Raw genomic sequence first — 124184 nt, forward strand, 5'->3', positions numbered from 1 at the left:
TACTGAATAGTAAAATATAGCTACATGTTATAGGATGCTTGGAAATACAGCAATACATATGTATAGCTGTTATATTAAAGCTAATCAAAATGATTCCAGAAGGTTTGTGCTTCTATCTCCCAAGGACAACCAACCCTCATGATGACAAACCATGTAAAACATTCATGTATTAAGAAGAGACCTAATCGTAAAAAAGCAGATTAGGGTGTATGGTGGGGCAGATAGCCCACCCCAGCAGAGAAGGGGTTAATAGAGCCCTGGAGAGGCCAATTGGCAGGGCCAAGAGGGGAAGCAGCCAATCGGGGCCAGGCAGCCCATTTAAGAAGGGCTGCCAGCCAGACGGAGGGGGCAGTCACCCTCAGGAGCTCAGAGGGAGAAGGCTGACTGGCCTGTAGGGTAAGGCAAGCCAATACCCTGGATAGAGCCCTGGCTGGCTCCAAGGAAGGAGCAACTGTGGGCCCTGAATCAAGGGCAGGGGTGGACTGCAAGGCTGGCTCCAGGGGAGAAGCAGCTGCTGGGCCCTGGAGTAAGAGCTGGACAGAGACAGCAGAGCTCACTCCAGACAGGGAGCAGCTGGGACCTGAAGTAAGGGCCTGACTCTGGACTGCCATGGCCACTGATATAAATGGCTAAGGACTATTGAATTCCCTCCCACTCTTCCCTGGAAGGGGGAGGAGCAGAGACAGACACAGCTGGAGGGCTGTGCCGTGAAGTGGATGCTAGGACTGCGGGGAGATGCAGGTCCAGGAACGGAGAAAGGACGGGTGACGCACCAGCAGAGAGGGTGCAGTGGCCACCATTGTGATTCCCCAGGACGGCCAGCAGGAGGCACCACAGTGGTGAGCAGGGACCAGTTACAGAGTGAGTTATCAGAGCAATAAATGTAGATTCTAAAGTGGCCATACCAACCCCTTTCTTTTCAAAGGAAGTCTCTGCTTATGTCTTTAAAAGTTTAGGAAAACATAAACAGTTCAAAATGTTTTACAGAAGATATTGGTTACTTCCAACTCAAGGGTCCACTTACAGGTGAAAAACTTTGTTTCTCAGGTGCTTAAGATGGCATGAGCTTCTCTAAGGTGTATATTTGCAAATATTTTGTATTTGAATGCACGCCTTCATGTAATAACTGTCGAATAGTATTGTTATGTGAACAGTAAGATGTTTGCATACTAAGATCATCTGATGCTATAACTGGTTACTACTATTAAAAGAGCCTTTTGAGTCCAGAAGTAACTAATTTCCCAATGAATATAAAACTGGCAATGCTTAAGCAGCCCCTCAAACTTTGTATAAGACAAAGAAGCACCTTTCCAAAGCCTGGTAAAAAGAAAGGACAATACTTTCTTTGACCTTTTAATCTTTAAAGATTCTCTTTAAGAACTGAATTTAAAAAGACTATTTAAAGAGCTCTCTTTTATAGTGAGAACAGTAGTGTTTGGACTCTTTTGAAACAGAATTTCAATCCCTAATAAACCCTGATGGAACTAAAGGGATATATCAGAAAATGAACTGAATAAAAGAGTTAAAGCTCTAAAATTAAAGATGCTCTGAGAATCATCCACCATAAAGTAAATGTAACTTTCAAGAAGGAATTATAACCCTCATATATGCATTAACAAACTACATTAATATGATGAAAAGGCTCTTAAGAACTACCCATAAAGGCAAAGAAGCAGTGAAAGAGTTACAGCAACTAAGTTTGAAGCTAAGCAAGCCTGAAAGAGGTGTTTTCCTATAACTTCATGGAAATAAGAAGAGTATAAGACTCCGAAGTAAATACCCCCTCACGCACCCTCTCCTATCCTACTTAAAACAGTAAAGATGTGTCAATTTATCTTGTTCATCTGTACAAGCAAGCTGCCACAAACAACTAAGAAAACAGACTCAAGAAGAAAACAGCCAATGGAAAGCATTCTCAGGACTTCAACATGATTTGGTAAGAGAAAGTGAACAGACACTGTGAAGGGATTAAATTTAAAACTCTTGTGGTGGTTTTTGGGATATTGAAATGCTGCTGTAACTTAAAATATTAATAGTTTCTCTGGTTTAATCACCAGTTATACCATGTGTTCCTGGAGAGGAGACAAGGACTAAACACTGGTAAACAGAGAAACTGATTTTAATTGGATTTTAAGATTAATTTTCATAATTGGTCTGTCTTAAGACTGCTCCTTAAATGGCTTCTTCTAAATAACTAGTTTCAATATTTTTTATTTGATTGCTTACTTAGCCAACCAGTTTATAGTTGGGTGTGATAGGGTCTTCCACTGTTGGACGGCCTAGTGGCTAGATCTCTGGTCTTTCAGTCTGTAAAGCCAGAGGAGATGGTAGGGGGACCTGGACCTTCCCGCTGTACCTGGTCCCAGCCTAAGGCCTTGCGTAGATCAACCTCTTAAAAGGGGAGATGAAGTCTCCCTCCCAGCAGGGAGTCAAGACCATTTTCCTGAACTACTTCCTACAAGTCTCCACAGTTTGGGGTATGGCCCTGCTAGTCCAGTTGCCCTGAGTATTGGGGCTTATTTACTCCTCCCCTTGTAGGGGAGCCCTTACTTACCTCAAGTAGCTGTGCTGGCTGGTTGCTGATCCATCCCTTTGGGCAAGCAGACAGAGCTCCTCATCAGTCAGCCCCTCACTGAGCCAGGCTCCCCCCTTTTCTCCCTCCTCCAGGCCTGGCACTGGCTACAGGTATAGTGGGGCAGGGCTAGTTTAACCCAAAGGTTTTCTTTAACCCCCGGAAAGCAGTTTCTCTGCTCCCTCACATTGAGTAATTAATAACTAAATGGATTTCATTTCCACTTAAATTATTTGTCAATACACAAACAGTTTTAAGTATCTAATAAGATATTAAAACTGAATTCACAATAATTTGGGGAAATAATATACTTTGGTCTTATCTTACCAAACAAAGAATACCCCAGAGGCTGTCCACTCTCAAAACTGTAATCTCTGTTAAAACCTTTCCATAGAGAGACATACAAAAATAATCTTGCAGTTGTGTTCTGTCATCTGTGTTGTATTTTATGTTTTCTTGTCCTTTCTTCAATAATAAAATAGCCATGGTTAATAATTGACTATTTTGTGTTGTGTTGACCACAATGTCCCCTAAGGTATGTAAAAGAAGCCCTGTGACTAAATAGGAGTCTCATGAATAGCCTGTATTAATAAATCCATCACTTAATTTTGGTTTTCCCTGGGTTGGCAGTAAGAGAAACAATTAGTAAGAGCTGGCTTACCATTTCTTGTTTCTCTGGACTAAATTGTTTTAGTAATTTTTAAAATAAAATTACTTGGCATCTAACCATTAGTTCCTCCTTTTTATCCCCATACTATTCAAATTTTCTATTTTTATCTCATTGTTCAGTGTGTGGCCCCTAATTATCTTCACCGCATACTATTCAAAGCCTGCTATGAATACAGATTTATTAATTTCCTCATAGGCTTTTCTGTGGTGCTCATCAGACAGTATCTGAGTGCTTCATAAATATTAAGACATTTATTTTCACACCACCACTGAGATAAGGAGGAGTTGTTGTCTATAGTTTACCCATAGGGAACTAAGGCACAGCGATTAACATCAAAAGTGCTCATTAATTTTGGGTGCCCCATATGAGATGCCTAGGACCAGAGTTTTCATAGTATTTAGCATTGTATCTCTCAGATATTCCCTTCTATTCCTGCAATCCTCATCTCCTTGACTCCCCTTCCAACTTCTGTAACAAAGAGGTCCTGCAAATATAGTCTCCTTACTACACAGCTGCAATTTATCCTTGGAATAGGTCCATTCTGTGGACAGAATGAGGCAGTGGTCTGGTGGAAGACGTGTAATTAAAGACTACAGCATAACGCATATGCACAAGGGGACGAAACGAAGGTTGCACAAGTAAATTTCATTCTGGCTTTTCTTAACTTTGAAGTGTTTGACTTTGCCATTTTAATAATGTTATTTTAAAATAGTTGTGTGCAATTTCCTAGGTTTAAAAAAAAAAAAAAAAAAGCTACCTGAAAAAACAAATTCTATCATTTGGCATCATATTTACACTTCAATGGTTCATCTGCAGAGTTTGGAACCTTTGGCTCTACTGCAAAACCTCTGCAACTTGAGCTAGTGGCGTAACTGATAGCCGAAGACAACTTACAACTGCTACGTGGACCAGCATGACAGGAGGATGGGCTACCTTCCCAGTGAGTTTCACAGATATATGTTGACAGGAGAGAAATGGTGAAAGTTACGAATCTTGGATTCCGTTCCTGGGAGTGTGCTGCAGTGGGCACAGACTCTCCCTCCTGTTTTCCCCAAACTTTGCCCTTTCATTCACATTCCCTCCAACCTATCCTAGTCCTGAATCTTCCGCACCCCTCGCCTCACCTAACCAGTCCCAATTCCACATATCAGACTTCTGGTCCCAGTCTCCCTGCCCAGCCACTCCCAATGCCCCTCATTCCCTCTGGTTCCTTGTCCTTAGTCTCCTTATCCAGCCAGTCCAAGTTCCTCCCACTTCTGGCTTTCATCAGATATGTCTCCCCTCACCTCACCATCTCCCTCTCTCTGCCCCACTGGTTCCCATTTCGAGTCATCTTGCCCAGCCAATCCCATTCTCCTGCCACTTCCACTGGTTCCCAGTCCTTCCTATCCCCCCATTTCCCTCTCTGGTTCCTAGTCCTACTCTCCCGTGACCAAATCCCTACCTCCTTGCCCAGCCAATCCCAGATTCCTCTGACCCAGCTCTCTGTTCCTGTTTCCCTCTCCCTTCCCCCTGTCAGCCTCCTGTCCCAGTCTCCACTCCTCCACCCCTCAACTACTCCCATTGCCACTATTCCCCCCAAGGTCTGGCTCTTGCCCAGTCTGCATTCAAATCAGGCAGTTTCTTTCTCCATCGTGCTTGAGCTCAGCAGGGGGCTCACGGAGAGGACAGGATAGACTCCCTGCCTGGCCAGCAGCCACTTAGACACTGCAATTGCAGCTCCTTTTCAGCTCCAGGCTGGAGCATGCCTGGGTGGATGGAGTTACTGAGAAATCTAGCTGTGAAGCTCTTGCAAATATCTACTGAGCATCTATGAACTGCAGTTTTTCAAAGGCTTCTAATTTTGCCAAAATGTCCCAGGGACAGCAAAAAGCACATAAGTGACACAAAGACCCTTCCCTTCCCCCCGCCCCCCCCCCCCCCCGTTCCCCCCAACCTTGCCAAATTTCTAAATCCCTGATCCAAAGCGTGGGGGCACTATAGCTTCTCAAAGAAAAAGTCACCTGTATCTTTTAACATGGGCAAAACAATGTGTTTTTCCCAATCCCAATTCTTGGAAGCAGCTAAACTGTTTTGGCTGAGGTTGTCCAAAAACATTCACCCTGAGCCAGACATCCATCATGGAAAACTTCAGCCCATAAGTTATAAACAACTGGAAACAGTATCTTCTTATGGGAACCATCAGGCAACCTATTTAGTAATTGGAAGTACTATAACTAAAAAGAACGGAATGCAGTGGACACGATATATCTTGATTTTTAGCAAAACTTTTGATACGGTCTCCCACAGTATACTTGCCACCAAATTAAAGAAATATGGGTTGGTTCGATAAATGGACTATAAGGTGGATAGAAAGCTAGCTAGATCATTGAGGTCAACAGGTATTGTTCAACGGCTCGATGTCTAGTTGGTCGGTCTATGATTCTATAACAGCCCTGCCTATAATACATTTGGTATCTTATTTAACATAACTGTGGATGTTCTCATTACTATATAAATGTCTGTCTGGGGAACAAAATGGCAGATGAAATGCAGACACTGAGTTTTGTGATATCATAGATTCCTTGCAGATTAGGGTTGGAAGGAACTTGAGGAGGTCATCTAATCCAACCCTCCGCTCATAGCAGGACCAACCCAACAAAATCATCCCAGCCAGGGCTTTGTCAAGCCAGGCCTTAAAAACCTCTAAGGATGGACTTTCCACCAACTCTCTAGGTAACCCATTTCAGTGCTTCACCACCCTCCTAGTGAAAAAGCTTTTCCCAATATTTGCAACCTAGACCTTCACCTTCCCTTTTCCCCGCCTGCAGCTTGAGACCATTGCTCTTTGTTCTGTCATCTGCCACCACTGAGAACAGCCTAGCTTCAGCCTCTTTGGAACCCCCTTCGGGTAGTTGAAGGCTGCTATCAACTCCCCCTCACTCTTCTCTTTTGCAGACTAAACAAGCCTAGCTCCCTCAGCCTCTCCTCATAAGTCATGTGCCCCAGCCCCCTAGTCATTTTTGTTGCCATGCACTGGACTCAATTTGTCCATCTTTCCTGGAGTGGGTGGCCCAAAACTGGACACAGTACTCCAGCTGTGGCCTCACTGATGCCAAATAGAGGGGAATAATCACTTTCCTCAATCTGCTGGCAGTGCTCCTCCTAATGCAGCCCAATATTACATTTGCCTTCTTGGCAACAAGGGCACTCTGACTCATATCCAGCTTCTTGTCCACTGTAACCCACAGGTCCTTTTCTGCAGAATTGCTGCCTAGCCAGTCAGTCCCCCACCTGTAGCAGTGCATGAAATTCTTCCATCCTAAGTGTAGAATTCTGCATTTGTCCTTGTTGAACCTTATCAGATTTCTTTTGGCCCAATCTTCCAATTTGTCTAGGTCACTCTGTATCCTAACCCTATCCTCCAGAATATCTACCACTCCTCCCATTTTAGTGTCATCTGCGAACTTGCCGAGGATGCAATCCATCCCATCCTCCAGATCATTAATGAAGATGTTGAACAAAACCGGCCACAGGACCAGCCCCTGGGGCACTCCACTTGATACTGGCTGCCAATTAGACATCAAACCATTGATCACTGCCTGTTGAGCCCAATAATCTAGCCAGCTTTCTATCCACCTTACAGTCCATTCATCCAACCTATACTTCTTCAACTTGCTGGTAAGAATACTGTGGGGGACCGTATCAAAAGCTTTGCTAAAGTCAAGGTATATCCCATCCACCACTTTCCCCACATCAACAGAGCCAGTCATCTCATCATAGAAGGCAAGCAGGTTGGTCAGGCATGACTTGCCCTTGGTGAATTCATGCTGACTGTTCCTGATCACCTTCCCCTCCTACAAGTGCTTCAAAATGGATTCCTTGAGGACCTGTTCCAGATTTTTCCGGGGACTGAGGTGAGGCTGACTGGTCTGTAGTTCCCTGGATCCTCCTCCTTCACTTTTTTAAAGATAGGCATTATATTTGCCTTTTTCCAATTGCCTGGGACCTCTCCCAATCATCACGAGTTTTCAAAGATAATGGTCAATGGCTCTGCAGTCACATCATCTAACTCCTCAGCACCCTCGGATGAATTGCATCCAGCACCATGTACTTGTGCACATCCAGCTTTTCTAAATAGTCCTGAACCTGTTTTCACCACTGAGGGCTGCTCACTTCCTCCCCATACTGTGCTGCCCAGTGCAGTAGTCTTGGAGCTGACCTTGTCTGTGAAGACAGAGGCAAAAAAACATTGAGTACTTCAGCTTTTTCCACATCTGTCTCTAGGTTGCCTCTCCCATTCAGTAAGAGATCCACACTTTACCTGACTTTCTTCTTGTTCCTAACATACCTGTGGAAACCCTTCTTGTTATCCTTGCTAGCTGCAACTCCAGTTTTGCTTTGACCTTCCTGATTTCACCCACACATGCTCAAGCAATATTTTTATACTCCTCCCTATTCATTTGTCCAAGCTTCCACTTCTTGTAAGCTTCCTTTTTGTGTTTAAGCTCACCGAAGATTTCTCTGTTAAGCCAACCTGGTCACCTGCCATATTTGCTATTCTTTCTGCACATCAGGATGGTTTGTTCCTACACCCTCAATAAAGTTTCTTTAAAATACAGCTCCTTTTATAACTCTTAAGTCCCAAACTGACTGCAATCTTGACTAATTTTGTATCCTCTGCAAACTTTGCCACTTCACTAATTCACACCCTTTTCCAGATCATTAATGAATATGTTCAACAGCACAAGTCCCAGTACAGCTTTTTGGGGGACTGTTCAATGTTCACCTCACTCCATTATGAAAACAGATAATTTATTCCTAACTTTCAACCAGCTCTTGATGCATGAGAGTACCTACCATCTTTTCCAATGGCTACTAAGTTCCCTTAAGAGCTTTTGGTGAGGAACCTTGTCAAAGGCTTTCTGAAAATCCAAGTAGCCTGTAGTGACTGGCTCACTCTTATTGACATTCTAATAGAAGAGTGAGGTATGCCTTCCCTTTACAAAACCCATGTTGACTCTTCCCCAACATATCATGTTTATCTAGGTGTCTGAAAATTCTGTCCTTAACAAAAGTTTCTAGCAATTTGCTCAGTACTGAAGTTAGGCTCACCAGCCTGTAATTGCCAGGATCTCCTCTGGGGCCCTCTTTAAACACTGGTGTTACATTAGCTACCTTGCAATCATTTAGTGCAGAGGCTGATTGTTGTGATAGCACAGTTAATTGTTCAGCAATTTCAGATTTGAGTTCCTTCAGAACTCTTGGGTGAATACCATCTTGTCCTGGTGAGTTACTGTGAGTCTGAGGAAGCTACACAATGGCTTTCAAGGTTAGCCGGCAGAATAATGGTGCTTGGATTAGACTGCTGAGACTAGAAGGCATGTCACAGATGTTGCTCGTAAACCTTAACATCTTAAAATAATAAACTATCATCTTGCTGCTTTATTGACTGTTTCTTATAGCCTCAGATTCTTTAGCTCAGGGCGATAATTCCTCATAAAACTTCTTGTTTCAGTTTAAATTGCATTTGTTCCTGTCCTTTACATTTTATTCCTTATCAATCAAACTACTTTTTATCTATCTGGCTTGTAGGACTTAGATGTAAAGCATAACTGGTTGGCACTTAACCAAGTAAGTTGCACTGCAACTGTTTTCCTGTCACTGTTGCTTTCTCTTTGTTGGTTGCAACTTTCAATCTTTCTCCCTGATCTGACAGAATTTCCTTGCAGAAATGCTTGTCCAAGAGATGATGAATCATTAAGGGACTGACTCTCAGAGGGGCAGAGCATACACAACTCCCCATGAAGTCAACACAACTGCAGGTGCTGAGCATGTCTGAAAAGGGTCTAAGCCGTGCTTCCACAGCTGAAAATCCTGGTATAGGTCCACAGTGGCAGAACATCTACCGGGGAGGGTGGGACGGCAGTGACACATAGCAGCCACAATCTTTGTTCATGCAGAGTAAATGCCAGGAGCCAGCATAGAGCCGAATGTGAGTAGCGCTGACCTGTAAGGCTGCATGGCCGTTGAGCCATCTAACCGAGTAGCTGTCCAGCTAATCTCCTTTTGGCCCAGCACCCATGGAACCCTGGGGAGTATTAAAATGGCTTCATCCCCACCACCCATTGAAAACCGATGAAGGGCAATGGCAGAAAATCTTTAGCAGCCCTTTGCAGGAGTGACTCTCCCAGGGTTGCTTTGCTAGAAGAAAAATGTATTTTACAATTCCCTACAGCAGGTTTGCTGAATTTGGCCCCCTAATTCTTTGATGGGCCAAAGGACATTTCTTCCTTTCTCCAAGATACAGACACCCATCCTGTAAGTGTGACCTACCTCTTTAGTTCTTAGATGTATGACCTTGCATTTGGTTGTGTTAAAACACTTATTATTCAAGTGATCCCAGCTTGCCCACTGATCTGGCTCACTCTTGATTACTTACCACTCCACCAATTTTTGTGCCATTGCAAACTTTACTAGTAATTTTATGTTTTCCTCTAGATTACTGATAAATATGTTGAATAACACTGAACCAACACCTACTTTTGCATTCTCCATTTATAATTACTTCGGGAGATCTATTAGTCAGTTTCTAATCCATTTAATATAGGCTACATTGATTTTTTGCATTATGTTAATTTTTGAGAATATTTTGCAGGTCTAAGTCAAATGCTTAGAGATGCCTAAGTACATTATGTCAACATAGTTATCTTTATCAACCAAACATGTAGTCTCATCAAAATATTATACCAAATGTGTTTGACGAGATCTATTTTCCAAAAAAACATCTTGACTGGCATTAAATGGCATTTGATATGGGTGCGCACAACATCTTGTTTGAAAAATTAATTCACTTCAGCTCGGAAATGCCATATGATTCAAAACTGGCAAAAAGTCAATACAGAAAAGGTAATTACATAAAATGAAAGGGCAGGGGTAACTTTTCCAACGTCATTTAAAAGTAATGAGGGAGGGGAAGGATTTTACAACCTTTGCCCCACATTTGCTTTTCTTCATTTGCTGTTTTTAGGATATCTGTTCTGTCTGTCCAGGCCTTCAGACTGCACTCACTACTGTGGTATCTGGGCGATGGTATAGGCCCACTCATGCAAAAAAATCTGAAAGCCAGATTTTTAAAGGTATTGAGACCCCTAAAGATGCAGAGAGGTACTTCTGAAAAACTCACTGGCCCCTAATCCCCAGTGTGAGGACCAGATTGTTAAGGTATTTAGGAGCCTGATGCAGATAGGAACCACAAGGTGCCTACCTGCACTTTTAAATGCCTAAATACTTTTTAAAATGTGGCTCACTGAGCACATTTAACTCTCACTGAAGTCATTAGGAAATGGGTTTGCACATGTGAACTGTTCACACCATGTCATTGTGCAAGCATCTCTCAGGTGGCATTCATCACCTTGCAGGAGCGGGCCCTATCTAGACAAGATCATCTGATGAGGCCACTGAAGTCTTATTTGTTTTTCTATAGGGAATTTGAACACAGCATCAGAGACCAAATTACCCAGTCAGAACCTGGAAATGAACAAGATGGGGCTTATATGTGCAGATTCACATGACAATTTTACTGTGACATTCTCATTGAAATCACTGGTCCAAATTCATCCCACCCTTAAGTGGAGTTACACCAGAGATTACTTTGTCCTGATGGGAGTGTCCAAGCTAATCTCACTCTACCTCTCAGCATCTTGAGCCATGGTGTGAACATATTACAAAGACATTTTAACTTAAATCCAAGAGAATAACAATAGGAGGATGTGTGCACACACCTGCACATGTAAAATGTTCCAGCCGTATGCATGTATGTATTCAGACGATGCGTGACCCTGCCAAGTGTTTCAGTGCCAATGTATTAGCAGTGGGACTCTGATTATGAGTTGCTATGAGAGATCACCAAAACCAATCACATGGCTTATGAGCAACTCACAATACATCAACAAATGGATGAAGAATTGATATTATACATCACCAGAGGAATGGTAGTGCTGGGCTTAAGAATAACTAAAGTGCTCCTAGAAACCTGTGTTTTAAATATGCAGCGTCCTTGTGACATCATTGGACTACTGCGTGTGTCAATATTTTCTATTACAACACCCGGTTTTCAAGCATCTTTAATAGACATGCTTTATATTAAGGGTACATTCTTATATCATTTATAAAGCTGTTATAAGCAAGTGACAGACAGGTTAATTTTGCTTTAGATGGTCATAAGCAACCGAATCTCCTAGATGGTTTGAGAATCTCTGCTTAAATTTTTAAAGCAGGTACAATTCCATTGATCACAAGGGAGTTGCACTCATTTACATCAGGTCTGAATTTAGGCTTTACTTTTATTATCATTAATTACTTTCTTCCTGGAGATTTCAGGTGGGATTTCAGGCCTGGGCATGCCCAGGGTCTTTGCCTCTCGGACCCCAGAACAAGGGGGGGGAGGCAGGGAGGGTGAGCACTCAGCCTCTCTGCCTCTTCAGCCCAAGCTGGGAGAGAGGCAGAGTCAGGGCGCTCAGTCTCAGCAGCACAGCAGGAAAGCTTTTGTCAGTTTCAATGGCAAAAAGCAAAATTGATAAAAACCTTCTAGGGTGCAGCTGTCATTTTGATTTTCCTGACAAAAAACTTTTTTTTCCTCAAATGGAAATTTCCCACAAAAAACTTCTATTTTGCAGAATGGGTATTCTTGGTCAGAAAATCATTCCAATTAATTTTTTTGGCCAGTTCTATTTATGAGTATAAATCCCATTGACTTTAATGGGTCTTGTGTGCCTCAGTCACTCAGGGTCTTTTGAAAATCACATCCTGCTGCTCTTTTCATAGTCTTGTGTTTAATTGCAAAAAGCTCTTTACTTTGGTTACTGCCGTAACGGTGCTAGTGAAGGGAAGAACAAATGGGTTATCTAGTAGTTTATTTTGTGACTCCACTATCTGCATCTAAATGGAATGATACAAAGACATATTGTGCGATTATGTATTCTTTGACATTAATCTCATTGGCTGAAATGAAATGTTAGGCCATTATGAACGGTGAATGAGTTTTAAAAGCAATACAGAAAAGTTAAAAATTTGAGCAGTGGCTTTGTATCCTTGTCATTCATCTTCAGCATGCCAAATGATATACTATATAGTTGGACTTTTATGGTTTCTTTATCCATTTTATTAGTCATATGATTTGATTGATCTTGTTTAGCCTGAGAAGAAATCAATTGGAAAAAAAAACACTCTAACCAAAACAGCTCTCTACCCTGAAGAAATAGAATAGCCTAACAAACGTTAAAGTCAAGAATCCGTCCACTTAAGCTATTACCGAAGTCTATGCACATGCAAAAAAAATCAAGTTTACAACTAGCAAAATTAGACAATGAGGTAGAATGAGAAAAGAACGGAATTAAATCAGAGGTACCTGGTCATCTCTTGAATGCACACCCTGCAACCAGGGACAGGAGTGCAAGGTAAAATAATCTAAAAAATGCTAGTGACGCACACACATTGCTAGTCACTTTCTCTTTTGCTTCAGGGATGCACAACTGCTACATACACAAAACATATTGGCGGTGGAAGATGGCCATGGTCTGGCTGAAAAGGAGGAAAGGAGCAAGCCCATAGAGGAGGGACTAGACTACTCATATGCTCAGATTACTTTCATAACCATGTCAGACAGGGAATATACATAGTTAAACAGATGGGGACCTCTCCCATCCATGAGGAAGACATCAGTTGAGGGATTCCTCCTAGATACAATTTATATAGCGCAGATTCCTAAGTCCCCAGTGTCATGGTTGCAATTTGTAGCTGGCAATGACCATTCCTCAGACAGCACCTATAGCTACAGTCTGATTGGTACCTGCATTGGCTACGGTCCCCTGGAGTGATGTCAATGCCATCAAAGGTACTGCTGTTACTGCAGCATTTTTCTATGCACTGTGTTCTACAGGTTTCCTACCACTGTGCAAATGCACTATTCACACTATTGCCATTAGCACACATGCTTTCAAACTGGGTCTGCAGCCCAGCTAGTGGAACCTGCATTGTACCCTTTCTGTTTAGAAGGGCTACTTCTCATTTGGTTATTCCAGTGGGTTGTGTGCAAGGGGGCATCATTTAGTATGGTGCCTAGACCCTTCCCATTACCATTAATGGACTTGCTACACATGTCCCTGCTATCGTCACTGCACTGACTCAGTCCCAGAACGGGACTTTCCGTGGGATGATAAATTGCTTCCAATGCAGGTGCTCTGTCCATTACCACAATGTTCTCTTCATGCCCTATGCAAAGATTGGAATTTATCGGTAATCCACAAAATGGTCCAATGTTTGGCAATTTGCTGAATTTCACTAACAGGCAAAAATCCCATCATTCCCAAATGCTGCAATGCAATTCCCACAGGGTTCAAGTGGTCTTGCCAAGAGTCACTAAAGAGAGTCAAGTCATCTATGAAGCTCTAATGAAGGTCTGTAAACCCAGACGCATTTCACTGACAAACCTCTTTGAAAGGTAGCCGCTGCATTAATTAATCCAAAAAGGCATAACCTTAAACTCATATAGGCAAGATTCCACTATAAAAGCTGAATTTTCCTGGTCATCAGCATCTAAGGGAATTTGCCAGTACCTAGGAGTCAAATCCAGAGTGCTTATGAATTTTTCACACCCCCCACAATAGATCCAATGGGTCCTCTATTAGGGGTGAGGGGTAAGGATCAGGTTGGGTGATGGCACTTAACCCTTCTAAAATCTACACAAAATCTCATAGTTTTCTCTCTTTTAGGTACCATCATAATAGGCGATGCCCACCCATGTCTAGCATGCTCTCTGTTTCCTCCAGGATTTATTTGTCTTTGCATCTCACCTTTAGCACAGTATGGCATGGCCCTGTAATCTTAATGGAATGCACTTTTTGTTAGTTAAACTTAGCAAGTTGGAAAATACCTGCCTTGGATGTTTTAAAAGGGCCAACATCTCCTGCTTTTGGGTTGGGTTCAGATCCTCCCAAATCTCAATGCTCCCCACAGGAGTCTCTTCCTTACTTTCCCTGACCAAATCAACTAAAGGGGCAGGAAATGCACATCAGCCCAACAAATCATATTCACTCCCATCTTAAGCCTTCAATCTATTGACATGTACTATTTGCACAGCTCCCCTGCCATGGTGCTTCCTTACATCACAAGTGACCTCATGCACTCTCTCTATCATCTTGAAAGGTCCCTCCCAACAATCTTTCATCTTGTTTTTCCTCACCGGAATCAACACTAGCACCAAATCACCTACACCAAAAGATCTTTCTCCATCATGCCTGTCAGACCAAGCTTGGTGAGACACCTGGCTCCTTTCAAGGTTCTGATGCACTAAAACCATCATAGCTTTTAAGTTCTCTTTAAAATGAGTAACATACTCCCCTACAGGCTGTCCTGACTTTTCTATATGACCCTCCCAAGAGCCTCATATTAAATCTAGGGGTCCTCTCACTAGTCTACAGAAAGGAGATCAAAATGGGTGAACCCCATGAATTCTTGGGGAACACTCCTGTATGCGAATAACAAATAAGGAAACCACACATCCCAATCAGTCTCTCGTGTGGTAACACGTATACTCAGTATAGATTTCAATGTCCCATTGAATCTTTCTACCACACCATTGGTTTCTGGCTGATGGGGGAAGAGGGTCTTTATATGCCTCACTTCACGCAACTCCCATAACTTTTTGAAAACTACAGACATGAAATATGCACCAATCTGACAAGATTTCCCTGTCTACAATAGAAATTACGGTGTGGGGCTTCACCAGTTTAAACCTATAATAGAGATGCATTGCACTAATGTAAAATGGGGTTTACACCAATAAAGTTTACTCCAGTAATTTACTGGATTAATCGCAGCTTTACAGTGGGGAAGCATGTCTACATTAGGATTCTGCACTGATGCACACAATACTGTGTATATTTTTACAAATGTTTCTAATGTAGACAGGCCCTGGGGTTGCTCAGAGTCAGACGTGAACCCGTGGCTCAGGATCATGCCAAGAGGAAGTGTACTGGTGGAAGTGCCATCGTTTGCAATGCCCAGAAAATCAATCTTAAGCTCCTGCTATGAGCCCATAGCACTACTGTTCCCTGGGCTCCAGCTGCTAGTCCCTAGGCTGGGGAGGGATGGGACTTACTCTACCCCTGCACGGCTGCTCTTGGGGGGAGATCAGATCCACCACTGGGTACCTCCCCCTGCTGCAGGAAGTTCCACGGATGGGCAGTAGCCCCAGAGCTTCCTGCAGCTGGAGGAGGCTTCCAGAAGGGGAGATGGGTCCAATCTCCCCTGGTCTGCTGGGAGTGCCCCAACTGGGGGCTCCTAGCTGTTAGTCCCAGCCAGGCTGGGGAGGACCAGGACTTGTTCTTCCCTTACACGGCCACTCTTGGGGGAAGATCAGACCCACCTTTGGATACCTCCCCCTGCAGCAGGAAGCTCCAGGGCTGCTGCTTTCAGAGCCCATCTCTGAAGGCAGCACAGAAGTGAGTGTCAATTCCGTGATCCCCCTCCCCCTCAACAACAGGTTTCTTAGACTCATAGACTTTAAGGTTAGAAGGGAGCAATATGACCATCTAATCTGACCTCCTGCACAACACAGGACAGAGAACCTCACCCACCCACTTCTGTAATAGACCCCTAACCTGTGACTGAGTTATCAAAGTCCTCAAATCACGGTTTAAAGACTTCAAGGTACAGAGAATCCACCAGCAAGTGATCCATGCCCCTTGCTACAGAAGAAGGCAAAAAACACCCAGGGCCTCTGCCAATCTGCCCTGGGGGAAAATTCCTTCCCAACCCCAAATATGGTGATCAGCTAAACCCTGAACATGTGGGCAAGACTCACCAGCCAGACAACCAATAAAGAATTTTCTGTAGTAACTCAGAACCCACTCCATCAAATGCCCATCACAAGCCATTGGCATATTAACCACTAGTAGTCAAAGATCGGTTAATTGCCAAATTAGGCTGTCCCATCATATCATCCCCTCCATAAACTTATCAAGCTCAGTTTTGAAGCCATTTAGGTTTTATGCCCCCACTGCTCCCCTTGGAAGGCTATTCCAGAACTTCACTCCTCTGATGGTTAGAAACCTTCATCTACTTTCATGTCTAAACTTCCTGGTGGCCAGTTTATATCCATTTGTTCTTGTGTCTATATTGGCAATGCACTTAAATAATTCATCTCCCTCCCTGGTATTTATCCCTCTGATGTATTTATAGAGAGCAATCATATCTCCCCTCAACCTTCTTTTGGTTAGGGTAAACAAGCCAAGCTCTTTGAGTCTCCTCTCATAAGGCAGGTTTTCCATTCCACGGATCATCCCATAGCCCTCTTTTGGGTCAGGTCCCCCACGGTTACAACACTGAAATTTCAGATGTAAACATCTGAAAACATGAAACTGACTAATTTTCAAATCCTATGACCACGAAATTGACCAGAATAGACCATGAATTTGGTAGGGCCCTACTTATTATAGAAGCGTCTATTACTTTTTTAAACTTGACTAACTCATTTGTGTGTATGTATGTTTACTTGCTTGCTTTAACCTTGTAAATTACTCTATTTCCTTGTTAATAATCTTTGGATAGTTTATTATAAGATTGGCTACAAGTGTTGTCTTTGGTGTGAGATCTAAAGTGCAACTGACTTGGGGTAAGTGATTGATCCTTTGGAACTGGAAGTAACCTGACCATTATTGTGATTTTTGGTGTAAGGGACCATCTATCACAAAGACAAGCTAACCTAGCTGACAAGATAGATCAGAGTGTCCAAGGGGACTTTCTGTGACTACATTGTTAGGATGTTATAGTGCCTGAGGATTTTACACTTGATAATTGGTTGATAAACTCTAAGAATAAAACTCATAACTTATATGGGTTTGTGCCCTGTTTCTTAACAGTCTGCTATGAGGTTTGCACTCACACTCTTGAGCCACTGCAGGACAGCATGACACTGTCTTAGTCTCAGCAGGATTCACATACCACAGGTCAGTTAAGGTTACAGATCATAACCCCAGCGCTTTTAAAGTTTAAACTTGATATTGAGAGCTTTAAAGGTTAAAGAAAAGACATGAGTGAACCACAGTCATATGATGGTTTTGAGAGAAAAGATCTGGAAAGTTTATGCTTGCAGAGGGGAATATCCTTTAAACGGAAATCCCCAGATCAGGAGCCGAGAGCTTTGCTCATAAAATTTGACCAGGCACCAGGGGAAGTAGGGGTGGTGGAATCTGAGAACCCTCCTGCCTCAGTTGCCACAGAGGAGAGCACCATAGGAGAACTGGCCTGATTGCAGCACAAGAGAGCCCAGGAAGAATGTGAGCACCAGACACTGCTGGCGTAACTGCGGATCAGGGAGATCAAAGTAGCTGAGGCAGCTGAAGTGAGAGCCCACCAGAGGCTGTTGGAAGTTCAAGAAATGCAGCTCAAATACTGGAGCAGTGAAAGGAGCTTCTCCATCCAGTGAGTTGTTGGCGATCCCTTGATAGATGAGGATGACCTCTTTCACAGGTCATTTTATATGGGTCCTTTGCTGTCTAAGGAGTCTGATCCTTGAACCACAGACCTGTTGGCAGTTGTTGCAGGTGGTATTGGAAGGCAGGGTTGGGCCACAGTTGCTGCATGACAGTTGTCTGTCCTTTTTCTTCAGGCGTTTTTCTGCAGTCAAGCCGAGTAGATTTTCCTCAACAGTTCCTTCTCTGGCAAGTCTTTGCCAGTTAGCCCTTTCTTTGGGCTGCTGTCTACCAGTGTGTGATGTCGATGTCACTTCTCTTGATATTTATCTTGAGGATGTCTCTGAAGCATTTCTTCTGGCCTCCCCATTTCCTTTCTTCTTTGGTGAGTTGGGCGTAAAGCAATTGTTTTGGTAGGCATGCATCAGGCATGCGCACACTATGCCCACTCCTCCTCAGCTGGTGCTGGATAATCAGGGCCTCAACATTGAATATTTTGGCCTCCATGAGGACACTGATGTTAATATGGCAATCCTCCCACTTTATGTTGAGGATCTTCCGGAGAAAGTGGTGGTGCTAATGTTCCAGGTTTTTCAGGTGTTTTCCGTAAATCATCCAAGTCTCACAGCTGTAAAGGAAAGCTGGGATTACCACCGCTTTGTAAACTAAAAGTCTAGTGTGTGTTCTGATGTCATGGTTGTTGAACTGTTGAGACAAAAGTAAGGCTGGCACAGTGGATTCTGTGCTGAATCTCAGCATTTATGTTTGCCCTCTGTGAGAGATGGCTGCCAAGGTAGGCAAAGTGTTCTACGTTTTCCAGTTCCTCTCTGTCAATGTAGATCTTCCTTGCTGGGTCTGATGACTGACTGGGAGCAGGCCGGTGAAGAACTTTGTTTTACCGATATTCAGGGTTATTCCTAGGCTTTTGTAAGTTTCAGAGAAGCAGTTGAGGGCAGTTTGTCGATCCTCCTTTGAGTGTGCAACTACAGCACAATCATCTGCGTACTGCAGTTCAGTTATTGTTGCTGATGTTACTTTAGTTCTGGCACGGAGGTGAGAGAGGTTGAAGAGATTGCTGTCAATCCAATACTGGATGCTGATGCCCTGTGACAGTTGGTCTTGGATTAGCGTTTTCGTAGCTGATAGGAAAATGGAGAAGAGAGTAGGTGCCAGTACACAACCTTGCTTTACACCAGTTTGGATGGCAAAGGGCTCAGAGGTAAAGCCACTGCACAAGATGGAGACAGTCATTTGGTGGTGGTGGAGTCTTACAATGGTGATAAATTTGCTTGGGCAGCTGAACTTTGATATGATTTTCCACAAAGCCTCACGACTGACAGGGTCAAAGGCTTTGGTCATCTTGATAAAGGCCATATACAGCTCCTGGTCTTGTTCTTGACATTTTCTCTGGATCTGCCTAGCTGTGAAAATCATATCGATGGTGCCTCATGATAGTCTGAAGCCTCACTGGGACTCTGGAAGTACTTCCTCTGCAAGAGGGAGCAGACGATGCAGTAAGATTCTAGCAAGAATTTTCCCAGCGATAGAGAGGAGGGCAATGCCTCGATAGTTGCCACAGTCAGACCTATCCACCTTTTTGAAAATAGTGCTGATGTTAGTTATATGTAAGTCAGCGGGGATTTCTTCAGTGCACCAGATTTTGGGGAATAGCAAATGGAGATTGTTTGTCAGTGTTTCTCCCCCCACTTTCAATACTCCAGCTGTTATGCCATCAGGGCCTGATGCTTTGTTGTTCTTCTTTATTGCTTTATGGACCTCAAGTGTTGGTGGGTTGGCGAGAGTTTCCCAGACTGGGTGCTGAGGGATGAAGTCGATGGCATCATCAGTCACAATCAATTCTCAATTTAGAGGCTTTTGGTAGTGTTCCTTCCAGTGCTTTTTGATGGATTCATTGTCTTTAAGAAGGGCACTACCATCTTCAGATCTCATTGGTGTGAGGCTACAAGAGCTTGGTCCATACAGGATCTTTGTCTCACAGAAAAAGCTCTGCATATCATGTCTATAAGTGAATGTTTGGATTCCTTTTGCTTTGTCCTCCCATCATTTGTTTCTGATTTCTCGAATCCTTCTTTGAACCTCAGTTTTGAGCTTATGGAAAGAGTTCTGTTTCTCAGCGGATGATGGATGGTTTTCTGCAGAAAGCTTTTCTCTTCTGGTCCAAGAGGGCTGTGAGAGTGTTGTTATTATCAAACCAGTCCTGTTGGTGGTGAGTAGCAAGTCCAATGGATTCCTCACAAGCCTCATGAATGGTCTGTTTTAGGGCTTCCCAGTTGTCTTCGACTTGTGTTGTCATTTCCAGATGTACATATGGTAAATTTTCCACTGAGGTGTGCTTGGAAGCATTCTTGACGTGCTAAGGATTGAAGTCTTTGGATGTTGTATCACCATCTGAGTGATTTGGATTGCTTTCTATGTTTTGGTGCAATCCTGATGGACATGACTGACCTCATCAGGCTGTGGTCAGCCCAGAAATTGTTGGCTTCTCTCATGACATGGGTGATTTGGACGTCTCTTAAATCCTGTGTTCTTCCAATGACATAGTCCAAGAGGTGCCATTGTTCTGAATGGGGTGTTACCAAGTTGTTTTATACTTGTTGCTTTGTCTGAAGATTGTGTTTGTGATCACAAGGCTGTGTTCTGCACATTTTCTGAGTAGAAGGATGCTGTAAGAGTTGGTCTTGCCCCTTCTTCTTTCCCAGTAGTACTACTCCATACACTAGAGTCTCGACCAACTCTTGCATTAAAGTCTCCTAAGATGATTATCTTGTCTGTTTTTGGAATGGATGACAGAATTCTGTCAAGGTCAGTATAGAAGGATTCTTTGTGTTTCTCTTTGGCAGCAAGTGTTGGTGCACATGCACTGATGATAGTGGCAAATGACTTATTGACCAGTTGGATGCGGAGGTCATAAGATGCTTGTTGATGCCAATGGGGAGCTCAGTCAGGTGGTTGACTGAAAGGTTCTTGATTGCAAAAGCCAACACCATATATTCACCTGTCACCTGCTGGTTTCCAGAACCAAGTGTAGCCTCCGCCTCTTCCCTCGAGTGGCGTTTGGCTGCACATCTTGTTTTGCTGAGAGTGGTGATGTCAATGTTATACCTTGAGAGTCCTCGGGCGATAATTGCTGTTCTGCATTTGGGTCTTTCACTTTTTGAATCGGCTAATAGGGTACGGACATTCCAAGTTGCAAGAAACATTTTTTGTTTTTTGACCTCATGTGGTTATCCAGTCGGATATGATGGAATAGCCTGTGTGTGGGGCACCTTTTCTAGCCCTTTGTAGCCAGAGATTTTTGCTTTAGTCGTCTAAATGGCCAAAAAGAATGCTGAATAAAGACTTGCAGAAAAGCCTCAAAAGCGGTTTAGAAAAATTCTGAGACTGATGGATGGAATATTTGGGTAATTGAAAAGAGTGGTATCAGTATCAGGACATTTTATAACATTTAGAATGGTGATTAGTTTTAGGAATGGGATTCTTAGATAAGGATTAGCAATAAGAAAGATCCAGCAAGTGACAGTTGAGAATGGCAGTTTAAAGGGGGATTCCCTCCTCCTCACCCCTCCCCTATCCATTTTGATGTTCTCTCCCCTAATGTGGCCCCTCCCCTACCTGAAACTGATAGCTATATATATAGCCAACTGTCAGCAGCAGAAGGACCTTCCCTGACGAACAGAGGGATGTTTCAAAGGTTGTGTAAGTAAAGGTTACCTGAGTCTGCATGTCAATAAAGTTGGATGCTTGTGGTCTGAGTGAGATTCTCCCTTTCATCCCATCCAGCAACCACTTGGTCTAACGCTTGCTGGATGATAGATGCTTAATGATAGATGTTTATGATAGAATGTTAAGTATATTATTGTTAAATTAATAGTGTTAAGTTATAGTAATAGCATTGCTCAGAACATTCTTTTACCGTATATGTTCTAGTAGTCTAAATATTATTTTCTGTGCTGTATATCTTCCAATAGTTGTATTCTGTTAAATGTTTTATTTCTATATTTTGAGTATACTGTTATATGGTTATAAGCCACGCTTGATTTCTATCTCTTTCTACTTAATGTAACCATTCACTTCTAAATAAGCTTGGTATCTGTTTTCGAAGTATCACAGCTTGTGTGTTCTATCTTGAATGGAGGGCTGTATCCATGTCCTTTCAAGGGAGGATTGTCTCCCTGGAAATTCCCATAAAGCAAACTACCATACCAGTAGTTTTTAGGGGTAATCCTGTACTAACAAATTGGCTTCTCCTAAATCTTCTGGTAACACCTTCTCCATATGGGATGAGCAGAGGGGTTCCTAAAAAGGCCTGCTTAGTCGTGACTACTGCTGCCAAAAGTGCCCTCCTTTCCCAGTCCAGAGACACATGACAACCATCTTGCCATCATGGCCTACATGAGGGTCTGTGACTAGGGACTCCTAGTGATCACTGCACTTGTACCTGTTGCCACTCACTCATGGGACTTTTATGAGTGGGAGTGGAGAAAAGGTTCTTCCTGTGAAAGAAGCCTGTGCATGAGACATTTTATGTGGGGGAGCCGTTGCGCACCAGTAGCCACACAAGTCTTGGTGGAAGAGGCACCTGTGTCCGGTGGCAAGGAAGTCCGAGATGACCGGAGATTTCTTTTCCATTGCAGTCTTCATCCACCTTCGCAGCCATTGAGAAGTGATCCTGCTTCATCTGTCTGCTCTGCTGTTAAGGACTTTGTTGGGCTATATTTTGTCTGGTACCTCACCTTTGGCCTTACCACCATGGGTGACCCTACCAAGAGAACAAGGTTCCTGCTGCCATTGCTCTTAGGGTCCTCAGTAACCGCAAGCTTCTCCATCATGTCAAGGTGGCAGCCAAGGTGAAGATCCAGTGAGTACAACCCCCCACAACACAAGGGAGTGAGAGAAAGCCTGACCAATTTATAAAGAAACTGACTGTATAGAAAAGTACCTGTCTGCCTTTTGACAGACTATGTGAGATGCGGATAAACAGATGCCTATCATCTTAACCAGATTAACTGGGAAAGAAAGACAAGTTTTTAATGGTATGGAAGAGGCTGATACTAAGGTGTATATGAAATTTATAGAAAGGTTTGAAGATTACTAGAGCCCTGTGTACATACAAAAATGCATCCGATCCACATCCAGCAGAATCAACTTGTATCTGACTCACAACTTGGAGTCTGTCTTTTATGTCTATCCACATTTGCACTGCATCCGCAGCTCCCCCCCCCCCTCCCCCAACCCCCAAATCAGTATCATTTCCTGAAACACCTTTTCCCTACAGATCTCACATTCAAGGTCTGGGCTGACTTGTCTTAGCTTCTGAGATCTGTGGCTCACCTTGAGGTGGGTATGGGTGCAGATAACACTATGCTGTATGGCTGAGATTTTCAGAAGCACTTAAGTGATTTAAGAGCACAAGCCCCATTGATTTACTTGTTGTCCTAAGTCATGTAGGCACTTTGGAAATTTCACCTTATAGCGTTTGCTTCATGATCAGAGTAAATGGTTTTACCTTCAGCGTTAAAGTATGAAGTCAAGGGTAAGAAAAGCCTGAGGTCCCAATCTCCTCTAGCCCAAATGGGACTGTTAGAGGGACACAAATAAAATGCTCAGAAAAGAGAAGGGATGAAATGCTGGTCTAGAGCCAGTACGAGTGAACATTATGAATCCCATTACCAGATCCAGCGTTAGACTCGCTGGAGCCCAGCACAGAAACTAAGGAGTGGGCCCCATCCCTGCCTCCCTTACCTGCTCACACATTGAATTTCTGTAACATTTCTGAAGCCAACACCCAAGCCCTGACACATGAGGCCCCCAGATAATTGCCCTACTTGCTACCCCCTAATGCCAGCCCTGCCCGTTACACTTACATCTAGCATAGCAGACAGCTGCGGGCAGGAATTTCTGACAGTCTAAGTTGCTATAAAGCCTTAGTTGATATAAAATCACAGTAATCAAAATGCCAAGGAATAAGACAATGATGAATGAAAAAGCTTTCACAGGTTTATGTTCACAACACTGTCAGCAAAACACAATCTGTTTAGTTAGTGACATGCCATGAGCTGCTGTTCAATATCTGTTCAGAGAGATTGTAAGTATACTATAGTAGTATAATACGAGATGGGTACATTAAAAATTGAATTATATGTCACTGATAAAATGCAGACATTGCACACTAAAATAACCACACAGCATTGTAACTTAACATACTTCACCTCATAATGGGCATTGAAAACTGTGTCACCTATGAAACCAGCTGCACCATCAGCAGAAGCTCCCATTGACCTGATGCATTACCTACTACATATCCAAATGTATTTTCCAGGTCTTTGTTCTTATGGCTCAGGTACTCCAAATCCATGACCCTTAAGTCCAACCTGTGGTTTCAAGCTGGTGAGAGGGGGTCATGTTGATTCATGTCATGCCTTTGTTGAATTCCATAGGTCCTCTCATTGCAGCTCACTGGTCATCCTTCTGGATCTTGGCAGAATTCCCCATCACTCAGACCTACTGTCACTGACAAGCTCAGGTGAGATGGTAAATTCAATATTCTATGCCAGGCAAGCTTCAAGCTCTCTGACTCTCTTACAGTCCTTCCCAAAACTACTATAATGAGGTCCCAACCTGCTCCTTTAGCTCTACGTCCAAACGTAACTCTGGCTGTGATCACCACCGGATACCTCTAGCAGGTCCTCCTCTGTGACATCTCGACCCCGTCTCTCTCACTTCAGCTCTAGGCTCAGACTCCCCTGTTGCTAGAACCTCACTCCATCTATCACAATCTAACTCCCAGTTCTGTGGCCACTGACATCCCCTTAACCAGTAGCAGAGCCACGCTCCATGGGAAACTCTAAACTCAGCCCACACAAGCCTCACCAACCCATGTAAACGTCACCTGATAACTTCCTGTGCTCCTCTCTTTGGCTTGGCTATTCTTGTACCTCACAAGCCCCCGTACAAAAACGATCATCTTTCCTCACACCTGCATCGCGGGCCCACTTTCCAGTTACAGGGCTCACAGCAGAACTGGGGTACCACTGTAACTGAATGCCACCGGTGACCCTGATCTCCCTGGAAATTGACGCACCACGTTTGCATGAGTGAGTGAGTATGTTTCAATAGCTGACTTATTGGATGCAGCAGATGGCACCATGAATTCAGGTTTAATGTGTATATCTCAGGCCTTGTTGATTCACCTTTCACCTGATGCAGGGAATATATAATTTTTCTGGGGATATGTGTGATTCTATGGATGTTTTTCCAACAGGCCTTATATTCCAGTCCATAGGTGGTAATTTCAATTTAACAACTTGGTCTAAATCAGTTGTTATGCATTGGATGACCTGTCTGATTCAATAGCCAATATATCTGCTTCAAGATGATGACTCAGGTTCATCAGGTAAATTATTTCCCTTTCTCACTAATTATTTTTAATGGGTGAAGCAGATCAAATTCCTCATATAGAGTGTCTGTTTCAATGTGTGGTGTATATATGCTGCCATCAGTGTCTTGTTCAGATTTCATGTCTTTCTCAGTTTAGAGACAAACTGGCATCTCATAGAATGCCACTTCATTAAGTATCAACCAGGAATAATCCAACCAGAACAATTTTTATTGATAACATTGAACAGAGGAATATCAGGGTCACTTATCATTTTATACGTGAGGAAGAGAGAATGAAATCTTTATTGGCAAATCCTATATGACAGGAATGTACTTAATCTTGTCAGAGATAACACAAGCCTGTGATATACTGCCTGATCCATACAGCTTCAGTAGATAGCCCAAACCAAACATGCTGCTTCAGCAGTTCACAAGGCTTAAATTACTTCATCAAAATGCCTTTGAAATTTAATTTCTCTGTATATTTGCCAGGAAAATGTAGTGTCCATGCACTTTGTACGTGAAGCTTGCAACTTCTCAGAGCTTGTTTTATTAAATAGTCACTAGAATGACCCTCCATTTGATAAAACTCCGACCTACATTTTCAAAGTGGTGCATGGGACTCCCCCTAACTTTAAGAGGAGTAGTGGAACCAGAAACATGCATAGAACTTATCTCAATAATACATGCTCCTCAAAGCCACTTTGTAGTTTGGTTTATAATTGTTAACCCTTTGAACGCTGAGCTACATTTGTATAGCTCTAGGAAATCCTAATACCTTGTGCTGTGATTCTAGCACCTCTCTCAAGGAAAACAGGATCAAGTTGAGTCAGCACATGAATGGAGACAGTCTAAGTGCTGCATGAAATGGTGGAGACGGGGGAGGGTTCCATAGGTGATACTTTGAGTTACCTGCCTTTGATTTTTTAGAATTAGTACTGGACCAACGTCTCAGCATGGTGCCAGGGGACACAGTCCTGCTGGAGATGGTGTTTTTGGATGACCTACAAAGCTTAGGCCCTAACCATGTGTGGTCATTTAATATTTCATGTCACTTCTCATAAGAATAAGACCATCAATCCTAGTGTTCTGCACCAGTTCCAGCGCAGGTAATTGCATCCGGCCCACCTAAATGTATATGATATTTGTGTAGTGCTTTGTGCACAGTTACTCAGATGTGTTTCGGTGGTGAAATGATCTCTGTATAGGATGTACTCCTGGCCTCTCTTGCTGGGTATTTAGAGTCAGTTAATGTTTTTACATGTTTTGAATTTCCCAAAAAAGGCTCTAGAGACATGAAAAATAACAATTTCCCTTAAAGTGTCTGTTTTCTCATATATATCATTGTGATGTTCCCCTCCCCTGCAATCTGGACTGGTGTGTAGCTGTGTCACCACAATTCCTCACACCTGGGCCCCAACATTCACGCAGCAACGCGGGATATCACCCACTCCTGGGTCAGCCGACGCCCAGCCTCCTGAGAGTAATCTGTCCCTGACCTAGCGAAAGAGCGCTTCTGGCCAGCCACTCATGAGATGACTCCCAGCCAACACCCCCAGTCCCAGATGCAACCCCAGGAACTGCCACCTTGCAGCGTTCAGTGTGGTACACTGCACCTTGCAAGCTCATTTACATTTGCCCTTCAATTTATCAAACAAATTGATATGCACCAGCTCTGTCACTCTGTGAGCAGAGACCTCTCTTAGTCAATCCACATGCACTGTTTTAGATTAAAAAAAAATGATTAACCACAGCAAGATTTTAAGTGATTATAAATCAGATTCACATTAATCAAGAGAGTTGATCACAACTAATTAAAGTTATAAATTGCATGCTAAACTAGACTTGATATTTCAGTAGCTTCTGTGATGTCAGCTTACCTATAGCTGGTTGTGATGCTTCTTGCAACCAGGCCCCCCCTCCCTGTGGGTAGGTGCCTGTCTTTGATGTCGCTTGGGAGATAGATTCTAGAGGAGAGCCCTGTGACAAAGATGTCTTTTTCTTTTAACAAGTTTCCTCGACACCCCCTGGGGTCAGGTGAGCATCCGCATCCAGCAATGGTCGTGATTTTTCCCTTTTGAGTCAAAGTGCTCAAAGGTGCTTAGGCCAGTCCATTGTTCCTGTATGCATGCCTCTGCGGGTGTGTACTTTCAACTTTGTGTTTGTCTGCATCTGTTCAAGCCACGTGAGATACATATTTGGGGATATGACCTAGCAGAGTTTCATATCTGTACATATGTATGACATTACAGGAAACATGTCACCATAACAATGTTCAGTATGCCATGAGCGTTCCAAAAACACCTTACATGGCATACTTTGCATCAGACAATACACAGGTACACTGTAAGGGTGAACATGAATTATACACCAATCTCACCAGAACAGTGTACATGGGGTACAGCACATCACAATCATGTTTGTATAATGCCTCCTTTAATCTTTAAAGACCCCCCAAATGCTTGTGAAACCATAGAGTTAATATTTCAAATGAGCACTTGAACCATCTTTGGAGCAGCTCCTAGATTTCCAGAATAAATCCCTTGACTTCCAGCCCTCACCATTTTCACTTAAATTCCTAATTTTAAAAAATGTCAACAGAATAATCTTCAAGAGAGAGGAACAATGGTGAAAAAGCCCACAAAATTGGCAAGGAGATCCTAGGTGAGGGATTTTTAAAAATGACAGATGATACAGTCACTGGGAGTTCTAGAGACCAGATCCTGGGATGGGGTGCTTAATTGGCCACAGAAGACTCTCACCAGTGCTGGGGGTCTTCCTGTGCCAGAGTCAGCACTGCGGCTTCTACACCACCCTGTCCTCCTTGTTACCAGTGTGGTGAACACTGCCAAGGCTTCTCTATGGCTCATCCCTCTGGGCCCTGCTGTGTACAAACACATAATGAGAGTCAATCCCTGCCGCCAAAGTGTGTACAATTTAAATAGATAAGTCAGACAAAGCATGGGCAAAGGATGACTGTGCTATCTTACCCTAGGACACTGGCCTAAGATTGTAAGGCGTGTAAAGGTGAGCTTCACGCTACTTTTCTTACCCTCTCCTTCTGACCAACCCAATGTGCTCCTTGGTTACAACTAAGGATCTGGCCCATTGGCATTATTTATTGTCAGCTTCTCCAGTGAGGGGAGAATTTACTGCTAAATCATAAGCCTAACAGTTGAGTTGGCAGATTATCTACATAAAATGAGATTTGAAATGCCCTCACTGAGATATGCCAACTGGAGCGTCTCTGAAAGTAGATAGAAATAAGATTTTAATCCCTGACTGGGAAGCTAGAATGGCAATCCTTAAGGCCAAATGACTGATTACCGTGCTCAAAGATCACCTAGAAAGTGGGTCATCCAGGAATAACATAAGGGTGACTACCCCATGGATAGATGGAGATGGGCAAGCCAGTCTCCCTTGTGTTTTTTGGGAAAAGCACCATCAGATATTTGATAACTACAGGTGAACAATAGCATCAGTTTTATGTCTCATTCAAACTACAGCCACCCCTGTGGCATAAGGCCTCCTAGCAACATCCTGGCACTTTGGCTCTATAACAATTCAGAATAGTGACAGCCGCCTACTGACTGACCTGTCCAACCTTTTGTTCTCCTTTGAGGTCACCTGGGCAAGTGCTGCTTAGTTTGAGATCTAATGGGATCAGAATTCAGGGTGGTACAGCACTATGCACGCCTTCCCCATTCGCCACACAGCCCCCAGATCTCTTGTGACCAAATGCAGTGGAGCATTTCCACTTGGAGAGCCAACTGCATCTGGACCACCTGCTGATTAAATGCCTTGGACTGCTTGCCTAGTTCGGTTCTGATGTCAACACACAACTTGTAAGAATAATCCAGAAAAGGTATGAGGTTGGTGTTTACTGAGAAGAGATCTCAAAGAGACAAAGGTGGAGTTTGCAAAATAGCAAAACCGGAGTTAGGCATCCAATTCCCATTGACTCTGAATGGGAGTTGGGTGCCTAATTCATCCTTATGCCTTTGAAAATCTTTGTCAATGTTATTAACTATTCTCCAGAGACCCAATTTGCCCTGACATGATGTATGGCAGCTGCAATTAAAAGGAATTGTTTATTTCACATGTGCACAAAAGTAGCCAAGGTTCTATTGCTTTTAGAATTGTTTTTGTGTAGGAATAGTTTAGACTTTGCCAGGACCAGGTCTAGGTTGCCCTGAGAGCCTTCTTCAAGGGAGCACCATATCGCTGTGCCACTCAGCGGTGCAATTTTTGCTTCACTGCTTGGCCAGCCATGACTATTTTTATTTATTTTCCTTGGCTTGGCTGCTTGGGGGAAGGGAGTGTGCCAAAATATACACTTCCCAGGCCAGCAAAATGGCTAGGGCCACTCCTGAATTCAACCTTAGTTGTCCTCACACAAAGAAAGAACTCAAGGACTTCACTACACTTGAAACACTGCAGCGGTGCAGCTGCGGTTGTGCTGCTATAGCACTTCAGTGTAGACACTACTTATGTCAACAGGAGAGGTTCTCTTGGTGGCAAAGGTAATCCATCTGCTTGAGAGGTGGTCGCTAGGTTGATGGAAGAATTCTTCTATTGACCTAGCGCTGTCTACACCAAGTTTCAGGTCAGCTTAACTATGTCACTCAAGAGTGTGAATTTTTCACACCCCTGAGCAATGTAGCTAGGTCAGCCTAACTTTTTAGTGTAGGCAAGACAAAAATGCATCCTGCAACTCTGAATTCTAAGCTCTGACAAGGGAATCTGATTTTAAAACAGTGCAATTTGGAACAGCTTACAAGACTGTTTTCAAAAAGCAAAGAAATGAAAAGGCACCATACCCATTGTATACACTTCCTTTGTGCTGCTGGCTGGCTTGTTGGGGTTTCTTTTTTTGCACTCAGCATTACAAATCTCATGAATATCATGCTGCCTGCACTGATGTTCGAAACCAGCACTGCAACAGAAGTGTGAAGGAGACAGACGGGGTTCAACCATAAGACTCAGAGTCTGCACCAATTCCTAGCAATATATAATCACTGAAATCCAAGACAGTATTGTTGCTGAAGCACTCAGGACAGGAAACCTGTGTTCAGATCCCAGGCCTGCCACTGAATTCCTGTGAGATGTAGACATGTCACTTAACCGCTCTGTGCCTCAGTTTCTCCAGCTGTAAAATGATAATAGTACTTCCGTACTCAGATGGGGTTGAAACATTTAATTAATAAGTATAAGACACTTTGAGAACATGAGACAGTGCTATCTATACACATGTAAAGTACTAAGACTATTTTTCAAAAATTGTACACAATGACAGGAAGGAGACATGGCTAGAAAGGGAAATCTGGACAATCAGGGTATGAGATGGCTAAAACTTTGAAGGGCAAGACTTAGGGCCTGATCTAAAGCCCACAGAAGTCAATGGAGTCTTTCAATGGATATTAATGGGCTATGAATTGGGCCTTTACAGAGCAAACCATTCCCACAGCAAGGAAAATTTTCACTGATAAGCATTGCTTAGATTAACCATGATTACAAAATCATGAGTTAAGGCCCAAAGGAAGGGATTGACTTAAAAATCATGAAATTAAAAAAAAAAAATACAGGCTGGAAGGTTATTCGCCTTCTCATTTTTGAGCCTTTAATAGTCCCATTTTCAAGCTCTTCTCCCCAATCATGAAAGTTAGAAATGTATCCTACCCCACCCCCTTTTAATGGAAAGGCGAGATTCTCGGGTTATAACATGACTCCAGGAGCTGAGGTTTTAAGATAAATACCAAATACTGAGAGATCTGGCAAGAAATTCACAAGAGCTGGCCACACTGCAGATTCTTCATTAGCAGCAGGAATTCAGCTAAACCAAAATAGTGTAATTCTCCTACAGGACTGACCTTCCCTTTTCTAATACATCTCATGGTCCAGACAGTAATCCTGAGTATTCAGCTTAAATTTTCTTTTTATACATCTGTGAAGTTGTTAAGCTTGTATATAAGATTCTTTCAACCACCACTCCAATGCAACCATTTCTGGGGTGAAAGGCAGCAGCTGTTTAACAGGACATAGCAATACTATAGAAAGGATTCCTGGTTTTAGAAGGGGGGAAATGAAGAATTAGCATCCCATTGAAATAACGTAATTGGAATATACAGAACATAGATGAACAAAATGTAGTTCGTTCCCTCTGTTGGGACTTGGCCTGTGGACAAAGGCAAACACTGCTCTGGCAAAATAAATGCCATGAGATTCAATGAAAGCAGGGACCTTGGCTTTAGGTCTCTAATTTGCTTTATCTATTGTGGCAAACAGCCAGCTTCTCCCTAGTGGGTCTCACGCTTCAACCCCTTGTAGCAGGCCAGGGAGTCCCCAGTAACCCTGTCTCCCCTTGGAGGAACCTTGCTCCAGCTTCCTTCTGCTGGCTGGGGCCAGGGGTTTTCTCCTTCTTTTGCTGCAGAGAAGCACTGTCTCCTGGCGGGAGGGTTGTCTCCTCCAGCTACTACCAGCTTTCTGGCAGCTTCCTTCTCCTGTGCTTCTCCCCCTCCCTTTAGGGAAGGCAGGGTTTAAGTACACCTGGACTAGCCCTTCATTGGGTCCAGGTGTCTCTAATTGCCCTGCAATCATCTCTCCCCTGCTTGCAGGAAAAAAGGGTTTTGGGCCTTCTAGGGCTCACACTCTGGCCCTGGTATGCCCTTTGGAGGCCCTCTGGTCTGACTTTATCACACTATTTAGAAGTTATAAAGGGTGATGCTGTACTTTAAGAATGCCATCAGACCAATGCAGACCTCACCAATTCAAAATCCTTGCAAGTACTGTAAGCATTCTCGCAGAGTGCTTTCATCCTCACTGGAAAATCTCAAAGCGCTTTGCACAAAGAGAAAGTGTCATTTTCCCCATTTTACTGATAGGGAAACTGAAGAACAAAAGGTGAAGTTCTTCCCCGTGGCCACACAATGACTCCATGGCAGTTATCCTCAGTTAGCAGGGGGAAGACAGTGCCAGGTATTTCAACCCCAGCCATTCACACTCCACTTTTTGTTCAGAAGCCAGTGAATTTGTGGTTCAAAAGATGTGCGTCACAAAGGGGGAACTAGTGAAGAAATTAAATGGAGCTAAGACCTTGAATAGAATAATCTTCTCCTTTGAGATCTAGGTGGGACTGGTTCCTTTCCAAACCTGCTCCCGGCTCCAACCCACCAAACCCAATATTATTCTTTGTCAGGACAATTGCATCCTCATAGAGGTTTAACTTATGGTATTATGCCATGTTCCATGGGAAATAAGTTATAGCTGGAGAGAACAAAGCAAAGAAGCAAAACATAAAATCTATTATTCATACCAAGCTGTATCAGAAAACGTATCTGAGTCAGTGCTCATTCCCTGTACAGATGTACACAGTGCTCAGACTTAAGCTTACATGCCTCTTTCCTTAAAAACAAAATCCTGGTTAAATGCCCACTCATATCAAAAGAGGGCTTTATGTATAGAACTGCACTTGGACTTTAAAGATTAATTGCAAAGCAGATTCTTTCATCTAAGCTTTAATTCATCTGCATTCTTATCAGGATTTATAAAATTGCTGAAAAAAATCACAGTTTTAGAAACTTTTTGTACAGTGCATATGAAGATCTTGAATTCCCTTAGTGCTGGAAAAGATAAAAGTTTGATTGCCTATGTGCTCTCCAATAGTCTAATAAATTGCTACTAATTGATTCTCTATTAAAGGCCAAGAGGGAAGAGTTCAATAGAAATGTCTTCTATCACTATACTCTGTATATAAAGTAACATATAGATGCAATAAGAAAGTTAATTGGTTTCATGTTGCTTGGAGTTCATGCAACAATTTTTTTTTAAAAGAACCCAGTTGATATCACTAATTAAAATTTCTGAAAAACACGATTGTGGAGATGGACTGTTAGCTTCCCTCAGGCATTTCCCAGTCATGCTCGTTAAATTTATGCACCCCCTTTCCAATTAGTATCCTAAATTGCCTTTCCATAAGGATGAACTTTGTACTGGTTTGCCTCTTATTTTAATTCACACACTCCAAAAGATGTTAAAACGCATCTACCAATACATGGGTGGTTCATTGGGCAGATTACAGGTTGGCAGCAATGTCTAAACGCTATAAGGTGGACTTACGTTATACAGGGTAAGCCAGGACTGAACATAATCTAAAACGTCAGGCCATTTTAGTCAGGCGAGAAAAGGAGAGGAAGGCGGAGAGCAACAAAGATGTTTTGAAGCTGCTGTGGACATTAAAAGATGTTCAGGTTAGCAGGAAGGCTTTCAGGATTCAGTTTGTTCATGTTTAGATTTTTCAGAGCTTTTTTTAACCTACTTTTAAATGACTCAGCTTCACTCTAGAAAGCTCTATGTAAGCTCAAAAGGTGGTCTTGCTCACCAGTAAAAGATATTACTTCATATTCTTTGTCTCTGCAATATGTGAGGCAGGTAAACATTCTTCTTCAAAGGAAAACTTGTTTCAGTTTTGCTCATCACATCAGATTCTCTTCTTATTACATAAAATCCAGGAAATGCATTTGAAAACTAGGCTTTTAAGTAAAGTTTGTGTTGCTGGAGGAGTTGATAACGTGATATGGAAACTTTCCTCTGCCCATCACTAGTTCACACTTAGCTCAGGTTGGTGGTGGGTCATGGCTGAAAGCTTCCACATTATAAAGGATGTTTAGTAGCTATGCCAGTGGTCCCCAAACTGTGGGGCACGCCCCTCTGGGGGGCACAGAGGAACATTCGGGGGACATACAGTGGGGCCGGGGTCAGCTCCCCCACCCCCACACCCCGGGGTTTGGGGAGGAAACGCCATGCTTCCAGCCCTGCTCCATCCCCCAGACCAGCTCCGTCCCCAGCCTTGCTCAACCCTGTTCAGCCCCCCTCCTGCTCTGCCTCCAGGCCCAGTTCCTCCCCAATCCCCAACTCCACCTTCAGCCCAAGCTCTGCTGCTGAGGAAGCTTTGGCTGTGTAGTAATGGGGGTGGGGGGACACGGACAGACTCCATTAATGGTAAGAGGGGGACTCGACTGAAAAAGTTTGAGCACTACTGGCCTATGGAAAATGAGTTGATGGTCTCAACCTATTTCTGAGGTAAAATCACATTGACAATTGGCAGCCTTGTGCCTGGTCTACACTACAGAGCTAGGTGAACGCAAGGCAGCTTATGCTGACCAAACTCTATAAGCATCTCCACTAAAATGTAGCTCCCACCGACATAACTCACCCACCACACCAACTTCATAACTCCACCTCTGCAAGAGGCACAGCGCTTAGATCAATGTAGGCAAGTTGACATAATGTCTGTGTAAATACTGTGTTGCTTACATCGACTGTTGCTGCCTTTCAGAAGCCATCCCACAATGACCCACACAGACAGTTAAAGCCGTGCAAGCACTCCTAGTGAGGATGGGCACCACCAACACAAGGAGCATAATGCAGACATGCAAAAAGCAATTTAAATACTGTGGTGGTTGTACATTGACGTAACTTAGGTCAACTTAATTTTGCAGTGTAGACTTGCCCTTGTTACCAAATCAGCAGAGAGGCCAAGGGTTTAATAGTCATGAAGAATTAACTACCTACTAAAGATAGAGGGTGAAATTCTGGGCCTCATTGAAATTAATGGCAAAACGCCCATTGACTTCCATGAGGCCAGGATTTTGCCCAGTGGCTTGAGGGTCTTTGGCAGAATTGTGAAGGACATTGCCACGGCTGTGTTTCCTCAGTAGAGAGGTTACTAGGTACTAGCACAATGCAAATAACAAATAATTACTTCAGTTCAAAGATCAATCAATCTGTCTTCTTTCAAGGTTAATCAATTCATTTTAATCAATGGGGAAAATGCCCTGGACTTCAGAGCCTACTCTGGCACCAACCACTATGTAAAAGAAACATTTTTGACACTGGAATGGCAGCCTGGCCGAAGAGAGCGTAGCTCTGATCCTGTTTTATGTTTATTATTTAAACAAAATGATTAGAGCTGCTCAAAATATCTGAACTGAATATTTTGTTGAAAAGGACCTTTTCTCTAAACCATAAACTTTCACAAAGAACTTACAGATTTTTCTAATTTTCCTGTCAAAAATGAAAATTCCTAACATCAGAAATTCTTTTTTTGTCACTGATTGCAATAGAATGAATGCTACATTGGATTTGTTTGGCAGGGAGGTGGTTCTTTAGTCTTTTTTCTTATTTCTACTTCATAATTTTTCAAAATGTCCTCAACTTTGGAAATGTTACAGAACAGTAACAATGAAACTTTAACCCTGCAACTCCAACTTTTCAACAGTTAGAAGTTTTGAAAAAAAAGTTCCAAAGTCACAAAAGAAAAAATGTTTTAAAAGAGAAATGAAATACTGAAGGAAGCCGCCCCCCCCCCAAGCCCTAACATTGTTCATCTCATTTCATTCAGTGGGTATGAGGGGAAAAAAAGGGGTCGGGGGAGAAAGTGGAAAAACCTAAACTACAAAATGTTAAAATTATATTTTTCAAAAAATATTTCATGAAAAATATTAAAAAATAAAAAATGGCTCAGTTCCAAACCTTGTGAAATTTATTCACAAAATTGTTTTTCCATTTTTCGATCAGCTTTAAAAATCCCTTGAAGTTGGTTTTCTATTCTTTCTGGCTTGAAGCAGTATTCTGACCAAAGCATAGTTGTGCCCCATACTTACCTCTTGGCAGTTGCAGTAATTAGCACTTATCAATGCTTCACATGTTGAAAGCACTTTACAGACAGCAGTCACTCCTCAGAGCAACCAGGCAAGGGAAATACATAAGATTACTATATTCCCATTTTGCTGAACTAGGACTGACTCATCATTTCCATGGTGTGTACTAGACCATGTCCCCTTGGAGTTCCCATTCTCTCATAGTGTATTCTTTGTCCAGTAAGTGGAGCACATGATCCACTCAAATAGATATTAAGTTTTGATTATTGCTGACACTGTCATCATGTGTGCCAGTTAAATTTCAGGAAAGAGCAGTGAAGTCAGTGATGAGCATTTTTCATCCCCCAGGATCCTTAGTAAAGCACCCAGATTAACAGCAAATTGTTTTGATAGTCTTTAAAGCCTTTAAAATATAATTGAAATAAGCTGTCAAACATACCGCTATTGCACCTAAGAATTCTTAACTCTGCTCACTAAGGGCAGCTATTGATACAGCATTTATGAGCTGGAGGCTTGAAAAGGGAGCTGGCATTACATCAGAGGCATTTTAATCATTCCAAAAATCAGAGAAAAGACAGGGTGCAGCCCGTCTAAAGGAATGTGCACCTTGCAGGCTTGCTGTGGTAATACATGTAAAATGCAGTTCTGCATAGACAAATGCAAAACATAGCAACAGGATTTTATTTTATTTTAAGGGTTCTCATTAAACTGAAGTCGTGCAATGTGTTGGGGAAGCTTCTGAGACCTTATCCACTCAGTAACCTCCTAAACGTTATCCACTCAGGTCCCAAGAACTTAGCTCAATTCTGAACTCATCTCTGAGATTACTTTATTGGCATAAAGTTAAATGATGCTCGAGTTGATCAGGCTCAAGTGTAGTAGGTGGGCACTGGGTTTACCACACATCCAATTCATGTAATCATGAATCAACTTATATACACACTGTCACAGGGTCCACTCTCTGCTAGGGGCGCCTCCTCCTGGCCACTTTGGGCATTAGATCCTTCCAGGTGCTGCATCCTCCCCTGGAGGTCTCTCCACCCGTCATCTTGTCTCATTCTGCTGCCCCTCTCACTCCAGGAGATAGATGCAACATCCTCCTCATGACTTGGCCCTCCTGCCAGGTCACTACAGGTCTGTCTACTCTGCAATTAGACACCCATGACTGATCCATGCCAGGCGGCTCAGGCTCACGGGGCTCAGGCTGCGGGGATGTTTCATTGCAGTTGCCTGGGCAGTTCATTGGTCCACCTAGCCACCTTAACCCCTTCAGGCCTTGTGTGGGGTGGACACCCCATCACAACAGTCATACTTAACACTATTGGTTAATGTATTGTATCATGCACTTTATGATTGGCCCACTAATTTTTGTAGCCAATCCCCATCTAGAGCATGAACTGTTCACACACTGCACTACATGCTAGGCCACAGCTACAAACTATGACACATTGCTTACTATCCTACTAACCCTTTTCTACTAGCTACATCTTTTACATATTTACAAGGCTACTGTAAATCCATGCTTTGCTCATTGTTTCATGTCCTTGCTCAGAATAGACGCACACAATGTACTGGCCAGAAAAAGAAGTTTGTGATTATTGCAGAGAAATCCTCTTGTCTATTATTCTTTTATAAAGAAAAGTAAATAAAAACCCAAGTACTTTAGATGAGGTCTTGCGCAGTGAAGGTCTGCAACAACAAAAAAAGCAAATGGAGTAGTGGGAGACCTTGAATACAAAAAGAGAATACAAACAAAACCTGTATTAAGAAAAAGCAAGACCTCATCTAAAGTACTTGGTATTTTATTTACTTTTCTTTATAAAAGAATAATAGAGAAGAGGAAACAGAAAGTAGCTAGTATGATTCCAAGTGGCAAGAATATTTGTTAAGAAATTGTAAAGGAGTTAAGACTTTCCTTAATGGAGAACACCACAAAGTCTTCTTGCTCAAGGTAAATCACATTTTTAAAGGTACTGAAACTCTTAGTAACTTCCAGTTAAATGGTAAAACTTACTCATGCAAGAAATTTTCTTAAAAGCCTGGGCCCTGTCCTCACACAGTGTCCATCAGCATTGCTCCATTGGTATCATGGAGCTACCCAGTTTTACACCCACTGAGGATCTGGCTCATTACTTTGATCTTAAGTATCACTTTAACCAAAGGCCAGAATTTAAAAACTAAGATGAAACTGGCAATTTCTGGAGAAAGTACGGTACAACATTTCACTCTACAGGTACATGTAATATGTTCAAGAGCAGCCAAGGCAAAAAGAAATCAACCACAAATAAGGGAAACAGATTTAACAATTAATATTAAAGACAGCTGCACCCAGTCTTTTCTTGTCCAGCAATTCTTTATGTTCATGAGACATAGTTTATCATTCCCACCCTGCAGTACCCATTTGGATCTTGTATACTACTTCTGTTTCAATTATTCTCGACTTTCTAAGAAACTTTCTTAAAATTACACCCCACGTATCATAACACTCATGGCTTATAGGGCTAAGTCTTGACCCCAAGTGCAGAGAATAAGGTGAAGAAATCCTTCCCATGGGCCAAAGAGCAATATCACAGTCACTTTGCAGTATTGATATAGTCTGTGTTGCTCCAGCATCTCTGCTCTGCAGGAAGCAACAGCTAATGGATCCAACACAGCAGCAGCAAAGATGGTCTATTCCCCCAACTCCTTCCTTCTTTAGGAGCCTCCTGAACACACCACCAAACTTCACCCTGCACATTAGAATGATATGGGTACTGCTATCTCCTAGGCTTTCCATAGAGGAGAGACAGGATTTGCCCAACAGTGAATGCTAGTGCTTAGAGAGATGGCTTGCCCTAAAACTGTTGTAAGACTCCTGGTCCATGCAGACGTGGACTATTGATCTGCCTGATCTACCTGCATAATATAGGCCTCAAAATCTGCATGATGGAGGTCAAGATGAAGACAAATCTGTTTGTCTTAAATAGGATTAAGAATGACATCAAGAAGCTGCTATGACTCCCTCAATACCAGCTGGCAGAGGGCCCACTATTCTGTAACTCCCATCAGGCCTGTCCCACTCACTACACCTAACACATTGCTGTCATGGTATTTATCTGTAAAGAGTGTCATGTGAAGTATCAAATGAAAGCTGGTGACTTGCCAGCCATTAATATCATTGAGTGATGTGTGTACAGATGATGTGTAAAGAATTGTGTGTGTGTGTGTGTGTGTGCTGGAAATAGGTTCCTAAAATATGTTTTGGGGGCAGACGTGATAAACAAGTTTGTCCTAGAAAAAGGAATGTTGATTGGCCTGCATCTCTAATGTAAACTGAGCATGGTGGTGTCAGAGACAATGAGAAGTTCATATGCATCTGAGGTAAACACATTATCAAGAGGATGAGGAAACAGCATCGTGTCAGCACACTGGACACACTGCAGTCTGAACCTCCAGGGGACATCCTGACTCGTGAGACAAGACAATGATTTTTGGGGAATATAAGAAGCAACAAAAGGGCATCTTGTTCTCCATCACTGAGGAAACAAAGAGGTCAGCGCTCTTTGCAGCTATGAACAGTGGATCCCAAACCGTGTGGGTTAGTAACACTCTGAAGTAGCTATAGATGAGAAAACTGCTTTAGACAAAGCTTGGAGCCAACTAGCGTTGTATATAATCTCCTAGAAGCAAGTTATACTTTTGTTTTATTTATAACCATTTCTTTTTCTATTATCTCTGCTTAGTATCTGCAGGTTACTTACCTGTAACTGAGATTCTTCAAGAGGGACTCTGCACTTTCACACTCATGGGAGGCTCCCGACTGGTGCAGGCTGAACGGTAGAGCTTTCGCTAGCAGTAGCTGTTGGAGTGCTCCCACGCCTCTCTTGCACCTCCCCTCAGAGAATGAAGAAAGTTCCAGGCTGAGGGTATAAAAGAGACATGTCCCTCCAGCCACCTCAGTTCCTTCTCCTGCGACCCCAAGCCCTTTGATAAGTAGGGCTCCAAAATAGTGTGGAAAGGCAGGCGGGAAATGTGAATATGCAGAGTCCATCTCAAAGAACCTCATTTACAGGTAAGTAACCTTCATTTCTCCTTTGAGTACCCTCTACATATTGCCACTCATAAAATAGATTAATGAGCAGTACCCTGAGACCAGCATGGTGGGAATATGGAGTGCGAATTAAATAAGAACTGCTTTGCCAAATCTTACCTCAGATCTAGATTCTAAATCTAAGAAGTAGTGTTAAGTAAAGATATGGATAGAACTCCATGTTGCCACTCTACATATTTCTCAGGCCGCCTGGGCAGGCCAGTGCAACAAGTGGTTCATAGATCAGTTCTCTGGCTAGGCAGGCAGCTGACTAACACAGGTCATTTGGCTGAAGGTGGGTAGGCTGCCAGCCTGGGGTGGAGTTGGCAGCAGGGGGTACGATGACCCGGGCCCACCCTACTCCATCGGGTCCCAGCCCAGGGCCTTAACAGTGGTGAACGGTTCCACCACTGGGTCAGTGGGGATCCCATGGAAACAATCTGACTTAGACTCTGGCAACGCAACTGGACTAATGTCTGGTGTCCCTGGACTACTTCCTATTTACCTCTTCCAAATGTACCTCCGTCTCCTGAGGTTCCTCGGTCTCCCTGGGGTACACGGCTAGCGGAAGTCCCAGTAGCTCCTCCGGGTACTGGTCAGTCAGCAGTCCCGTCACCTCCTCTGGGTCCTCGGTGCTGTAGAGCTCCATCTTGAGCGCAGGGCTCAGCAGCAGGTGAGAGATGTCTTCCTGCTTCCTTCTCTGGGTTCTCGCACAAATGAGCTGCAGGACCCATCTTTTAAACTTCCTATCCTGCCCCTCTGCTTCTGCAGGGGGAGGGCTGTGGCTTGCCTGGAGCCACCCACCAGGGGGTGAAGAGTGGTTTCTCTCCATCAGTCTCAGAGGGAGGCCACGCCACCTCACTGCATACCTATTTAGGTGATATTATTTTCTGCTACGTTACACATTTTTAAACAATATGCAATCTTGAAGATGTTGCCTGAGCAGGCACTAGAGTGCACAAACATCTATAGGTGAATATAGCATACATACACAGTCTCTGTATGCCACATTTTCTTGTTCATTTGGTTTCACAAAATTCACAATTAAAGCAGGTCACCCTATCACTCGGATATCTTCCCATGATGAGAAAACTTGTGATGCACCTTAAGATTCATCAACTGAAGTTCTTAAGGTGACTTCCGTCACTAGCTGAGAAGAGAACAACTGTGTCAGTAACCATTCTGATGCCCCAATATGTGAACATAGATAGACTAGACAGATGACTTTGTGAGAAACAAACATGGCTGAAACCGGAGATGCTAGGAAGTAATTTACTGTGGAAGGAATAGGTGACAAGAGTAAATGTATGCAAGTCACATCATTTTTTAGTTGGTGAAAGTAAACCTGAATATGAGCTATTCCCTGCATTGAGCCACACATTAATTAAAAAAAAAAAAAAAGTGTTAAGTAATGCGCCTTGCGTTGGTCTGTATATCCATTTACAGTAAATGTGGGAAATACCTTATCTACTTTTGCCAAGACCTTATACATATAAGCTAAAGGATTGCACAGCAAATCAGCCTAGGTCATGATCTTCAGCATAACATTGCATTTTTCATAGATCTGGAAGAGAATCTTAAGTTGGATATTGAAATTCAAAGGCAGGTACTGTCTGGCCTAGAGCATACATCAATTAGAGACACCAAAAGTAGCTGATCAGTTGTTGAAAATGCTGGGTACAGCAAAGAAACAACGCATCTCTCTCACTGGTGCGGTAATGACTTTGAGGTCGCAGTAACTCCCATTAACATTAATGTGAGAACAACAGAGAAGCAATCGGGATAACAATAAGGTTGCAGTTATATGGCACCTTTCAGCGCCCATCTATCTAGGTTCTTATCCTTATCTATCTCCGCCTGTCAGCCTTCCCCCACCCCCGGTGTTCCTGAGCTCCTCCCAAAAATTAAATAAACACAAGCAAAGTTCCAACAAGTATTTTGAATTTCTTCAGTTTTGTCCCTTTTGTGTGTGTGTGTATGTGTTTTTGTGTGTGTGTCCTCCTCTTCCTCCACAGCCTTTTTTTCAGTAGGTTTACTGTCATTTTGGACAAGCTAGGATTAAGACGTGCATCCCAAAGGATCTCAAAGCAATTTACTAAAATTGATTAAGAGAATTAGCCTTTGACTTCAACACTTGCAGGAATAGGCCCCATATTTCAGCTTCTGCTAAAGTACATCCACCGTTAGGATACAGGGTGATTGTAACACAACACCACACGACAGCTTAGAACAGGAAGTAAAGAATAATTTATCCAGTTTAAACATACAAGGAGACATTTAGGCAGAATAGTACTTACTCAAAATGGAATTTTCCTGGAAGCCAGGCTGATAAAGTGTGTTGGGGGGGAATCTTTAATGAAAAGTAGTCAGGATCTTGCTTCTATGTCCCATCCCCAAGACTACACCTCCGTAATACAATGATCTTTAGTAACATGCTGTGCCCATTGATTCTATATTGTCCCACATGGTAGAGCATCAACCATCTCCATCACCAAAACCCAGACTCCTGCAGGAAGTGGTTTTCCTTTGAGATCTCCAATCCAAGTATTGACAAGACAAATATTGAATCTTTGAGTCAGGGGCCATCTTTGTTATGAGCTTGTACAGTGTCTAGAACAGTGTGGCCCTGATCCATGACGATGGCCCCTGGATGTTACCACAATACAAATAATAAACAACTCATCTTAGTCTGTGCCTATATTATTGGTTAAGATCACAGTGAGGGGGAGTAACTGAAAAGCTGTTTGCTGGAGAGGAGAGAAATGTTGACAGTTCTGTATAGATAGGAAGCAAGGTAACCTTAAAAGTGGAACTTTGAAATACAAATGAAGATGAAGCCCGAAAGCAGCAGCAGTCTGAGAGCTAGATGAAAGCTTTTAAATTGTCAAAAGAGGATTTTAAACATAAAAAGCAATCCCAAGGTTCTGTGAGTTCACATGTGACCTACAGCATAAATGTGACATGTACCCCTTCAGTATTGACAATCAAAATCTCATCACACCATCTGAGAACATATGATGTATAGGCCAAGAGAAATCACACTGGGCAGCTAAATTCAGATTGCTGGCAGGAGTGTGTGAAAATAACAAACACCCATGGTTTCTCTCTTTAGTGATCATTACACTCAGTTTCTACTACAATATCACAAACAATAAACACAAAAGCTATCAAAATGGCATGGGAGGAAACTAAGAAGGCCTCAGGAGACCAGCCAAGATGGAAGGCAGTGGTGAAGGCCCTATGTTCTGTATGGAATAGAGAGGCATAAGATAGGAAAACAACTGGTTATTGGTAAATGGATGTCTGCATATTCTGTATGCAAACCCACATAAAAATATTCCAGGAAACTATTAAGAAATGCAGGCTTTTCCCCCGCATTTCTAGGGCGTAATTAGAGTGACTGTTTTCACTGTTTTTTCCCCAGGGGCTGTGTAACTGTGTGGTGCCCACCTCTCACCAGCGCCCCCTTCTGTTTGGGTGTGTTTGCAGTTTCTCTCTGGTTTGCGAGTCTTCAGTGGACTCAGCCATCCGGCCAAGTCACACGCAGTCTGTGTGCAAAACAAACCAGCCCCTTCTGGGGTATATGATTCAATCAGGCCTAGCTCAATGCTATCCATAATGTTCTGCAACCCTCCACAGGCTCAGTCCTTTGACAGTCCAACCAGTACCCCTCTGTTGGCAATGTCTCTATCCTCAGTTTGACCAACAGGACCTATTTCAGTACCCTAGTTGGCCAGCTTATGTGCGAAGGTTCCTGCTCTCTGATGGAGCAGCATTCCCAGGGCTTCCTCCTTGGAGGCTCTTTACCTGTTCGTTAGTCCTCTGACCCCAGCTCTCCAGCTGGGTCAGTCTTGGTTCAGCCCTTTCAACTTCTGCAGTCAGTCAGGAGTCCCTCTTACTCCCCCAATCCCTGCTAGTAGACTGAACTCACTCTGCCCCTGAAGCTCTTTTTATATGACTCTGCTGGGCCCTGATTGGCTGGTCCCTGCAGCCTCTTTCCTGATCGGCTGTGTCCCACACAGCCACTCTAAGGCAACTTGGAGGACCTCTCTACTGCCCTTTTCTGGAGTGGGGTGCAACAGGGTTGTTGTTATTGTAAGTCAGGGACTGGGCATTGCACCACAAAATATGAGGCCAGACTTCTGGCAGATGTGGGTCCCTCAGCCTTCTAGCGGATGGAGACTACCGCAGAGTTCTAATCCCGGATATTCAATACGTAATGCTAAGTATTTGGGTATCCAGCAGAAATGAGAAGTCAAGGTGAACACCAAACCTGAGGACAGTCTTATCAATGTGAAAGCTGATGTCTTCAGTGGAGGGGACTATTATTCACAGTGCGTCCCTCTTCCCACCAGTGCTTCCTCAGCTTTTCTACTGTTCAGTGTCAGCCATCAGCCTTTCATCGAGTTGCTGATTTCTACCTAGACTTTGGACAGCGGTTCTCTTGTATCTGAATGAAGGAGTTGTAGAGCGAGGTATCGTCTCTACATGGCTGGTATTTTACTCGATGCTGTACCATTGTCTTCCCTAATAGCTTCATATAAATGTTGAACGGGCTTGGGGAGAGAGTGGAGGAAAAGGTTTCCACCATAACTCCCTGGCTGCGGTTTGAGAGAAACAACTAATGCCATCTCACTGTGAAACTGCTAACCCCATCACGTCTCTGAGATGGGACAGCTGCATTCCACAATGATATCAAACACTGCAGATATGTCCAGCAATACGTATCCGAGGAGGCAACCCTTCTCCACAGCCAAAACGCTGTATGTCCAATCACTGTTCTCAACTCTCCTCCTCTAACCAAGAAGGGCACGGAACACAGTTGCAGGCGGTAGGGCTAATCTACTCGTACACCTTGCAGTATTCTGAATTCACTATATCTGCTCAAGAAAGTGGCCTGGTTGCTCAGCATCATTGTGACCAGCTCAGTGAAGACTTCTGCTCAGTGTGCAGCTGCGGTCGAAAAAGCAAATAGTACATCAGGATGCATAAGGAATGGGAAAAATAGCAAATAATATGAAGAATATTGTTGCTCCTTTTTGACCCGAGTAACTAGTCAAAGTTTGGTGCCCTTGTGATGTTCAGAGTTTAGGCCATTCTACCTGTTAGAGACCAGGATGACAATGTGGGGGGCAGGTTAGCCCCAATCTGTTGCTGTAGGGTTCTTTCACCTTTCTCTGAAGCATCTGGTATTGGCAACTGTCAGAGAGAGGATCCTGACTAGATGGGTCTTGGGTCTGTTCCAATATGACAGGTTCCTAGGGTTTTTTAAGCAGGGTTTTTTAAGCACTTGTAGGACTTCCTGTTGTGTGACTAGGCAAAACTCAGAGAAGGAAGGGCCTATGTGCGGGAAAGGCCATCTCACATAAGGCTGGCAATGAGTGGAGGTATTCTAGCTTAACAAGATGACTTGTGGTACAGAATAATTCAGCAAAATATGACTTAGCAGCTGCTATGGTGAAAGAGAGGCAGATTTTCTTTACCTCTTTCATGGCCAGAACCAGCGGTCAAAAAATCCTTGTGCTGGAGCCTGCTTCTATCCATGATTTCCTCCATTGAGCCTCAAGTTTTATTCCTTCCTGCCTATGCTATGATTGGTCTGCAAACAAAGGGGATCTGGGAGGCTGATGGGGCAGAAACTGATGTTTTACTGCCAGAGAGTCAGTGGTAGCGGTAAATAAGTAATCATACTTATTCATTAGATCGTCTATTCTGTGGCCTTTTGGTGGAGTAGAGGGACTTGCAAGGAAGTTTTGGAATTTGACTGTGTCCATGAAATCCCAGGAGCAGTCCATTATGCTTATTTTGTGCCTGAAGACCACGAGGATTTTGATCTCATCCCACAGAAGAAGGCCAGTCCCAGATAGGGAAGTGTTTCTTGCATTCCCTATATTCATATCTAATCTGAAAATCTGGTTCAGGGTCAGCTCAGCTGCATGCCTAGGTCCAGAGACTAACTGGGAGAAACTTAGGGTGATTATTGTGGAGAGGAAGTTTTGGGTCATTGCAACAGAAACAATGTCAACATGGATACTGAATTCTCCCAGGACAATACATTTTAGTAACTTCACCACCATGACAGACAGCATTACAATGTGCTCCCTCCAAGATCTTTTGCTTTTTGCAGCTCCGTAAGTGGGCAGGATGCACATGTTGGACTTCTCTCTGGATTCAGTGCTCAAAGGAATTTGCTTCCCCATGACCTCTCTTGCATTTGAGTTTTCAGGGGTCTAGGTCTGAGAGGTGGTGAGTTGCCTGGCAGCATGAGATGAGCTAGCATCAAGTCAGCAGCTCCCATCACACAGGCCAGGTTGGGGCGGTTCATTTGTGCTAAAGTCGTGAATCATAAGGGTCCTTCTAATCACTGATCTTGCATTGTTCAGTAGGCACTTGAGATTCTGGTGTTTACCTGAACCTGTTGCATGCCTGTGTGAAGCAGCTGCTTCCTGGCTTCATTTGATTGGCCATAGGTGTCTAGTGATATGTGCCCTGAGTGTTAGTCTGCCCTTTCCAGGAGTCTTCTTCCAGATAAGACTTGGACTGTAGAGAAGTAGCGGTGGGTGAGAGTTATTGGCAAAGGTTTGGGAGTGTGCCAGAGGTGTATGGTTCAGTTAAGTATGGCTGATCTGAAAATAGATTGGTTTGGGAAGCGTTCTCCCGAAACTGTTCCCCCAAATGATACTTTTCATTGAAGTTCTCAGTGGAAAATGTCAACTTTTCAGCAAAATCTTGAAAGCAAAACACTGGCTGAAAACTGAAATATTTCAATTCAAAATGAAGCCTTATGGGAGTTGTAGTTCAGGTGCTTTGTGCTCCTATTCTCCTGTATGGGCCAGGCTGCCTGGCCAGATTGCATTCAAAAGTTGAACATCTGTTGAATTCCATCTCAGAGGATCTGATCCAAAACCGCTTGAAGGCATTGAAAAGACTTCCATTGACTTCAGTGGGCTTTGGATCTGACCCATAGTTTCCAGTGATGACTGGAACAGGTATAGAGAAGATCCAAAGGGCAGACCTGCTTCCTTATAATTTATTATTTGAGTGTAAAAGTTTAATGTGCCTGCTTTAAAAATTAAAATGTGTTTTCCAGAGTATAGATTTTTTTTTTTGCCTTCTGAAAAGACAATGGCTGATGAATCAATAAATACTATAGCCTGCACCCCTGAAGTGTATTTATTCACAAGCTGTTTCTCTCTGCACACACCCAGGAGGAACAAGTAGCTTTAATAATGGATACAATTAAGAAAAGATTTTAAGAAATTAGGAACATTGCACACAACTTATTGGGCTTGTGGCATAAATTTGCTCGTGGCTGGAAGCCTAACATGTTTAAGACTGGTTGATCCTACTTTAATGCAATTTTTTATAAGGTTCTTGTGTTCCTATTATAAAAACCTGCAGTACCAATAACAATTTTAACACTCAGGCTTCCCCCTGGGATAAAGCTATTTGGTTTTGCTACAATTTGTTTAGCCAACTTTAGTGTAATCTTTTGGATATATTTTTTACACTGTATAATTAATGATAGTATGGCTGCAGTGTCTGATGACATCTATCCCCAAAGAAAGAAAAGCAGAATTGTTGTTTTTAAAGAAGTATAATTTATGAGTTAAGAATTGCACAGCTAGGTGTTTAGGGCTTAAGTAGTATACATTTTATTCCCTTTGGTGTTTCTTTGCTTAAGTTTTACTTTGTGCATTTAGCCTTACTGCATTATCCAATCCCAATATAGAATTTGAAAGAGAATGGATCCAGGTCTAGTTGTTCTGAAAAAAAACAAACAAAAAAACCACAGCATATGTTGCTGCACTCTTCTTGGGCTAGTATCGTAATTTATCTTTCATAGTTATGCAGCTTCTATACAAACAGCCATGGCAACTGCATCTAGCAACAGATTTTAATTCAGCTTTACCTATTCATTAACTTTCCATCTTATTTTGGATTTTACAGGTTTGAAAGACCCATGCCTTACTGGATGGTGGTGGTTGTATTTTTTTTTTTCCTTCTGAAACTGACTGGGCAATCAGAGCATATGGCATTATTAGATTGCTGAAGCAGAGGAGTGTAAGCATACTACACACACTAGAGTGGACAGAAGGGAATTTTGATGCCAGGGTAAACTACTCTTGAAGGGAAGAAAAGACATGGGACCTTTCCTGTTCACGCAGGACAGATTTTAAAAAGTCAGTTCTAACTATGACAAAAGAGCACTTTAAGGTTCCACGTTATGTGTGTTTCAGAGATTCCCAAGTCAAGTGTGCTCAGTTTATACCCAAAAAAAATTTTCTCTGCCTACCAGCCCTATAAACTCACCCTGTGATCTGAGAATCAAGCTGGTTCCCCTTTCTTTCTCACACATGATAAGATTCTGCAAGCCAAATTAGACCTTCAGTTACACCTCTGCAAGCCTAGAGCCCTCAGTAAGGTTACATAAGTGTAACTGACAGAATTTAGTAATCAATTCTGCTCCTGATGCAAATTATATCACACACACACACACACACACACACACACACACACACACACACTCACTGTATCTCACATTCCCTTGACTGCAGGGCTAACAGGAATACAAAATAGTAAAAAAAAGGTTATTTAGATCAGTGACGTTATCAACTATGCAGTATTGTCAACCCCGTGCACTCAAATTTAATTAGTCAGAATAATTAGTATGTGTGACAGTACACATAATCCCTGTGATACACCCTAGGAGTTGTGGAACCACTGGTTCTTATCAACTATTTAGCTGGGGGTGAGCCCTCCACCTTACTCTGGCTGGTGATCCACTGACAGCCTCTCCAGACCTTTCTGTCACCCCACCTGACAGCAGGTGGCACCAGACACCCAGTTTAGTTCAATGAATGCTTTCCAGCCACTCATGAACCAACAATAGCATCCAGGGATCCTATCTAACCCTGATCAAAAAGCCTGAACAGCAGAGATTATTATCCACTCCTCCCTTCCCTCAAAGTGGAAGGAATGTACACCAGCTTTTGTTATTAAGTGGTTTGTCTAAATAAACACCCTGGTTAAGACAAAATATTAAACAAGTTTATTAACAACAGAAAAAATAAATTTTAAGTGATGATAAGTGGCACGTGTAAAGAGATTAAAAGTAGTTACCAAATGAAATAAACATTAGATCACACTCTAAATTCTACACACTAACAAACTCTTGAATTAGCAATGTCTCACACTGTTAGCTGGTACAAGCAGTTTCTTAAACACAGGCTGGGCAACCTTCCCTTCCTGGGACTCCCCTCCCCACTTTCAAAGTCCTTCTGTCTTCCAGATGACCCTTCAGGTGTTCAGCTGAAGGGAAGTGGAGCCAAATGATGATGTCACACTCCTCTTTTTTATAGTCAGTTTCAGCTTGCTAGAACAGTCCTTGCATGTGGCTTGGTGGCTGCTTCCCATTGGTCAAGCAACCCCATTACGAATGTGCATCCTACAGTGAAGTCCTCCCTGTAAACAATTCCTGGTAGTGGAATCTTTCCTTGATGGCCCATTAGCACACCTGGCCACTTCATTGTTGTACCTGAAAAGCTGGTTTAAGTGGTTCCCATCTCACAACATGTTCTAGTACCATTTACAACAATATTTTATATCTTCACATACTGTGGTAGCACATACAATCCAACAGGATATTAATGTTTAGCAGATCAAGACTTTTAAAATAATACCAAACAAGGCATACTTTGTACAGAACATATAATTATATGACATTGGTGAATATGGGGGTTTTGGGGTGTTGTTTTCAGACACAAGGTGTCAGTCACAGAATGGCTTAAAAATCACAAGATTTTAAAATAACAAATCGTGGATCTTTTATTTACTGATGGTGTCTCAGTCTTCAAGGTTCACATTTTTGCTGCACTCATGATAGCTAGAAACTCACTTTTCTTTTCTTTTTTAAAAAAAACATATTAATTAACTTGACTCCAAGAACTCTGAGTTTAAGAAACACACCAAATATCACGGGACTTAAGTGTTGACAACACTGCCATTACACGCACACAGGGAATAGCTTTGGGGAATGAAAATGTGCCATTTTTACACAGTCATTGTAAAGAAATTCTATGCAAAAAAGTGTCACTGAAAAGAAACAAAATAAGGGGCATGCAGTTTTCTAACTACTGTAATTTAGAAGGAAGATGAATAGGTCAACCATAGTGGGATTTGAACCTGTGGCTCAAGGGAGCTTAGCTATTCCAAAGATGATACTTAGACATGACTGTATTCTTATCTAATTGGACTGGTATTAGTATTCATGTATCTGCAGTATAATAAAATCGCTGCAATTCTCCCTTTAAAATCTCTACAATTAAAGCCCTCTGTCTCAGTAAGTCATTTTCTGATTTATAAAGTGAAAGCATTTAACACAGTCCTACTGCTTGTGCAATATTTAGCAGACAATCCATCACCCAGCCAGCCAGCCAGCTCCACCCTGGCCCCACTCAGGGAGAAGTCTGAGTCAATGGATGAACCTTACACCATGTCCAGCTCTAGCAGACCAAGGAGAGGATCAAGTCTGAGAGTCAAGGACCCTCCATTATAGCCACTCTGCTTTCAGTCTGCAGTTATTTAAACCTAGGGATTTTTGGCTCAAGGACCTCAGCTGATCTCAGCTACTGAGGCTGCTCAAATCCAAAGTGATGAAGAAACATAAGTAAAATAAGATACGGGAGACATTCCACGTAGAAAGTGTCCAAAAATTTCCAAGGAGAGGTCACTAATTCCTTAAAGCCATTGAACTGTAAATGGCATAGCCATGAACTGCATGGTACAGAAAACAGTTTGTAATTCCCTATTAATCCTTGCCGTCAGGGCATACGTAGTACAATTATAGACTGCGGCAAAATCATTTGAAACCTTTATTCCACAGGACCATTATATCCTGGCCATAATCCTTTAATGCATTAAAGACATACCGTATGACTAAATGAACAAATGAACTAAAACATTCTCTAAGTCAGCCACATAAAAGTAACTGTCCAGCCAGCAAAGCAAGGTCTTAAACATGACACCTGATTAATAAGGAATGGAAAACATGGTGAAGAAATATCAAAATCCATTATGCCATTCTGTATTTTTGTCACATCAAAAATTGGGTTTCCTGGTCCTGGGATGTACAGAATATTAACTGCAGAGCAAAATGTGCCAAACAGCCATCAGTCAATCACATCAAGTAGAGGGTCAGGAATAAATTTCTTGGGACTGACACGTGTTTGAATGGAAGTTATATTAACTTGATTGCGGTAAATGCTGACCCATACCAAAGCAAAATAAAATTGCAACTAAGCATTTACCCTGAGGCCACTGCAGATTAGATTGCAACCAAATCTGTAATTTAGATTCACCATGCTGACTATTGTCAACATCCTCCCACTTTTAGCTCGGTAAACTGAGGCTGACAAAGCTTATGTCATTTGTTTAAATAAAAGATTGCAGCATGTACTACAGAGAGTAAGTTTTGGGTGCAGTCCACTATCTTTCTGGGGAACCTTTTATACAGGGTTACTGCACACTATTCACACAGGGTGACATTCGCTCCTGTGCAGAAAGATAATGAAGTCTATGATGCACCACTTCAGTCCCACTAAAGCCCTATCAGTTGGGCTTCTGTGCTGCATAGGCCTTGTGCTGGTCCTCTGCACAGTGTGAATTATAACCCAGACACCCAAAGTCTCAATCTCTTATACAAAACTATAAATCGCATGTGAATTGGGATTAGGCTGACATATGGGTCTGGATGAGAAAAATCAATATCCATATCCCTATAAAAACCAGTTCACACCTTTGTGGAATTTTCCTCCTTCTAAAAGAAGCTGCCATTTTGCTGTTATCCCACAACGTAGTGGAAAAAACAGGGTTACTTACCCGTAACTGTTGTTCTTCGAGATGTGTTGCTCATATCCATTCCAATATAGGTGAGTGCACGCCCCGTGCACTGGTTCCTGGAACTTTTTTGCCCTTGGCAAGCCCCGCAGGGCCAGCTCAGGCGCCCCCTGGAGTGCCGCACTCATGCCGCAGTATATCAGGCACCGCCGGCCCTGAGGGTCCCCAGTCCCTTCTTTCTGCTGACTCCGACAGCGGGGATGGAGGGCGGATGTGGAATGGATATGAGCAACACATCTCGAGGAACAACAGTTACTGGTAAGTAACCCTGTTTTCTACTTTGAGTGATTGCTCATATCCATTCCAATATAGGTGATTAAATAGCCATACCTTGGAGGCGGGTAGGAGTCAGCGTCGAGTGGCTCTCATCAGCACGGCCCTGCCGAATCCCGCATCCTCTCTCACCTGCTGCAAGATGGCGTACTGGGATATGAAGGTGTGGACCGACGCCCAGGTCGCTGCTTTGCAGATGTCCTGCAGGGGCACTCTTTCCAGGAAGGCCACCGACGAGGCCTGGGCTCTGGTTGAGTGCGCTGACACAGCTCCTGGAAGCGGCACCTTTGCCTGCTCATAGTAGGTCCTGATGCAGGCAGTGATCAAGGCGGAGATACACTGGGTGGAGACAGGTGAGCCCTTCATCCGGTCTGCCACGGCCACGAACAGCTGCGTCGACTTCTGGAACGGCTTTGTACACTCAATGTAGTAAGCCAGGGCTCATCTCACGTCCAGCGAGTGCCATCTCCGCTCCTCCTCCAACCCGTGCAGTTTGGGAAAGAACACGGGGAGGAAGATATCTTGGTTATAATGGAACTGGGACACCACCTTACGCAGGAAGGCCGGGTGGGGTCTTAGCCACACCTTGTCTTTATAAAAAAACAATGTAGGGGGGCTCCAAGGCCAAAGCCCTTAACTCAGAGACCCTCCGAGCCGATGTGATGGCCACCAGGAAGGCTATCTTCCATGACAGGATGAGCAGCAGGCATGTAGCCATGGGCTCGAAGGGTGGTCCTGTCAGTCTGGCAAGGACCAGGTTCAAGTCCCAAGGAGGCACCGGATCACGGACCTGTGGATATAACCTCTCCACCCCCTTGAGGAACCTCACTGACATGGGGTGCGAGAATAGTGATCTCCCTTCCATTGGCTGGTGGAAGGCCGAGATGGCCGCCAGGTGCACCTTCAGGGAGGCCAGCGGTAAACCCTGGAGTTTAAGGTGGAGCAGGTACTCCAGGATCACATGTATAGGCGAGCAGCTTGGCGGGATGCCCTGAGCCTCTGCCCAACAGGTAAACCACTTCCACTTGGCCCAGTACACCACCTGAGTGGAAGGTTTTCTGCTGCCCAGCAGAACCTGCTGGACCTGCACCGAGCAGGCCCTCTCTCCCTCCATCAGCCACATAGTCTCCATGCTGTCAGGTGGATGGAATCCAGGTCCAGGTGCAGCAGGCGACCCCAGTCCTGGGAGAGCAGATCGAACCGCCTCGGGAGCGGCAGCTCTGGGGCAATCGACAGGTTCAGCAGCATACTGAACCAATGCTGCCTCAGCCAGGCCGGGGCGATCAGTATCACGTCCGCTTTGTCCCTCTTGATTTTCAAGAGGACTTTGGGCAGTAGCGGAATGGGGGAAACGCATACATGAGGGTCCCCATCCAATCTATGAGGAACGCGTCGGAGATGGAGTCCGACTCGCAACCCCGGAGCAAGCAGAACTCGGGCACTTCCTGTTCCAGGACGACGCGAACAGGTCCAGTTGGGGAACACCCCACTTGTGGAAAATAAAAGTCGCCATCTCTGGGTGCAATGACCAGTCGTGACGGGGTAGAAACGACCTGATGAGGCGGTCCGCCTCGTCGTTCCTGACCCCCAGGAGGTGAGAGGCAGATATGTGGAAGTCGTGCCTCACTGCAAAGTCCCACAGTCGAATGGCCTCCTGGCAAAGGGCCGAGGAGCGCGCTCCCCCCTGCCTGTTCATATAAAACATGGCCGCTGTGTGGTCCATGAGGACCTGCACCATCCTGTCCCTCAGGAATCTGAGGAACACCTTGCATGCCAGGCGGACTGCCCTGAGCTCCCGGACATTGATGTGAAGACCCCTCTCGTCCGCCGACCAGAGCCCCTGGGTGCTCAGGTCACTGCTGATGTGGGCCCCCCATCCCACATCGGAGGTGTCTGTGATAAGGGTGACTGAAGGGGCCAAGTCTCTGAAAGGGACTCCCCGCAATACCTGCCCGGGAGTTCGCCACCAGTTTAGGGAGGTCAGGACCTGTGTGGGAACCGTGACCACCCTGTTCAGGGAGTGTCTAGCCGGTGCGTACACCGAGGCTAACCACGCCTGGAGAGGCCTGAGCTTGAGGCGAGCCAGCCTCACCACGTACGTGCAGGCCACCATGTGTCCCAACAGCTGCAGGCAGTGCCTGGCTGTCATCGTGGGGGACCTCTGAAGATCGTCGATCATGGCGGCCATTGCCTTGAAGCGAGGTTGTGGGAGGAAGGCCCTGGCCTGAGTGGCATCCAGGGTGGCCCCGATAAGGTTTATGCGCTGCACCGGGGTGAGAGTAGACTTCTGCTCGTTGATGAGCAGCCCCAGTCTGGTGCATGTCGCACAGGTGAGCACCAGGCTGTTTCTCACGTGGGCCCTGGACTTGCCCCGCATCAGCCAGTCATCCAGGTAGAGGAAGATCTGGACCTCTCTGCGGCGCAGATGTGCCGCCACCACCGCCATACACTTGAATACCCTGGGGGCGGACGAGAGGCCGAAGGGGAGGGCCGAGAACTGGTAGTGGCAGCCAGCTACCACAAACCGGAGGAACCTTCTGTGACCGCAAAGGATAGTAATATGAAAATAAGCATCCTTCAAGTCGAGGGCAGCGAACCAGTCCCCTGGATCTAGAGCGGGAATGATGGAAGCTAGGGAAACCATACGGAACCTGAGGCGTCTGATGAATCTGTTCAGACGGCAGAGGTCTAAAATGGGCCTCAGGCCCCCCTTTGCTTTGGGAATGTCTAACTATTTAATTAAACTACTATACTAAACACTATCAACTACATACAACAATGAGAACGGGGTTGCTACTTGCTGTTTCAGCAAGGGGCAGACGTTCCAACAACCATCAACGCGCATGAGCGCGGCACTCCAGGGGGCACCGGAGCCGGCCCTATGGGGCTTGCTAAGTGCAAAAAAGTTCCGGGAACCAGTGCACGGGGCGCGCACTCACCTATATTGGAATGGATATGAGCAATCACTCGAAGTAGAACCAATGACACAGCAAAGCAGACACACTATGGATTACACCATGGATGAATCTGACCTTCCAGCTTTAAAAATTGCACCATCATTTTGTTTATTGAAATATAGTTTTCATGGCTGGAGAGCCTATTTTTTATTAAACACTTGCAGAGAAGCACAGCATAGTCTCAGAGACATCTCAACACTGCAGTGACAAGAGGCTATCCCACTAATAAGTCATCACTCACCACAAAGCAGTGTAAGTGTTGAGACATTGCTTTGAGGGTCCAGATTAGCTCCTTCTCTCCTCCCATTTACACAGATGGAAGGGTTGAATGTCACTGATCATATTTAACATTATTACCACTTGAATTTGTCCTAATTGTGGGAAAAGACCAGTTGAAAAGAGAGAATTTCCTTCAACCTTTGCAATATGTGGGAGATTTTTCATTTACTTATTTATGAACACGTTAGATTGTTAACCCTGTGCCTAGCACAACACAAAAATCCCGCTTGTACCATTATACTTAGTGCAATAGTAAAACGTACAATATCATTTGAGCACTGCACAAACCACAACTCCTCACCCTAACTCTGCTAGGTTTTGTTTGTATGAGAGTCCATACGTTTCGATTTAGCTTGTCTTTTACTTTTACAATAACTGAAGGCAACATATGTAGGTTCTTAGACTCAATTAGAAGACATTCGACTGACTGGAAGGAGAATGCTGCAAGACACAACTGTCCTTTAAAAATACAATCTATATATTGGTGGACGGTGGAGAGTTTTCCTCTCACACAACATGATAGAAGTCAGTGCAGATTAGCAAAATTCACGTCCTACTGCATAGAATTAGTTATATCCTGAATACAACATAATATATATATCATGGCTGCTATTTGAGGATCTGGCATTTCCTACAGTTTGTCAAATCTGCTGTGTCAAAACATGCATTTTACTTGTATGAGAATAAACTGCATAAGAGTCATTTTTAAACTACTGACAAAAATGAGAGTAAATTGTCACCCAAAAATACTGGATTTGCACTGAGCTAGAATAAAGTTGTGAATACCAAAACAAGCCACTAGGTATATCTACACCAGTGGTTCTCACCCCACGGTCCAGGGGCCAATTGTGGTCCAATTAACACACAGGGTGCTTTAAAAAAATGTTTTTTTAAATCAAAGATTGCCATGCTGATTGCCTGAGCTAAGGTTGCCAGGTGTCCAGTTTTTGACTGCAAAGTCCAGAAAAGAGAACCCAGTAGTGTCCAATCAGCTGTGCTGACCGGACACTAAAAGTCCGATCGCCACGGACGGGGTAGGCACCTGGTCATCAACCCTTTCCAATCATGGGCGTTGGGGGTGGCACTGCCCCTCACTGCTGCCACCTCCGATTTTTGCCAGAGCCAAGTAGGTCTTGCTCTGCTCAGCCTGTCGGGGGAGGCCCTGTCCTTCCCACACTATGCTGGCTCACTCCACCCCTCTCCCTGACTGAGGCTGGCAGCTCTGGGATGTTGCCTCCTGGGTCTTGGTGCCCATCATCTTCCTCTTCTATGTGTACTGGGCCCTGTTTCTGTACAACGGTGAGTGCCCATGGGGGTGGGGGGAGAGGGGCAGGGGACAGTGCGGAGAGGAAACGGGATGGAGTGGGGAAAGGAAGGGGGAAGAGAAAGGAATAGGGGATGGGGAGTGGGATGGGGCAGGGGACCATGGGGCCAGGAAAGGAAGAGGACAGAGGGATGGGGCAGGAGGAAGAGAAGGGGATAACAGAGTACCACCACCAGGGAGAGCACTGCCTCTATGCTTCTGGCCGTCCATGCCAGAGGTGTCTGAAGAAATGGGGAGCCACATGCCCCCCCACTAGCCACAGTTACGGGTTGCTTCTGGGGGGAAGAGCATGCCCCAAGCTGCAGTGCGCCCTGGGCTGTCTGCCTCAAAGTTCCCTGATGGAGTCTCTCACTCCAGCTTCACTTTGGTTGTCTCTCTCCTCCCGCAGAAGTTTCCTGTTGCTCTTTATAGGCAAAGCATCTCATGCATATCCATTTCTACTCATTAAACTCCACACCCCGTTATACCAGACAAAAGGGTGGAAGGGAAATGGAGGCATACAGAGGATATATGATCAAGACCAATACAGGCCTGATCCAAAGCCCATGAGTGTCAAGAATCAAGGCGTAGGCAGTCAGGCTTAGCAGTTAGAGTAGGAGTCAGAAAAGGAATAGAGGATCAGAACAGACTCAGAGGCCAAATGCCCAAGCCAAGGGTCAAACTAGATTGAGCCAGGAATCAGAGCCAAAAGTCACAACCAGGATAACTGGAGTCAGGGAAGGCGGGGGCAGAGCAGTGTCCAAAACAAGACTAAAGCTAGGTCAGAGCTGGAACAATGCAAAGAAACAGGCCCCGGGAACCAGACGCAGATACAGGGACTGGGAATAGGACAGGAAGTAGGAATAAAGCAGGGTCTGTCTCAGCAGCAGGTCAGGGATCAGACTTGTTGCAGTTTCCTGGAATTCCCTCCATGCTTAAATAGTGCACCTACACCAACTGGAAGTCACAGGGAATGCTGCCAGTTGGCTCTTCTGTGGGCAGCATTTCCTGTGGTGCCTAGTCCCCCAGGGTTTACAGAGCTTTGATTGCAGCTCTGTCAGAGCTACTGTCTGGTGTTATGGAAGCACCAATCACCCCGAGCATGCAGACTCATATTCTAGCCACCAGATCCTTATGAGATCTTTCCATTGTCTTTGGATCAGGCCCTGAACAATTGGCAGAATTGTAAGGTATGAAACATTGACTAAAATGGGCCCTGAACCAACAAGTTGTGAATCTACAAGGATTGTGCTAGAGTCTGAACCTCTCAAATGTCACAAGTATTCAGTGTGGAAACTTAAAACCTTTTAAAACCATGCAAATACCTCAGGTTGCAATTTTTCTCCTTACTATTTTCCTTTCCTGTTTTAAAAATGCTATTACAAAAATCTGGCCAAATGAGACGGACATAACTAGCTATAACTGTACCACACAATTTTACCTCAGACCTTCAATTTACCATAATTATTTGACAACTGCTGCACATAATTTTTAACATTATGTAATGTTCTTCAATTAAGCAGGAAATGATATATTCCTACTTGATATTGCTGGCGGGTTTAAAGGAGTTTGTCACATGATCCATCTCAGACGCATGTTTGGCACAACCATATTTTTTCCAAATGAGAGAGAACACAGCAATCATAAAGAATGAATTATTTACAAAGATCAGTGCTTCGGGTCACATCAAGGCTTCACTAATTGTATTTAATTGAAAGTACCACAGTGAACATATACACAATATTCATTAGGGTCATAAAAACCTTGAGTGCTATTAAACACTTACTACTGGAAAAGGAGACGGCTCAGGGGATTTGCCTTCCACCTTTAGGGCGCTGGCTCGAATCCAGCCTGAGCAGGACAAAATGACTAAAAACCATTAGCTGATAATTGGTGACTCATGTGAAATAGGCTGGTGCCCTCAATTCCTAACTGATAGTCAAATGATCACATCATAAACCACCATCAAAACCTGCACCCATTTGAACTGTGTAGTATGCAGTGTTGTTGTAGCAGTGTCAGTCCCAGGATATTAGAGAGGTGAGTAATAACAATTATTGGACCAACTTCTGCTGGTGAGAGAAACAAGCTTTTGAGCTGTGTAAGCTCAAAAGCTGGTCTCTCTTGCCACCAGAAGTTAAGTCTGCCCTACACAGATCTAACTCCTGACAGCAATTTAGATTGGTTTAAATACTAATACCTAGCTCTTGTACACTACTTTCCATCAGCAGGGCTCAAAGTGCTTAACAAAGGAGGTCAGTATCATTATCACCAACTGAGGCACTGAGAAGTGAAATGACTTGCCTGAGGTCACCCAGCAGGCAAGTGGCACAGTGAGATATAGAATGCAAGGCTCAAGCCCCAAACCAGAGCTCTATCCACTAGGCCACACTGCAACTTGTGTCTATACAACCCATTAGTGGCAGATACACAAAGAGCTGAATGAGCCTGGAAACAGAACCAATTTATCATTCCTAAAGGAGATTCTTCTCTAGTTCAGGTTTGAAACACATTTGGCAGGAGCAGTGTTTGTGAGCTTGCACCGTGGCTGTTCTGTTTTCTTTCTGTGGTTAAGGACCTTAAATCCCCAGGATGATGAACTAATTGTTTCTTTTCCATAAGCACTAAGTTCACACACACAGAGTAAAGAATAAGCTTGTTCAAGTGACCAGATACATTTCCTAATTATTTTGCCCTTCAGGTCGAGTACCAGGTAGCTTTTGTCTAAATACCAACTGGAGTTGGTCATTGCCCTGGGTACAAGGTTCCAAACTAACGAGCACTTTGTGGGGTTTTACATACAGTTGAAAGGCAAAAATATCCAGTTTAATCCAGGATGAAGTCTTACAATGCATCTGTATTCATTTAAAAACAGAGACTCTAATGATTTGTAAAATCACACAGCCGATGTCTAGCATTAATTAGTGGTCATCTACTTTAACTGCAACACTGGTTTTTTTCTATGAAGTCCTATATGTTTAGGCTCACTAATCTGTCCCATCACCTTCGTATCAGAGCACCTACATAAGAATAAGTGTCCACCTCTGTCCTCACCTTTCCCTTCAGTAGAGACCAGCTGATAAGACTTTGCTCCCAACCTCAAGATTTCACATGTGGGTACTGGAAGCAGGGCATTCTGACTCAAAATTAGTTTCCTCTGATTTTTTGACATTTCAAATTCATTGACATTCAAGCCCTGGCTCCCAGGCTTATCCATTTACTCAAGCTTTTGCTTAAGGAGCTGACCTGAACTGGGTGGAATGGCAGTTTCTTGCCAAGTTCTTTGAGACTCTAAGTCGGCACCGTCATCATTCTAGACGTGTTTTAATATAAGTGATTTAAATAATTATGTACCTGCACCTAGAGTTTGCAATAGGTGTATCATAAACATTGATCAATATATAGAAAGCTGCCCTGGGAACTAAAACACATCACTGGCAAACATAAAGAGGTAAAGGAATTTATAAATCAAACTACAACCATATTTGTAAAGATGTTAACAAGCTTTTATTTCACTGGTGCAAGGCAGCGTTTCACCCACCACTCACCAACACCAAAACAAAATGTCATCATCTATAAAATAGCTCCAGAAAATTCAAAGTCAAATATAGGCTGTAACAAATCCAAATAAAGTTTATGTCACTCAAACAAAATACCAAGTTCTAGCACACAAGTGGCAACATTTTTTTTTTTTTTTGGCCAACAAGACGCACCAGGACAACTCCAATACATGCCTCACAAGTGGAAACTTGTAACATCACTCCATGCCACTGTTAGCTATTCGTGCTTAGAACTGGTCATTTCACCCTACCAATATCATAAAATCAAAAATGATGTGAAACATATATTTGTATTCCAAATTTAGAAGATTTGATGTACAAAGAAAGACCCTCATCCTGCAATCTAATCTGTGCAGGTGGACATTTATACCCATGCAGAGTCCCACTGAAGGCAATGGGGCCTCACACAGGCATAGCAATCCATGCAGTAAGGTTTGATTGCAGGATCATGGCCTAAATGGGAAAAGCTTAAATCCTTTCTCCTTTCCAGAGGCAATAAAACAATGCTGTAATCCTCTAGACAGATTTCAGTAGTGCTTGCACATTCTCCTAAACAGAGACTTGCCTATTACTTAGAAGCTCACATTTAGGAAGAAAGAGAGGGATAGGCCTTAAAGGTTCTTGGCACATAAATGGCTTTCACTGAAATGGTTCTGGGCTGTATGCAGTGTTGTAGTGCACTATGAGATCCAAATGCTCCAAGAGATGAACATCCACATCTTGCTTCAGTATTTACAGTAACTGCTGTCTTCTTCCATATCAGAAGAGTTTCTTCACCAGCAAGATATCTGAACCACTACTTCCATGAGACAAGTGTTAGGACATGACTCCAAAGACAGGATTATGACGACAAATACTAGGGCCATATTCTTCATAGTCTTTCTTGGTGTGACATACTTGGAAAAACTCTGGCTAAGAAAAACCAAAAATAAATCAAGAACATAAAACTGCAGAAACCCGTCAATAAATCTGTATGCCAATAAAGGATTGTCTTTTACATAACTATTTTTCTGGATTACTATGCTGTGATAGGGTGTTATCCCTTTAAGAACAGGGCAAGCTACGAACTCTTTGTGGTATCAAATGAGGGTTAATGGATGTAAATCTGTCCAGGGAACAGTCTAGAGAAAAACAGTATAAATTGTGCTCAATTTTCTTGTATTAATTAATAAACTAGGATTGGATCTTGAATCCCAAGTGTCTTTGCAATTCTTAAGCACTGATTTCTGGAATCCAGTTGACCCAATGTTACAGATGTCAAATACATGGTAGTTCAAAAGTGGGTCAAATTCTCAAGTCCTTAATCAGATAGAACTCACAGGTTCAACTCACATCCAATTTAAAACTGGGTAAGGATTCCAGGATTTGGCCCAATAAATTAAATTCCGGTATAGCATGTACCATCTTGGATGTTAAAAGTCAAAGCATTTTAAATTGGGTCTGCAGATCAAATATGTCCAGTAGCAGAAAGAATACACAGGAAGCAAATTCAGAAAAATTTTCATAAAGACATACTGTTGAAGCAAGCATGGAACCTCCAAACCAAACTGCATAGCGCTGCATATGGTGAGTTATCACTTGAACTTCAACCGGTTTGGGCTAGAAAGTAAAATAATTCAAATTTAGTCAGCCATATAATTTTCTTATTTTGCTGGCAAGGGGCCCTCTATGAATGAGAGAGGCACACATCATTACCCAGGGCTTGGAGCTCCCCTGTGTTCCTCCACCCATACACACTGTCCTCACACATACTGCAGAACGCACAATCCATACCTTCCTTCAGGAAAGCCAGTTTCAGTGCCTCCTCAGAGCTTGGTAATGAAGTTGCAAGTCCAGTTATACCATACACACTGACGGGCATTCCAATGGACACACCCTTGCCCACTAGAGACTAAGTTCTATTATCACTCTGCACCTGGTTTCCTTTGTTGTAGAGAGAAGGGCCTGATGCTGCTTGCTAAACTGGGTCTCCTATTAAGCAATACAACAAGTTGCCACTGTACTACCAGGTGTATGGTTAACCACCTTTTTTAATAGTACTAACAACATAATTTAATTTATGTGGTGCAGAAGAAGCTGAACTCTACATCTGGTTACCCTCATATGTCCCATGCTCCCCAGGATCTTATGCAGAATTGAAATCTCTTATTAACACAATAGTTGCTTTGAAGTATTCACATTCATTTCATGCACGTAACTGATACATTTGAATTCTTGTCTACCTTTATCCGACCACCACTGAGTTCTTCACCAAATTTCAATCTTGCATCCACTACTCTTTTCAAGTCCCTCTGTAGTCGACGTCCAAAATCCCTGAACATTGTGGATCCTCCTGAAAGAACCACATTCTACAAGACAAAGACAAGAAACTCTTCCTTTACATACAAAAGTCAATTTCCCAACAACAAGAATTGTTCTGAAGCTGTCAAAATATACAGAATACCCCACCACCTTGTTTGCACAGTAGGGCCACAACTTTGACTTAGTTGTAGGCAAGTTAGTTTTATTGAACTGATTTCTTGTACATTTCACTTTATGCTTGACAAAAATGTTAAAAATACCAATTTTGAGCTACATTTCAGGGTTTTAAGCAGAGTATGTGATTAAAAAGAAAAAACAGCCATTAAAATGGCATGTTGGTATTACACATACCTGCACAGTGGTAACCACTTCTGCTTAGTGCATTTTAAAAGTTTTATTACCCTCATGAAGAAGCAATAAGCTGCATAAAGAAAAGCACATATATTCTATTCTGCATCATCAGCAAAGTTACTGGAGATGCTCCGGATAAGGAGTTTTATTGTCATTGTCAAAGCTTTAGGTTTGTCATGGTATGTTTTGGGAAGTCATGATAACAATGAAAAGTTACATATTTCATTAAGCAATTAACCTTTTAAGACCCAGCCCTCCAAATAGAGCTACGGATGAGCTTTGTGCCATTTCATGATTTCAAAGATACCTGGCTAACAAATAACTCTTTTCCTTAAGTGTCTTAGTTTAGAGGGTGCCCAAATCTACCTGATTGTCTTGTACTGCCCTATATTTTTGGGGGCCCTATTGAAAACCCACTAGTCTGGTCCAGTGCACTCCAATGGATTGTAGTAAGATCCTAAATACAGGACATTTAAAAATCACATATACATTCACTTACTGTCCTGCAACACTGAGAATTAATAAAATTATTTCGGTGCTTTGGAGGTCACATACAGAACACTGGAAACTTAAATCCTCTGTTTATCTAACATAGCACAGACAGTGACACAGCAAGCACCTTTACAACATGTCTAACCCCTGACTGAAGACATGCTCCATAAGGGTAAGAAAGAAACTCAGTTTGTGTCCATTAAGTCTGCTGCAATTGCAAACCAAGGTGCCAATTAGTGCTTACCACAATAGTTTTTGTGGTGCAGACCACATCTGCTAGGAACTTAACTAAATGGCATCAGGTATCAATTTCATGCAGACCAAACTTCTATCAGATAGCAACAGTTTTTTGACACCACAGACCTGCACTGGAATTCAGTCACTGAACCAGAAGTGAAAGACTCCCTGTACCAATCCCTTGAGCCATCCAGCCCCCATGCAGATTTTTTTTTTAAAATAAAGTCACAGATCTGTAATAAACATTCATCTTGCAGGATGCAGCACTAACTGCTTGGGTTTTTTAAATAATGGATAGCAAGAAAACCTTGTTTTGTCGTGTAAAACAAGAGAACAGCTTGCTTCTTTGTTTACGATAATCTGTTCATTTGTCATAAAGCTTTGTTGACAGAAAAAGTGTGACTTGGGGGTTCCTTCAGATTATATTCAATAACATAAGTAAAAAAAGAATGCTGAGGAGAATAGGTACTTGCAAAAAACCAAACATATGCATTAATAGTTTCAAAGAAAATAAAGCTTGAATCTGCAGTCGAAACCAGAGCAGCTGCAGCAAAATAAAGCAAGCTCTTCTCTCTGTCCAGACTTCTTTATCAGTGCCCCAGATGGGTTACTGGCTGCACATTCAATATGCAAACGGAAAACTGTTAGACGTAAAAAAAAAAAAAAAAAAAAAAAAAAAAAAAAAAAAAAAAAAAAAAAGGCCCCGTTGGAACTTATTTGATGAAATAGCAATTAAGAAGGTGCCATCGAAATGTATTGCTCAGAAGATAACAGAGAGGGACAGTGATAATTCTATTCAGGATTTAAGCAAATTAAACTGTAGATTTATTGGATGAAGTGAGGGCTATACTGCAAACACTAAAAAAAAGAGGAGTTTTGTATGAGTCTTATAGAGTGTATGATTAAAAATGGTCTTCCGAGAAAGGAAGTGTGCAACTACAAAACTAAATATGCTTCCACTGATACTGTTGCTATTAATGCAAACATTTTAAGATGGCAAATTACACATTGTTCAGAAGGTGCTTCCAACTTCGATATACTATAACAGAATACAGAAAATATTTCTAAATGACTGTAAACACTGTTGTACAAAAAGAACAGAAGAGGCATTAAAACATGTTAGGAAGCCAGATAATCATCTCAAGTGATATCTGGACAAGTCAGATCAAATTTGTTGTGGACAGGCCCACTAACAGGGGTGGACAGGGTGGTAAAGGGGGCAATTGCCTAGGGGCCCAGTGATTTAAAAGGACCTGGGTGGATGGGGCAGGATAGATACCATGGGCAGCAAGTGAAGCTTCCCATCGGGGAGGTTAGCTCCACATCCCGCCTCTGCCACCCACAGCCCCATCCACATGCCACCCCCAGTCTACCCCAGGCTCCATCCCCTCCCCCGCCCAGCCCTGCTGCTCGCTGTTCGCCACTTCCCTCTCCCACACCTGACCTTCCCGCCTCCGCATTCCTCCTCCCAGCTCAGCCATCCCCACCATCACTTACTGCCTTGGGGGAAGAGGGTGTGTGGAAGAAAGCGGGCCACAGCAGGGGTGGGGCCTGGGGCGGAGCAGGGGTGGAGTGTGGGTGAGGCCTTAGGTGGAAGAGGCAGGATGGAGAGCTAGCCTCCTCGAGGGGAAGCTTCACCCACCACCCATGGTTGTAAACCTCAGCCCTCCCTTTCTAGGGGAGTCACTAACTGTTCTGCCCTGGGGCCCGGAATTACTGTTGGCCGGCTGGTTGTGGATCATGAGTATTTCTTTAATGGCACATTTGCTATCACACTATATTTTTTTTAACCATTACATCACACTTGCTAACAGATGATTAGTTTAGTCTCTCAAGTTCTTCTGTTAAATGTGTTACTGTCAGTGCTGGGCCAAACTGAAAACAGCACTGGTAGAAGTCAGCTGTGTTCACATCTGGTCTTCAACAGGTTGCCTGAACTCAGTGGGTCTGTTTTCTTCAAGGAGAACAAAAGCCAAAACGTTTTTGTGCACAAGACAAAAGAAATTTGCATTCATTCAAGCAAAGCATCCCAACCATTTGGAAATAGAGGACAAAGCAAATTTCCAACACACACTTCTAAAAAAATGTTTTAAACATTAAAAAAAATCCTGGTGTCTAGGATATTTTAACCAGGTAGAACTCAGCATTATATTCCAAACACTACTGGAGCAAAAGACTTCTGTGAAGCATGTTAAATAAGAGTGGTCATATTGAAAACCTCAGCATTTCTCCACAGTGATCTGCCCTGGAAATTTTCAGCCTTCTAGAGGAAGCCTATCAGGAAAAGTGAAGTCTAAGCAACTGTTCTCAGCCAGGTGATAGCAAGATTTTTTAAAATATTGTGCTTGGCCAGGGAGAATCTGTAGAATTAGAAGAAACCTAAGCAGACCATAGGACCCACTGTGGATACTGTCATGATATCCCTCAGAAGCCAGACAGATCCGATTAAAAGATCTTATTTTTAAAAAAGATAGCCCTAAATGAGAAGTTGTTTTTTAACAGTGCTTTTCCTTAAAGGACAGATAATGTACATAGCAGGGTTGGCCAAACTTACTGACTCCTCGAGACTCCCCTCCCCACTGGGCAGAATCTTCTAGCCCCACCACCCTGCCACAGGGCAGAAGCTCCAAGCTCCCTACCCCAGTCTGACAGGCAGAGAATGAGGGGGCACATGGGGCTCAGCGAGCGGCACTTTAATTGTAAAAGAGCTGCATGCAGCTCACAAGCCACAGTTTGACCACACTGATATATAATGCAAGACTACCTACACGGGATGGGCTGAACAACACAGCCCATGTGAGTTCACATCTTAGGGAGAAATAGGGGAAATTAACTCTACCCCACCCCCCAAGAACAAAACACATTACTTTCTAAAGTGATGATTTTCAATCTTTTTTCATTTGTTACCCCAAAAAAATTTTGAATGGAGGTGCAGACATAGTCTGTGGACCCACAGGGTCTGTGGACCACTGGCTGAAAACCACCGCTCTGGAGTGACTGGCAGGAAGAGAAAGACTTCCCTTACACTTGTTTCCCTTGCTTTTAATATTAACTCTAATTCGCCTTGGGATACTGAAGTATCATCTGTACCATCTCTGACATCTCCCAGTCCTTGCTGTACCAGGTTGAACAGGTTTCATTGCCTTTCATATTTACCAGTTTCAACTTCTCACTTTCAAAAGCTTGTCAAATGGGTTTCTCCTTCCTATTGATTACCTGAAATAAAACTGGTTTAACATGCCACAGAAATTTGATGCAAGCAGTGCATGATACACTAATAAGACTTATTGCTGGGCAACAATAGAAAATTAATTGAAGCCATGTGTGGCTTCAGCAAATCAATTAACTCCTTTGTCTCAGTTAAAATGGGGACAATACTTGCTAGCTTCCCAGAGACATTATGGGGTTTAGTATTTGTAAAGCAGTTTTAAGATAGGGTGCTATACAAATAGCAAGTATTATGATTGGGATAGTTACACACACAAGTATTACACTCAGACAAAAAATTAGACAGTACCTTGTTGTAGGGAACATGGGCCAGACTTGAGTTTGGGCTTGGATAACCTTATTTGGTCAAATGCTAAATGAAGTTTAGTATTAAGGAATGCTAAAACAGTTTTGATTTTAGTGAAAAGGCAGTGGAGTAGGCCATGCACTCATCCTGGGTTTGGTCCCCCCTCTCAGAATCCCTTTTCCCAGTCATGCTTATTTTCACATACTCAGTGGAATCAATGGAAGTGTGTGAAAAGATAATTGACAACGAACCTTTAATTATATTTAGCATAGTAAGAATGTGCCTTATTCCATTAGACAGAAGTCTCTTGCAAGCTCCTCTTACAAGCCTCTCGTGTCCTGTTTAAAATGCTCATGGTCAGCAACAGATTTTGCAAGAAAATGTCCACCTCAAATTGAAATCTTCTACTGTGACCTCAGATCAAGAAACCAAAGTATTGGTCCATGATGAGCTACAGCCAACAAACACACTGGAATCTCTAAATGGTAAAGGATGGTCCATGAGGCAGAGCAAGGGGACACTGACTCCAATCTAAAACTCTAACCATGCAGAAGGGGGGGATTCTCTCACACCAGCACCTGAGAGAGAGAGAGAAGAAACTGACCATCTTCCCTTGCATGTGAAACAAGCTCAAGTAATTTACAATACCAGAACTAGTTCTCAGCTATGACCAATCACATGAATTACAGCTTCTATGGCCTGGCTTACACTTTAAAATTAGATTGACCTAGTTACGTTGGTCAGGGCTGTGAAAAGTTTCACATCCTGAGCACCATAGTTAGATTGACCTAATCCCAGTGTCCATGTGGTCATGTTGATGGAACAGTTCTTCCATCAACCTAGCTACCACCTTTCAGAGAGGTGGATTAACTACACAGACAGAAAAGCCCCTTCTGTCATCATAGGAAGTGTCTACATTACAGCATTACAGAAGCACAGCTACAACTTCTGTTTTTAGCAGACTCTTAGCCCAATTTATTAGATTAAAAGAAAGGCGTTCTTCCTTAATTTCCCTGTGAAGTATTGAAGTAATTCTTATGTTAACTTTATAAACTAATGTAATAATCTTTGTAGTAATTGATGAGCTAGATAAATTGAACTACTAATCTATTGATTGAATTTCAATTGTAACCTTAATTTGATCATTGCATTGTGTTATATTTCATTAGTTTAGGGAAGTCAGAAGTAAATTAGATAGTGACTCTTTTTAGCTTCATATTTGCTTACTTAGTCTTTTAATCAATCCATAAAAGCAACAAACTGGTTCCTCTCTCAAAACTTCAGTGCAGGAAAACAATCTATTTAGAAGTAAAGGTAAATAAATTGAGTAGCTTCTGGACCTATTCTTTTAATTATTTGATTAAAATCCCATTACCGCTACACTGCATGTACAGGTAGATATACACTGTATTAATGAACTAATGAAAGTTAATGAACTAACTTTGACTTTTAGACATGAATAAACAAGACTTAAAATTTCCCTTAAAAGTGCCATTTTCAGTACACTTATCACTTATGGCAGTGGGAGAATACACTTCTCTCCACTAAGGGTATGGTAGGTGTAATTTCCAGTTCGAGTAGACATACCCATACTAACACACCAAAAACAGCCAGGTAGCAGCAGTTGCGCAGACAGCAGGATGGGCTAGCCACCCCGAGTATGCACCTAGGGTTTCAGATGGGATTGCACTCAGAGCAGCCAGCCTGTCCTACTGCCTGTGCAGCCACAGCTTCACTGCTACTAGCCTGCTAGTGCAGATATGTCCACCCAAACTGGAAATTACACCTCCATCTCCAATGTAGCCATACCTTAAGAGAGTCACCTCATCTGTTCTTTATGATTAAGAGAGGCACAGTAAGTCAAGCCTGTTACCACAGTAAATCATTAGTAAATCTCTAATCAGACTGTAGAATATTTGAACAAATGTCCAAATAAATTAAAACATCACCAGAGAATCAATTTAACAATTTGTCAGAAAATTTCAAAATCATACAGATTAATTCAGTTCATCCCAAATAACAATGTAAAGTTTAAACTAATTTTTACACTATATTCCGTACAAGCTGACAAACATTTGTTTTGGGTATAGTCCCCAAATAATACAATCATTTATAATTTGTAACAGCAAAGGTTTAGGTGATGCAACTGGTTCATGTACTAGTTCTTTATAATGAGTAGAGGTCAAATTCCAGTTATATCAAACTAAAATGGGCATTGCTCAATCCTAGTCCCCATTTGTCTGTAATGTAAAACCATCACATAGTTTGGCATAAGCAGAAGCCTTGAAAGGGCCAAGATTATGTGGGTAAGTCAAGTCTGAGGTACTTTATGCAGCATCTGAATGCACTGTACTAGAAGCAAGTCTCCAACACCACCATTTTTAGTCATCCATGTGCAGGATGTAGTCATACACTTCACTGCCCGATAGGGGAATGCCTATCACTTCTCACTGGATGAGAAAAACCGGAGGTTGGAGCTGTGGGGAGATATTTTCTCCTCAGCACAGGGAGACAGCAGTTGCCATCTTTAATCTCTTCCAACAGCTGGGTTGAATGCCATAGAGACAGGGGCTCTCTTAAGAGCTGCCACTGAAGAAGAAAAGAAGGGTTCCTCCTTAATGCTCTTGCAGTGGCTGCACTATTGCAACAGTGCTACCAGGATGGGGTGCACCATGATGAGTAGCAGGAAGAAAAATAGAAATAAGATGCTTATCTTCTGTGGTCAAAACTCAGTGGCCAGGGATGACATGACATGGACCTAATGGCATCACCACCAGCACTGGCCTCACCTGCTACACTCCCATTAAACGGCCAACTGTGGATTTACTATTTGCTGAAGCACAGATCAGCGAGGTTCTCAATCAGGGTTTTCTACTTCAAAACATTTCCAAAGCTTCATATACTTTATGAAGAACCAAGAATACGGAAAAGAAAAATCAATGACAGTTTAGCTCGGAACTACTGCAGAATGAATCCTCAGTTGCAATTTACAAATCACCATTCTTTGTTATTGGGCCTGCAGACATTCACAGTAGGACGGTCAGACAGTGCCATCTACCTATCATTCAGTGCATGGCTTTTTTAGGCCACCTTCACAAAGGGCTTAAAATGACTTGATATGTTAGAACAGGGATGTCAAACATCCGGATACGGCCCACCAACCTTTTTGGTTTGGCCCCTGGCGGCAGCGCGTGCTGCCACAACATCTCGCGGAGTTATACTCTCTGGTGGCGTCACACGCTGCTGCCAGAGAGTACACCGCCGCGAGATGTCGCAGCATCACGTGCTGCTGCCAGAGAGTACGCCGCCGCAACGTCATGCTGCCACCAGAGAGTACGCCACCGCGAGATGCCACCAGAGAGTACGCTGTCAGAGAGTACGCCGCCGCGAGATGCCACCAGAGAGTACGCTGTCAGAGAGTACGCCACCGCGAGATGCCACCAGAGAGTACGCTGTCAGAGAGTACGCCACCGCGAGATCTTGCGGCGTCGCGCGCTGCCACAAGATCTGTGTACTCTGGCGGCAGCGCATGGAGCGCTGTGTGCATGAGACACAGCACTCCAAAAGGCAGCATCGCACAGTACTATAATTCTTAATCCTTGATCAATTCTTTTAATCGTAAAATAGTAGTTACAGAAGTGAATTTATTGCAATTTTTATATCGCTGATATCTAGCAAATAAAATATAATACTACATAAAAATGGTTGTGCCTAGTATTTCAATTTAAGGTATGAATGGCCCCCTTGAACTACATTTAATTCAAATTTAGCCCGCCATAGCAAATGAGTTTGACACCCCTGTGTTAGAAGATTTCAGAGGAAAATTGTCAACATTACCCATAATTGCTCTTAACCTTCACACTCCAACAGATATACACAAGCAGAACTCCTCTGTGCCACATACTGTAGAAAGGGTATCTAACAGCAAGAGGGAGACAAGACTCTAGCTCAGAGGCAAAATGTGCCATTAGAAACTCAGTTAGCTGTCAGGATAGTTCAGTTGGGAGCTAGAAGGTCTAGAACTGAAGTCTCGTAACAGAATATAGACCCACATTTAATGTGGATCCTGTAATTCAGCAGCAGGGAGATACTGCAACCTGAAACTCTATTTTTCAAGTGAGATCTTAAACAGAGAGCACAGATCACTGCTGCCCATGTCTGACTGAAAGCAATCCTGTATTCACAACCTACATGCAACTGTAATAATCTTTGTACAAAATATGCCTTGTGAGGTATCATTTGAAAACTAATAATTTGCTAGTCAGTAATATCATGGTGAAATGTACAATGCAACATTATATGCAAAGTTATGAATTCCCCTGTATGATGTGATTAACTCATGTTCAAACCCATACAGCCCCAACTAGGCAAAAGTTGTTAAACAGGTCTATCCTAAACAAAGGAATGTGTGTTTACCTCAATTCACCTCATATAAGGCATAAACAGAGTCCTGGAGACAGCAAGAGAGAGAAATGGCAGAAGACAAGGCAAATCTGCATTTCAGCATATACAGGGGGGAAAGAAAGAGCATGGAGCCACCTTCACCACCAGACTTCATGTTGCCTTCTTTACTGTTTGAATGAACTTCCTTCAATCTAGCTTGTTAAGTTTTAGCTATTAGAAAGCATTTTATCTTTATTTCTCTTGCAACCATTTTTTACTTTAATACCTGATGCCTGAATTAATTTAAAATCTCTCGCTTTGTATTTAAATAATTTTGTTTTATTTTTAATCTAAACTAATCCAGTGTTGTGTTTAAATTGAACTGTTTGGTAACTCCAGTTAAAGCAGCAAACTGCTGATTATTGGCCCTTTATAATACTGATTGACTTGCTAGGCAGCAGTTCAGCAGAAAAGGACCTGGGGGTTATAGTGGACAAAAAGCTGGAGATGAGTCAACAGTGTGTCCTTATTGCCAAGAAGGCTAATGGCACATTGGACTGGATTAGTAGGAGCATTGCCAGCAGATAGAGGAAAGTGATTATTCCCCTTTATCCAGCACTGGTGAGGCATCATTTGGAGCACTGTGTCCAGTTTTGGGCCCCCCACTACAGAAAGGATGTGGACAAATTGGAAAGAGTCCAGTGGAGGGCAACAAAAATGATTAGGGGGCTGGAGCACATAACATATGAGGAGAGGCTGAGGGGACTAGGCTTGTTTAGTCTGCAGAAGAGAAGAATGAGGAGGGAATTGATAGCAGCCTTTAACTACCTGAAAGGGGGTTCCAGGGAGGATGGAACTAGGCTATTCTCAGCGGTAGTAGATGACAGAACTAGGAGAAATGGTCTCAAGTTGCAGTGGGGGAGGTCTAGGTTGGATATTAGGAAAAGCTTTTTTCACTAGGAGGGTGGTGGTGAAGCACTGGAATGGGTTACCTAGGGAGTGGTGGAACTTCCATCCTTAGAGGTTTTTAAGGTGCAGCTTGACAAAGCCCTGGCTGAGATGATTTAGTTGGGGTTGGTCCTGCTTTGAGTAGTGTGTTGGACTGGATGACCACCTGAGGTTCCTTCCAACCCTAATCTTCTATGATTCTACAGCGGCAATGGACCTCTAATACCTGAGCTGTCCCAGAGTGGGCTGGACAGCACAGACCACATTTTTGGGGAAAATTCAGGACTGAGTGTGTATTGGGGTCACCCTGCACGTAGTAACCAAGGCTTCTAGAAGCCAGAGTTTGGCTGGTGTGTTGCTGACAGGCTGCTGGGGTCAGAGTTGCTGGGCCAAGGCAGAAGCTATACATAGATTTGGGGTGTGACCTGCACACTAGTAGGCTGTTTGTGAGCGGTGCAGGTTGGGAGCTACAACAGCAAAGCATTGTTAGGCACCCAAGGTTGCAGGGAAGGCAATGACAAAAGCCCTCACTGGTCTGGATTACACCCTGGAACATGACACCATCTCAGTTACATGTCTAGGTGGAAGTTAATGGCAGGAAAGCTCAAAAACAAAAAAAAAGCAGCTGATAATCTCAGAATCCTGGTCAATATGCACCATTCGTCCCTTAAAAAAACCCATAAGACTGTCAATGACTATAGGTGAACTATGTCAAACTTGTGAGTATTGCACTCCAGTCAACTTCACAACCACTGTCCAGCCAATATTTAATGCATTGTTTTAAAAAGACTTATGATGCTATGGCTATTAGAACTACTACATAAACCCAGATCTGAATTCATCATATTAAAACACATTTATTTGGGACCTTTTGTGGATCTCTGGATACAAGTGGTACTAACTGCCTCCCATAACCTGAACATTTTTCTTCAACGCTTCCCCCCCTCTTCCACACATTTGCTCTCAGGAGATAAGAGAGAACGGGAGGGAAGAAAGAAATAAGGGATGGAGATGCCAGCTGCACTATATTTAAAGCCACTCCTGCTGACCAAGACAGGCACAGATCTTGGGAGGGGGCAATCAATCCCAGCCTTCTGGTCAGATGAGATTACAGAAGCCACCAAAAAACTGAAAGGCGGTACTACACAGGGATGTGAGATGAAATTTAATTAATAAAAAATGAGGCAGATCAGATAAGTAAGAACGATGGCACGCCCTGAATCTTCCATAGCTGCCTGTCACCAACAAACATATTCTTTTTAAAAGATCAAAAAGTTTTACAGGAATTGTACCAGACCATTGTGCGCATCTGTAAAATTACTGTAATTATATCCATAATTGCACCATCTGCCTGGAATGTTTGACTACTGCTCTCTTAGCAACACTCAGATTTCATCATATTAAGGAATCGTCAGTGTGCAAAAGACATGGTGGGCTTCAGCTAAATAAAAGGGTAATCTCAGGACAACAGTGAAGATCATCCAATACTAACATCTGATATAGCCTTGTTATTACCTGTACAGACAAAAAGGAGTCAGACAGCTATAAAAAGTGGAGGTGGATTTTCAACTATGATGTAGATTGGGTGGGTATTATTCCCTGTAAAATACTGAAGATAGTAAGTGTGCTTATTTACCTCATGACTCAGAAGAGATTATTTTCCTCTGCCAAGCCCAAGTAAAGATTTTTTCTATGATATTGCTCTCTCCGTTTAGCCACTTTTTCAGACAGCAACTTTGACTTCAAAATAATTAATACACGGGACAGAAAAAAAAGGATAGACTGAGGGAAAACAGGGGAATGGAAAGGGTGAAAATCACAGCAACTCAACAAGGCAAAAATTACAAGAGTGGAGCAACAGATCTGGAGTCCACCCTTAAGTAGAACTAGGGAAGCCGGACCCTTCGAGGAGCTCTGAACTCAACTTTTACTTGGCTTCCACTGGTGGATGCACTTGTCCCCCATTGCCATGACTGAACCATGGAGGAAAAAGCCCCTCTTGTCAGTCACTCACAGGATTTTCGCCTTCTGAAAGTTTAGCACAATGAGAAAGAGCAGCACAACAGGGAACCCCCAAAACCACTCAGCTAGAATGGAAAATCTGTACATGAGTGAAAAATGGTGAGAGGAAAGAGGAACAGAATGGAAAAGAGAGAGAGAGAGAGCAACAGGAGAGTGGGATCTATTAATAGTGTCCACAGGGGACATCTTATGGGAATCTAAACTACTATGTTTAGCATTTAAGTTACTGCTGAATTCTAGAAATACTTAAGCTACACAGACAGGGATCAGAGGGGAAGAAAGCCCATTACTTATTCACCAAGTAAAAATCTCCACTAGCTACTATGATTTCTGCATTGTTAGTTCACCTCAAACCTCTCCTTTCAGTTTTCTTCGGTTCTCCTTTCCCCTTTGGCAAATATAGAAATAAAATTATAAAAATAAGCCTCTGTATTATGTCTTCTCTCTGCTCCCAGACCCTACTGACCTACCCATCTTCTTCCATCTAAGGAAAGAGCAGCACTTCCCATTAATTATTTTGGAACTATTAACTCCATGTAAAGAGAGACAAAGGAATCAATGCTTCCCAGGAGTAAAGTCAAGAGGGAGTAACAGGGGCTTTAAAAGAAAATCACTGGCAGTACTATAAAAAGTAACGAAGTTGAACAGGGAGAGAAGGCAAAGAAATATTTCAGTTGGTGACCTAGTCAAGGAAAGGTTACTTGCCAGGCTGACTTTGATGTTGAAACAATAGCCAACCTTAGCTTTCAAAACTAGCAAAAGGCAACCTTGATAGTCACTAGCACATACAGCCATGTCATCTCATTATGATCCTGACAGACCTCAGATTATTTCAGAATGGAACTGATCAATAATTGACTGGGAGACAACCCTCTCCCCAAAAAAGAAACACCTATGAGCAGAGGAGAGGGCTACTAGCAATTAGGGAATTGGCATTCTTTTGCCAAGTCAGTACTAATCAATTCCCTAGCATTGGGTGCAGAGAATGCCCTGTTGGAATTGTGGTCTTTTAGAAAAAAAGAAGTATGGACAGCCAAAGTATCAGTGGGCACTGAAGATCTCATTAGGCTTTCTACAAGCCTAGAAAAAAACTAATCTTGGGGGTCCTAATCAAAATGCCAGATAATATAATCTATTGCAAAGTTGTCCCTACTTTGTCAACTTTATTCAGTATTTTTTTACTTTCTGTCCTGAACTGTTGTGCAGACTTGCTGTGCAGGGCTCATTAGATCTCTGTCTAGAGAAGACACTATATAAATAAGATATTTTTAACAAGCAAAGAAAAAGGAAGAAAGCATTAAAAAATGGAGACTTCAAGTAAAAAACACAGTCATACCTGGAAAGGCTAGACTGAGCTGTTAAGTGAATAAGCCACGCACAGATTTGGTCACAAAACATCTACTTGTTTCTAGTGGTCCCGAGATCTGACTTACTTAGCGTACCTGCTTTACTGTGCTAAATGATCTCCAGCACAAACCCACATCCACCACCTTTGAAATTCCAACATTACTATGTAACTCGGACACCTCAACGAACACCACCACATTCAACAACCAGAGATGTATTTGAAATCAGCAGTGGAGATCAAGCCATCTTCTTACTCTACTTATGAGAAAAATGTCACCACTTATATGGGTAAATGAACATGTCTGCACAATAACCTGGAATCCATTACTCATCTGAAGTGGATCACAGCTGCAAGGTGGAAAACAATGAGCAAGATAGAGTGCCCTTCCAACTTAAAGAGAAAACTCACTGCAGACCCACATTTTAAAATCAGATTGAGTTTGGTGCTGTACTTGAGATACTGACTTGATGGAATATGAAAATGGAGGTAACAAAGATCCCTCTTGGCTGAGGCCTGATAAACTTATACAGGGTTAATCAGCCTGGGCTACTTCACTATTTTTTTCTTATTTACATATTTTAATATCTAGCTTCAGTATTTAGCTATTTGGGGGAGGGAGGGGAATACAAGAGTTACAATTACCAAAAACATAAAAGTTTCCAAACCAGGTACATTAATACATTTCTAGGAACTCAAGTCATAATCCCAGCTCCACTACAGGCTCCATGTGTTTCTTGGGCAAGTTACTTAACTTCTCTGCCTAGGTTCCTTCATCTGTAACATGGGGAACACTTACCTATTTCACATGGCTGTCATAAGAATTCAAGTGCTTTGAAAATGAAAAGCAGTAAATACTTAGTACCTTTCAGTGAGAAATCCAAGTTATTTGGATTCCCCCAAAAAGTTTTCTTCTAATAGTTCTTATACCTAGAGTTTACACTTCCCATATCAGATGGGAATGGTATTTACATACTTAAATAGTTCATTGTGAGAATATGAGCCTTTAATTTTCAGGTGAAGTGAGTTAGTCTTACCCCAAAAAAAACATACCTTATATAATGGACGACGAACATCAATGGGACAGTTCTGTATAACTTCATCAACCACATCCGAAATGGATTCCATAAAATCTGGATTAGCAAACTAAAAGAAGTAGAATACAGACATAAAAATGACTTGTGAGGATTCTAGAGTTAACTTCCATGAATATGTTGCAGCAACATTTTTCTGTAAAAAATTCACTGGGGCTGATGTTGCTTCTACTTATTGAATATGGTATGCAGTGACCAAAATAAACTCTTCTCTATTAAATAGAAGGGAAATAATGCCTCAAAGGTGTTAAATTTTTTCAGCGTTGTAGCGAAATATAGGCTTTATTTCACTCTCCAAATCTTTAGACTAAACTTAACATTTGCCCTGTCTTAGCAGCTTTAACTCCAAATCATGTATTTTACTGCCATGAGTTGCTATATTGGGGGGGTCATATGGATCTACAGATATGTAAACACACACAATAAGTCTCAAGTGGGTGCATATATATTTTTAGGAAATATCATAAAAAAATTAAGACTCAGAAATCAAGCACTCATGCTTTAGGAAATTAGTTATGAGCTCTTCCACAATATTAAACTCAGCCATATTGCACATTTTAGTAGCATTTACATTTAAGAAAGAAGGACAGAAGGAGATATAACAAATATGCAGCATGGATAGATTAACGTTGGGGAAGAAGAGAGATTTGGAATTTTCTGACTTCAGTGCTAGACATCTTAACCCTAATTTAACAATACTCCTCTTCTGTTGTCTGCAGGGATTGAATGTGGGATCTTTGGATCTCAAAGTTTACTGAGCTAATGGGATACGGTGTACTAGCTTAGAGGCAGTAGTAGACTCAAGCCAATATAAATGATCTGGCCACTAGAGTGGACAGAGAACCACATTGTTAGCATGGATTATACTAATACTGCATTGTAGCAAGGTGCTGTGGCCTTCCTCGGAGCCTGGGCCCGAGGAAGGGTCGCTCTGCCCCCGGTGGACAGAACCAGCCCCTGCAGGCCCAGCCACCCGGAAACAGAGAGGTGGAGCCAGGCCTAGGGCTGACAATATAAAAGACACTGACACATTCAGCTGAAGTGCCAGCCCTATTCAGTCTGGTGCAGGGATCAGACATTCAACAGTGGTCCTTTGCTCCTGAATTCCAGAGTAGTGCAGGCAGTGCACTTGGCCTCCTGTCATCTCAAGATCAGTGCTAGAACCCTTTCAGCATCTGAGAGAACTACAGAGAGAACTATACCCAGCCTGCCATGTCTTTGCAATAATGTAGGGGCCTGAAGAATAATTAAAAAAAAAAAAAAGTTAAAAAGTTAAGTGAGCGGAGTTCCTAGGACCTTCAAGGATCACTGCCATTCACTCAGATGCTAAGGATGAATATGGGCTTAGAGGTGCAGTCTGAAACCAGTGCCAACACATATGAAGACACATGTAGGTCAAAACCTTTTCATATTGTGGATCACATCTCAGAGATTCCCATACGGGCCAACCTTCCCTTCCAATGACAACAGTTTTTGGTGACATACATTAGTAACATTCGAGTCATATTAATTAAACAAGATGACTAACTTTTCTTTAATGGGGATGGATATAGCTGTTACCTTACATTCCCCCCATATTTTGCACCTGTGGTTTTCCCCCTCCTTAGATATCTGTCAGTTCCAGATCTCCATGACTGCCAATAGCCAGCATTATTTTATTCTTTCCTGTTCATGCTGCAGCTTGGTTCTAGAGCTGTATGTTTGGTATCTTTCCAATTTTGTTCATGATTGACTTTACACCAAACAAGCAGCATTCGCACAGATGCTGAAAGGATTCTGGGTTTTCTGTTTTTAAAGTTTGGATGTCAAAAAAAACTTCTGTATACCCTATAGGAGCTCTGAATGAGATACATCCAGCAGGAAGAGTGTTCTGCTTTCAGGATGGATAGATCTTTACCAATGTCTACAGTCACTGCAGTACAGTCCATGACGTTAAGCTGGTGGGCTAACTCACTGGCCCATGCACCAGAAAACACTTTCCAGCCAGAGAGTTTCCATCCCTTTCCTTTCTGAGTTCAGTTATTTCTTCAGATTAAGCTGTTTAACACAAGTTCAACATACTGATCATGTCCTTTTCCCTGATCCAGGGTCTTCTGCAGGAGCCTATCTACTGCCTATAGGATACACAGCACAGGCTATCTCCTTGGAAGAAAGGTAAGCATCTCTGCTTCCTTCTCCTTCCTACTCCTTACCCCACAAGCCATCCACCTGAGTCATATAAACTGGGTTCTTTCCCCTGCCCCAGGGTATCCTGCAGGAGCCTGCCTTCTCGCTGCAGCTCTTGCAACTGAGCTACTTGCTGGTGAGTGGGAGGGTAGATGAGGGAGTGAGTTTGTTTGTTGGGTGGGAAACATCATGACGTGAGATACGCTTATACAATCGATGGTAATTTTAAATATACTCAGACCTGTTTAATGATAGCCAATTTCAAGAGATTTGATTCAGGAATCAATTTGGTCTTCAGTTTTACAAGGTGAGTCATATAATAGGATCTGTTAACTGAAGTTTCCTTATCTAAAAGGTACTTCAAATGTAAGTGTCCAAGAATTAAAATATTACTTCTGGTAAATTGCTGTAAGCAGGAGTGATATTCAAAGGAGTTGACTATACAACCAAATATGCTGTATATAATTAATGAAGTTGGCTACTTAAAACTAGTATTTAAAAAACAGAAAAAAGCCTCAGTCAAGATCTGAGATTTTAGTTAATCTTTTCTTGTTTTAGTTTGTGTTTCTGAAGAACTGAAAGGTTTAGATATTATACAGTTCCAGAGGAAAAACAAAAAATTAGGCAGTTTTCCACCAGCATTATTCTGTGCATATATTAACTTGCAAGGCATCCAGCCCTCTCAGACAAGACTTACTGGTATTTATAATTTCCACAAGGTGGTGCTCTTGCATCAAGAATTATATTATACTTTTTTTACAGAAAAAAAAGTATGTAATGCTAGGCACTGTCATTCTTACCTCAGGATGAAAGAAAATTTCAGGTCCAAGAAACCTCTCATAACCAACATCTATAATGAACTTTTTTTTGTTGATCGCATTGATGCCTGTGTACTGTTTGATCCATTTTTGTGGATCTACATCATACTTTACAAATTCTTTTACTATGTCAGGGCAAATGTAACAATATTTTTCCTGTAAAGAAATACCATGCATTAAAAGTTGCCTAAACTTATCATACATAATTATTAAATGCTGTAAGGAATATTTCAGGAAAAGAGTGAAAATTACTTAATTGGAGACTCAAAAGCAAGACCTAAATCTATGAACTTAAGGTTCATATTTGGTAAATACTGTTCCTACAATTCTAACCTTATTCTTAAGGAACAGGCTGTTCAGGAAAAATATTACCAATTTATTATGTAAGGCCTCAATCCTGCAAGGAGATGCACAAGACCCCATTGATTTCAGTGGGGCTCCACACTGGCAAACTCCTTACTTTGCAAGTAATGTCACTGAAATTGTTGGGTCTCTGAAAGAATTGCACTGCAGGAGCAGAATTAGGTGATCAACCCAATGATACTACACAAAATATGCAAGACTCAGAGGTGGAGGTTTTATGGAGAATTTTCTTAATTAGCATAATTCAAATTTGAAGCAAATTCTAAAGCCTGAATCAAACGCCAGTTTCACTTTTAAAACACATACACATTAATTTGAAAGAAAAGCCTTGTTTGATAGTGATTCATATTTCTCTTTGCTTCCTCTTATGCTTCTTCACCACCCTCATTTTGTGAAGAATTTAAACAGAAAGGAAAGTATAGATAGACAGTTTCTATATTTGTATATGTAAAAAGGGCCACTAGCAATGTGTTAAAAAAACAACCACACAAAAGAACAAAAATCCACCTTTCTTAAAAGCAAGGTAAATTTCACATCAAATTTTTACCTTTATGGCTTTTGCAGTCTCAAGGGACTGTTCAGGGGGAATTCCCATCTCCCTCTCTCTTAGGAGCTGCTGAATAAAATATGTAATATCTCTACCTGCAATAGGGATGTGTTTGATGCAACTTCCAATTACATAACCTTCTGCCTATGGAGGAAAAAAATGCTTAATAAAAGCTGATATATGAAGTACCAATAGTTGACAGCAGAATATAGTGTTCAATTTTACCCAGCAACTTCAGAGTTTAATTTTTTTTTAAACTAAAAGTGAAACTTTGGCACCTTTCAAAATGACCTCAAATTTGTAAACCCTTATAATGCTGGATGCTACCTTCTAAGTCCCTTAAGTACTGTTTGCAGAACTGATGCTGCTTAATGATATCTAATACAAGCATCAGCAATGATGTAAAATAAAGATGAGAAAAAGGATAATCTTAAATGAATGCTGAAGATAGAGACATTCAAACCATGAGGTCTTTTTCAGGAATGATCTACAAAGCCAAAAAGTACTCATGAGAAGAGAAAGCAGGTGTCCTCATGCAGGGGAGATTGAAAAATGGATAGAGAAGGAAAAAAGGTTATAAAAATACTGAAGAAATAACAAGAGGTATTAAAGGGAAGGAAAAGTGGCCAATAAGCACGGTAAAGAAAAGTGATGTCTTTAAATGCATCCTGAAAAAAGCAATGAGTAAAAACAAGAGAAAAGGAACAGGGGAAAAGGGTTATCAGAGGTAATACTGGCCATAGCCAGTAATAGTAACCACAACAATGGCCATTTACTACTTTGTATGACAAGCTACTATTGTTTCCAACATTTCCCATTTTAAGTACTGTATAGCAAATACTGCAGGGTGCAGATAACTACCAACATGCAATAAGATTAAAAATTTTCATGGAGCCCCTCTGCACTAGATTATATTTCAGTACTTACATGTCATTCAGATTACCTGTTTCACAAATATACTCGATGCCGTAATTGGAACAGAAATTAGAGTGCATAAAGAATTATTACATCTTTGTATCCTCAGAGGTTTAGACAATTAGAAATTGACTAGTTGCATATTCCCTGTTTATATAAGCTTGCCTTTGTGTCAATAAGTAAAGAGTACTCTAAATAATAAGACAGTACCATGAGGAAATACCACCATATTTGAAAGAGAATATTATGCAAACGTCCAACCAAACACTGTTTGGATATGGAACTCAACATATAGAAACATGCTACACATCCAGGCAAAGATGAAATCACCTCTCCATCCTGTAAGGATATCCACCACACTGACCAACTTTCCAGTTTTGAGCAGCTTTAACAAATATTGAGCCACTTGGACATGGGAAAAATGTGGATACAAAAGGATGTGTGGACAGGATTTATACAAGAATAGGAATTCCAATAGGCATAGTAACTCCTTTTTCATGGCCTTCATTAGTATGAGCAACAAAAAAAAAATTCTGTATATACAAGAAACAGTAAAGTTTAACTCTTATTTTGCAATGAGACTATATAAGATGCCAAGGCTAGAAGGGAGGGGGGAAGGAAGGGGAGGAGGAGAAAGGTGCCATGGCCAGGATCGGGCGCCACAGCCGGGAGGATCGGGGGAGCTGAGGCCGGGCGCTGCAGCCATGGGCCGAGGCCACAACAGGGTACGGGGTTGAGGCTGGGCTGGGTGCTGAGGCAGAGGCCGCAGCAAGGCCCAGTGCTTGGGGCAGAATGGGGCTGGGTGGCACTCCCTCCATGCCCTCCCGCCAGGCGGGTGTGCCCCACACTTTGAGGAACTCTGCCCCAAGCCTCTGACTGCCAGAAGCTGGGAGTGGCCGACAGGGGATGGATCATTCAATATTTGCCCTGCTCTGTTCATTCTCTCTGAAGCATCTGGCATTGGCCATTGTCAGAAGAAGAGGATACCGAGCTAGATGGACCATTGGTCTGACCCAGTATGGCAGTTCTTATTGATCCCAAAGAAAAAGCTGTAATGGTGTTTAATGAACTTGGATTTCAATTTTTTCCACAACTAACATAACCACATTTGTCAAGACTCATTTGAAAAACACTGATATTTCGTATCAGTATCACCACTCTAAAGTTGAACATTTTTTAAATCTGATTTATATTGACATATAAATACATATTTCTATTTACATAGAAATTATATATTTGTATTTCATGAAAGTGATTAGGAATGGTAGGAGGGAAAACAGTACCATAAAGATAAATGGATTTAAAAAAACCAGACTTTAATAAACTTAGGGAGTTGGTAGTTAATATCCCATGGGAAGCAAGTCTAAGAAGAAAAACAGTTCAAGAGAATTGGCAGTTTTTCAAATAGACATTTTTAAGGGCACAAGCGCAAACTATCTCACTGCGCAGGAAAGATAGGAAGTATGGCAAGAGACCACATTGGCTTAACCAGATCTTCAATGATCTGAAACTCAAAGAAGAGTCCTACAAAAAGTGGAAACTAGATCAAATTACAAAGGATGAATATAAACAAATAACACAAGTATGTAGGGACAAAATTAGAAAGGCCAAAGCACAAAACGAGATTAAACTAGCTAAAGACAAAGAGTAACAAGAAAAACATTCTCCAAATATATTAGAAGCAAGAGGAAGACCAAGGACAGGGTAGGCCTGTTATTCAATGAGGGGGGAAGGAACAATAAACAGAAAATGTGGAAATGGCAGAAGTGCAAAATGACTTTTTTATTTCAGTTTTAATCAAAAAGGTTAGTAGCAATTGGATATCTAACATAGTGAATGGCCAGTAAAAATGAGATAGGATCAGAGGTGAAAATAGGGGAAGAACAAATTAAAAATTATTTAGACAAGTTAGATGTCTTCAAGTAGCCAGGGCCAGATGAACTACATCCTAGAATACTCAAGGAGCTGACTGAGGAGATATCTGAACCATTAGCAATTATCTTTGAAAAATTATGAAAGATGGGAGAGATTCCAGAGGACTGGAAAAGGGCAAATATAGTGCCAATCTATAAAAAGGGAAATAAAGACAACTCAGGGAATGTTAACTTCAGTCATGTTAACTTCAGTATGCGGAAAGATAATGGAGCAACTAATTAAGCAATCAATTTGCAAACATGTAGAAAATAATAAGGTGATAAGTAACAGTCAGCATGGATTTGTCAAGAACAAATCACATCAAGCCAAGCTGATAGCTTTGACAGGGTAACAAGCCTTTCAGATGAGGGGGAAGCAGTAGATGTGGTATATCTTGACTTTAGTAAGGCTTTTGGTACTGTCTCACATGACCTTCTCATAAACAAACTAGGGAAATACAACCCAGATGGAGCTACTATAGGTGGTTGCATAACTAGTTGCAAAACCGTTCCCAGAGAGTAGTTATCAATGGTTCACAATCAAGTTGGAAGGGCATATCAAGTGGGGTCCCGCAGGGATCAGTTCTGGGTCCAGTTCTGTTCAATATCTTCATCAATTATTTTGATAATGGCATAGAGAGTGCACTTATAGATTATATCAAGCTGGGGAGGGGAGTTGCAAGTGATTTGGAGGATAGGATTAAAATTCAAAATGATCTGAACAAACTGGAGAAATGGTCTGAAGTAAATAGGATGAAATTCAATAAGGACAAATGCAAAGTATTACACTTAGGAAGGAACAATCAGTTGTACATATATAAAATGGGAAATGACTACCTAGGAAGGAATACTATGGAAAGGGATCTGGAGGCCATAGTGGATTACAAGCTAAATATGAGTCAGTCTAACACTGTTGCAAAAAAAAAAAAAAAAAAAAAAGCAAACATCATTCTATTAGCAGGATGTATTAGCAGGAGCCTTGTAAGCAAGGCACTAGAAGTAATTCTTCCACTCTACTCTGCACTGATTAGGCCTCAACTGGAGTATTGTGTCCAGTTCTGGGTGCCACATTTCAGGAAAGATGTGGACAAACTGGAGAAAGCCCAGAGAATAGCAATAAAAACGACTAAAGATCTAGAAAACATGACTTATGAGGGAAAAATTGGGTTTGTTTAATCTAGAAAAGAGAAGACTGAGGGGGGACATGATAACAATTTTTAAGAATATAAAAAAAGGTTGTTACAAAGAAGAGGGAGTAAATTTGTTCTCCTTAACCTCTGAAGATAGGACAAGAAGCAATGAGTTTAAATTGCAGCAATGGCGGTTTAGGTTGGACAATAGGAAAAGCTTCCTGACAGGTAGTTAAGCTCTGAAATAAATTGTCTAGGGAGACGGTGGAATCTCCATCACTGGAGATTTTTAAGAGCAAGTTAGACAAACACCTGTCAATGATGGTTTAGATAATGCTTGGTCCTGCCATAAGTGCAGGAGACTCAAATAGATGACCTCATGAGATCCCTTCCAGTCCTATGATTCCATGATTCTATCCTCTATTGCAGAAATTTCTATTTGCATTATCTATATTTTGATCCTAAAATTAAGATGACCGTGTCCCTTTATCTTATCACATTATATATACATTGCTTTCCCCCAATCTCCTCTCCTCCTCCACAGTGCCACATTAATCTCCACAAAATCCAGACAAAAATAAAACTGGTCTTTTAACTGAAGACAAAGGAAACTCTCACACTCCTATAAATAGTTTAAGATTTTAAACTGCATCCTACCACAGGAATTACATGTGTTACTCCATCACCACTGTCAATGACTATTCCTGTTAATGTACGTTCGCCAACCTGCCGTGAAGTCCAAGATGCAGCTAAGGCCAACACTGCCTAGATAAGAAAAAGTCAATATTTAGATATGGATAGAACATGTTAACAGATAATCTTAGAAGATACTGCTTCAAACATTTTAGGAGTATGCTTACAGAAGACCATACATACTCCAGCTATACTGTACTTTAGAAGTATAGATTCACTTTGTTCACCTGAACAGCAATGTAAAGTCCTGGTATGTTAAAAGATTCAAACATGATTTCTGCAAGATACTCTCTGTTTTCTGGAGTGTTCAGTGGAGGTTCTGTCTGTAAGGAAAAGTCACCTTATTAAATCTCTAATGCAGTTCACGCCTTTATCAAACTTGGCTCCTGGTGCAGCAGTAACCCAATTTTTCAATTTTTGAGTGCACTCAAGAGTCTCAAATAAGCCCCAGGTAAACAAATCTGATCCATTTACTCTTTGGCAGGTAGACACATGCCCAACCCTCCACAACATGGTTGTTAATGTTTCTTTGAAAAAGCAATTATTAAAAATTACTGATTAATTAGAAAAATTTGGTTTCAGACATGTGAAGAGAAATTGCATATTGTGGCCATAAGTATTGTGACTTTGACATACAAGTACATGTAAGGGGTACGAGAATGAGGAAACATATCCAGAGTAAGACATTGATCCTGCAAGCATTCACGTAATTGCCTAAGTTTCCTACTGTAAGTGGTCCCGTTGATCTCAACAGGACTACTCACCATAATAAAGTTAAACACAGTGTATGTGTGTTTGCAGGATTGGTGTATAAGGAATAATCTGCATTATGTATAGGGAGCAGACTTAACCTCTAAAGATTCTTCACATCCAGCTTCTAAGTGAAAGGGGATGGACTACCACGGAAAATAGATGAAAGAATCTGCATTAATTTTAAAATAAACTAAAATCAGATTGTTTTGCAGGATTCCATGTAAACAAGGAAATCTGCTTGCATACAACTACTTAGTGTAATAAATTTTCCAAACAATTCATGTAAACAACTTGTTGTTTAGTGGTGAACAAGTTTCAAGGTTGATCTAATTTGAGACCTTAGCTACTTAACAGCAGTCTTATTTTTAATAAATCCAGCTATGAATTATGTATTCTTTATATTTATATCCTCTTATGCAAAACCACTGATTTAAAAAAGCATTTTGCATTAGGTAACTAATTTCTTCTTCAAAAGAAACCTTTCACAGAAGGTAATACATAATTGTGCACATGATTGCTAACATACAGCATATTGCTAAGTGACATTTCCCCCTATTTCACTGTAATGCTTTATTTTGTTGGACTAAAATCAGCCAATTATTTTAAGCAGCATCTGTAATTCAATCAAGCCATCCGAAGCTTAAAGCCAAAAGACAAGAAGCCTGCTTCAGAAGTATACTAAAACCTACTTGTGCTTGGAATGTTATCCAGCACAATTATAGAATCTCCCATTTGTGGAAGCATTTTCTTACGAAGTTCCATTACTAACCATTAAAAAATAATGATCCTCAGGTTCAGCATGTAGATATTTAAAAATGACTTGCTCCATGAATCTCTCCATGAGATCCCAGTCTTCAACAAGACCATGTCGTATAGGCCACTGAAGCAAGAGAACATAGGTATGCCAACATTTTAAATCATGTCAGCATACAAGCCAGCAGGTAACAATACAATGAACATGAGAAGTAAAATCCTAATATCTTCTATAAGAACCATAAACACTAACCTAACCTATGTAAACCTTACTTTATTAATACCTCTCAGAAAAGGGTCCTTTACAGGAAAAAGAAAATCTGACTCACAGAGAAACAGGCTTATAGAATGACCCTGTGCAAAGGGGCCGGGGACATGTTCTGACATTTCTCATAGCAAACTGATCAGCACCAAAATAGTCAGTCATTTTATCATTAATATAGGTCCAACGTAATTTTCAACAAGAGGAAATAAAAAAATTTGGCATCTATGTGTACTTCAGCTACAAGCCCTGGTCCTTAGGGGTAGTGAGTGAGTTTTGTGGGAGTTGTAAGTTTGTTCCTTTTATTGTGGTTGGGTTTTTGTGTTTGGTGGTTCCTCGCCGCCCACCCTTCCCCCCCCCCAGTTTGCAGGGAATGGTACTGGGCGGAACTCAGAGCAGCTGAGCCTGATTGGGGATGGGACTTCCATAATTAGGGGGCCTATAAAGGAAGCCATCCAATCAGGCAGCAACACAGCTGCAGCAGCACAGGAGCCAGCAAACAGAACTATAAACAGGAAAGTTTGGGGAGGGTTCTGGTATTGTGGTGCTCATTGGGGGTTTGTTTTGGTGGGGTGTCTGTCCGTGTTGTTGTCTCTCACTGACAGGTCATAAGTGAGGAAGCTATGCCAGATACAGAGGCAGCAGTGGCAGTGACCCAAGCAGTAGAAGAAACAATGAAGATAACTGGATGTGGGAGCTGCGGGATGTACAGCTGGAGGAGGTCCCAGAAATCAGCTTTGTTTGTATGAAGTGCTGTCTGATAGAGCTGATGGAAGAGAAGAATCTGGACTTGGAGATGCAGGTGGACACTCTGGTTGAGTTTAGAAGAGGATTTGAGCAGATGATGGAGCAAAGGCATGAGGAGGTTGAAGGGAAAAGCCTGCAGATGGTAGCAGGATCAAAGAACTCTGAGGGGAGACTGGTGGGTGAGGAAAGTGGCCAGTGGAAGCACGTGACTATGAGAAGCAGGCAGAGGAAAAGACGGGCTAGTGAAGGAGAAACAGAGTTCAAGAACAGTTTTGCGGAGTTGGAAAATGAAGACGGAGCACAGCAAGTGGTAACAAGGTGGAGAGGGGCAAGGAAGAAGAGAAGAGCAGCTAGTCCTACACAAAGAGTGGATGAACCAATGGAGATACCACCAAAAAAGAGTCCCAGGGGATCCAGGATAGGTTGCAGAAAATTGAAAGGGAGAATAAAATACGAGAGGACTTGCAGCCAGAAAGAACAGAGGAGAGGCCACCGAATCACAACATTGCCAGGAAAAGGCCAGTTTACGTGATTGGGGACTCCCTCCCGAGAAGAACAGACAGGTCTCTAACCAGAGTTGATCCAGAGAACAGAAAGGTGTGCTGTCTGCCCAGTGCTAGGATATGAGATGTGGACCTCAGACTGAAGAGGATCCTAGTGGGAGTGGGAAAGAATCCACTGATTGTCCTTCATGTGGGACCAAATGATACGGCTAGATTCTCACTGGAACAAATCAAGGGAGACTTTGCCAGGCTGGGGAAGACTCTTACGGAAATGGAAGCTCAAGTGATCTTCAGTGGAATTCTGTGTGTCCCTAGGGGAGGACAACAAAGGCATGACAAGATTATGATGATCAACAGATGGTTCAGGCAGTGGTGCTATAAGAAAGACTTTAGGATGTATGGCCACAGGGAGGCATTCATGGGCAGACGACTGTTCTCTTGGGATGGACTTCACCTGAACAGGGAGGGCAATAGACTTCTAGGATGGACATTGGCACAACTGATTAAGAGAGTTTTAAACTAGGAATTTGGGGGAGATGGTTGGGAGATGCCTGGGTGATCTCCACGCCTGATTTTAACATTGAGAAGGAGGAAAATGAAATAGGAAAGGATACAGCAGTGGGTAAGCGAATGCACATGAAGAGGAAGGGTGGTGTAGATACCAGTCTAATATGTGATACTGGCGGTAGAATGACTGTGGCAAATCATGTAAGGAATGTGAGCGAAGCCAAACAGCAAAAATGAAGATGTTCGTACACCAATGCAAGGAGTCTGGGTAACAAAATGGAGGAACTAGAGCTACTGGTAGCGGAAGTGAAACCAGATATTATAGGGATAACAAACATGGTTGAATAGTAGTCATGACTGAATACAGGTATTGATATGTGCTGTTTAGGAAAGACAGAAATAAAGGCAAAGGTGGTGGAGTAGCATTGTATATCAATGATGAAGTAGACTGCACAGAAATTAGAAGTGATGCAATGGATAAGACAGAGTCTGTCTGGGCAAAAATCACATTGGGGAAGAAAGCTACTAGAGCTTCCCCGGGATAGTGCTTGGGGTGTGCTACAGACCACCGGGATCCGATCTGGATATGGAGAGACCTCCTTAATGTTTTTAATTAAGTAAATACTATTATACTGGGAACTGTGTGATTATGGGAGATTTAAATTTCCCAGATATAGTCTGGAAGATTAGTGCTAGTAATAATAATAGAGCCCAGATTTTCCTGGATGTGATAGCTGACAGATTCCTTCATCAAATAGTTTCTGAACCAAGAGGGGATGCCATTTTAGATTTGGTATTGGTGAGTAGTGAGGATCTCGTAGAAGAACTGGTTGTAGGGGACAACCTTGGTTTGAGCAACCATGAGCTAATTTAGTTCAAACTAAATGGAAGGATAAACAAAAATAGATCTGTGATTAGGGTCCTTGATTTCAAAAGGGCTAACTTTAAAAAATTAAGGGAATTAGGTAGGGAAGTGGACTGGGCTGAAGACCTCATGGATCTAAAGGTGGAAGAGGCTTGGAATTACTTCAAGTCAAAGTTGCAGGAACTATCTGAAGCCTGCATCCCAAGGAAGGGAAAAAATTCATGGGCAAGGATGTAGACCAAGCTGGATGAGCAAGCATCTCAGATAGGTGATTAAGAGAAAGCAGAAAGCCTACACGGAGTGAAAGATGGGAGGGTTCAGCAGGGAAAGCCACCTTTTAGAAGTCAGAACATGTAGAGAAAAAGTGAGAAGTGCCAAAAAGCCAGGTAGAGGTGGACCTTGCAAAGGGAATTAAAATCAATAGTAAAAGGTTCTGTAGCCATATAAACAGGAAGAAAACAAAAAAAGAAGTGGGACCACTAAGCACTGAGGAGGGGTGGAGGTTAAGGATAATCTAAGCATGGCCCAATATCTAAACAAATACTTTGCCTCAGTTTTTAATGAGGCTAATGAAGAGCTTAGGGATAGTGGGAGGAGGGGCTAATGGGTTTGAGGATATGGAGGTAGAAATTACCATATCCAAGGTAGAAGCCAAACTTGAACCATTTAATGGGACTAAATTGGAGGGCCCGGATAATCTCCATCCAAGGATATTAAAGAAACTGTCATGTGAAATTGCAAGCCCATTAGCAAGGATTTTTAATGAATCTGTAAACTCATGGGTTGTACCGTATGACTGGAGAATTGCTAACATAATTTTTTTCCCTTTCTTAAAAATAGGAACTATCTGGGGATAATTACAGGCCTGTTAGTTTGATCTTAGTAGTATGCAAGGTCTTGGAAACAATTCTGAAAGAGAAAATAGTTAAGGACATCGAGGTTAACAGTAATTGGGATAAAATACAACATGGCTTTACAAAAGGTAGATCATGCCAGACCAACCTGATCTCCTTTTTTGAGAAGATAACAGATTTTTTAGACAAAGGGAATGCAATGGATCTAATTTACCTAGATTTCAGTAAGGCATTTGATACAGTTCCATATGGGGAATTATTAGTTAAATTGGAAAAGATGGGGATTAATATGAAAATTGGAAGGATAAGGAACTGGTTAAAGGGGAGACTACACCAAGTCATACTGAAAGGTGAACTGTCAGGCTGGAGGGAGGTTACTAGAGTGGAGTTCCTCAGGGATCGGTCTGGGGACCAATCTTATTTAAACTTTTTATTACTGATCTTGGCACAAAAAGTAGGAGTGTGCTAATAAAGTTTGCAGATGATACAAAGTTGGGAGGTATTGCTAATACAGAGAAAGACCAGGATATCATACAAGATCTGGTTGACCCTGTATACTGGAGTAATAGAAATAGGATGAAATTTAATAGTGGAAAGTGCAAGGTCATGCACTTAGGGACTAATAAGAACTTTTGCTATAAACTAGTTGGAAGTGACAGAGGAAGAGAAGGACCTCGGCGTATTGGTTGATCACAGGATGACTATGAACCACCAATGTGATGGGTCTGTGAAAAAAGCTAATGCGGTCTTAGGATGCATCAGGCGAGGTATTTCCAGTAGAGATAGGGAGGTGTTAGTTCCATTATACAAGGCATTGGCCAGACCTCATCTGGAATACTGTGTGCAGTTCTGGTCTCCATGTTTAAGAAAGATGAATTCAAACTGGAACAGGTGCAGAGAAGGACTACTAGGATGATCCAAGGAATGGAAAACCTGCCTTTCGAGAAGAACTCAAAGAGCTTGGCTTGTTTAGCCTAATCAAAAGAAGGCTAAGGGGAGATATAATTGCTCTCTATAAATACATCAGATGGATAAATACTAGGAAGGGAGAGGAGCTATTTTAGTTCAGCACCAATGTGGACACAAGAACAAATGGATATAAACTGGCCATCAGGAAGTTCAGACTTGAAATTAGATGAAGGTTTCAAACCATCAGGGGAGTGAAGTTCTGGAACAGCTTCCAAGGGGAGCAGTGGAGGGCAAGAAACCTAGCTGACTTCAAGACTGAGCTTGATAAATTTATGGAAGGAATGGTGTAATGGGACAGGCTAATTTGGCAATTGACTGATCTTAGATTATTAGCGGTAAATATGCCCAATGGCATGTGAAGGGATGTTAAATGGGGTGGGTTCTGAGTTATTACAGAAAATTCTTTCTTGGGGTCTGGCTGGTGAGTCTTGGCCACCTGCTCAGAGTTTAACTGATCATCATATTTGTGGTTGGGAAGGAATTTTCCCCCAGGGCAGATTGACATAAGCCTTGGGGGGAGGGAGTTGCCTTCCTCTGCAGCATGGAGCACAGGCCACTTACTGGTGGAGTCTCTGTACCTTGAAGTCTTTAAATCATTATTTGAGGACTTCAATAACTCAGTCTTAGGTTAGGGGTCTATTACAGGAATGGGTGTGTGAAGTTCTGTAGCCTGCATTGTGAAGGAGGTCAGACTAGATGATCATAATGGTCCCTTCTGACCTTATAGTCTGAGACTATAAGCTACTGACATTACTGGGGAAAATAAACTGCATTATATTACTGGACCCTCACAAGATGGATCAGTCATTGACTGTAAAGTATTGGTAGAACAACTATTTTAAAAAAGACTAACCAACCAAAATTTGCACTTGCTAAATTGAAGCCAACTAAATTCAATCATTTCATTCTGCAACTGCAATTACTAGTATACTTAATGATAACAAATTTCAGATAACTATAAGTGGTTATTTAAATGGCTGTCAAGAAGTTTTGAAATAATCTACAATAATGAAAAAAATAAAGAGTCATTTCAAAAAATTTCTGAAGGATGCTTAAAGCTTTGTTATATATTCTTACCTTTGTAGCATAGGTAGGTTTATCTATGGCTTCATCTCCTATGAAAAAGTCTAAATCATCAACTCCCTTCATTACTCTCCTCTGGGCTTGGTCGCCTACTTTTGCTGACTCTCTGATTGCAATACCTAAATAAATAAATAAAAATCCATCACAAAAGAATATTAAAAATGAAACTCTTTATCTGAACATAGAACAATGTGAGGTGTTACGTGTTTCCCTTTCCTGCTTTAAATAAAGCACTGAAAGCTTCTTTTCTCAAAAATAAAGATCGGAATGTAGGAAGTGATAAGATGACACACCAACATGTTAAGGGTACATTTTCAGTGCAGTGCAGGGAATTTGGTCACTCATCTCCAATTAACATCAGTGAGAGTTGTGACCAAATCCCCCACCCCACTTTAAAAATTTACCCTATTATAAATTACAGCGCTCAATAGAGCTGTATATTTTTGGATTTCCAATCCAGTAGGCACTCTTGAAGTGAGGAAATAACAGGTTTTTCTGGGTCTCAGTATATCAGGCAAGTTGGAGACTTAAGAAAAAAGGATAAGAGGGAGGCAGTGGGAGAATGAAGAAAATATTCTGAAACATTAAATTACTGAGCCATTATTCTGGCTGGTAGAAAAAAAATCAATTTGCAGCCCTATGGGGAAGCCTATTGAGACATTTATGCTTGCTATTAGCAGGAGGCAACTATCACTAAAATCACTAGCAGAAGGTTGGTGTGGGCAGAAAGATTAAGCAGCAAGAAATCTAGGGCAAACTACAAATAAAAACAGAATAAACTACTGTAAAATTGTAGCCTGTTTATTTACAATCTTGTTTCAGTGAGCCAGAATCACACACTCAACCACTTATAGTGGAGAACAGGCAGTACTGTATATAGAACAATCACTTAAGAGTGCTTCTAACTGTATTAGGATGAAGAGCTTCTTGAGAGTTTGAAAACTTCTTTCAGAAACACACTCAAAACCCCACAAAACATCTGGTAGAGTGAGCTTCCCCAGTTACTTCCTTGGAGCTCTGGGTTTATATGATATTTCCTTATCTTATAGCATCTATCCAAAAAAGTCAGCATTCAAGACAGGCAAAAAAAAAATACTGTGGACATTAGAAAACTAGATGTTGTTAACCAAACAAAGTTCTATAAACCTTTTCAAAAACAGCAGAAGCACAATTATCACCTGAAATTTAAAGTAGTATGTAGTCCATACTAAAGTTTTTAAGTATAATATACAAGTCTACTAGACCTTACTGAAATAAAGAACTACTAAAATCAATGGAGTTTAGAAAGGTATTAAATTTAGACGAATATTTTTGGTGTGAATATCGGTCAATAAAAAAATAGGTAACAGATCCAAATAATGAGACCATTTAATAACACGCTAAGAGACGATGCATCACAAAAAGTGAATACAGTATACACCTGATTATCTGAATAGCATGGGGGATATGGATTTTACTCAGATAACTGAGAGGGCAGAAGCCACTCAGCTACAGGGTGGCCTGCCCTGCAACCAGGAGCTCTTAGTCCTCCTCACAGTACTGACCGGGGTCTCGGCTCTGCACCGCCAGGACTGCAGCCTCTCCCCACACCTTGCACTTGCAGGGATCAGATATCATCAGCCCTGCAGCAGCGCAGTCAGCCCTCTGCAGCTCCACTGTCATGACCCGGCTCACTGACTCCCATGACAATGAGGCTGCAGTAGGCTCCCTTTGCTGCTGCAGGAGCCATTCAGCAGCTGGGTGCCACCCCTCGCCCCACCCCTGCAGCCAGGAGTTTGTCCTCCTCTCTCTCCTCACAGTACCGGCAGGGAGTCTCTGCTCTATTATTCAAACCTCCACATTGTCTGAATCCCTTCCTTGTCCCCCAGCATGAGATGCTGCAGAGGGCATATATCTCCTGTATCTCATGCTGTGGGACAAGGAAATGGTTCGTATAAAGCGGAAGTTCAGATAAACAGGCGTATACTGTATAGGGTTTCCAGCCATGGACAATGTTACTTAATATTTGTTTTTTACTCTGTCTAGAGTTCCAGGCAGCATAAAGATGGATACACACTGCTGCCAGGTAGTACCTGCATTTCAGTACCTCAGGATGCCTCCTACATATTACCCAAGTTGTAATCACGCTGTCAGGTAGAGAGGAAAGAGCTTGTGTTCTGTCTAAGTCAGAGTCCTGGCAGAAAAACAAATGGAGATAGAAAGGAAATGGGACTAGAGATATCTTCATTTTAGTCATAGCAACCAGAAGCTGATTTAATGAGGAACAATCCTAGCCAATTGCAGAAAGGCTGCAATTCCCGTTAGCTATGCCTTAGCCAAAGATGCAGATATAGTGAATATTCCTTCCCATATGGATAAGAGACCTGGGAAGGTGAGTTAAGAACTGGAAAGCAAAATTATTTATTAGTCATCACTTTCATGAATAACTTTATACATCAGAAGCTGGGGCAAAAGTTACTTACATGACGGAATAATGAACTGTGGTTCTGTATTTCCTGCATAGCCAAGTTTTGTGTACCTAAAAGAGTGTTGAATAGGTCTTTAGATGCATCAATAAAAAAATCAGTTCATTTTCAAGATCAAAATTGACTAATACAAAGTAAAGACAACAATCACACTTCTTGCAGTGTAAAAGCAACCAAGTGTACAGATCATCTACATGGTAAAGGCCAGTTTTGCTCTGAAAAATGACTAAATGTCAAATAGTGAGGTTCCATATTTACATCCAATAATTGAAGTATCAAACATTCTCAGTTTACAAGTGAAAAGGTGTTCTCTCCTTCCCCAACCAAACTTGGGTTTTCTCCATCTCACTCATCACCGGTAAAAAAGATTCTGCAGGACATATTCTGTTCTCTAACATCTGTGCAACCCTACTGTCATTGACAACGTTAATAGTATGACTCTCTAAACTCTTTGTGTGTTAAATTTATATCGTCTGATGGAGGCAGATGAGAATAAGAGGTGTGTTCGAACATAAGCCTGAGAGCCAGGAATTAGAGTTTAATCCTGGTTCCGATACAGATTTCCTCTGTGGCCTTGAGCAAGTTACTAAACTTCATTATAGGGTGGATAAAAATCAATTAAAAAATAAAGAGGTGTTTTGTTTTGTTTTTATTTAAACTGAATTTTTATTTCAATTAAATCATTTTCAGTTTTAAAAATCAACCTATTTGAAATTATGATAACCTATATTAAGGCATAAGATTACTGTAATCTGTTAAATCATTTAAATTAAAACAAAAAAATAATATTAAGTAGTACATGTTTGCTACTGAAGTTTTTAAAAGAAAATCAAACCACTACACTGGTAAAAAATCATTGGCTAACCACCTGGAACCAGAGTGTGTTTAGCCTCTTCTGCAGGTGCAGAGAGAATATTTTCTTCACTTCAATGTATTCAACTAGTTCAGTTCAATAACTAGTTCATTCAAAGTTAAGATACCAAAGAAGAGTTGAAGCAGCAGGGAAGTTTGTTTATCTCTTCCCATCTATGAATAAAAAACAAAATGTGAGAGGATATCTACTAGTTCTAAAATCATGGAGGACATGGTGACCAGAAAAAAATCAGTTAAATTCACTAACTATAGATAGTTCTTCCTTATCTTAATAAATCAGTTATCTTTAACTGCAAAACATGTTTGCATAAACTTTTCTTGTCTATCCAGCACACTTAAGATAGTTTTAATTAACTAATAAAAAATTAAAATGTTGTTTTTGTGCATCTTAATTTAATTCCAATTTTCACCCAAATAGAGCTTAACACATATCACAAGTAGAAAATTAGTGTAATAAACGCAACATTCATCATTTTCTTATATAGTAACAAAATAAAAATTATTAATCTGAATAAGTTATATATGCAATTACATATCTTAACATACAATGTATACACATATAGCGTATCCTCCTAGGTAAAAAAAGTAGCACCAAATTTTGTGTAAAGGCTTTATTTACTTGCAAATCACATTTTAATGGTGGCCAACCAATGAAAATCCATTTGAATTATTTTTTAAAGAAAAATACAAATGTAAAACAAAATTAAAATAGATTGTTTAAATCAAGGTAAATCAAGGATAAAAATTGATGACTTTAAAATTTAAATCAGTTTTTTTATATAATTACAATTAGTTTTTTCTTTTTTTAAAATAAACCTGTTTAAAATGAAATCTGAATGTAATACAAAATATGTTAAGGCCTAAACTTATTATAATAGCCTAAAACGTTTAAATAAAAAATAAATATGCTGACTCCATGAGCCTCTATCACAAACTTTGAGTTACAGGCTAATTTTCTATACAAAGAAACCAACAGGGGAAAAACATCTAGGTCAAGCTTTATAAATGTCACAAAAGGTCATAGACTGTATTAAGGGCTTGTTTCTGTGGGAGACTCGGACTGTACTACCAGGCAAGAGATTGGTAAAGTCATCACAAGTGTTGGGACCCAGTAATCACCATCACATGTCCCATCAGGATCATCCACTAACCTGAGCAGTTGCATGCTCCTATTTTATAGTTTCTCCCTTGCTGAGCTCTGACTGGCTCAGTTTTCAAAATTATGAATATTTATGACTCCACCCACCATGGAAACTTACTCTCCAGCTCATGGGAAAAACAGCTGCCCAGTAACTACCAGCCCTTGCTTCTGAAGGATTCTGGGCACTTCAAGTAAATGGCCTTGCTCTGCCTCCTTGCATGTGTATACAGACAGACACACACACAAACAAACAGAAATCCATTAATTTCTCAACTGCCTCCTCTCTGTCTCTAAGCAAATAAAACACTGCAGTAGAAAAGGCATGGGGGTACACTAGCAAAGCCTTGGATAGCTAGTTCTTTTGTTTTTCTAGGGGTAGAGGTGAGGGAGTTATGTAGCAAGGGAGAAGGAGCAGAGTGAGCAGCTAGAAAGGAACAACAACACCGGTGTTAAAGCAGGACATTGTGAGAAGGGACAACATTCTTTAGAATGCAGCCTCCAGTTCAACATGGGAATTGGAAGAAAAAGCCAGGGCCGCAGTTTGTAAAAAAGACTATATTTGGAAATATTTTCAAGAAATTCCTGTAGCCCTGGGTAAAAAAAGGAACATGCACCAAAGGTAAAGAGTGCAACGAAGAGCTGGTTGTCAGAATTAAACAACATTATGAATAATGCTCCTCAGAAGGCAATGACTTTGATGATGATGATGTGGACAAGTCTGAACAATCTGGAGCAACTGGTTAGTAAAACTTATTTTCGTACCATTCTTATGAACTGCCTGCCATGTCTTACCATGCTAGTAAATGATAATAATCTAAGTTGTCATAAATTTGTGTTTTGGTGTGGATTACTTCTACACTTATCTGGAAATTCGGCGGTAGTCGATGGGAGTTACACAAGCTACGCAGAGTAGCTTGCATAACTCCCGTTGACTGTTGCGCTTCCCTTCTGCACACCGTTTTCACTAGACTGCACCGACGGGAACTGTGTTCCTGTCGACATAGTGCTATGCCACTTGAGGAGGTGGATCTACTGTGTTGACTTCCTGATCAATTGAGTGGGTTTACACTGACCGCTCAATCAATCCAGAAAGATCAATCTGATGGCGGCAACTTTGCCGCCATCAGTATAGACATACCCTTAGTAATTTCAAAATGTTTATGTTCAAAATATAATTGCCACGTTAGACTGATGTGGGAGTAGTTATCAATTACATTTTAACCATTACTGCTGAACTTTTGAAATTATTTTTTATTGCTCAGTTTAATCAAGAATCATAGGTGAAGATTTCCTGTTTAAAAGTAATGTTTTATTAGGCATTTGTGTATTTTAATGTTAAAAAGTGGGGGTTTTCCAAGCTGTTTGATATGTTGCTAGAAATAAAGGTTTTAGTAGATTTAGAAAATCCTTCTGATTTAATTATTATTTTCCCTAAAAAATGAAATTAAAATAAATTATATCATTTAAAGAGAAGTATAAACAGGAAGAATCTTATTTACAATCTCATTTTTTTTAAAGCAGTGCACGACATAATACTCAATGAGTAAGAGTGATTTTTGTTACCATTTTGTTTCAGGATCCAGCTTAGGCCATGTCTACCCTACAAATGTATGTCAATGCATGTTACATTGGCATAAAGCTGCCACAGTTAGTACAACATTTGTGTAGGTGCAGACCTGACCCCTTGTGTCAGCTGTGTGTATACTCACCAGGACTGAATGTATTGATGCATGGTTAGGTGCACTACAGGTAAGTATCCCAGTGTGTAATCTGCCATCATCAAGGGCACTGTCTTTGGGAAGTTTTGGAAATGCATGATGGGGCTGTGACCCGTCCGTGCCTAGGGTAGCCACCTGAAAATGCCAAGGTCAGGGCAGGCTGTAAAAGGAGAGCAGATTCTCCCAGCACGAGTGGGTGACACTGAAGTCAGACTTCCCAATCAGCCACAAACAGTGCTTCTGATTCCCCACACTGGTTATCAAGAAGCCAAAATAAAAATATACACAGCCCCCTTTACTGCATTTCTGTCTCTGGCTCCCAATCAGCCACTAGATCCAGTAAAAAGATCAGTTATTTAAACTCTATGCTCTTTACCAAAAAGGTTTCTCCTGACCCAAAAGGGTCATCCACAGTACCAGATCAATATAAGTTTAGATCTTACCCAAAATACCATGCTGCCAGCCAATCCTTTAGAAACTAAAGGTTTATTATAAAAAGAAAGAAACAAACTATAAGAGAAATGTTAAAGGATTAAAGCAATCAGATACATACAAATGATTTGAAAGTCCATATATATCAGGTTTCTAGAAGAATTGTGGAGTTTGCAAGCTTGTATAGTCCCTCTGGTGTACATCCAGTACCTGGATAGGTCTCAGTCCTTTGTTTCACAGCTTCAGTTCAGTTCAGTTGTAGATAAATTGATCCAGAGGTAGGCTGGAGACTAAAGACAGACTAAAGACAAAATGGATCTCGGGCAGCTGCCTTTTATATCCTTTGGTCTTTGCCATGCTGCTTGTGGAATTTTACAGGAACAAGATGGAGTCCAGAATCACATAAGTAAGTCTTGGTGACTTATCAGGTATATCCCTGGCTTCTCCCCCTGGGCCCATTGTACCTGTGAGTTTCCTTAATGGGCCATTAGGCAGGCTAGTGCTGCAGCCATCCTGTCTGGGGTGTTGCCCAGACACAGCACAATTTGAAATACAGATATATCAAACATATCCATAACTCCCATTACACATATAACACATGAACATAAACATTATCATCTTACTTAGCACATTATAGCCTTTCTAACAGTACCTGACATGGCATATCTCACATGAATTATTATGATTTTGACATATTGATGTTAACAATGAATGCCTCCCCCTTCCAATCTAGCCACGTGACACCCCCAACACAAGATTGGTGTAGAAGGGAGTAATCAGAGCTCCTGAATACACCTCAAGGGCCCCCCTAATCCACCCAGCGTCACAGGGCCAAAACAAGTTGCGAAGGGGTGACTGGGAGCATGGGGTCAACTTCCCAGTGTGCGATGGTCTCCATCCCATAATGTCATCTGTATCCTGTAATTTTTGTGCCTTTTTTCAAAATCCCACAAACCTCACAGCTCTCCTTGTTGTCTACTATCTCTGACAGAAGCCTGGAGTCTGCACATATCTGCACTATTGTCATGAGCATTGCAAGCAGAGAGTGCATAATAGTGTAAGAAAAACCATGATGGGGAACATGATGATTTCTTGGAGGAGAGGTTTCTGTGGGACATATTGAGACCCAATTCAAGGTTGTTGGTGGCATTCACAGAGCAGCTGCAGATGGTGGAGTGCCACTTCTGGGCCCAAGAAAGGAGCACAGATTGATGGGATCACATTGTAAGGCAGGCTTGGGATGACAAGTAGCTGCTGCAGAACTTTCGGATGTGCAAGGCAAACATTCCTGGATCTGTGTGCTGAGCTCACCCCGGACCTCCAGCATGGTGACACCAAAATGAGAGCTGCACTGACAGTGGAGAAGCAAGTGGTAATCGCACTGCAGAAACTTGCAACACCAGATTGCTACAGGTCAGTCAGAAATCAATTTAGAGTCAGGAGTCCACCATGGGGGCCACTGTCATACCAGTGTGCAAAACCACTAAATCCAACATAGCAGGAGGCGATATGATTCTTGGCAATGTGCAGGACATAGTGAATGGATCTGCAAAAAACTGGGGTTCCTGAACTGTGCTGGAGCAATAGATGGCACACATATCCCTACTTTGACACTAGACTACATTGCCACAGAGTGTATCAAGAGAAAGGGCTACTTTTCTATGGTTATGCAAGCATTGGAGGATCACCAGGGGCTTTTCACTGATATCAGTGTGGGCTGATCAGGAAAGGTTCATGATACCCGCATCTTTAAGAACACTTGACTTTTCAAAAAGCTGCAAACAGGCACGCTCTTTCCTGACTGGCAGATTATCACTGGGAATGTTGAAATTGCCAATAGTGATCTTGAGCAACCCAGCCTACCCGTTGCTCCCCTGATTTATGAAGCTGTGCACCGGTCATCTCAACAGCACAAAGGAATGATTCAACTATAGGCTCAGCAGGTGCAGAACGACAGCTGAATGTGCTTTTGGTTGATTGAAGAGATGCTGGCATTCACAAGATTTGACCTCAGTGAGAAAAATATCCTAAAGGTTATAGCTGTATTCTGTGTCTGGCATAGTATCTGTGAAGCAAAGGGGCAAAAGTTGAAGTGGTGGAGTGGTTGTCTGCTGAGTTTGAACAGGCAGACACAAGGGCTATTAGAAGAGCTCAATGCGGAGCTATACAGCTCAGGAAGGCTTTGAAAGACAATTTAAACAGTGAGCCATAGTGTGGTGACTGCTGTACATGTAGCAATATAACACTGTCAATACATCTATTAATTGTGTTTGTGGCTTATCCTATGAGTTGTGTCACACTGCCAGTAACAAGTAATTGGCTGCTTTCAGACCTGCTAAGCACTTGGTAGCAGATGTTGCAAACTAATAAAGATAAGTTATGTTTTAAGTAATAGATATTTATTTTGTAACAATTCAGTGGAAAAAAACCCATGACATTTTAAAACAAATATATTTTAAAATCTTACTAAAACTTAATAAATTAATGGAACAGAACTTCTGAAGGGGAAAGAACATTCATGTCCATTTCAGCTACACCAACACCAACTATGGCTTTCACAAGTCAGTGTATGTGAAACCGTGATTGTCTTTAATGTCCCCAGGAGTGCAGTGGTATGGGTTGTGCAGCAGCCCCTGATGCCATATGAAACGTCGAGGGTAGGTATACAGAGGTCCCAATATTGAGTTCTCAATGGCTGCAGAGGGAGACAAGCCAAGAGTCTTGTCCAAGGTCCACCAGAGTCTGCAGCATCTTTGTTTGCTGCCTGAGAAGCCGCATTACATGCTGGTGCATCTCCCTCTCCTTTTCCTGTGCCTTTTTTCTCTCCTCTCTTTCCTTCTCCAGGTTGTCCCCAATATTCATTCTCCAGGCCCTATGCTCATATCCAATGCAGCACTACTGAAGTTATTGCTGACTGGCATGGGCAAGTGTCCTACCGCGGAGGAAGAAATAAGGTTTCCATCCCTAGAAATCGTCAGCAGATGATTGTAGAGTATCTCCGTGAAAGTTTAATTCAGACCTCTCAGGAGGATTCAAGGAACATCCCTATATACATAAACTGCTCCGCATGACCACCCCTGCCTAACTCTAGAAGGGACTGAAAAGCAGATAGCAATTCTGCCTCTCTTGGTTGTACCACTACTTCTTCTAGCACAAGTAAATTAATGAAAAGTGAGAAGATGTGTCCTGCTATTTTGTGGGGTCAACCCTGTAATGGAAAATGTATGTACACACTCACCCAAGGTTCCTTCCCCTCAATCAGGCTCACCTGTGCTCGACAGGCGGGACTGGCTAGACTGTGCTGGAGTCAGAAACCGGTCCTGGCTTGCTGCACAGCTGGATCCCCAGGTCTCCTGTCCCCCATCCTCTTCCACACCCACCTCCTCCTCGTTGTTCATGGCAGAGGCCTGTGAATTAGGCTCCTTGGAGGTATCGATGGTTTTGTGCTGGGGGGGGTCACTGCTGAGTATAGCATGCAGCTCGTTGCAAAAGCAGCAGGTCTGAGGCTTGGTACTGGATCAATTGTTGACTTCCTTGGCCTTCTGGTATGCCTGTTGCAGCTCCTTCGCCTTACTGCAACACTGCTGCTAGTCCCCGTCATACCTCTTCGCTTGCATCTCCCAAGCAATCTACTTGTAGATATCCACATATTTACGGCTGGTTCAGAGCTGTGCTTGCACAGCCTCTTCTCCCCACAGGCCCAGGAGATCCAATATCTCGTCTACTCCTGGCCGGAGTGCATCTGGAGCACATAGCTGGCATGGTCAGCTGGGAAGTTACACTCAACAATGAAGAGCTGCTAAGTGTGCTTGCCAAGCCGGGCAATCAGGAAAAGGAATGTCAAAAATCTGTGGAGCTTTAAAGGGGAGAGGGACACTTCCGATCTATATGACCCCTGGGCACTGGAGTTCACAAAGCTCACCAGATCGGTCAGTGTGAGGCATTGTGGGACAGCTGCTGGAAGACTGTTAGGGTCAACATAAGCGATGCAGTGTCTACATGTACAGAGGTCGATGCAGCACGCATCGAACTTGGCTCAATACCACTTGAAGAGATGGTGTTATTATGTCAGTGTAATTGGCCATTTACATTGGTGGGAGACAATTTTAAGTGTAGACATGTGCACAATTAGGTTGACACAAGGCAAATTACCTAGACAAAACTTTGTAATGTAGATCAGGCCTTACACGTAAGAAGTTATGAACATCCATCATCTCCAACGTATACAACGTCAGTCATCTGCTGGTACCGCCAGCAGTGCTGCAACTAAACATACCTCAGTAAATTGCCTGTATCAAAAAAGAGGCTTTCTTCATCATCTAATAAAACCATGGATGAGTTCATAAACAGGACCAACAAATTCCAGCATGACTCCATTTTGACTCCAAGATGAAAAGATTGCTTGGTTCATTTATGCAAACAATTTTCCCTTTTGTCTTGTTCAGGAGAAACATTTCATTGACATTGTTCCATCATTACAACCAGGCTACACTAAACCCAGCACAGCAGACACTGCTCTAAGGTTGTTGGACACAAGGCTGCTGTCTGAGAAGGAAATTAACCAGTGTGCAAAAAACACTGACAGGAAATTGGTTAACCTGAGCCATCATGGGTGGTGAAATGTACACAGTGATTCAGTAATATGTGCTTGTATGACAACAGAAAATGGCATTGTTCGTCTTACAGAAACATCTTACCGAAACAACTGATATGTAAGGAAATGCCCAAACAACAGAACACTTAAAAGAAGTAGCAGTCAAAGCTATAACAAACTGTGAACAAAAATTCAAGTGTCAAGTGCATGCCTTTGGTCACACACAATGCTGCAAATGTAGCAAAGACAAGAAGAGATCTAGAAGAAGATAATGAAGAGAATCTGACACTTCTAAAATATGTGTGCAGTGCTTATTTGATGCATCTTTTCTGCCTAAGACTGAAGTACAACTCCAGGAATAAAGGAAAATGTTACTGAAATTGCAAAATACTTCCATAGCAAACACTTACTTCTGCTTCACTGAAAAGAGCAGGAGAATCCAAACTAACTCTCCCCCAAGATGTTTGATGGAATTTGATGGTTGACTGTTTTGAGCTATTTATTAAGAGCTGGCCTATTCTGATGACAATTTGTGAAGAAAATTGTGAACAAAAAAAATGAAACTATCATAGCCAAAGCAATCAACACTGGACTAAAGAGAAATGTAGAAGATATGCTAAATATATTCCATGGCCTTGGACAAACTGGAGAAAGATTGCTGCTGTATTGCTGATGCTGTTGAAATTTGGAAAGAACTTTGAGACACTGAAGAAAGAAATACCCAACAACATACGTAAATTGCAGGCAGTAAAGATGCAGATGGATCTAGCACTTATTTCGCTTCATTTTCTTGCCAATATTATCAATCCCAAGTACCAGGGTAGATGCCTAACCACTGGGATGCTGCTGCTATGTCATGGGCATCTAATAATCAGTCACCAATCTTAACAGCCATAATACATTTCAGGCTGGAGATGAACCATTCAAGGAGTACGTTTGCTGAAGTTGTAAAGAAAGTCACATGAGTCAACTGGTAGATGTCACTAGCAAAGCACCTGGAACCAGAGTTTGTTGAAGAGTAAAACAGGCAGTAGCCTCTTCTGCAAGCACAAAAAGAATATTTTCTTCATTAATTCAAAGTTGAGAAATCGAATGGGATTTGAAAAAGCAGGAAAACTTGTCTCACTCTTCCAGTCTATGAATAAAAACGAGGAAAGAGGAGATGAAGTCTACCAGTTTTAAAAGTCTGAAGGACAGCCTAACTAACTTAGGAGACAGTCTCCTTTTCAAGAGACTTAGATGAGTGAGAATATAAGCTCCAGTCACTTTCACTAAGGGCTTGTCTACACTTACCTTGGAGATTCGGCAGCAGTCGACCGGAGTTACGCAAACTACGCAAAAAACTTGCGTAACTCACATCGACTTCTGTGCTTCTGTTCTGCACTCTGTCTTCAATGCACTGCACCACTTGAAGAGGTGGTCTTAATACGTCGATTTCTGGATTGACTGAGCGGGTCTTCACTGACCGCTTAGTCGTTACAGATAAGTCGAACTGACGGTGGCGAATTTGCCGCCGTCAGTGTAGACATAGCCTTAGGCACATATGACAATTTTCCCAGGCTGATCTGAAATAATCAGTTTAATTCACTGACTAAAGTTAATCCCTCTATTCCTTTAGTAAATCATTTAGTTGTAAATATGAAACATGTTTTTATAAGAGAACTACAGTATCCAAAATGTTTAACATTTTCTTTAATAAAAATAAATTTTATATGCAGTTCTGTGTGTTTAATTAAATAGCATCCTCATGTAGCTTGACACAAATCATGAGCAAAAAGTTAATTATCTAGTAAATAAGCAATACATCATTCACCATTTTGTAACATATTAAACATGTAGTTTATAAAAATCTGAAATATTAAGTTGTATACTTGCTTAAATAAGTAAGTGTAGCCTCCTAGATAGAAAAAAGATGTACCAAATCTAGTGCAAATGTGCTATTTAGTTGTATATCAACATGTTTTAATGATTACATCAACTAGTCAGAATGCACCTTTCTTAGGCAATTAACTGAAGTACAAATGGAAAAGCTGATTATAATCAATTATTTAAATCAAGGCTTTCCTCTTGGTGATTTAAATCACTCCACCCTACTTCTTTACCTCAATTTCCTGCATCTGTGAAATAGTGATATTTACATACTTCACAGCAGTGACAATTAATTGATAAATTGCCCTGAAGACTGAGAGTGGAGTGTATGAAGATGTGATTACAAGTATGTTGAGAGAGAGTCAGAAAAATTCCTTTTATATCAGATCAACAGAAGAGAAACAGAAGGCTCAGGGAATGGGTGCTCCAATGGAAAGCCTAAATCTTCTGCATTAGATCACTGGTTGCAATCTAGCTCAGGTCAGTAGTGAGCAAAAGCAGTTAACATCTGAGACTACAGCAACTGGCTCCAATGCCTCACGCACAAGCATCCCCATTACAAAAGTCACAACAACTGGTATTCTTATTAATAGTTTCAGAAAGGCCAAGGACTAAATGGCCCTGAAGACTGAATTGCATTCCTAACCCCAGAGGTGCTCTCTCCCCAGATCAGGATAAAAGCACATGAACAATGAGATGCAGGAAAACTGCACTCTTTCCACACAAAGCTAGGGAACTGCATTGTCAAGTACTGTCAATCCATAGGCACATTCCTAAAGCGAATTAAAAATCTTACATTCTCAGTAGAGCGTACGACAGATAACTTTCTACTATAGGGATGGGCATAACAGTGTTGGAGCTATTTCCTCATTACTAGGGTCCTACACCAAATTCATGGTCCATTCTATTCAATTTCACGGCCATAGGATTTGAAAATTGGTCAATTTCACGATTTCAGATGTTTTCATCTGAAATTTCATGGTGTAGCAACTATGGGGGTCTCAACTCAAAATGGGATTGGGGGAGGGGAGTGGCACAAACCTGGCTATGCTAGGCTCTGAAGGCAGCAGGGAGGTGAGTCTGATCTCTCCTGTGCTGCTGGGAGTGCCCCAGCCCCACCGGGACTAGCAGCTGGGGCCCCCAGCTGAGGTGCTCTAAGCAATGGGGGGAAGGGGGGGGGAGGAGGAGAGGACCCACCTCCCATACCTCCCCCTGCTGCAAAGAGAGAGAATGAACAGCCTATGTGGAAGCTGCTTCAGCAAGGCATTGTAAGGCACACAAGTTGCAGGGTAGGGCTGACACATATGACTAAGATTAGGCAATAAAACTAGTTTGGAAAGTTGACAACAATTTAAATAGTAGTGCCAGAAAGGCACATCAACTCTAATAGTCTTAAAATAGATCGCCATTTTCCATGTGGAGATTGATATGAACATGTAAACTGATCACTAGCTAAGTTCATCCATGGAGAAAGATTTATTCCACCAAAAGTGAAGTTAGTCAGACAAGCTGTTTGCAACCTAAGACACTTTTAAAAGCAGTGGCCGATAGAAAATACTTCCTACCAGATCTTTGTTTGCAAATGATGATGGAAAAATAATTTAAATTGTTTATTAGATTCATCTTTCTGACAGGAGAGAAATGCATCCCTGTTCTGCTGCCATGACAATTCCCCAGATAGCCCACTATACTCACATCATGCACACTTAAATTGCTCAATTTTTCAGAGCATCCAGCATCTTGTAGGACAGGGCCTTATAATTCCATGTGTCCACCAGTTAAGGAACACTGTGTGTCTCCTATGTACAAACCTCCTAATACAGGGGTTCTCAAACTGCAGGTCACGAGATTATTATGGGGGGTCGCAAGCTGTCAGCCTCCGTGCATTCCGTAAGGATGGCATGACATGGGGGGGCATCACTTTTGTGGGAGGCTCATCATAGCCTGAAATATTTTCAAAGGGGATCCCAACAAAAAAAATATGAGAACCACTGTCCTAGTAGGCCTACTTACATGAGAAGAACAAAGGATAATGCATGGACAAAGCATTAGACAGTGTCAGACATATATGTAGAGAAAAAAATATAAAATCAAGTCTTCTGGTGCACATTTTCAGTACGCCAGACGCAAAAAAGGAAAGACATCTCTCCAGAATAGAATAAAGGTAGTTTGGTAAATTTAATTTACCTCCAAATATTTGGGTTCCTTCTAACTTTAATGTTGATTCTGAGCTCCCCAGGAGGGATATGGAGGAGGCTGTTTTTAATTTTAACCAACTATATTGTTCGAATAAGGACTTTTATCCTTTAGTTATTGTTGTGTACTCCAATATATCTCCATCTTAAAGTTTTCCTTGGGAATTTGAATTAATTATTTGAAGCTTGTATGGGAAATGGACCACGCTGAATAACATATCCCTTCGTAATTACTTCTATCATTTGTCTATAGTCATCTTGATTCATTTAACAAAATAAGACAGGCTTCAGCTGAGGACAATAGGAACATTCCCGAGACCATGCCAATGGGTCACACACTATTTCTTGAGATTAACACTATGACTGGCCCTTGGATGGCTTGTTCCAGTATTTGTTCCCTTCCTTCCTTACTTAATTTTGCTCATCTTGAATTTAAAATCCCTTTGCTGAAAAATCTCCATCTGTCAGCAGACTGCAACTGATGCAAATGTTGGTAAATTTTGGACACTGCCCTGTTTTATTGGCACTAGGGTGAGGTGGAGGCAAAGAATGGGAAATCACAGGCCTTGCTTTTTTCAGACATGGTTGAATTGAAGATTTTCTCGGGAATCCCCTACAGCTTAATTCCTACACACCAAATCAAATAATAGAAATCTCTTCATTTACCTAGAATTATCACTCTTTCAAACCATGTTTGGTCATTTTTCCATAACTGGCAGAGGGATTGCCTCCAGTTGTTTTGTACAATAACTAATCAGCTGTACCTCACCCTTAAAGCCTGAAATGGTGAGGTCTTGGAATCACTCCTCAAACTAAAAGTAAAGTTTGTGTCCTGCCAGAGAGAGCTATTACATTTTATGCATTTTCTGGACTTTGTGGTGCTAACTGCAAGTTTTCTGATGGATCCACTCTGATACTTCCACAGAGCTCCATGGAAAAGAAAACACTCTTTAGGTCAATCTGGTAGGAAATATTTCTGTAATACTAACTCTTCTCTTGGGCACAGATACATAAATGATAATATCAACTCATTTAAAATAAATCAGAGCGAGAACCACCAACTGCCCAATGGTATCTAAAGCAGAGGCAGAACTAAGTGCAAAATGGAAGAGCCAAAGTACTCCACCCCACTGGAATACTTGGACTACTGGAACCCTCAACTGGGGACTACGGACTATACCATATTTGCCTTGAGAGAGTCATAATAAATTTGTGACAAACTGGTATACACTTGGGTGATATTTATATTAAGTTTTGCTGGAGAACTAACTAATTAGCTTTTGCGTAATTAAAGATGTACATGAATGTATGGCATCCTCCTACAGAAGAAGGCACAGCAACTCCACATCAATGGTAGGTAGGAAAACTTTTCTGGTGAGCTCACCTATCACTGTGTCTACACTCAAAAAAAAAAAAAAAAAAAACCAACCCCAAGAAAACAAAACAAAACAAAAGCTTCTTAGCTTTTATGATTGGGAAGATAATTTTCCAAAAGTTAAACAAACATAACACAGTGTTGTCTTCCTGGATCTGCTGGAAGACTGATCTCAGGGCACAGCTTGAGCAGCCAAGGTGTTCGCTTGATAGTTCCTTGGAAGACAAGACCTCCTCCCCTCCTCAGAGCACTCTGTGGCAGTGAAGCTACTGCATGTTTGCTATTCCAGCCTCAGGGTTAAATTAGCTTCTGTACAGTCCATCCATGACACAACAGGAATGGCCAATAAATCTCAGCAGAAAGATAGTGGTTCCACAAGATGACCTTCTATGACAAGTGGGTAGAATCTGTTCCTCAGAAAGACGACATGCCTCCTTTCAAATCTGTGGTGGAGTGTGAGCTCTGAAGTTGCTGTGTCCAATTTACCCTCCAATAAAGTGCTTGACTAGAATTTTCCTAAGGTTTCCTCTATCTCTCACCCATCATCACAAGCGGCAGGTAAAATAAAATCCCAGAATGATTTGGAAGGACTGGGAGGAGACGGCCAACACCCAGAAAATACTATCCCAACTGCGATCCCTTTGCTGATTTAGCCATTTTGTGTAATTAATTCACATTTTAACATTTTTAACCATGATCCCTTCAAAACATTAAAGATCTTTAACAAAAATTAAAACACGGAGGACACAATGTGCTCAGTCAGGCAAGTGCACAGCATGCCCAGGAGGTAGAGATGCCAGCCCCACAGGGACACAGCGTTCCCAGGGATGCAGGTGGGGCAGAGGATGCCCCAGTGGGAAGAGATGAGTTGTAGGGGGAAGGTGCCATGGAAGAGGGGCAGGGAGGGTGTGTGAGAGTCTCCAGGTGATGGGACACCGAGCTGGGAGCGGATCCCCTGAGAACAGCAGCTAGGAGGGCAGAGGGACGATGTCTCCCGGGGTGCGAGGGCTGGGATCCCAGCAGAGAAGGGAAGCAGCGGGAGACGGGTCTCTGGGAGACTGACAGGACAGTAGAGGAGATTCCCCACGGGCAGAGAGGCGATAGTGCCCCTTTGGGGGAAGGGCGGGCTGAGGCGCCCGTTGCCGGGGGGCGCTGTGGCGGGCCGGGGAGAGCCGTTTCCCAGGGAAGGGGGCCAGGGAGCCCGTTCCCGGGCTGGAGGGGGGCGCTGCCAGCTGCCCGCACTTACCCGGTGCCTCCGTCTATCACACATGGGGGCAGGCTGCTCGCCATGCTGGGGAGGCGGCCCCACAGATCCTACGCAACCATCCGGGCCGCTGCCAACGGCCACCGCCGGCTGCCCCGGCCCGGCCGTCACTGCATCAGCGAAGGAAAAGACCCGAGCACCATGCAACCGCCTGACAGCGCCGGCCTCAGGGCGCATGCGCCGCACCCGCCCACGCCACGTGCCCCAGCTTGGCCATGTTGCAGTGGGGCGGAGCTGGGGCTTTGCCCTCCGCTGCTTGGCTGGCTGCCCTGCCCGCTGAGAGCCTCGTCCCCGTGGTGCCAGGGCGGCACTGAGGGTCCGTGCCACGTGAGCCCCTCCCAGCACTGCTGGCGTCACCAGGGGGCCCCATCGCGGCCCGTTTCTCCCCCCCCCCCAGTGCTAGAAGTACCGGGGGAGGGGGAAACAGGGCCACCGTCCGCCCCACACTTTTACAGGACACCCCTTAGCTTGGTGCCTAATGCCCTGCCGCCACATATGGGCCGTGTCCAGTAAGGACCCAAGATGCATCAGATCAGATGAAAAACATCTTTCCCACACAGTGAGCTCTGCAAAGGATGCAACAGGGATGTGGAGTTTCCTGTTCCTATAACATTGTGGGTGCTGACCCATTTCAAAATAAGCTGTGCTTCATTTTGCGTTTTTCACTCCATGTGCGGTTTCATACATAGGAACCAACCCTTTTTCATAGGCACCAACCATTCATTAAATCACAAAAGTCTTGTCCTGTGTTTGTTTAGATGCAGGTGGATGCCCTACAGTACATACACCCTCCAACTAAACCCACAGTGATCTTCATGGACAGGATATCAAGGCACAGCCGTGTTGGGGAGTGTATCCAGTATGGGGACTTGGAGGTGGCATATCTGCTGATTGCAGATGATGTTGTCCTTGCTTCTTCAGACTGTGATCTCTGATCTGCACTCAAATGCTTCGCTGCTGAGTGCAAAACGGCTAGGATGAAAATCAGCCAAATCAGAGGTCATGGTTTTTTCCCGGAAAAAGTGGAGTGTCCTCTCCAGGTGAAGGGGAAGCAGTTGCCCTTAGTGGAAGAATTTAAATATCTAGGAGTCCTGTTCATGAGTGACAGTGAGTGGGGGCGTGAGATTGATCAGCAGATTAGTGTGGCAGCAGCAGTGATGGTGGTGAAGCGGGAGCTGGGAGCTAAGTTTTCAGATGAAGCTCTCAGTTTACAGGTCAATCTATGTCCCCATCCTCACCTATAGTCATAAACTTTGGGTAATGACCAAAAGGATGAGATCGCAGGTACAAGCAGCAGAAATGCAGTTTCTCTGCAGGGTGGCTGGGCTGACTCTCCGAGATAGGGTGAGGAGCTCGGCTATACAGGAGAGACGCAGAGTAGAACCACTGCTCCTCCGGATCAAGAGGAGTCAGCTGATGTGGGTTTGGGCTCTTGATAAGGATGCCCCAGGTAGGCTTCCTTTGGAGCTATACCAGGCACATCCCACTGGGAAGAGGCCCTGAGGCTGACCCAGGATATGATGGAGAGATTATATCCCACTGGCCTGGGAATACCTGAGAATTCCCCAGGATGAGCTGGAACCTGTTGCAGAAGAAAGGGAGGTCTGGTTCTCCCTACTCTCCATGCTGCCACCACGACCCTCAAAAAGGAAAAATGACATAAAGGAAAAGAAGATATGACTTATCCATGATCATACTGCAAGTCTGTGGTAGAGCTAGAAATAGAACCCACATTTTTCTGATGCCTACTCCCAATGCTTAACCACAAAACCAACCTTCCTTCCAGTAAGGGTATGGTTTTCTATTATCCTCTCTTCCACCTCCAACTCCTTAAGCAGAGGCTTGCATATAAAGAGAGTTGGGGTTTGTATTTAAAAATTAAAAAAAAATTGCTCTCCAAGTTGTAGGAATTCCATCTTTTCAGGCTGATAACTAAAAATATGCTATGCATGTGTCTTGTTCAGTCACTTAACATAGACTGAGGGTACGTCTACACATAAACTGCTATAGCAGCACAGCTTCGGTGAAGACGCTGCCTACACTGACAGAAGGGGTTCTCCAATCGGCGTAGGTAGTCCACCTCCCCGAGAGGCAATAGCTACATCAACAGGAGAACTCTCCCGTCAATTTGGCAACGTCTACACCAGGGTCTAGGTTGGTTTAACTGCACCATTTTTCACATCTTGGGTGATGTAGTTAAACTGACCTAATTTCCTCATGTAGACCAGACCTGAGAGTATGCACTTGGTATGCTTGGTCATGCTATTTTTCTCACAAATATATGAAATATATGCTCATCCATCATGACATGATGGAAGCCAGCCAAATTTAGTTTGCAGGAAGGGTTGTTTTAGCAATCTAAGCATCCAGTATGAAATATCTATGCTCCAGAACTACAGATTTAAAGCCTGATATGGATCATCCAACCTCCTTTGAAGATAGTCCAAGGCACTGATTAATGACCAAATAGTATGAAAATAGGGATTTGCCTTACTTCCTTGACTAAAATTTTTTCTCCATCAGACTGTTGTGCAACATATTGTGCAGGGCTCAGAAACAGCTGTCATGCACCCATATACTGCATAGGCACCTCTGTGTAGATACTATATTTTTCCAGAATCAGCATTCTTTCATTTTTTTAAGTAAGTCTCTAACTGTTACGATTGTGGAGAAACACCTCAAAAATGTGAATCTACTATAACTAATATAGAGATAAGTCAGCAGAAAGCCTGGAATAGCAGTGTCACTGATCTGTGACAATTCAAACCAGCTGAGGATCTGCCCCATGAGCTCTGAAAGGTATGAACTGCCTCATTCATCTCAATGAGGTATTAACTCAGGTACACAGTGACAACAATTTAAATGCCAACATTGTTAACTATTTCATTCCTCATGTAAAAATGGAGAAGGAATATCTCTGATCTGGACAATTTACTGTGAGTTAAGTCTACTTTTGGTGCTCCAAGTGTGTGGGATTTGGGAGATATCAATGGTTTTCTTTCAAGGAGCCAAGATCAAGGACACTGTAGAGCCCGTGGGCATATGCATATGCATAGATACACAGATTTTAAGGCCAGAAGGGACCATTATGAACATCTAGTCTGACTTCTTCCATAACACACAACATAAAATTTTACCTAGTATTCAAAATGCATCAAGGGGGAGCCAAATTTCAAAGAGGAACAAAGCAAAACAAACTATGATATTTTGAATATCTGCAAATCTACTGTATGTAGTGTCTCATTTGTGACTCACATGGATGGAATTATTCTATTCTATTCTAAATAGGTTCTTATACAATCCTCGTCTGTAGTAGCAGTAGTAACTGAGTGCCTTCCAGTAGACTATCAAGTCACGTGACTAACATTTGTCATGTATTGTTTGTTCTTTCTTTTATCCTCTTCTGTGAGGGAGAATTATGTGTGTAGTGTTTTGTTTTGTACACATTGCTCTGTGTTTATATTAGAGAAGGCAGGTTGAAGAAGTGCACATTGCATTTGGAGCAGAAGTCATAAGGTTAGTGATGATCTTTAGTTCCTGTGGGAATTTGTTTCACAATCTCAGACCAGCCCCCAACAAAGCTTTGTCTCCTACACAGGCATAGTTTATCCTTATAGTGGAAAGTTCCATTGTACCTGAGGAGGGGAGTTGTCAACAACAGTCTCCATCCCGGAGCTTTAGGCGATCTTTTAGATATGCTGGGACTAGGCCATTTAGTACCTTGAAGAAAAGGACCAAGACCATGAATTTGAGTCAATAGTCTGTAGGAAGCCAGTGTAGAGAGCAGAGAACAGGTCTGATGCATTGCATTGGAGATGCACTGTAGCATTATGTACCAGTTGGAGTTTCCTAAGGGCTGATGGTTTCCTCCCCAGTATACTGCATATCAGTAACCCCATGACAAGGTGATGAAGGTTTTTATAACTGAGGCCAGGTCACCATATGCCAGGAAGAGATGGAGTCTCCTAGTCACCAGAGATAATGGAAAGGATTATTCATGAATGCTTTTATGTGAGAGCTTAGCAGCAGCCAGCAATCCAAGAGTACTCCTTAACTAAAGACTGGATTGACAAGTTGTGGGTGTGTACCTTCAAATAAAGAAGACTGCACAGTGGCTGCAAACTCTTCAAAATGTTTTCCTGTGCCCACAAATATAACCTCTGTCTTGCTCGCATTCAGCTTCAAGCAGCTGTTCTTCATCCATGAGCTGATCTTATCCAAGCACCGTGTCATCTTGGTGGCAGTGGTGTGGTCAGATGTGGTGAAAGATAGGTTGAGCCATGTGTCATCCGTATATTGCTGGTTGTGCATTCATGTCACCTGACCAGTTTGGCTGCCTGGAGAGGCTGAATAGGACCAGAGAGAGAACTGATCCTGGTGGGACTCAAGCGAGGGATCTAGTGGCAAAGGTGTGATTTCCCATCACTGCTATTTGGATGCATACCTCTAGAAATGAGTCAAACCATTTTAGTGCATTCCCTTGGACCCCTGCCATCGCTCAGGTAGGACAGCAGTATCTCGATGCAGTAGGCCTAAAGAGTACTATCACCTGTCCCTGAGGCTGTGTGCTGGCTGGCTGTCACTTTCCAACGAAATAGTTAAAGCAGAGTACTACCAAAAACAGAGCGCAAAACTACAATAAAATTTTTTGGACAAAATGCTACTTGACATTATTTCTTTAAACTTTGTTCTGGCAAGTACAGGTGACAATCCAAACCTGGTAGACATGTTATCAAATCCATGTTCTGTGAATTATCTTAAAATAAGTTAGACCATACCCTCCCTTTTCACAGATCTGACCAGCAAAGCACCATATTTTTGCCTTATTCACAAAGATTCAATTGCAGTTTCAGCTGGTATGGACATGTTGTTCTCTTGGTATCCAAAAATAAAGATAACAGACATAAAAATTCAAGAAGTAGGTACACAAAAGACAAAGTTATATCCCTGATCAGCTAAAATCTGAGGTCAATTTGGAGACATAATTTCAGATATAGTGCAGCTGTCATCATGCAATTCTTAGGAAAGGCTGTCAATAGTACAGTGCAACACTCTTGCAGTTATGGAGCAGAGTTTTATCCAATCAGTGAAAATGCAATTGTTAGGAAAACTTAATCCTTCCTCAGAGCTGCTGATTGAAAAAGCAGGAAGACAGCATACGTAGCAATGCAAGTAGACACCTGTAGAGCACAGATCAACTTTGTTGGGGATTTTCTTTCTTTATGTGTATCACTCTACATAGAAATTGCTATAGCGGAGCCGATTAATGCTCCATGTAGTCCATATCCTCTCTCAGACAGTGGCCAGGACTCAAATGCTCAGAGAAAGATCCACATATTTCCTTAACAGGCAATTACAGAATAACCCACCAATGGGGAAATTTCTTCCTAATCTATACACTTTCCTTGGATCAAGAGGGTTACATCCCTTATACCTATTTTTATCCTAATATGAATGTCTTGTTTTCATTGTCCTTATAAATGTCTAATACCCTGCTTCACTAAGGAATTTAAACTGTTTCAGTCTAACTGAACTCTTGGACTCAGTATCTTTTGGTAGCAAATTCTACAGCTTAAAGATCTATTGTGTAACTGTGTAAAAAGTACTTCCTTTTATCAGTTTTAAATGCGTTGCCTTTCAATTGTATTGGATAGTCTTGTTTTATGAGATAGTGTAAATAGAAGCATCTAATTGATTTTTTGTGAGTGTCCTTCATAATTTTATATACCACTGCCATGACTCTTATTTGTCTAATCAGGAATTCAGGGCCCCATTGTGCTAGACACTGACAAACACTTATTAAAATGACTGTCCCTGCTCCAAAACTTTTAGTCTCCCCTCATGGACATCTTTCAATGCCTCTACTAATTTTCATTGCCCGTTTCTGGATCCCTTCTATTTTTTCCTGTAACTTTTTTGAACTGGGGTGACTAAAACTGAATCCTGTATTTAGGTGGTGGCATATCATCAATAAATACAATAACATTATAATATTCTTAGAACTATTTCCTCTCCCATTCTTTATATAGTCTATTATTTTGGTTTGCTTTTTTGACTACTGCCTGCATATTTAGCAGATGTCTTCCTTGAGCTGTCCACAATGACTTCTTAATTCTCTTTCCTGAGTGGTTATTGTTAATGTAGAATGCAGCAATGTGTTTCAGTAGTTCTAGCTAATCTATGTTCTATTTATATCACACTCATCACCATGGTAGCTGAATGCCTTACAATTTAAAAAAAATGAGAGGAGGGTGACATGTGGCTTATATTTTAAGTTGCTCTCATTTCCTTCTCCTAAACAGGCTGTATTTGTTTGCTTTTGATTTATTATGGAAAAGCTAAGTCAAATAAGTGAATTTTGGGGCCGAGCCTTAGCTGTATAAATTATCATAGGCCCATTTACTTCAGCTCACACCAGCTAAAGATCTACCCCTTCATATGTTGCCCTGAACACCATGAGAACTGAAGTCAGTCTAATGTGATCCAGGAGTTAGTTCCAGAGTTGAGAACCATCCACCAAGGAAGCTCTGGCCCTTGCACTCATGAGTCTCATCCTTGTGATCGACACTTTCCTTGTTCTAGCTGAGTGTAGCTGTCATCAACATTCATGGTCATGTAGAGAGAGGCAATTCCTCAGGTAACCTGGCCCAGTCCAGCAGAGAGCTATGAATATGCTTCCCATGCTCACACCTTTCCATCTCTTAGCTGTGCTGCACTGTAACACAGAAATGTTTTAATAGTTATATAATGCAAATTTCAAATGCATTTGACATTGCTGCATTAGAGAAATAAAAGAATGGAGTAAGAAGTTTTGTGCCATATACTCTGTGATTCAGCACCAACAGAATTTGTCACAAAATTAACCTCTTGCTACTAAATAGTGCTACAGAATCTAAGCTTTCTTTAAGATTATGTTTTTATCCCTCGTGTTTGTGAAGGAAACCTTGGCAACAAGTGTAAGAAAACCTTGAAAACAGTGTTGTCTCCCTGAATCTGCAGAGAGCCTAAACAATAACCCTAAAGGAGGCGTGAAGTACTCCATTCATCCCTGTCTTCCCCTTGACAACATGAGATGTAGTTATACTTTGTCAATATAAATATTTGCCCATATTGAAAATGCAGAAAATGGGGGCAACATAAAATAAATGGAATTTAATATAAAAATAAGTAAGAAATGTCATTCTAGCTTTGGAACTTATATGGATCCCATTACCATGGTATCTGAGTGCCTCATGATCTTTAATGTATTTATCCTCACAACACCTCTGTGTACTAAAGAAGTAGCATGATCCCCATTTTACAGAGGCTAAAGGCCTAGATTCACAAAATGGATTCAGCATCACAATGCCTAACTTTTAGGTGCTTAGAAAATCATAGGAACAACAAAACGTCTAAGTCAGGTTCCCTATACAATGAATGGGGAGAAATAGGCACCTTAGAATGGGATTCACAAAGCCAGCATGCTAGGCGAGGAGCTGCCTAAACTAGCCAATTGGAGATGCCAATGAGAGGTGTGTGCTAAGCCCTGCCCCTCTCTTGGAGTTCAGACCCTAAATCTGGGGTGCAGAGAAATGTCTACCTCTGCTTGTGATACATGAACTGGGAGAAGATAGGTGTTCAGCTGTCTAACTCATGTGTGGGGCCTGATCTGGTAGATGTCCTCAGAGGCTGCCTAAACATCAGGAGGGAAATGGCAGCAGCCTTCCCTTATAACGTTCAGTCCGGTGTTTAGAGTACTCACCCAGGAAGTGGGAGACCCCCAGTTCAAGTCTGACTTAGGAGGAGAAAGGATTTGAATAGGGCTCTGCCACTGTTCAGGTGAGTGCCCTAACCACTAGACTGTGGAGTCATTCTAACTCTTTCTGTGGCCCAATTAGTATTTAATGATTCAATTATTTTACTAAAGTGCAACAACTTCAATAGGAGTGTACATTCTGGCCAAGAGCTTTTATTCTTGCTTCCTTAGCATGTGGATACTTTTGGCAGCATGTTTTCTTCTAAACTCAACTTCAAGGCACTGTTCATAGACCCCCCTGAAAGGCTGAGGAATCAACAATAACAGTTGTGAGCAGGTGGCTTCCACATAAGCTGCAGTGAGTCAAAACTTATCCCCTTGCATGTGTTGGTTTTATTCTCAAAAGGAACTGAAAATGAAACACAAAATCAACTTCAATCCTTCTCCCCAAATTTGACTGCTCCTAGGGATCCTCTCTGACAACTGCTCACCCCATGCCTTTATGTGTTCTCTCTCTCCTCTCTCACTCCACTTACTTTGTTTTCTGGTGGGTAACTAACCCCCTGTAATGATGAGCAAGCAATTCACTAAATATTTTCCAGCAGGCTCATCATCTGATAACAGGATAGGGGTTTCAGGCAAACACTACCAGCCTGTTACTATAGCCTATTTCCCTTTGGGTCTTTGTGTGTGTGTGCAACTTTGTCTTAGGGCATTACACATATTCTCACCTAAAGCAATATTGCAGGCAGGCATATCAGAGAATACAGATTTCACACAGCCTACAGCACAGTCATAGAACCTGAGAACAACTCAGATATATTTAGAATCTACATTGTCATTACTTTCATCTTACCAAAAAAAAAAAAAAGATTTTAAACTCACAGCTGGAGAATCTTAGCAATCTTCTCAACACTAGCTGGGCTTGATTCACCTGTTCTTTGTTTAACTGGAAAGGATTGGATAACCTAGGGAAAAAATATCAAAGAAATCTATTTTTTATACTGTGGTCACCATGCGGTTGTCACTGTGAAGGCAGTGTTATAATAATCACCCAGCAAAAGCTTTCTGGGCCAAGCCACTGAGAATCCAACATGCCAGTGGGAAAGTGCATCCTACCACAGGAATGAAGTAAAATAACTGCTTGTGAAGAGGGGAGCATGTAGCAGCCACCTGCCTTGAAGAACACCCACATGCAGAGTGCAGCATGCAAACCTCAATATACAAAGAAGAGAGGCATGTCATCAGATAATGGAAGGATTGTCATGGCAAGGGACTCATCAATCTTTGCAAAGGCCAATGCACACACACCCAAGAGTAAATTCTTGAAACCAATGGCTTAGATAAAATTGTTGGCTGAATGACTTAAATTGTGCAATGTGAAATCCTAGGGTTCATCTTCAGTACTACATGCTGCCAAGAGAGAGTGAAAGAAGAAAATACAGAAGATTTGAATAATCAACAAAAATTTACCTTGAAGGAATACTATTAATGTTTACTGATTCAAAATTGTTATCATCTCATCCTCAAGGCTCCTATTTTATCCAGTTTTAAGTCCTTCTTAAAGACACATGATGCACTACTTACAATTAAATCAAGCTGCCCTTTTTGTGTTTCCCTTCACCTAACCTCTGTCCCCTTATTGATTTGTCTTTAGAATATGAGCTCCTCAGAGCAGGGACCAACCCTTCCTGAAAGTCTGGAAAGCATTTATCATATTGTGACTGCTACTATAAATAAATAAATAAATAATAAGGAAAATCCTTCAGATTATAAAGCTCATGTTTTGTGCTATATTTAAAACTTAAAACTCCTTTTGCAGATAAATGTTTTGTTTTGTTTTTTTTAATAGCTCCTAATTTTGTAGGCACTAAATAACATAGAGCAAAATTCTGTTGTCTTTAAATAAAGCAAAATTTCCTCTGACTTCAGTTGTGTACATTGTGGTTGTAGCCATGTTGGTCCCAGGATGTGAGAGAGAAAAGGTGGATGAGATAATATCTTTTATTGGATCAACTTCTGTTGGTGAAAGAGACAAGATTTTGAGCTTAAACAGAGCTCTTATTCATGTTCTCAGGGTGCCACAGTTAAATACAAGGTGGAACAGATTGTTAAGCATAAGGAGTTAACATGTTGTAAGAGATAATTCAAGGTGAAGAGGGCAGTTAACACCTGGCAGTTGTAGGACAAAGGAGAGTTAGTGGGTTATATATTGTAGTAATAAGCCATAAATCCAGTGTCTTTATTGAGTCCGTGATTTTTTAGTGCCTAACAAAGAATTTAAGCTCCCTTCCTGTGTGGACAAGGACTGAGAGGTCAGATATGAAACGTTTTGTCAAAAACGTTCACCCCCGAGTTATATGGTGTTTTTGTCTTTTATCGTTTTTTGTGTGAGTTCATTTGAGAGTATAGTGATTGTCTCATTTCACCCACATAGTTGTTACTGGGGCATTTAGTATGCTGGATGAGGTAAACTACATGTTGTGATAGGCATGTGTAGGATCCCTGGATCTTGAAAGGTGTGTTGTGGGGGATATTGATCATCATAGCAGTAGCAATATGTCTGCAGGATTTGCATCTTTTATTATGGCATCGTCTGGTGCTGCTTTGAGCTGCTGGGTCCTGGTCTGTGGGGAGCTTGCTTCTGATGAGCATGGTGAGGTTGAGGGGTTGTTTAAAGGTCAGAATAGGAGGTTCAGCAAAGATTTATTTCAGGCTGTGGTGCCCATCGAGTAAGGATTGTGGTTGTTTAATGATACCCCATGTATGGGACCCCATATGTGTGTAGGGGTTCCAATGCAGGGTGGTAGGTGACAACAAGGGGTGTGAGGTCCGAGGGTTTTTGTGTGTGTGTGTATTGAAGCAGGTTCTCTCAGGGGTATCATGGTCCATTCCATGCTGCTATCTACTTCTCTGGTGGAGGGTCCTTGTTTGACATATCCACGGTAATGCTCATATCCAAGACTTTGTGAAGGACTCTATCAAATGCTTTACTACAGGCTGATGTATTAAGCCAAACTAATTCCTGGTGCAACTCCATTGACTTCAGTGGATTTACACCAAGAATGAATTTGTCCATATACCTCCTGCATTTCCTTCATACATTATGGGGCTGAAACTGCCCTCAGTGAAATCAAAGGTAAAATTCATAATGATCACAATAGGAGCAGACTCAGGCTATGGTTTGGACCTATTGAATAGGCCTGCCAGATTTATTAATACCTTTCTTCCCGTAGAACTAATCTCTTTTTTAGTACATTTTAAAACTCTTTATTATTGTTAGGTAAATTTAAAAAGATTAACCAGGCCGACGTGACTTTTGTTTCACTGTAGGATATGCAAACAGAGGGTCAGATCATAAAGCCTGGTCTACACTAAAAAGTTAGGTCAACTCAGCTACATCACTCAGGGTGTGAAAAATCCACACCCCCTGGGCGACGTCATTAAGCTGCTAGGTCAACAGAAGAATTCTTCCATTGACCTAGTTACCACCTCTTGGGGAGGTGGATTACTGGCATCAATGGGAGAACTTCTTCCATTGGCGTAGGGAGGGTCAAGATAGAAGTGCTGCAGCTGCACTGCTGTAGCATTTCAAGTGTAGACAAGCACTAATCCCTGAGAAGGGTGTTTTGTGCTGCTCTACCTTAATGGAATCTTTGGAGGGCTACATCATCTCTCTGCTAAAGCAGGGCAGGAAACAATATTTCCATCTGTAATGGAGACCTTGGAAGGCCAGATGCTCTAATGGGTAATGCACCCAGTACCGCCTCTCAGCAGGAAAGCCTTTCATTTCAGTTCCTCACCCAAGGATGCGCTTAGCTTCACCTCAGGTTTACCATGTCCTTGCCCTCTTCTTATCAGAGGGGGAGTGAAATTGAAATGTGCCTTATGCCGCTTCTGCAGCAAGGGCAGTTGGTAGGGTAACCCAGGCCCTCCCACCCCAGTGGCCTCTGAACTAGGGCCCTGTGCGGGTTAACAGTGTCCAGCACTCTCGAGTGCCTTTGGAATTCCCCTCCCTGGGTCATTTTCTACCATCTCTCTCTCCCCCATGGTTCCAAGTCCAGTATAAGGTAACGAAAGAAAAAGAAAAGTCAACTGAGCCTTCAGCCCCAACTGAGCTCAGGGTGCAGTCCTATTCCTCACTCAGGGAGACTTCTTTGGCATGTTTGTTCCAGAGCCCTCAAGGTAGATCTGTCTTCCTCCCCAGCCCCATTTTCTGAACTAACTTGCTCCCTTTTATGTTTCCTCTCCAGTTGAAGCATGCTCTGCAGGTCTGGAGAGGTGGAGCTATCAGCCCAGTATTGTCCTTTAGCCCCTCTGAGTCCAGTGTGGAATCCGTAGACCGTATCACACCATCCAAGATTTACCAGCCTAAATCAGGACAAAAAGTCAAAATCCCCCCAAAATTTTGCAAAATGGCAACACAAATAAAAAATTGGTTTGGTTCAATCAATACGTTTTGGTTTGACTTTTTCAAAATGTTTTGTTTGGGTCTTGACATTTTTAATTTTTTTTTTTTACTATAATTAGCTTAACTTTCTAAGCAAAATTTCTTTCAAACAAAAAAACTGGAATTTTTTGTTTTAAAAATGTCAAAACAGGATAGTTAGACAATTTCAAAACTTTCTTCCAAAAACATTTTTGAACCGAGAAATGTATTGAAACTGACTCTTACGAGTGAGGAGTTTCAGTTTTGACAAATAAGCATTTTCCTATTAAAAACAACAACTTTTTGTCAAAAAATTCACAAGCAGCTCTACTCTGCTGATGTAGAGGAACTACAGTAAGGCGTGCCAGAGAAGGAGGAGACCAGAGCATGCTGTTCTCCAGCAATCCCCAGCTTTTGTAACTGCCCCATGGGGGCTATTGTAGGTAGGAGCCCTGAGCTGCTGTAATTTATGCCAAGGATGAGTTTAGTTCCTCATAGTCCAGTCCTGCAATGGTGGGGTACAGCCCGTTTGTCCCACACTTCTAGTCCTATAGCAAGTGCAGTCTGTTTGGACCCTAGATGCAGGGCCATAGACGTCTAGATGAGAAAAACCTAACCTACTGGCTAAACCATAATGAAATTCACCTTGTGGCTCACCTAACTGCTGCCTGTGGACCAAAAGAGAAACGTTTTGATCATTGGCTGTGGAATCAAGTCCATGAGTATGCCAAGCCCAAATTTGATCCATAGAACAAGTCCCAGTTACTGGATGGGAGACTTGGTTAATTGGTTAAATTTACTGTAGTGTCTGGTCCCCAGCTGGTAGGCAAAACAGTTGTTTAATGAAAAATAAAGCAACAGATTCCCTTAATGCAATCCAGAGTGCTATCGTTGGATTGAAAGTGTGGTCTAGCTTTTCCTATTTTTACTGGTAGTAGATCACCTTTTCCTATTTTTACAGGTAGTGGATCTGACAGCTATTATCCTTCTATTATATTTCATGCCTCCTAATTCTAATGTATGGTGACACTCCACATCCCAATATCCAATTGACATTCTTTTGATGTATCTTTTGGGCTGCTGCCTAAGTACATTTGCAAATAGTTTAGTACTCAATTTAAGATGAATATATTCCCAGAATTCCTTTGGCAATCAATTATTTATTACTTACAAATGTTAAGATCAAAAAGAAAAGAAATAGATGTATATTTTATTCTGACAGGAGGTCTATGGGGATTACAAAAACGAAAAACTTTAATGCTAAATTTGTGTAAAAAGGATAAAAATGGGGATTCCCTAGTCAGTTTTCTTCCCTTTAAGGGAGCAAATGACCTGGATTAATCAGTTATTCTCCTTGTTTTCACTCAGTGGTTAGAAATGAACATTTAACTGTATTTCTCAGTATTATTTGAGTGTAGCTCTCCGTTTTTTCAAAGGACAATCGGGAACATATTCTGTTCTGCTACATCTGTGTAA

The 124184-nt window shown here is 42.2% G+C and overlaps 1 protein-coding gene across 6 annotated transcripts; it reads right to left on the reverse strand.

The window, feature by feature from the left end:
* Positions 1–60014: 60014 nt before the first annotated feature.
* On the reverse strand, positions 60015–110754 carry ACTR3B (actin related protein 3B). Of its 6 annotated transcripts, none has more exons than XM_067542728.1 (12): positions 110527–110754; positions 95081–95136; positions 92613–92737; positions 86845–86955; positions 85550–85645; positions 85287–85394; positions 80672–80815; positions 79744–79917; positions 76737–76829; positions 62313–62438; positions 61606–61689; positions 60015–60998 (listed from the first exon to the last, which is right to left on the reverse strand). In XM_067542728.1, the coding sequence occupies exons 1-12, from the start codon at positions 110568–110570 to the stop codon at positions 60864–60866; spliced, it is 1296 nt and encodes a 431-aa protein (XP_067398829.1). In that variant the 5' UTR covers positions 110571–110754; the 3' UTR covers positions 60015–60863. The 6 variants fall into 6 exon arrangements, with proteins under 6 accessions (XP_067398829.1, XP_067398830.1, XP_067398831.1 ...); XM_067542729.1 differs by having other exon boundaries at positions 60015–61002; XM_067542730.1 differs by lacking the exon at positions 110527–110754 and adding an exon at positions 95952–96011.
* Positions 110755–124184: the final 13430 nt, after the last annotated feature.

The sequence above is a fragment of the Emydura macquarii genome, unplaced genomic scaffold (genome assembly GCF_026122565.2).
Source record: "Emydura macquarii macquarii isolate MOO-44397 ecotype Brisbane River unplaced genomic scaffold, CSIRO-AGI_Emac_v2 contig_719, whole genome shotgun sequence".
In the NCBI taxonomy this organism is placed as follows: Eukaryota; Metazoa; Chordata; order Testudines; family Chelidae; genus Emydura; species Emydura macquarii.

Excerpts from the sequence above, each read along its gene's own strand:
- ACTR3B (XM_067542728.1), bottom strand. The coding sequence starts at position 110,570 with ATGGCGAGCAGCCTGCCCCCATGTGTGATAGACGGAGGCACCGG. Across the intron at positions 80,816-85,286 it reads TAACACATGTAATTCCTGTG|GCAGAAGGTTATGTAATTGG; the intron begins GTAGGATGCAGT and ends TTTCCTCCATAG. Across the intron at positions 62,439-76,736 it reads TTCGTCGTCCATTATATAAG|AATGTGGTTCTTTCAGGAGG; the intron begins GTATGTTTTTTT and ends TTTGTCTTGTAG.